At 41.1% G+C, this 144179-nt stretch overlaps 1 protein-coding gene across 5 annotated transcripts; it reads left to right on the top strand.

Annotated features, from left to right (window-relative positions):
- Positions 1-23120: 23120 nt before the first annotated feature.
- cdk18 (cyclin dependent kinase 18) lies at positions 23121-140976 on the top strand. 5 transcript variants are annotated; one of them, XM_036134657.1, is made up of 16 exons: positions 23126-23516; positions 76833-76968; positions 91257-91393; positions 98436-98567; positions 98880-98936; positions 100769-100883; positions 103481-103575; positions 103669-103731; positions 107257-107380; positions 107765-107885; positions 112537-112634; positions 130611-130716; positions 132436-132478; positions 132570-132660; positions 136151-136228; positions 139704-140976. In XM_036134657.1, the coding sequence occupies exons 2-16, from the start codon at positions 76851-76853 to the stop codon at positions 139736-139738; spliced, it is 1413 nt and encodes a 470-aa protein (XP_035990550.1). In that variant the 5' UTR covers positions 23126-23516; positions 76833-76850; the 3' UTR covers positions 139739-140976. The 5 variants fall into 5 exon arrangements, 2 of the variants coding, with proteins under 2 accessions (XP_035990551.1, XP_035990550.1); XR_004930583.1 differs by lacking the exons at positions 132436-132478; positions 132570-132660; positions 136151-136228; positions 139704-140976 and adding exons at positions 127637-127782; positions 127862-128011; positions 128862-129100 and having other exon boundaries at positions 23121-23516; positions 130611-130699; XR_004930585.1 differs by lacking the exons at positions 132436-132478; positions 132570-132660; positions 136151-136228; positions 139704-140976 and adding exons at positions 127877-128011; positions 128862-129100 and having other exon boundaries at positions 23125-23516; positions 130611-130699.
- Positions 140977-144179: the final 3203 nt, after the last annotated feature.

The raw sequence follows: 144179 nt of genomic DNA, 5'->3' as shown, positions 1-144179 counted from the left end.
AGCTTGAAAACTCAACCAATATGAGAATTCTTGTTTCAAAGTTGCCTTTTAGACTTCGTGACAATTGGCGACTGATTGTGGTTGACATAGCAGAAAAGTATAACCGTAGAGCAAAGTTTAAAGATCTTCTTGATTTTCTGGAAAAACAAACAAAAGCTACATTAGATCCTGTTTTTGGAGAAGGTCAAACTGCAAAAGAAAAGATGGCTTTAAAACCATCAAAGGTTCCTTTTAAAACTAAAAGTAGCCATTTTGCCACTTCTGTTGCTGTAGGTTCTAAACAGAACAATGACAAACAGGTCCAGTTTAACGATGAGGTTACAAAGGTAGTTCAAGCTCGCTGCTTATTTTGTGATAGAAATCAATGCATAGAAAAATGTGACTCATTCAAGCAGAAAGCCAACAAAGAAAAGGTGACATTCCTTAAAAGAAAAGGTTTATGTTTTGGTTGCTTACAGAAGGGGCATATGAGTAAGAACTGTCCACAACGTCTAACATGCCTCACCTGTAATAAAAGTCACCCTACTGTTCTGCATATTGAAATAACAAAGCAGCAGTACCAAGCAGTTAAGGCTGTGGATAAAGAGTCACTAGTCTCAAATGCTCTTGTATCTTTGAATGTTGGTAGTTACACTGGGGCCGGGTCTAATGAGTGTGTTCTGTCCGTCGTCCCAGTAAAAGTAAAGTTGGAAAAGGGGACAAAGATTGTGGAGACTTATGCCTTTCTAGATCCAGGCAGCTCTGCAACATTTTGTACAGAGGCTTTGATGCAGTTAAATGCATCTGGAAAGAAAGTGGAAATCATGCTAAAAACCATGGGTCAGGAAAAGCCTGTAAGTAGCTATAGAATATCTGGTTTAGAAGTAGCTGCTTTAAAAGAAAATGAATACTTGAAGTTGCCTGATATTTATACTCAACAATCCATTCCTGTCACTAAAGAAAACATCCATAAAGAGGAAGACTTAAGAAAATGGTCTTATCTAAAAGTTGTTGAGTTGACACCAATAGATGCTGGCATTGGGCTGCTCATTGGTGTAAATTCTCCCAAAGCATTGGAACCTTGGAAAATAGTTAGCAGTGAAGGTAGTGGGCCTTATGCTGTGCTAACACACCTTGGTTGGGTTGTTAATGGTCCACCCAGTCAGGGTAGTGATGAAAATGGACATGTTGCTGGTTCTATTCAGGTGAACCGTATCTCTATAAGCAGTTTGGAAGAAATGCTGGTCAGTCAGTATAACCAGGATTTTGTAGAGCACAAGTGCAATGAACATACTGAAATGTCTGTAGAAGACAAACAGTTCATGGACATCATGTCAAAGTCAGCGGTGCTTAAAGATGGTCATTATTACCTGAAGTTACCCTTTCATAATCCTGAAGAAAAAATGCCTAACAACAAACAGATGGCCCAGCAGAGGGCGCAATGTCTGTTAAAACGATTTCAGAAAGATAAGCTATTCTTTGAAGAGTACAAAGAATTTATGCATAATGTTGGTGTGGAAGGGCTTTCAGAAATCATACCACAAGATCAAATGGAACATGAACAAGGAAAGGTGTGGTACATACCTCATCATGGGGTCTACCACCCCCGTAAGAAAACACTGCGGGTTGTTTATGATTGTGCTGCAATGTATGCTGGAACATCATTGAACAAAGAGCTGTTACAGGGACCAGACTTGACTAGCACCTTATTAGGAGTGCTCATTCGTTTTCGGCAAGGTCCAATAGCCCTTATGACAGACATTAAAGGCATGTTCCACCAAGTCAGAGTTCCTCAGGAACATGTAAATTACCTACCAGAGAATTACCTTTTCTCTGGTGGCCCCACGGTGACATCACAAAGGAACTTGTTGAGCATAGAATGTTGGTCCATATTTTTGGTGCAGTCTCTTCCCCTAGTTGTGCCACATATGCACTTTTAAAGACTGCTGATGACAACCAACATCTGTACCCAGAAGAGGTTATTAATACAATCAGACACAGCTTCTATGTAGATGACTGTCTCAGGTCTGTCCAGACTGTTAATCAGGCCGTTTCTCTTTATCAACAACTCACTGAGGTGTGTGCCAAGGGGGGATTTAGGCTCAATGAAAGAAGAAAACAGAGCAACAGGTGTAAGGATGCAAGATCTTAGCCGGGACCAGCTTCCCACTGAAAGAGCCCTGGGGGTGCAATGGGACGTTGAACAGGATGTTTTTACCTTTTAGCATTGTAAACAAGCACAAACCACTTACAAGACGTGGTATTTTGTCCATTGTCAGCTCTATTTACGACCCTTTGGGTTTCTTAGCTCCAGTTATTCTCACTGCTAAACAGATTCTTCAACATTTATGTAAACTGAAGTTTGGCTGGGATGAGACAATTCCACTAGAAATGGCACAAGTTTGGGACAAATGGGTCAAAGATTTAGTTCTTCTTGACAACTTTAGTATCAGAAGATGCATCACACACAAAGGATTTGGGGAAATAAGAAGTGCACAACTGCATCACTTTAGTGATGCCAGTGAAACTGGGTTTGGTGCTGTGTCTTATCTTAGGCTATCTAATTTTTTTTTTTTTTTATTCAACAATTGCACAGTTTACATGAACATTCCTTTCCAATGAAAGAATAATACAATGTGCAGTTTCCACCATTGCGGGTGTTATAGCAAAAAACAAAAATGAAGATTTACATCATCACATTTTGCCAGGGGAAGTACAAGTTTACAAAAATATATTAAATTGTTTACACACATTCACAGTTTGTATTGCCTTTTGATTAAGAGAATACTTAATCGTGTTGACATATTGCTTGACCTCATTGTTAAAAGCAATAAAAGATGTTTTGGAATGCGCAAACTTACATTTATGAATGTAAAACTTTGCCAAGAGAATAATCAAATTAATAATGAAAGTTTCATTTGGCCTAGTTCTGTTGAGGTCATAAAAACCAAAAAGGACATCCTTCCAAAATAATTTGAAATCTTTCTCAATTTTTTCTGCAACAAAATTACAAATGTCAGACCAGAGATTTTGGACAAAAGGGCAATGCCAAAACAAATGTGTTACTGTTTCAACACTCATAGAACAGAAAGTGCACATAACATCAATGTCTTTTTTAAATTTTTTGACAATATGATCGTTAGATGGGTAAAACTTATGAATTATTTTAAATGATATCTCTTTAATTTTATTGGTCAGCAAATATCGGTTAGGTAAGATCCAGACCTTCCTCCAGTCAATGTTTTGCACAAATTTATTCCAGTATGGAACTACATATGGGACTGTAATAGAATCTGTTTTAAACAGAGATCTAATTAATTTATTGTTCTTACCATTGTTATGAGAAAAACAAATCTTACCAACTGGAGTGTCAGTCAATAATGGTAAGGTTAATTGTTGTGAGTCCAATCTTGGTTGAGCTCTATATAACATGCAAACACCTGAAGAAATTGCTCCAAAGACTTTTGCATAATCTGCAGGAGACACAGGAATTTTGTATTCTTCTAGAAACTCTTTATAAGAGTAAAGAAGACCCTCCTTGTTAAATAACTGGTCAACAAAAATAATCTTATTATTAAACCAGTAATCAATAAATAAGGATTTGTGTTTAAACAATATGTCTTTGTTGTTCCAAATGAAATATTTGTTGGGTGAAAAATTGTGTTTGAAAATAAGAGACCATGAAAGGAAGGCCTGGCGGTGAAAGGCTGACATTTTTATCGGGACTTTATCGATATTATAATTACAGGTTAAGAAAAAGCTCAAACCACCCAGTTTTGACAGCAAGTGACATGGTATGACATTCCAAATAGAGTTAGGGTTTTTAAAGAAGTTTTTCAACCAATTTATTTTAAAGGTATTATTGAGAGTACAGAAATCGATAAAGTTTAATCCACCCTTTTCATAGGGATTTGCTAGAACAGACTTCTTTACATGATGAGTTCTATTTTTCCATAAGAAATGAATTAGGAGCTTGTCAATCTCAGTAATATGTTTTTTGTCCACATGGAGAGAAAGAGCTGGATACGTTAATCGTGACAAACCTTCTGCCTTATATAGTAGGGTTCTGCCTCTGAGGGAGAGATCCCATAAAAGCCACTGGTTCAGCTTTTTTCTGTTTTTTTGAATAATGGGGTCAAAATTCAATGAAGTTCTTTTTTTTTGGTCCTTAGTAATTGTGATACCTAAGTGAACAAGTTCACTTTTAACTGGGATATTACAAATGGAGGATTTCATGCAGTCCTTTATAGACATGATTTCACATTTATTAATATTCAGCCTTAGGCCAGAGGCCATAGAAAAATTTTCCATGGTATTTATTGCAATAGAGACTTGCTTTTCATCTTTAAGAAAGAGAGTGGTATCGTCCGCCAGTTGAGATATAATAAGCTCTCTACCTAATATATCGATGCCGTTTATCTCACTCGATTTAATATGATCAGATAAAAGCTGGGCTACCAACAGAAAGAGATAAGGCGAAGCCGGGCAGCCTTGTCGGATGCCTCTAGAAACGTTGAACCTGGAAGACATACCACCTGATAGTCTGATTGAGCTATTACTATTGTTATATAGACTTATAATCGCTGAGGAAAAAAACTCACCAAATCCGAATTTTTTAAGGGACTGTAAAATGAATGGATGTTCAACGGTGTCAAATGCTTTGTAAAAATCTACAAACAGCATGAGCCCACCAACCTCACCCAATTCTGGGTAATCCAAAATATCTAAAATGAGCCTAATGTTATTTCCTATATGCCTTTTGTTCATGAAGCCTGATTGTGTTTCATCTATGATGGAGTCCAAGACAGAACGTAATCTTTTAGCTAATATGAGAGCTAAAATTTTATAGTCGTTGTTGAGTAAACATATTGGGCGCCAATTAACTGGAAATAATTTATCCTTGTTTGGTTTAGGAATCAGAACTGTTATTCCCTGGGTCAGAGAGGTGGGAAGGCATTGGTTTTCAATGGATTCTATGAAGACCTTCAATAAGAAAGGGGACAGTTCAGCAGCAAAAGATTTGTAAAATTCTGATGATAGCCCATCACACCCCGGCGATTTGTTATTTTTTAGTTGGTTTATAGCTTGCTGTACTTCTTCAAGTGATATTGGCATGTCACAGTGGTCTCTATCAGTTTCGCTTATCATCTTCACTGACAGGGAGTTTAAAAAATTATCAGACGCCGTGGGGCTAAATTGAGAGCTATACAAGTCCTTATAAAATTTTGAACAAAACTCTGAAATTTTGCGATGATCTTCAGTGATGACTCCATTAATATTTAACTTACTAATACTGTTATTGATGGAACGAGATTTCTCTAGACTAAAGAAATAACAAGAGTTTTGTTCACCTTCTTCTAACCATTTAGAGCGAGACCTGATAAAAGCACCCTTTGCTTTTTGCTGATACATTTCATCAAGTTTGATTTGTGAGTAGGATAACTGTTCTTTTTCCTCCTTTGTCAGGGAGTCAAAATCTTTGCAGGATAATTTTGTTATAATAGAGATAATCTTTAATTCCTCCGCTTTCCTGGCTTTGACTGTTTCAGCACCAAACTTTCTTAAATACTTTCCTATCTCATATTTGAGCAGATCCCAATTGATACCAAAACAGTTTTCTTTATTTGCTTTAGACCAAAAAAGTGATATCATGTCCCTAATCTTATATTGGACTACCTCATTCTGCAGTGCAGAACAATTGAGCTTCCAATAGCTTGAGTGTGTGGCAGAAGTATAACCAGCTGAAGTATTAATAGATATGCATATGGCTTTATGATCAGTTAAGGGAGTAGGGCAGATACTAACATCCACATAATCCTTATTTAAACTGTCAGATATGAGCCAATAGTCAAGTCGTGATTGCCTAGATCCTGATTTATTGCTCCAGGTGTAAAATCTGCTATTAGGATTCTTCTCTCTCCATATATCTATGAGTTTGAATCTTCTTATGAAGTCAGTCAAGTATGAGTCTGAGCTATTATGAATAGAAGGGGGACTTTTATCAATAGACCCATCTAGAATAATGTTAAAATCACCTCCTAACACTATAAATGCATTTGGGAATCTAATCAACCAACCTGTGAGAATGTTTTCAATTGACAACAGAAGGTTAACATTTTCTTTCTTTGTATTGTACCCATAAATATTTGAAACTAAGTAGGTTGAGTCATTTTGTTCAATAACTTGGCAGATAAAATGACCATCGGGGTCACATTGTGTGGACAAGACATTTCCATTAAACCTGTTATTTAAAGAGGCTACCCCAGCTGACCGCACCGTTCCGTGGGAGAGCCATATAGTATTTCCCCATTGAGTCCTCCAAAAGTTAGAATCGTCCTCGTTAGAGTGAGATTCTTGAAAGTAGGTAAAGTCTGATTTGAATTGTTTAGCGAACAAAAATAAAGCTTTTCTCTTAATACTATTACGAAGACCCCTGGCATTTAGTGAGACAATTGACAACATTAATAAGAACAGAGATAAGAACTATAAAAGATAAAGAACTTATCCTTAGAAAACCTTGGTTAAATACTACTAGTGTTGAAAAGTAGTAGTAGATTGTCGAGATCGGCATCTTAATTAGTATTATAACTCAGCACCATGATGCAAACTTAACATCACTCCCAAAAAGAGGAATAATATTCAAACATATAACCATAAAAGTAAGAAACGAATAAACATTATTCCTTTTTAACCATCAGGAACTACATCTACCATCCAAGCAACATATAACTCTCAGATAAAAAAAGAAAACCCTTTGATCGAAGCTTTATAGATCACAGATGAATTTCTGACCCGTTCACGAATCCTCTTCCACCCACAAAATAGGCCGTTTTTCCTTCATCCCGAGCTTTCTTTATGTGCGGCCACAGTTTCTGTCTGTTCTCTCTGTCTTCTTGGGTTAAGTCCTCTGAGAAGCGAAGACTGTTTTTTTGGAGAAAAGAGTTGTTTTTTGCTGCTTTCCAAACAGCATCCCTGTATCTTCGAGAGATAAATCTCAAGATAACGCCTCTAGGTTTCGACTGATCTTGTTGAGGTTTTCCCACTCGGTGCGCGACGTCTAAAGCAGCAGGGAGACTTTCCTTTTCCTCCGGTAGAATCGCCTGACATACGCTGATTACTCGAGCCCGCACATCCTCCTCCCTGTCCTCCGTCAGCCCTCGGAGTCGCAGGTTCCACCGGCGGCTGTATCGTTCCAGCTCACCGACCCGATTTCACAGCAGACTCCTCGTTCCTTTGCACCCTCTTCTCAATGTAAACCACTTTTGCATTTAAAACTTTAATGTCGCCGCTTAGAGATTCCACCATTTTTTCGAGGGTGTCGCTCCTGTTGTTAATAAGATCCGCCAAGGAGCGCACTGCGTCGTCTGAGCCGAGCCCGACTTCTCTAGTAAAAGTTGGTTTCTTATGGAGCGGAGGCTTACTTGGCGTTATGGGCAAGGGAGGGAATTCTTCTGCAGGGCTTGTTTGCTGGTTGCAATCCATTCCGTTGTTGGTATAATCGTGGTCGCTAGCTAGGCAGCTAGCCCCCTCCTCGTCGGGCATGGAGTCGTTAGGACGCTTCTGTCCGGATTTTCTAGGCATTATAGGCGTGTTGGTTTGGTCTTTCGCTGATAGTTTGTGTTAATATATTATAGTAAATTATTTCAACTGCATTTGCAGAAACTGGTGACCAATGTGTGCATTAAAATCAGTTTGATGCCGAGAGCTCGTTAGTTTACGGGTATTCACTCCGCCATCTTGCCGGAACCCCCCTTAGGCTATCTAATAGCAAACAGGAAGTGTGTGTTTCCTTTGTTATTGGTAAAGCAAGGGTAGCTCCAGTAAAACAAATCACTATACCACGACTTGAACTTGCTGCTGCAGTTTTAGCTGTGCGTCTGGACAAAATGCTGTCAGTTCAACTTGGACTCAAAGAGTGAATCAGTCTTTTGGTCTGACAGTACAACCGTCCTGCAGTACATTGCAAACACAACAACACGATTCAAAACATTTGTAGCTAATAGAGTGTCCATTATTCGTGATCTTACGAAGGTCACTCAGTGAAGATACATCAGCCCAAAGTTGAATCCAGCTGACCCAGCCTCTCGAGGCATGAAGATTGGTTCTTTTTTAAAGTCTTCCACCTGGATCAGTGGGCTGGAATTTCTTGCAAAACCTGAGATCCAATGGCCAGCAGTGATTAAACAAATACCTGTCTATTTGGAAGCTGATCCAGAGGTTAAAGAGCAGGTCCTGACATGTGCAGCTGTGCTGGAAGAAGTGTGTCCCACCACCAAGCTGCTAATGTACTTTTCCAGCTGGACAAAGCTAAAAAGATGTATAGCATGGATCCTGAAACTAAAAGAAATGCTACGAACAAAGAAGTTGCAAACTGCACACTGTGGAATTCAAATGTGTGACAAACAGGACAATAAAACGGATGCTCAGCTCACAACTGATGATCTGTTCAAGGCTGAGGAAGCCATAGTGAGCTTTGTGCAGAGAAAATATTTTGGTACTGAAATGGCTGCTCTGAGCTCTGGTGCAGTGAAGAAGTCAAGTCATCTGTACAAGCTTGATCCTATTGTTACTGATGGTGTGTTGAGAGTGGGCAGCAGACTGAGCAAAGCAGCATTACCTGAAAAAACAAAACATCCTGCAATTTTGCCCAAAGAAAGCCATGTTTCGAAGCTCATTCTTCAACATATCCATGAAAAAGTTGGACACAGAGGAAGAAATCACATGCTTTCTACCCTTCGACGACAGTACTGGATCCCTCATGCTAATTCAGCAGCCAGAAAGATCATCAGAAACTGTATGGTGTGTCAAAGACAACGACAAAAGCCAGTTCACCTTGAGGTGGCACATTCTCTCGACACAGATTCCTGCATAAACACCATCAGGAGATTCATCTGCCGCAGAGGACAAGTCAAGGAAATCCGATCGGACAATGTAACCAACTTTGTCAGCTCAAATCGTGAGTTGAAGCAAGCCATGTTGGAGCTAAAGCAAAGCAAAATCCAAAAATGCTTAGCACAAGATGGCATAAAGTGGACTTTCAACCCTCCTTATGGAGCCCATCATGGTGGTGTATGGGAGCGCCTGGTGCAGGAAATAAAGAGAGTACTGTGCTCCATCACAAACCAGCAAGTACTAGACGATGAAGGCTTGCACACAGTTTTACGTGAAGTGGAGGCTATATTAAATGATCGCCCGATTACACCTTCTTCTGAAGATCCCAATGATTTAGAGGCTCTTACTCCAAATCATTTGCTCCAGTTAAAAGGTAAGCCTGTGCTGCCGCCAGGTTTGTTCAAAAAGGAGCACCTGTACATACGAAGACATTGGAAACAAGCCCATTACATTGTGGATCTGTTCTGGAAATGGTGGGTGAAAGAATATCTTCCCATGTTGCAAGAACGACGGAAATGGAACAAGACTTGCAGGAACTTTGCCATTGATGATGTGGTGCTAGTTGTTGACGAGGCTGCACCAAGAAATTCTTGGCCTATTGGACGCATCACAGAAACCATGGCAGATGCATCTGGATTGGTACGACGTGTTCGAGTCAAGACGAGAACAAATGAGCTGGAAAAGCCGATTAACAAGATATGTCTCCTGCTGGAGGCTGTGTAGAGACAACAGCAAATGTTTGTCTCCAACTGAGCTAAGTTCTAGAACCTCTGGCTCTACATTTACACTGATACTCATTTACTGACATGCTGAACATCTCATTCTGCTACATACACCTTTTTATACACACACAGACCATACACATGGACAAGAGAAGAACATGGAAGTCACGGAACACTAAATTTTTTTGTTTGTTTTTTTCTTTGTTTATTTCGTAACGGATAGGGGAACAAGACAAACTTTCGGTTTTTGCTGGAAATATTTTAATAAAGGCACAAAAAATTATGATATAAAGGGTAGTTTAAATGAAAATGCAAAAATCCTCTAAAAGGGTCCCAAACAAATCGCTGTAGCTGAAAAAGCATAAGAGATATCAAAATAATTCTTTAACCTTGAGTATCAGCAGGGTTTTGAGGACTATGGTGCTTATCTTTATGTTTGTACAAAAATCGGTGTAGGCACAGCAATGATGTAAAAAAGTGGATTATGTGGAAGTATGCAGGTCCAAAGCATTTTCAGGATTTTGCACATTCGCTACTCCCGAACAACAGCGGCAAAACCATAACAGGTATCCACAAAATTACTTTTTTGTGAGTGCCAGAAGGGTCTGGACATTCATGTGTGAAAGTATCATGCCTGTACATCAAACGGTTTAGGACTAGCGGCGATGCGAAAACATGTGTTGTTTGGGATTTTCAGGTGTCATTTTTCAAAACGACTCCATAGGAAATGAATGAGGAGGGTTTTGACTTTGTGTCGCTCTGAGGTGATTTGCGAAAAATCTACATAGAGGGAAAATTGAGAGAGTAGGCTGAAGTTATTTGGAGTTTTGAAATCTTTGAAAACGCCAGAGTGGGACACTGTGGCAGGTGATGAATTCCGTCATTGACTTTGATTATAAACGATGATTCCGCTGATTTTTGGACATTAGCTTCGAGGAGTAACTGTGAAGAGACCATACAAGACATCCACATCCCGTTTTCACTTTTGAGTAGTTCAAAGATATATCTACAAACTGTAAGTCAAACGGTGTTTGTAGGTGAAAGCATGACGATACAGTACAGCATTAAAAATGCCTCCATGAAAGTGCCTCCATGCAAATGCATTTGCATGGATTCCCATCCCTAATTACTATTAGGGATGGGAATCGAAAACTGGTTCCTGTTCAGAACAGGTTCTGTGTGTTCCAATTCCATGGCACCGTTTATCGCTTAACGATTCTCTTTTCGATTCCGTCGTGCTGCAGCTCTGAGCAGCACAACGGTCGCACAACGTTTTTTCACGCAAGTTACGTCACGTTTTTTACGCAAGTTACGCACACGGCTTTCAGTAAGCACGTGTGCGTAACTTGCGCACGACGTGACCAGGCTTAAAGCAAAACAAAAAAAATGCTGCCCCATCGGGGAAAGCGATCGAAAGTTTGGCTTCATTTTAAGGAAGAGAAAAATGGCAACAAGGCGCTTTGCAATCATTGCAAAGTGACAATTACATACGCGGGAGAAAATACATCCAACAGGTAGAAACACCTGCGCACACAACATGGCATACACTTTAACGAATGCCGTGTTTTTGATTCTTACCGGACAGAAGCTAAAGTTTCGATCAGCATGGAAGGCAACTCTGGTGGTAAGTAGCTAGTTTAATATCACTGGCTGTGCTTAATGTGGTTCCTAGTAAATCATATGCCATTTCTGGAAATAAACCAATTTCCTACCTCTCTTTGGGGTTATTAAAGGAGTGTGCCTTTCTCGTTAATCCAGCCCTTCATTGCTAGCATGTTTAATTAGAACTACTGGTAGCAACTTCCGGTTATGGCGTCTGACTGAGCGGCTGCAGGGCTCTGAGCTCCGACCAATATACCCTACATTTAGATATCTAGACCACTGCTAAAATATTTTTTGTTCGAGCAAACTCTCTGGGATTCAATTCAACCTGCCAAGATGCAGAGTAAACACAAATTAAAAACGAAAACTACCAGCAAAGCGGGATCCGAAGGCGAGGCTAGCAGCGAAGTGGAAACCGAGCACATGGAGGAGGCTAACGCTAGCTCCCAGACTTCTGAAGCTAACCTCCTGGAAGCAATTCAAGCCTTGAAAACTCACTTTACCACGCAACTACGGGAAATTATAACTTCGAATCAAGAAATTAAAGACACAATTGGAGTATTCCTCGAGAGGCTTACCTCTGCAGAATCCCGCATTAGCAACCTGGAGGACGGCGTCGCCTCGTTAACAGGCAAGGAAACATCCATACAAAAGAAAATCCAGGATCTCACTTTTAAGGTGGACGAGCTTGAAAACAGAAGCCGGAGATCCAACCTGAGACTCGTGGGTTTACCCGAGAAGACAGAACAAGGGGACATCGCTGCTTTTCTGCAAACCTGGCTGATAGAGGTCCTGGGACAGGACGCGTTTCCATCCCCCCCCATTATCGAGCGGGCCCACAGGCTGTAGGGACAGAGTGTTCCAGGTGGCCAGCCACGCGTGATCATCATGAAATTCTTAAACTATCAAGACAAGATGAGGGTGATGACTGCAGCCCGTCTGAAAGGAAAGGTGATGTACAACGGCCGCCATGTGATGTTCTTCCCTGACCTATCCGCGGATGTGGTGAAACAACGGAAACAATACGACCAGGTGAAACAACAACTCCGTAATCTGAATATAAACTTTGGGCTGATATTCCCAGCAAAGATGAGGATTTTCCACCGCGGTAATCGCTTCCTCTTCCACACGCCAACGGAGGTGGAGGAATTTATACAGAAAGCAAGACAACAAACTGACGGGTAACCACACTTACACGATAGATGGCGTCAGCAAGGTTTAATAAGGATCAATATTACATTTGATCGGTGATCCTGGACAATACGCATTTCGACTAAGTCTCCCCCTCATAGCGGTGGGGAATAATTCTTGGATACTATGGTCGGGGTTCGCAGTTTAATGTTGTGGTGCGGGTTGTTTAGGCAGACGTTTTTTCTGCTCCTGTTTTTCTAGGATCAGTAGCATAGCCAAGTCACAGAATAGAGGGGAAAGGGAGAGAGAGATTCCCACTGGTGGGAAATCTCAGGAAAATTTTTTGTGTTTATAAATGTTCAATGTTTTCAAGGTGCAATGTTCTTCAGGTTGTAAAGTGCAAGTTCCTACAGTTGAGACAAAAAACAGAAAGAGATGATATATTGACATTAAGCAAATGAGTACTGAGTCCGTTGTTGATGTGATCTCCTGGAATGTAAGAGGCCTTAGAAAATTGATCAAACTCAAAAAGTAATGAATAGACTTAAACAATACCATCCAAAAGTGTTTTTTATCCAAGAAACACACTTGCTTACAAGCGAAGTTGCACGACTAAGAAGAAGATGGCCTGGTCAAATATTTTCTAGCTCATTTTCTTCACACTCTAGGGGCGTGGCAATTCTTATTCATAAATCTTTACCTATTTGTATAAAAAAGACTATCATAGACCCTGCTGGGAGATTCATAATAATCCAAGCCTCACTGATGAACCAAAACTTGATTTTGGTTAACCTGTATGGTCCTAATATAGATGACCCTGATTTCTACAATAATTTGTTTCTCTCTATTACAGCTTTTCACGGTGATGTGATCTTTGGTGGAGATTTTAATTGTACTTTAGATCCGAATCTCGACCGATCATCAGGTTTAGATTTGTCCCACCCTAAAAGTAGACGGGTTATTCAACATTTTATGTCTGAACTAAACTTAAGAGATATCTGGAGAGTACAGAATCCAACAAAGAAAGAATTTTCTTGCCACTCAACCACTCATAATAGCTATAGCCGTATAGATTACTTCCTAATTTCAAATTCCTTGGTTACCAGAACTAAGAGTTGTGTCTACAAAAGCATTTTCATCTCCGACCACTCAATATGCATGCTTAAATTTTCACCCATAATTGCGTTTAATCGTAATCCTATTTGGCGATTAAAACCCCACTGGTTGCAAATGCCCAAATTTCTGAAATTTATTGAGACAAATATTGATGATTATTTCAGCCTTAATAAATCTGAGACTACAGCATCTATTAGATGGGAAGCCTTTAAGGCTTTTATACGGGGTCAGATGATAAGCTACACAAAAAATAAAACCAACAAAACTGTCATGGAAATGCTTAAACTTGAAGAACAAATAAAAGAGACTGAGCTTGAGTTAAATCTAAAGGGCTCTAAAGAAAAGCAACAAGAACTGCTAATACTGAGAGCAAAATATGACAAACTATCCACTAACAAAGCTTCATCAGAGATATTCAGATTGAAGCAATCCTACTACGATCAGAGAGAGAAAGCAGGAAAACTTCTAGCGTGGCGCATTAAAGCTTTGCAGAATGAGAGGGCAATAAATGAAATTATATCTGAAAATGAAAATACTACTGATCCTCAAAAAATAAATGATCTCTTTAAAGATTATTACTCAAAATTATATACTTCTAAAGGGGATATTCCACAAGCATCACTTGACTCCTTTCTGAATTCTGTAAACTTCCCCACACTTAGTGAAATAGCTAAATCGGATCTGGATATGCCAATATCTATAGGTGAACTCTCAAATGCAATAGACAAACTAAAATCAGGAAAATCCCCTGGTCCAGATGGGATTCCTTTGGACCTATATAAAATATTTAAAAACAAATTACTGCAACCCCTCTATAATATGCTATTGGAAAGTTATACCATTAAAGAATTGCCTCCTTCCCTACGCAATGCAATCATAACAGTTCTACCTAAACCGGGGAAATCTCCCACTAGATGCGAATCCTTCCGACCAATCTCACTTATAAACTCAGACGCCAAAATAATATCTAAAGTTCTAGCAATCAGGCTTGAGAAATTTTTACCATCCCTTTCTGACCCTGATCAGAACGGATTTATAAAAGGGCGGCAAGCGCACCACGGCATCTGTCGTGTGCTGAATATAATTCATGCTAAATATGAACACTCGGATACAGCTTTGCTTTCACTTGATGCAGAAAAAGCATTCGATAGAGTGGAACATAATTATCTCTACAAAGTTCTCTCTCAATTTGGTTTTGGTAGTTATTTCATAAACTGGATTAAAATACTTTATAATAAACCCTCTGCCTCAGTTATAACTAATAACATTGTATCTAAATCATTTAATCTCGGTAGGGGCACGCGTCAAGGTTGTCCCCTCTCGCCCCTCCTCTTTGTGCTGGGAATTGAGCCTTTGGCTATTGCCATAAGGAATAATCAAAACATACATGGCGTCAGGATAAAAAATATTGAATCTAAAATTGGACTATTTGCCGATGATATTAGTTTAATGTTGTCCAATCTTAATTGCTCAATCCCCCAACTTCTTAAAACTATCAATGAGTTTAGTTATATTTCCGGTTATAAACTTAACGAATCTAAATCCGCCATCCTATTTTTAAAACAGGCTGAAAGAAATAACCCTCCAATTCATACAACATTTCAGGTGGCAAAAGAGAGCCTCACTTACTTAGGCATAAAGATTACTCCAAACATAGATGACCTGGTTCGGGCAAATTACACGCTGGTGGTTAATTCAATAATGGAATCGCTTGATAGATGGTCGACCTTACCTATATCTATGATTGGCCGTATAAATATTCTCAAAATGAACGTTCTTCCTAAATTCTTATATCTTTTCCAGGCTATCCCCCTTAATCCTCCTGACGGTTTTTTTTGCAAAAATTCAAACAATCCTAAATAACTTCATTTGGAACAACAGACGAGCCAGATTACGGTTATCCTTACTATATCTTCCATATGACAGAGGTGGGCTAGGTGTGCCAAATTTCAAGTGGTATTATTGGGCTGCTCAGCTCTCTAGTGCTTCTTGCTGGTTTTCAGCAATTGATATGTCGTGGGTAAAAATAGAAAATATAAATGCCACTCCTTTATCCCTAAATTCATATCTATACTCAAGGAAATGCAAAGACTTATTAAAAAATACTTCCAACCCATTTATTAAAAATACTATCCGAGTATGGTATGATGTACATAAATTCAAAAATGAAACACCAACACTATCCCAATTCTCCCCGATCTGGGGCAATATGTCATTTGAACCAGGTAGGAAAGACATGGGCTTTAAAACATGGTTTGCTAAAGGTTTATGCAAAATCTCAGATTTATTTGATAATGGGATTATGATGAGGTTTGAAGATTTGAAACAAAAATTTGACATTCCAACTAAACATTTTTTAAGTTTCTGCAAATCAGAAGTTTCGTCTTCGGTACTCAAAAGTCTCTAACATTGCCTACTCTTACTTCTATAGAAGAACTGGCAACAAATGACCATTTGAAGAAGGGCCTAATATCCTGCTTTTATAACACCATCAAAGACAGCTCCCAGACATCCTCAGAGCACAAACGATTGGCATGGTGTGAAGACTTGAAATGTAACATATCAGTAGAGGAATGGCAGAGGGCCTGTCTAAAGGCACAGACACAATCTATTAACACTCAGTTTAAGTTAATCCAATACAAATGGTTGATGAGAACATACGTTACTCCAACATTACTAAATAAATTTAATTCCAACATCCCGGATACATGTGCTAAGTGTGGAGATAAAGGGAATTTGATTCACTGCCTTTGGGAATGTCCTGAGATTCAGAAATTTTGGAAGGAGGTTTTGGATAAACTTTCACTTATCATTGGTATTGATCTCAATCTGTGTCCTAGGTTGTGTGTCCTAAGAATTTTCCCCACTCAAACTCAAATAAGCAAGGTCGATCAAAAGTCCATAATTTATTGTTTGGTGCAGGCTAAATATAGTATAGCCAGGTCCTGGAAATCTGTAACCAGACCCCAGCTAAAAACTTGGATGTCTACATTATCAAGCTCTCTTGCCTTGGAGAAACTCACCTTTATGATTAAAGGTAAATACTATGTGTTCCAAAAGATATGGAAAAAGTTTTTGCTATTCTTGGAAAATTTAAACACCCATAATGAGGATTGACTGAATGTTCTCTAGCTAATTTTGATTATGTATTCATTCTTATAGAGGCTGTAAGCATGTTATATTCATGTTAATTCCAATTGTACCCACTTGCTCAAAAATGTATGAAACTTAAACACTGACGTTGGGATGCATAGAACCAGGGAGGACAGTGCCTTCACCTCATACCTAACCTGTGGACTGTGATTAAATCTCTTGGACTAAGTCTCAACATACTCCCCTGAGATATCAATCTTAAAATATTTTGTCTCACTGTAATCATCTAATGCTGGTCACCTTGAATGTTTAAATTGTTAATGTGTTTTTTTTTTTCCTTTTTATTTTGTTAGGTGTTCTGTGCACTTGTGAGTTATTTGTCTATATGTCTCTTTGAATTGTAAAAGACAATAAACAGATTTTTGAGAAGAACTACTGGTAGCTGGAATTCTTACATCATTCTAGCTATTGCAATGGATGTAACGAAACATGCTTCGAAGTTGCTCCGCAGTTCAGAGAGTGAGAGAAAGGTGATGCTCATTTATTTAAAACAGGGGGTGTTATAAGAATTATTATTCTGAAGTCACTATGGCCTCACACCTCTCGGACAGAGGAGGCCTGGAGACCTGATGTCTGTGTATAAGATCCACTGTTTGCTGATTGCAAGGCCAAATGCTGCAGCTGCTGAGGGATACTGATTGTTTACGATAGACTGTCTTTGTTTTGTCTCATGGCAAGGTCACTGTACAGTATTAGGGCGAGCTGAAAAGTGACACAGGCAGAGACAGGGCAGACCATGGGGTGCGATTACTTTCCATCTATGTGATCTCTGCTCTGGTTATCAATAAAAGTGCTGGAACTATATCACCGCCGTCTCCTCATTTAGTAAAGATGGGAACTCAGTTATCTGTTCAGAACTCCCATAACAGGGGGTGATGCCTTCTCTGTTAGATTTAGATGACTGAGGTTATCTAAAGAGATATTAATAAGCAACTGTCACAAGAAACTTACATTTTCTTGTATTCTAAACAACTCATCTACTGTATTTAAGTTTGTTCTTATATTCCTTTTTTATTTAAACAAAGATTAATGTTACTCCAGTTGCACATTTGCTGTGGACATCTTGACCTTGTTAGTTTGTAAGGTCGTATGATAGTTAAGTAAACAAAGTTGATGCTCATCATCAAACTGTGTGTTCTCCTTTTTTCTCCAAATTGGAATCGAAAAGAGAATCGATAAGGAATCGAATCGTTTCACAGAATCGATAAGGGAATCGGAATCGGGAAAATCTTATCAATTCACAACCCTAATTGCTATGCACCTCAAAACGTTCTCGGAAATGAATACGGCCCAAACCGTAGCGTGCACCCCAACAATATAGGTATCAAAACATCCGGCTTGGTCGGGAATGGTGTGCTATTACTTTTATAGGGGTTTCGAGTTACCATGGCAACGCAATTAACGAAAAACCACTTCCATAGGAAATGAATAGCGTCAGGTACAGAGAGTGCACGGCACTGCCTCCTCTTGCAAATGCTATGGCAGTCACCTAATAAATAGTCCGTTTAGAGGTGGAGAGCAATAGGCACTGTCCATGCATGTGCATGAGCAGTGCCGTGCGAAAGGCACTGCCTCTCCCTGCATTTGCTATGGCAGGCGCCTAATGAATGAGCTCTCTGTACCCCTCATCCTCCACTACTGAAAAAGGTTGGGAATCCTTTACAATCAGATTTACCACAGCCTCATCTAGCACCTGCTTCCTGGAACCTGCAAGACGCATAAATATAAAACAATTGAAATTACACAATAAAATACTGATAGATATATGATATGAATGAAATAATTTACAACACAGAAGACAATGTCAGTGGTGTCTCCTGAGTTTGAAGTGTGCTTATTTTCATGTATGGCCCTGTAATGCTTAATCATGAAGTGTTGTTGTTGTAGACCAACACCCTGTCACACAGCAAACATCTCACCTGAAAAAAAAGGATGTGGAAGTTAACACAAAGTTGCTATTAATGATGCAAATGTAGTCAGATATTGTGCAAACATTATACAAACCTTATTGTGATCTGTCGTCTCAAAATACTCCCAGATATGAGAAGTTTCTCTCTTTTTTGACTGCTCCATTTCAACCACTGCTGATGAAAACTGCTCTGCTGACATGCCACAAAATCACCTACTACAACCCACGAAGCAACAGGGTTCATTGCGCTTTTATTTTGAAAAATGATATGCAAAATGAAGCAATGACGGGGCAGATGTAATGCGAGACCTCGTTTGTTGTTGATCACGTGATTTTCCTCAATATGACACAAGCTCCGAAGCGGGGCTTCATCTGACACCCCCCCTTTCTACTCGGTACACCCCTCGAAGCCTGGCTTCAGATGTCTCTTCACTATTGTCTGGATCTCTGACCTGTTTCTGTGCCCTGACTCTGCCCCTAGATTCTGTTTTGGATTTTCCCTGGATCTCTGATCACCTGGCTCTGACCCAGGATCTGCTCTTGGACTCCGGTCTCTGGTTATTCCCCCTGACCATCCTGCCCGATTCTGCTGTCACGGTTCTGACCCTGTGCCTGTTTTTTGACCACTGATTTCCTGCCAGTCCCAGGAGTAAGATCCTTCAAGTTGCCCTGATCGGACTCTGGATCATATTGGGCTTCACCAGCGAGGTCCCCCACCAACAGGAGCTTTCACTCACCCTCCAGGCTTTTTCCGGATTGTGAGAAGTGGTTTTTGTCTCAGACACTGGTGATTCACCCTCAACCTGCAGCGGTTCACGTCTCAATAAACTGTTTCTTAACACAATCTGACCTTGTCTGTCTGAATTCTGGGTCCTCTGTTTCCAGTAATTACAGGAAACCTCACATTAATTATAAACTATCTAGAAGTGGTGCAATATTATGTAAAGCAGAAATATTTTCTGAATTATGAAGCATTACACATTCCCTAATGTTCACAGATTTTACCATACATGAGCTATTGTATAGAAGTCTCCTGTAACACCTACAGGACATCACTTAAACCCCTATGTATGCTGTGGAAAAGACCATTTGGATGGTTCATAAGGCTGGCTATCACCAACACACTAATCCATTATTCATTCATTGTTTTTAAAATTCCTAGATCTGGTAGAATTTCAAACCGCACAGTTAATGAAGCCAGAAATAAACAGCTACCAGACAACATACAAAAATGTTTTGTTGAGAGACAGGGTCTAATTACAAGGATAACCAATATTTTAAAATGTTATGAAGAGAATGTGGCGTGAAGGTATGGAACAAACTCAGCAATGAATTAAAGCAATGCCCAAGCATGAGGTTGATTAGAAAAAAAGGCTAAAAACGGATTTTCTTAGAGATATGAGATGGAAGAACAGTGAACACCAATACTCTTAATTCAATTCAATTTTATTTACATAGCACCAATTCATTAAACATGTCATCTCAAAGCACTTTCCAAAGTCAAATTCATTCATATTATATATTATAGATTGGGTCAGATTATACAGATTGATCAAAAAAAATTCCTATCTAACGGAACCCAGTAGATTGCATCAAGTCTTGACAAGCTGCATTCACTCCTCCTGGAGAAGCGTAGAGCCACAGGGAGAGTCATCTGCATTGTCCATGGCTTTGCAGCAATCCCTTATACTGAGCGAACATGAAGTGACAATGGAAAGAAAAACTCCCTTTTAACAGGAAGGAAAAACCTCCAGCAGAACCAGGCTCAGTATGAACGGTCATCTGCCTCGACCGACTGGGGGTTAGAGAAGACAGAGCAGAGACACAACAAGAGAGACAAAAAAGCACAAAAGCACGCATTGATCCAGGAATCTGTTCTACATTAGATGATAACAGCGGTTGATCTATCTTCCCTGGATGATGTCACAGCTAACAGAATGCCAGACCAGGTTTACCTACTATGAAGAAGAAAAATGTCAATGTCAAATTTATTTATATAGCACTTTAAAAACAGGTGTAAAACTGCACCAAAGTGCTGTACAAGAACGGCAATAACACAAATGACAGAGAACAACATGTAAAAAGCTGGAATGACAACAAGCAAATTGGAGAACAGTAGGATAACTCAGCAGAGTGGGAGAAATAGACCCTGATGTCCTCCAGCAGCCTAAGCCTATAACACCATAACTATAGTGGTAGCTCAGGGTAACCTAAGCCACTGTAACTATAAGCTTTGGCATCATCCATGTGCTGCTTTAGCCACTGCACATGGATGTAGCAATTGTTGTGATGGTGTGGGCTATGGGTTGTAGGTAATAAGTGTCTAAGCACATGTGAATGTGTATGTATATATATATATATATATATATATATATATATATATATATATATATATATATAATATAGATAATATATAACATACATACATACATACATACATACATACATATATATAATATATATATATATATATATATATATATATATATATATATACATACATACATACATATATATATATATATATATATATATATATAATATATATATATATATATATATATATATATATATATATGCAGTATATTGATTTAATTGCTTAATGAACTTTGAGTCATTTGGACTCATAAGTAAGGTAGGAATCAGGCTGACCGTTGGTGTTAAGGACTAAAGGAAGAAGAAGGAGTATAATGAAGTTTCACTTCACATGACCCTTTTGAGACATAATCACTGAATAACAAATATATTTAATATAATTATATATTATATTTTATACATTTTTATGCGGTATATTTATAGTTTCACTGGACTCTTATAAATTACGCATTCATTCATTCATTTCTTTCTTCTTCTTTTTTTGCCGCTACATTCCCGACAAATGACAATTGTATTTAGAATGTTTCTTTTTTGTCTTGTGTTTATACTCAGATCCTTGCAACAGAATCTTGCTCAGAATGTACATTGTGAATGTGCAGTTGAATGACAATCAAACATAACAAAAAAAACATCGACAAACTACATGGTTCTGTCCTCAGCCCTGCTCTCCACACACAACTGCTCTGCTATCCATCCCACAAACTTGGTTGTGAAGTTTGCGGACAACACCACTGTAGTAGGTCTCATATCCAACAATGATGACACCCACTACAGAGATGAGGTCCACAATCTGACACAGTGGTGCTTTAGTAATAACCTCATCCAAAGCACCAGCCAAACTGAGGTCATAATGGACTACAGGAGGTCAAGGAAGACTGAGCATGCTCAGGTGGTGGAATGTGCGGACAGCATAAAGTCCCTGGGCATTATCTGACCGCTGCTGGACCATGAACACCTCCCACCCGGTGAAGAAGGCCCAACAATGACTCTTCTTTCTCAGGAAACCGAAATGGACTTGACTTTCTAAGCAGCTGCTAATAAACATTCATTGAGCTACAATCAAAAGCATCTTGTGTCTCAGCATGACAGTATGGTATGGGAGCTGCACCATGCAGGAGAAGAAGGATTTAACACGGGTGGCGAGGTCAGCACAAGGGATTGTGGGATGCCATTCACAAGATCTAGACACAGTTATGCTATACGAGTCCAGAAAAGGGCCAGAAGTATAGCTACAGATCCCACCCATCTGTTGCAATGCACTGTTTGTCCAGCTTCCATCAACTAAACTATTCAGAAATATTAAATCGAAACTAATAGCCATAAAACAGCTTATTTCCCAAAGCTGTGAGGGCTATTGCCCCCTGCTGAGAATCAGATAAACTACAAACTCAGTATGTAGTCTGTTACATTTTTACAGACATACTGCTGGTTACAGATGTTCTCAACCTGATGAAAACTAATGTCACTATGTCTCACATTCTATTTGCATAGTTCAGTTTGGCATTCTGTTTGGCCATTTATGCAAATTGCACAGGGACAGCTATCCGCCTTCTGGACTCCAAAGTGAGTCTTATTAAATGCTAAGGGCTATTTTGCACACATTTAGCTTCTCAGGAAGTGTTGTTGGTCAGTGCAATTAACTGATTTCAGAAAAAAATATTTAGAAAGATTTTGTTTTCTTGTGTCTGCGCATTATGTGTAATCTGTCTGCATTCTGTGCCATGTCAGTCTCGTGAAAAATTTGATAAAGTCTAAGTCTAAAAGGTCCTAATGAGGCGACAAAAACATGAACATGCTTTCATCCACACAAACACCCACACAAGCCCACACCCACAGTCATGTACGTACATAGATCTGCAGTTAAATATTCCAACTGGCCTCACACACACACACACACACACACACACACACACACACACACACACACACACACACACACACACACACACACATACACACACACACACACACACACACACACACACACATTTATACAAACTCTGACAGAGACAAACTCAGTGACATGCTTTAGAACGTGTTTTAACACTTTAATAAACATTCTTTCTCACCCCTTAGACATACACACATGCTTTCATAGATGTTGCAAATTCATGTGACAGCCCTGTCAACACTAGAGGCTGGTGAAGGAGGCGGGGCTTGCAAAATGCTGCATGCTGATTGGTCATCACCATACCAACAAGGGAGGGCCAGACTCAGAGACTAGGGAGGAGGAGCTGTGAACTGATTATAAAGCTCTCACAAGCAGCAGTTTCTGCTCTGCTGAGCTCTCACCACTGTGATTCTGTGTCTTCATTTGGTCTTTCCTGTGATCTAGCTGGCGATCCAACACTCGGGGCTCTGTAGGGACAACAGCGGGAGAGTGAAAAGGGTGAACAGTCAGACGGAGTTGTTTGTTATTCCTGTACCTTCCACCTCCCCCTTACATCTACGTGCCCTGCTGTGTGTCCATCACTGTTATCCAGCCGCCTGCGTCTTGTGGATCTATCTCTGCTGTGGGTGACCGCTAGGAAGAGAAGGGGAAACCCAAGCAAAGAGGCAGCTCACCTCCTCTGCACTCCAGGGAGCCTTCAACCCATCTCTCCATCAAATCGGCTGTAGATGACCTCTGCTCTCCTGTGAGTAATCAGCTTTGGCTGCAGCTGGATCCGATCACAGTTTTTACCAAAACATGGCAGCCTAAGGACGAGAGTCAGGGGGTCGTGAGGCAGAGATAGTGCAGCATGCTGCACACAGAGGACGAAGGTTGTTTTAATTAGATCCCTCATTAGCAAGATAAATTAATTACTTTGTTGGTGTTGAGTTTTGCTGCACTGTTTCTGCTTTCATCTCGAGGTTACCGTAATGATGTCGAGAGGTTACATCATGTCATAAATTATTAAAATCTAACGTAGGATTTTCAAAATCCTCACATTTTTGGAACCCTGGTCTCCGGTTCTGTCTTAAATGGTAGTAACAAGGTCACTCTGTTGGGCCACAATAAGGGCAGTCTTTACATAATCTGCAGTGAGTTCAACAGGTACTGATAAGATGATAGATGAGGCAGCTTTTGGCAAAAAGTCCCAGCCATTGACAGACAAACTATTGGTTCTTTATGAAAAACATGTTATATGCCTTCTTAATTTTCCTCAAATCCCCACTCACTCATCTCCTTAACATGAAATCTGACACAGGTAAACTAGGAGCTCACTCTGATTTACAGAAATCCATCTGCAGCCACTGCACACACAACACAAACACAGCAGTGTTTACCCATGAGGGCCTGTGGGTGTAATTGGGTATCTAGTGTGTGTGTGTGTGTTTGTGTGTATGTGTGTGTGTGCGCACAAGCCCTGCTTCCCTTTTCCATGTCATGCACTGTTGAATCATGCACAGTTTATTCTGCTGCCTTGCTGAAGTGCCATCACAAACACAGTCTTAGAGAGAGAGAGAAATTACACCTCTTGACGGTGCTACATGCTGTAATGCAACAAGGAAGTTTTAGTTATTTGTGTTGATAATTGATCATTAAAATGGCCTACCTACAACATTTTGTGAGGAAAAGGAGCAACATATTCTGCAGTAATGCAGAGCATCTACTTTAAATGTACAGCTAAAAAGGAGCTACGTTCATTAGGAAAAAAATGGAATATTGGTTTTGTTTCGTTTCTATTGCATTGCAATAAACACAAGGTGTAATTCAGAGTGTTTCGAGCAGAGTTAATAAAACCAGGGGCAATGACTGAAATAGGCTGTTATTTACTCTACAACTTACGGTTGTGATTAGCAAAGCAAACAGCGAAACAGGAGCAAATGTACTGTAACACGGGCCTGTTTCAAGTAGCAGTTGAAAATTCACTGATGTGAAGAGGGAGGGTGGCTGACTGAAAATAAGCCAATAGAAGCATGTTACAAGTAGGGTTTGGCAAATACCGTTCCCACATTTTGTGAAATCACATAACACAGAGCAACACAAAGTAACAAATGATTGGGAAGTGGAAATAAACTGATACATGGTTAACAAAATGTTAACATTTATATATACATGTTGGTGTTTAGCATTTAAATTAGCTAAATTAGCCACAATTTGGCCTAACTTAGACCTCTAGTTGACAGAAAAGTGCTTCCAACAGATCATTGGTTTGTGTAGAATAGGCATCAACCGGTAGTAGCAGGATAAATAAAGCAGATAACATAAGTACTGAACATGTCAAACTTCAAATTTCTTTTATATTTTCATTATTTCTATTGAAATACAATTCCCACTTGATAGCGGAAACAACAGTTCACACACACAAAAAAATTAAAGCAAAGTAATTCAAAAATGAATTAATCGGTGATGGGTAAAGTATTGAAATGACACAGGGAATGAGCATTGCACACACAGAAATTATTGAATACTTTGTGGAAAAGTCTGTTTTTGGTCACGAAAACTTCAAGAAGTTTTCTTTCTGGGAAAACTGATCACATGTAATTCATGCAAGGTGGGATTGTTCTACATAAACTGTCTTTAAATACTGGATGATATGGGGTACCTTTCTGTGTACTCTAATCCTCAGTTCTTTTTTTATAGATTTTGAATTGGATACAATTCAAGGGATTGACTGGGCATTTCTTTATTTCTCTAAACCAAAAAAAGACTTGTCTTGGCTGTGTGTTTGAGACTGTTGTTTTGCTTGGAACTCCACTCTTGTTTCATCTTGAGATTCTTAACATAATTTCCAGTACAGTTCTCCATATAACCGTCTTTCAGTAACAAAGACAAGTACCACACTCCAAAACTGAACCTAGAAAGTTTCCCACTTAATGCTAACATTTAATTTCCACAAATAAAAATGTGTTTTTTTGGTTAAAAAAAGGTTCACTGTTTTGATTACATATGCTGTAAATCAATCCACACCATGTTGTTTCCACCTGCAAACCTTTCAGTTGACAGGGCTTTTTGGGTGATGTATAAACTGTTCTTAGTCCAAACGTGGTGTGTGCAGTGAAATCCAAAGAGTTTAGGTTTGGTCTACAAGACCCTACAAGACCATGTTCTTGCAGTATTTCACCAGCTTGTCCAGATCTTCTGATGCAAACTTTAAACAAAATTCATGCATCCGTATTCATCCAGTTCATCAGTAATGGAGACTTCTGTAGTTTGTGTGCATAGGGGCCATTGTGGCTGAGTTCCTTACTTCCTTTTTCATGGAAGAATCTGTAACTTTCCAGTTCTGTCTGAAGCTTGACTGCTCTTGGCTCTCAGACAACAGTTTTGGATTACTGTTTTGACTCCTGAGTCACACTTTTTACAAGGGGCAACTGGCTATGTTTGATTATAGTGAAATGATGTTCTTTCTATTTCTAGAACAATTATTACAACAACATCTTTTGTAACTGTTCTGTAACATATTTTGTGTGAAGGTCTCTTTGCTATAGCCAATGGTACCAATAATTTGCACGGAGCAGCAGGAATTCTATCCAATTACAGACATATTTCAGTTTCTTGGCCTTTTGTGTCTTTCTGATCATCCTTTTTCTCACAAGTTTAAATACTTATCCCATGCACTATTTCACTTCATTAGACATAACTCAATTAATGGACCTATTTGTTTTAGTTTGTTTGTATATGTGAATTACTTGGGCCGTACCAACATTTAAACTTAATCCCTTTTAAATAGAAATATTAGAAATATATTTACTGAGGAAAATGTTGCAGTTTTAATACTTTTATTACCCACTAGACTAAACTTTGACTACATTAAAGTGTTCTTGTTATTATTGGTGACAATCCCCCAACCTGTTACAGAGAGGTGTCATACAATCCTGGGCATGTTGGAGAAGTAAGTACAGAAGTAATGAAAAGATAGGAAGCTAAGGAGACAGATGCTGTATCAATCTGCCTGATCAGCTGATTTGGTATCAGGTACTTATGAACCTGGAAAGCACAGGAACCTACCATCTTCAGTACTGTTTGTCTGGCTCAAAATATAACATTTCTTCTATTCTTGGTGAAGAAAGACAAACTTGTTGAGTTGCAGTTGGTCTGGGTTCCTCTTAAAGTGACTGTAGTTGGGTGTATTTAATTAATAACCTGTTGGTCTTCGATCATGCCGAGCTGCTGCTTTACCGCGAGGCATTGCAGAGGGTCAGGCTCAGTCCGGCATTATTTACAAGTGATTTATGAATTAAGCAAAGCCGCATTATGATAGTTCTGTGATACTGCTGTAGATGGTACCACGTCTGTTTATATCTGCTGAATGCTCCCGTTGCTGGATTCTATCTAAACACTTAAGATGGAGGTGTGTATAACTTTATTTTCTCATGATCAAACGGTTTTTGTTTTTTTTATATGCATATAACATTATCTCATAGCCTTCATCATTCCCATGATTGGCAATAGTTTATACCAGGACAAAGACTGGTTAGGTTCTAAAACATATCCTGAGCCTTGAACATCTCATAGAGTGCCCTCCTACTTGAGAATGGCCAAGGGAAAAGTAAGCCACCACGTAAACAAAACTTTTAAAACCATAATATGTTTGCCAGTCAGCATTAATACACCAAAACATTTTGAAAAATAAAAAATGTCTTTTAAAAAATGTATTTAATCTGGCCAAAAACTCACCGTGCATGTGGACAAAGTTTGCCAACGCAGTATAAAATGCCTGTTTCCTAAAATATATGTGTTGGTGTTTAGATTAGTTTAATCTGAGTTTTTCTGTTATGTAAGTTACATGTTAATGCATTAACACTTGATCAGTTTAGAGCACATGGTGTAATAAATCACACTATGAAACTATGAATGTTTCTAAAAGCAAACTAAGGATGCATCCTTCGGGATGATGAGGGGAACAGGATCCCCAATCTTGGAAAAGTGTAGATGTGTCCTCTTAAATAAATCATTAGTAGAACCTGTATTTTAAGCAATATGAAAATAAAAATATAATGAAAGAAATTCCCATTCATCTTGGAAAAAAGAAGCAGGAAAGGGAGACAGGGGCAGTCATGAGAGCCTGGCGGAGAGGAGCTACCTGTGTCTGTCAAGCACAAATTTACAAGCAGCCTCTGTGTGACATTGTGGTGAGTTGCCTGTTGGGCGTCTTTTGGGCTTAATTTTCATAGAGCTGGTTCATTATTTCTTTCTCAAGAACTAGCAACCTTGGCTTCCAGGCCACATTCACACAGCTTTTTTTAGGACACTGCTGTATGGGCACAGAGCGAAAGAAATCCCAAATGCTTCCACTGCTGTGTTAAAGTAAAAATGTAATAGTAATTTATCCTGAACTAAAACAGCTATACCCTCAAACATGCAGAGCTGTGCTTGTTCGTCATGTGCCATGAGTGCAGGCAGGTTCTTTTGTCTGAAGATGTGTGACACAAAGTAAGTCACAGTCGTTGGTTAGGGTTAAGCGGTTATCGATTAGAGTTAGCGTCCTCTAATTTCCTTATTTATCATCGGTTTAGTGGTAGTGAAGCTAATATGGAATTTGTGTTAGTGAACAGTGGCGGCTGGCCAGTAGGGGGCGCTCGGGCGCCGCCCCCTTTAAATCGTTTAGATAATAAATGATTTCTGAACTGCAAAGTACTTAGAAATGTATTTATTCATACTGTGTGTCCAATAGACATGTTAGAATTTATTAAAATAGTAAATACATAATTCTATGTAATTGCTCACATTGTGCACACTTCCTTTCCTATGTGCAGGGCGCCGGTCTAATGAGAATGAATGTAGGCGCAGCAACCTGGGCAAGCACGTGATCTGAGGCTGACTTTTAATTGGTTATTTAGGGTTTTCCACAGGGCGCATCGCTCTGCGTCCCGGACACACCCATTCTGTTGTGTCATTTCAATCTGAAAAACTCACACAGAAAGAAAAGGCAATTAGAAGAATTTTATTGATACAATATTTTAAGAGTTTGGCGCTCAGACCTCGGCAGGAAAAATTCACGCTGAATTATACTTCAATATGCATAAGCAGGCGTATGAGAATAGGGATATTTCCCCTCAGGTCTGAAACTGGTGGTGGAGTGGAGATACATAAAGTTTGTTCAGTCCATATGCTGAATTGTTTGAGCTAGATGTCCAACTTGATAAACACAGGTTTGCATGAACTGTCCATGATGAGCAAGCATGAAGCGACTGTGGAGAGGAAAAACTCCCCTTTGGGAAGAAACCTCTGGCAGAACCAGGCTCAGCATGGCGGTCTTCTGCCGGACCGTTTTAAGGAGTGACTGGGAATTCCATAAGAGTCCAGGAGGAATTACACTCTGATAGGGACGAGGTTGAAGGAGGACCGTAGGAAAGCCAGGCGAAGCTTGCTACGATGGTGGAGAAGGGGATGGAGGTGGGTTGAAACCGGTCAACAGAGTCCAAACCGGACACGGCGCAGCCACCGCTTGCTCGCTGAGGAGAAGGCCGAGACGAGGATGTGGAGTTCTTTTTAAGATGAACCCAGGATGCTGATTGGCTTCGAGGAGGAGCAGTTCAAAGCTGATTGCTTGTGTCGGAGGCGGATGAGTCCCTGATTGATGGAGGTAGGCAATAGAGTTTCTTCAGTCTGAATTTTCGCTTAAGCTGCATTTCAATCTGAAAAACTCACACAGAAAGAAAAGGCAATTAGAAGAATTTTATTGATACAATATTTTAAGAGTTTGGCGCTCAGACCTCGGCAGGAAAAATTCACGCTGAATTATACTTCAATATGCATAAGCAGGCGTATGAGAATAGGGATATTTCCCCCCAAAAATTGCCGAGGTCGAGGCCGGTGCGTCAAACAGGGCCGGTTGCTGCGAAGGCCTACCAAAGTTGAGTGAGATGAATGGGGAGATGAGGTGAGGTGCATGAATAGAGATGGTCAGTCTCAGGATGATACTTGGAACTGAAAGGGATGCAAAGGGGAATGTCTGAAGCGAAATACGTCATTAGTGCAATGGTTCTTGCGCTTGCCAAAAAGCAGGCTGAGAGATGATTTGGAGTTGCTGTTTAAGGTGTGGCTTGAAGCAAATGCTCCATCGGAGGCGGACAAGCCTCTGATTGAATGGAAGTAAGCAAGAGTTCTTCGGTTGTATTTCCGCCTTTAGCATCATTCAAACTAAAGACTCACAAAGAGAAAAGCGATTAGAAAAATTTATTGATACAATAGTTTAAACTTTGGCGCTTGGACCTCGGCAGGAACATAAACAGGGATTTATACTTTAACGTAGATAAGCAGATGTATGAGAATAGGGAAATTATCCCCCAAAAATGCCGAGGTCCAGGCCAGAGCGTCAGCAAGTTCAGAAGGCAGAGAGAAGGAGAAGGATGAGTAATGAAGGAGAAAAGATGTGAAAGTTTAGCAAAGAGGGCCATTGCCGCAAAGGCTTACCAAAATTTAAACAAGATGAATGGAAAGATGAGGTGAGGTTGATGGAGAGGTGGAAGGTGAGGTGAATGGTCACCTCACCTTTCGGGCTGATGCACGTGATGAATGAATGAATGATCATGGCAGGGAGCAAGGTGGGCAGCATGCAGGGGACATGGCAGCGAACCACAGGGAGCATGTCATAGAGAACGCAGGGAACCACAGGAAGCATGGCAGAGAACGCAGGGAGCATGGCAGAGAACGCAGGAGGCATGGCAGAGAACGCAGGAGGCATGGCAGAGAACGCAGGGGGCATGGCAGAGAACGCAGGAGGCATGGCAGAGAACGCAGGAGGCATGGCAGAGAACGCAGGAGGCATGGCAGGGAACACAGGGAGCATGGCAGGGAAGAGGGCGTTGCAGGGAGCATAGAAGGAAACACATGGCAAGGAGCATAGAAGGAAACACATGGCAAGGAGCATACAAGGAAACACATGGCAAGGAGCATACAAGGAAACACATGGCAAGGAGCATAGAAGGAAACACATGGCAAGGAGCATGGAAGGAAACACATGGCAAGGAGCATGGAAGGAAACACATGGCAAGGAGCCTGGAAGGAAACACATGGCAAGGAGCATGGAAGGAAACACATGGCAAGGAGCATGGCAGGAAACACATGGCAAGGAGCATGGCAGGAAACACATGGCAGGGCAGGCCGCATGGCAGGAAACACATGGCAGGGCAGGCCGCATTGCAGGGAGAGAACGCAGGGAGCATGGCAGAGAACGCAGGAGGCATGGCAGAGAACGCAGGAGGCATGGCAGAGAACGCAGGAGGCATGGCAGAGAACGCAGGGGGCATGGCAGAGAACGCAGGAGGCATGGCAGAGAACGCAGGAGGCATGGCAGGGAACACAGGGAGCATGGCAGGGAAGAGGGCGTTGCAGGGAGCATAGAAGGAAACACATGGCAAGGAGCAAACAAGGAAACACATGGCAAGGAGCATAGAAGGAAACACATGGCAAGGAGCATGGAAGGAAACACATGGCAAGGAGCCTGGAAGGAAACACATGGCAAGGAGCATGGAAGGAAACACATGGCAAGGAGCATGGAAGGAAACACATGGCAAGGAGCATGGCAGGAAACACATGGCAGGGCAGGCCGCATGGCAGGAAACACATGGCAGGGCAGGCCGCATGGCAGGAAACACATGGCAGGGCAGGCCGCATTGCAGGGAGGAGGGCGTTGCAGGGAGCGTAGAAGGAAACACGGCAAGGAGCATAGAAGGAAACACGGCAAGGAGCATAGAAGGAAACACGGCAAGGAGCATTGAAGGAAACACATGGCAAGGAGCATTGAAGGAAACACATGGCAAGGAGCATTGGAGGAAACACATGGCAAGGAGCATTGGAGGAAACACATGGCAAGGAGCATTGGAGGAAACACATGGCAAGGAGCATTGAAGGAAACACATGGCAAGGAGCATACAAGGAAACACATGGCAAGGAGCATACAAGGAAACACATGGCAAGGAGCATACAAGGAAACACATGGCAAAGAGTATGGCAGGGAAGGCCGCATGGCAGGGAGCATGGCAGGGAACACACAGGGAGCACACTGGGAGCATGCAGGAAGCATGCAAGGAGTATGCAGGGAACGTAGTGGGGAACATGAATAAATGAATGACCATGAAAGAATGAACAGAATAACAGGACAACTGCATGGCGGGACGCCTGGATGACAGGATAAATAACAGAGGATGCTTAGGGGTGATGCACATAAATTAATGAGTGACCAAGAGGGAATGAGCAGGACAGGACGCGGGCTTAATGAGACTTGAATGAGATTTGAATCCACCACCAGTATTCATAGTTAGATTACCTTTAAGATGAGCATTAGGCGGCTAAGATGAATGAAAAGTAAGAGCAGATATGTGAGGCATGCTGATGAGAGCCATCGCCCAACGATTGGGCAGCTGTTGCGCAGCTCACATCCTGAATGCTTGTTACGACCCCAAAGGTCTAGGGGTACAGGGGAGGTAACATAAAAAGCCAACACAAAAGAGTATGAGAAAAACATGTAACAATTTATTGATAAGTTGGCTATAGAAACAATATGTACACTACCAAAAAGGACAGGACATGATCTAATGACAAAAGAAACCCTAAGATGACTTAAGGCCACAAGAACTAAGGTGTTGATGCTGGAAACAGCATCAACACTAAACAAACCACAAGACAAAACCAAAACATGAAACTAGTAACACAACCAGGAATTGAAAGGCTAAAACCGAGTGCCACGGCAAATTGCCAAACGAGTGACACAGCCTTCAATACACAGGTTAACAAAGTGTCACAGAAAACAGGGGACGAGTAACACAACCAGGAGTTGAGAGGCTAAAACCGAGTGCCACGGCAAATTGCCAGACAAGTGACACAGCCTTCAATAGTCAGGTTAAACGAGTGTTACAGTAAAGCAAAAACACATCACAACAAACAAAACACAACACAACCGGCAGTGTGGCAAGCTGCTCTAAAACACAGCTGCCCTGATTGCATGGGAGAACTGAGTTTAAATAAGGAGTGCTCCACACGGATTGGTGAGGCAATCAGGCGAGTGTCCAATACAGAATGAGGATGATGACAGAAGGAAGTGGCTGAAGGTGAACTAGGAGGAGGGAACTTCAGGAGGGCTGCAAGTTTCCACAGTGGCACCAGCTGGCAGGAAGATGCAACTACACCTGCAAACATTAGAAGGAAAAACAAAACAGACAAAAAGGCCACTGGCCGTAACAATGCTGAAATAACTCTAGATGAAAGGCCACAAGATTAACGATTTCTTTGACAATTTCACGAATCTGCAAACCAACTGTTTTTAGAATCCTCCAAAACTTACGGATGCACATCTGTAAAATTTAACGCATCTACAGACAAAAAGACATTATAGAAAGTGTATTTCAAATCCAGACGAGAAGCAAGCCACACCAGAAGGAAAGTTCAGAACGGCAACTCTTAACCAGAGTATCCTGTTCAAGGAGGGAAGGAAACGAAATTAGTGAGTTCAAGCTTTCTGGAAATAAAAACGTGACTCTTAAAATGATGCACCTGCGAGATTGAGGTGACCGAGCGAGGAAAGCAGCTGACGCTCAGAAATAACTGATATGAAACTGATATCTCGAGAATTCGAGAGCTTGTCTGCAGGCAAAAACCATCATGGAACTATGTTAAGATCAATACGTAGAACTCAATGCAGGCTGACAGGTTTAGTTTGAGAAAACAACTGGGAATAGTGAAAAGAATATCTATAAGAAGAAAACATCCAGAAAATGAAGGACCATTAAACACGGGTAACACTTCTTAAGACATAATCGATAATGTTTGCTTAGCTCATAAATGCGTAGAATGCCAAACGCATACCAATGCTGTTATGAATCGATTAGCTTATTTAGAACATAGCTTATTCCATGTTGTTTGGATGAATTTAATAATTTAATTCAGATTCTGCACTGCATCCTGCTAACTGATGATCTCGTTGCTTAGTAGCTTTAGTTAGCCTCACGCCTGCAGAGAGGATCCGTAATTGAAAATAGTATCAACCAGACAACAGCACCTTCAGTGATGCTCTCCGGATATTCATCTTGAATGAATTCTTGAACCTAAAAGAAGAAATAGACAACCCCTAAATACATGAGCAAGTTGCTGTTAAAGATCGCCCAATACTCAAACCATCCCCACAGCCATCCGGACGTAGGGTCCCAGCTGACATTCAGACAATACCTACAAACAAAAACCTTAAATAACTTTAACATGTATAATTTGACAACACCTGAAGAATCGATTGGCAAAACATTGAAATGACAAGAGTGACAGAAGTGGCCTGGTCAGCACAAATGAGAAGTCTGAACCCAATACAGACCAGTCCAAGCGGATGCCAAATTGCACCAGAGTTGCAGCGGTTTAATAACGATTGGTATCAATTGCTGAATTTAAAACGCACTTCATACTCCAACCAGTAGGTGGCAGCAATGCCACCACGAGCCCGGTGGCTACCGGCAACACCAGAAGAAGAAGAAAACGAAAACAAACAGTAAAATGAAACACGTTCGCCTGAATAGACGGTATTCCTATGGCAGGAGGATTTCAGGATAAGTTATCTTAGCTTGAATCCAGTCTCTTGAATCCAGTCAACAGAGTCCAAACCGGACACGGCGCAGCCACCGCTTGCTCGCTGAGGAGAAGGCCGAGACGAGGATGTGGAGTTCTTTTTAAGATGAACCCAGGATGCTGATTGGCTTCGAGGAGGAGCAGTTCAAAGCTGATTGCTTGTGTCGGAGGCGGATGAGTCCCTGATTGATGGAGGTAGGCAATAGAGTTTCTTCAGTCTGAATTTTCGCTTAAGCTGCATTACTGGTAGAGTGTCAGTACTGGCTAATTTTTTTAAAAACATTGTGTGATTGGACAATCCCCGATTCGACTCATTAGTGCAGCTGCAGTTCGTTAGGTTGATTCACGTTAACGTTTGCAAAGTGGAATAGTTTCAAAATGAGAGAAAATTCAGTTTTGTCTTTACAAAAAAATGCTTTTACAAAGCGTTCACTTGAAGAAAAAAACAGGATAAAGGAGCTTGGACCGGATTGTCTTAATTTACAAATTCAGCAGCAGGCAAGTGATCTCTCCACTCCATGGTTGGACAAAGCAGTGTAGGTAGTAGTCAGCCAGTGAAGAAGCGTCGGACACTCTGTAGAAGACCATGAAAGGATTGCTGCAGAGGTGAGTTGTTGTGGAAAATCACTGTTACACTGGTTTATAGTAATGTTATTTAATATATTAGGAAGATGTGCGTTGTAGTTAGAAATACCTTTAGTTGTGTCTATGCTGTGTAGGTATGTTGATATAATGTTTGTCAGCAAGATATTTTATTATTTAAGTTGTACTGAAGTTTATGGGTAATGGAGAATAAAACATTTGGTTACTGAATTTTGTATAATCTTGTCCCACAAAAATGCTGTAACACATTTCATAACACAGCCTTAAAAAATGGCAGCAAATGTTATTAAAATCAGGAAAACAATCTAGAAGAAGTCTTTTCAGAAACTGTCACGCTCTTGAAGATCCTCATCACCACACCCATGACCACAGCAGAAGCTGAAAGGTGCTTTTCAACTCTGAAAAGAATCAAGACTTTTCTGAGAAACTCAATGACTCAGGACAGGCTGAATGCATTGGCCATGTTGTCAATGGAGAAAAGACTAGTAACAGAGATGACTGACTTTACCAAGAATATAATTGAGAAATTTGCTGGGCAGAAGAAAAGGAGGGCAAAATTCATGTTCAAATAGTGCTATTTTTTAAGATTTGTTTTGTTTGTTTTTCATTTGTTTGTTTGTGTGCGCCCCCCTCAGTTTTTTTAGCACCAGTCGCCACTGTTAGTGAAGCAAACTTTTTGGGTAGTTGTGACCACCACTGACTATTAGTGTGATTAGTAAATAAGTTTTGCCATGCTATTTTAATGATGTTATTTGTTATTCAGTATATTGGTTACAGTGCATATAAAACATTGCATTCAGTGTTGTTTTCGTCAACGGCGACGTTGAAGAAATGTTTTGTTGACGGAACTTTTTTTATGACGATAAGATGATGATGAGATAAACATGGCTCATTGATGACTATAACGTGACGAGACCTGTGTGAAGTTTTGTTGATGAAAATGTTAGTGGGTGGTCTGCCAGACGTTCAACATTTCTGCCTATTGTGCGTGTAAATAGTCAGTCAAAAAAGCTGCAAAGCTGCTCCATCCTATCCTTGCTTGGTCACGCCCCAACCCCCGAGTTTACTAATTCATTGATGGACCACGATAGCTGCGGTACATTCTACAAATGAGCTTGGTGGTTGGAAATTACGGAAAGGATCTATGGAAATACTTTAAATATGATCCATCCAAAAATGTAAAAACTAATGTATTTTAGAGGGAGACGACAGTAAATATGGACGCAAATTAGATGTGAAACTACCACAAAACTTAAGCAGCACCTGAAGGCTCATCATGCTGATATTCTCTCAAAGGTAAGTTACTATAAATCCTGTTACGATAGAAGATAGAAACAATACAATTTGACAGTCAAGCTTCTAATAAATTTCATATTAAACTTAAAGTTCTTGCTATAACTCCTGGTGCAGATTGCCTGCTAACTTCAGGCCAACAGTGGGTTAGCTGGCCTGACTTCAGCTTGTATACATGTTACCGTTGTGTATAGAGCATACAGGTGTGGGGAGCAAATGTAATGCATTATTATATTCTAACCCATGTTTAAGTGACTGGCTGAAAAACAAACTCAACAGTAATGCAGATACATACATTTTTTGGCCATTGCTCATTAAAAAGAGTAAAGAAAGACTTAAATACAGGGTGGGGGCAGTCATGTGGTTTATACATATATGTATATATTTCCTATATATATATATCCTCCCAACCAATCACAAACTCAGGAAAGCTCCATCAGCCTTCAGAGAGTTAGAGCGCACGTGTTCTTTTTTTTTTCTTTTTTAACACTTGAATAAAGGGTTGTGTTTGGGTCCATTTATTTAAAAATAGGTAATTAACCAACAGCATAAAATGTCCAGGGCTGCACTTAAAAAAAAAAATTAAAAACAAAATTATATTTTTTTATATTTGTCCATATCAATCAATATGATTTCTATTTTATTGATATGCTTTTTTCTATATCGTCCAGCCCTAATATATATATACATGTGTGTGAGTTTTAAGATATGATGCTTACATTTGATTGTTTTGTCTTCACCTGTAGACCTTTACAGATGGTGCACTTAGAGTACAGAGATGGAGAATACCCTTTTTTTTTTACTAAAATTGACTAAAAGTAGACTAAATCCACATTGAAATGGATAAAGCTATTGCATATAGAAACAGGTAAATGTGACAAAGAAGCAATAAGCATTTTCATCAAGCACATTAACACTAAAACTAAAATGGTTGCCAAAAACAACACTGATTGCATGTCACTGGAGCTTTGCCAGCCGCCCCAAAAATTGCTCTTGAGAAATCTCTTGTTTATTGCCACCTGTCTGTGATACTGACTGACATTGTCTGTGATAAAAAAGATATACTATCTTTTTATAAGTGACTGTGCTTTTAGATTGCCATCCTTGCTGCTATTTTTGCATTGCATGACCAATTTCTTTGTTGTGCTACCATGCACACCGACACAAGTTTAGCAACAGCAAACAGCTTAAATAAGAGTGTGAATGGGTGGCACACGGTGTGTTAAAACTATATTTAGAAGTGTAATAATTAAGAGTTTTAGAATACATCACTGGGTTTTGGACTTGAATTCCAAAATGTGGACAAATCCTCAAGTATTGTCATAAATATATCTGAAACCACATTTATTAGCTTGCTTAGACTGTACTTTTGAGACTTTTTTAAAACTTGGATTCTAGTGTCAGGTCATAGAAAACAAGCACAGGGGTTGTACCTCAAATAAAGCATAATAATATATCACAGGACTTGGTCAGTGACAGCAGATTCTGCTGAGATTTAGATCTGTTTTTCCTGTTTTGTGCAGCAACTGAGGGAACGACAATAGTGTTTATATAAGAGGCTTATTAGCATGTGTGTGAATCATCCCGCAGCCCCAGGCCCACTCAATCATGGTAATGTGAAGACCAACCTGGCTGTGTTCAACAATTGCTCTGGCACTGTCATTGAACACTGCTTAGAGGGGTACAAAAACATTTGGTCAAACTCACCAAACGGAAGGCTGTTGGCGTGTCATAAGTCTCACAGCTTCTGTGAAGGAAGATGCTATGAAACTGCTGTGAAATTGCTCAAACCACATACAGCAGAGGCCAAGTTCTAGTCATTGAGCTCATATCCACGAGAATACATATCGTCCAGTGTCTTGGAAAGGTTTTCACAACCCTTGAACCTTCTTTCAAAATTTGTATCATAACAACAGCAACATTCAAAGTGCAGTATTCAGATTTTGTGTGATAAATCTATACAAGGTAATACCTGATTGGAACTTGGAGAAAAATGCTAAGTGATTTTTACATGATGTACAAATACAAATCTGAAAAGTGTGGTAGGTATTTTTTATTTATGCCCCAGCAGAGTCAGTCAGTTTCAGCTGTGCATGTCTATACAACCTTTGTACATCTAAATACTGAAATAATTGCCAATTATTTTATACAAAAAACAGTTCAACATCAGTCAGATTATATGTTGGGTGTCTACAAACATCATTTTCAAGTTGTGCCACACACTCTCAACTGAATATAAGTCCGGACTTTGACTTAGGCAAAGTTATAATTGAATGATTTAGATAGAAGCATTTTTGTGTGTAAGATTGGCTGTGTGTTTTGGGTTGCTCTGATGTAAGGTGAACACCCGGCCTAGAGTCAAAAACTCTAACAGGCTTTCTTCATGGCATTGCTAAGGTGGGCTAATGTGACCAAATTCTGACAATTTTGGCTCTGTCTGTGTTTTTCTTTCTCATTTCTTACTTAATTAGTTTAACCTGTATTCTTTATAGCTACAAAAAAAAAAAAAAAAAGAAAAGCTGGACCAAATTTTGCCCCTCCAGGTTTCTTGTAAATTTGGCAACAAAAACTGTGGTTCCTGGAGAAGACCAGTGTAGAATGGAATGGATTAGATGTTTTTAAGTGCCAGCTATACAGCCAATCTGAAAAACAATCGCATCATCCCCTACAACTGCCAAAAACGATCACCAGACAAATAATACATCCATAGTAGAACAGTCTCTTGTTAGCATATATCATGCTTCGTGGATCTTTAGAGTCATGTTCTGGCCTAAACAGCTAGCAGAAGGAAAGCTTCCATTGTCACAACTTCATTGTCCATCTGATTAGCTAAAAATCTTACAGAATTCATGTCAGTCTGTCCAAAGTCATCTGTCCAGCAAGTGTTTATTAATGACAACCAATCAACTTCATATGCCAACCTTTGTGTCTGCCTGTTGTTTACAGTTGTTGTCAGAACCTGTTATGACCCATGACAATGAGTGACCTGGATGTTCACTATTTAGAAAGTGTTTTTTTTAAGCAGGCTTTACAAAACCTCCTACTTTTAAAATCTAGTGTGCAGATTCAAAATTCCATTACACTGATGTTTTTATTAGAATCAATATGTAACTGCTGATGAGCATTTAGTGCAAGAAAGTTTTGTCAACACCGCCCAGGAAGTCCTCTAATTAGTTACATTAAAAAGAAACACACCTGAGCACAAATTATATTAGATTTATCCAAGATTCCTAAAAAGCATTTCTGTTTTATTTGGTTTTCATTATTAACTAGCTTCTCCTTAAGCCAGCTGCAGGATATCATAATAGCATGGAACACGTAAGTAAAACACGTTCCAAATCTGAAACATCCAGGAAGAACATCAAAAATAGGACTTTCAGGAACAATATAATAACAAGGAAGGTCTCACCATCACACAAGGTCATACTGTGTTACTGTGAGCATTAAAAGATATGTCTTCTACATCAGTCATCCTTGACTGAATTTAATTCTGAAAATAAAATACATCAAAACAAAGAGCTTCAAATGTTGCAGAGAATATTCCCTTCACTCAGTCGCATCACGCTTCAAAGGATGCCTGCAGGTGGGTGGCCAGCAGATTCACAGTTGAGCAGCCCTGCTAATTTCTGTGTTGCAATTATTCATCCAATCTTAGGCAATTGTTGGTTTCAGAATAATGATAAAAAAAAATGTTTTTTTAGGGTACACAAGAAATAACAGGCAACGTTAAGCACTGAAAAGCTATTTGATGACTAGCCGGGCACCCTTTAGTCAACAACTTGATTACAACCATGGAGAACCAGTGTGGTCATTTTCGAGCTCAGCAGTGTTTTTAGTTGCTTCTCTAAAGTGCTTCCAAAAGTGGTTTTCTCGCAAGTTGCTTTTTAAGTTCTCCAGCTGTTATTGCTTGTGATTCCTCGGCTTTCGCTCTCACTTGACCGCACCTTCATTATGTACATAATGAGGCATATGTAAGCGTTGAGGTAGGCTGTTATCTAAAGAACTCACTGGCAAAAACATAACCAGAGTGCTAAAAAGAACTCCCAACAAATCTCAGTAATTACACACAGAAGGTGATGTAATCTATTCTGACAAAGGTAAAGGCCTGAAACACTTGGAAGCAAAGAGGAAAATACAAACAGATTAAAAAATCTACTGGTTTCCACCTACAAAACTATCATCCATTGTAACGTTTGCTAACACTTTCCTTACTCCAACGACCAAACATTTTGTTCAAAGTGCATACATCCTTAAAAACGCACCTGTCACATGAAAAATCCAGCTCTTCTTATGTACATGTCATGTAATGGGCAGAGTGATTTGCATTATGTACAGTCAATTCAAACTTTAACAGAAAGCAATTAAAACTTCAACAATGTAACTTCAACTTCTTTGTACAAATAGTGTTTTTTTTACTATATTTGTGAACCTGACATCCTTTGAAAGGCAAAAGTGTCATGCAGCTTGGAGATTATGGACCAAAGTGCAAACAGGAACTAGGAAGGTGCATGATGAGTGGAGTTATTTCATATTAAACAAAGAAACTCCCACAATGCCAAAGAGCAGGAATGGAATATACCGGGCATAGAGAAAACAGGGAGGTATGAGGCACAAAACCATGAAGGAAAATAGAGGAATCACCATAGAGCAGAGAGAACCAGTGAGTATACAATCATATTCAATATTTTTTTTATATTATTAGAAAGTTCTTTATTCCAGTAACTCAATTCTCTAAGGCAACCGTGTTAACAGACTGTTGATGTTATAAAGTCTTTATTTCAATTAATTATAATTTTTTTTCCACCTAAAAACACAGTATTTAAGAATAAAATATTGCACCAGACCAATAAAATAGTAACATCTGTCAGACAGAGATGGGGGGGCACAATGAAAAGTATGTTTAATACTGGCTTAAAGTTTTTGTTTTTTTTCCTCAAAAGGTACTTTTAATCTGACAAGCCTCTTTGGAATGCATATTCTAATTTATTGACCATGACTTTATAGGCAGAGGCAGAGTGTAGAAAAGAGGCAGAAGACAGGTGAAAGTAATCAGAGGAAAATAGGAGCAGCTGAGAGCAATGAGGGCAGCGAGCTGGAGGAGAATACTGAGAATACTGATCAGACAGGGTGGAAACACTGGGAGAAAAATCTAACCAAATATATGAGAACAGAATAAAGTGCACAAAGGAATGAACCAACAAGGCAACAACCAGCAAAAAAATTAACAATAAAATAAGGAAACACAGGCAGAAAATACCACTCAAACACCTAGCACCCACATATCATAACAAAAAGTGCCAAATGACACATGAAACACCCTGTTTACAGTGCCTTGTGTTTAGCCAAACTCAAACTTCAACGTACTCTATTAGAGTATAATTGGCCCCACTGTCAATACTTTGAGCAATCTTTTGCTGTAAGTGCAGCTGCAACCCTTAAGGGATGCATATGTATCCACATTTACAGACAGACTTAGTTGCTTTCCTTCTTATCAATTTGAGTTTTTCCATCATTCTCAACTAGCTTTATGTCTAGACCTGGCTGTATCTTCACCATTACTGTACTACTAAAAGCGGAACTGCACCCCAATCCCAAATCTTTTGCACCTATAAAATAGAACAGAATAAATAGAACATCATAGAATAGAAATACCTTTATTCTACAATAATAGGGAAATTTAGAAATGACAGTGGCAAAAACATGTTGACAGAATACACCAGTTACAAGCTAGATTGAGTAATATGAATTAAAAAAAAATAATTTAAAGCTAAGTTGCAAAGCATAAGAATTTAACCAGAAAAGGGAAAAAAAACAACATTGTTAATTAATAATAAACAATCATGTATTCAGGCATACATTGAGTACAATTTGCAGTAATCAAGTTAAATAGAGGAAAGACAGCAGCCCTGCAACATAGGGGATGACTACTGGTTTGGGTTTAGCGTCCTTTCTTTTCACCCAATGGTTGGCTGGAGTCCCATTTAGGATCCTTTTCTGCTTTAAAGAAAGCCCATTTGGGAAAACCACATTGTTCCTGGACCTTTGATGTGTGTGATTTCTCCTCCCTGGCTCCATGGGTAAAAGCCCGGCCACCAGACGCTAGCCAACGTGCCCCACCTCCAGGCCTGGCGGTGAGGGAAGCCATCAAGCTGAAGAAGGAGTCCTACCTGGCCTGTGGGACTCCGGAAGCAGCTGATGTATACCGGCAGTCGAAGCGGCAGGCGGCTCGGCTGGTCGCCGAGGCAAAAACTCGGGCGTGGGAAGAGTTCGGAGAGGCCATGGAGAAAGACTTCCGTACGGCTTCGAAGCGATTCTGGTCCACTATCCGGCATCTCAGGAGGGGGAAGCAGTGCGGTACCAACACTGTTTATAGTGGGGGTGGTGTGCTGCTGACCTCGACTTGGGACGTCGTGCGTCGGTGGGCAGAATACTTCGAAGACCTCCGTAATCCCACCAACATGTGTTCCATTGCGGAAGCAGCCAGAGGACTCTGGGTCGGGTTCTCCCATCTCTGGTGCTGAGGTTGCCGAGGTTGTTAAAAAGCTCCTCAGTGGCAAGGCCCCGGGGGTGGATGAGATTCGCCCTGAGTACCTTAAGGCTCTGGATGTTGTGGGGCTGTGTTGGTTAACGCGGCTCTGCAGCATTGCGTGGACATTGGCGGCAGTTCCCCTGGATTGGCAGACTGGGGTGGTGGTCCCCCTAATTAAAATGGGGGACCGGAGGGTGTGTTCCAACTACAGAGGAATTCTCTGTAGTTAAGCCTCCCTGGTAAGGTCTATTCAGGGGTTCTGGAAAGGAGGGTCCGTCGGATAGTCGAATCTCGGATTCAGGAAGAGCAGTGTGGTTTTCGTCCTGGCCGTGGAACACTGGATCAGCTCTACACCCTCAGCAGGATCCTGGAGGGGGCATGGGGGTTTGCCCAACCAGTCTACATGTGTTTTGTGGATCTGGAGAAGGCATTTGACCGTGTCCCCCGAGGGATCCTGTGGGGGGTACTCCAGGAGTATGGAGTACTGGGCCCTATAATAAAGGCTGTCAGGTCTCTATATGACCGATGTCAGAGTCTGGTCCGCATTGTAAGTCGGACTCGTTTCCAATGAGAGTTGGACTCCGCCAAGGTTGCCCTTTGTCACCGATTCTGTTCATAACGTTTATGGACAGAATTTCTAGGCACAGCCAAGGTGTTGAGGGGATCAGTTTTGGTGGCCTTAGGATTGCGTCTCTGCTATTCGCGGATGATGTGGTCCTACTGGCTTCATCAGGGCGTGATCTACAGCTCTCACTGGAGCGGTAGTGGAGGAGTTCAAGTATCTTGGGGTCTTGTTCACAAATGAGAGGGAAGATGGAGTGGGAGGTCGACAGGCGGATTGGGGCGGCGTCTGCTGTGAAGCGGGCGCTGTACCGATCCGTTGTGGTGAAGAGAGCTAAGCCAAAAGGCAAAGCTCTCGATTTACCGGCCGATCTACGTTCCTACCCTCATCTATGGTCACGAGCTTTGGGTCGTGACCGAAAGAACGACATCCCGGATACAAGCGGCCGAAATGAGTTTTCTCCGTAGTGTGTCTGGGCTCTCCCTTAGAGATAGGGTGAGGAGCTCAGTCATCCGGTGAGGACTCAGAGTAGAGCCGCTGCTCCTCCATGTCGAGAGGAGCCAGTTGAGATGGCATCTGGTTAGGATGCCTCCTGGACGCCTCCCTGGAGAGGTGTTCCGGGCACGTCCCACCGGGAGGAGGCCCAGGGGAAGACCCAGGACACGCCGGAGGGAGGCATCTATATAATATATGAGTTTCACTTTCTGAAATGACAACAAATATTGAACCTTTTCACAATAATCTAAGCTTTCAAGATGGGCCTGCATATGTTAATTATTTTGGGTGAAACATGTGCTCAACAAAGCCAGTTGCTAAGAATCACTTCCAATAATGATGCTCCAGAATAATTTAAGTGTTACACAAACACATAAAACACTCCAAATGTTTATGTGAGACAGAACAGAATAGTCTTATGTTGACCTCTGGTGCTGTGATCATGTATCATGGCCCGTGAATAGAATATGGCCACTGTTTACTTCAGTTTGGGAGGGAGGCGGTGAAAACAAAATGCACAAAAAGATTTATTGTTGTATACTTTTTCTACAAGTGAAACCATCTTTGCTCTTACTCTATATGTCCTCTGTTGACAACAGTCTGAGAATGCGGGAAGATATGAATAGTGATGAAAAACATTAAAAATAAAAATGACAATGTCCAGCAGTCTAACACAGCACTGTCGTATATCAGCATTTACCAGATAAAACAGAGCTGTATTTGTCGTCTGGTGAAGCATGACTCTAAAACCAAGCAAACAAAAGGTCATCTTTATAACAACTCATTACAACAGCCTGAGGACAGAAATCAGGCCAGCATGTGACATCAGACTTCCAGCTACATGTATTGTGCAACAAGTCACCGAAACGTCAAGCAGGAGAATACAGGTCCACGCTCCTCTACTCAGCCAGGAGTAGAGCACAAATGGTTACTCTGTGTATCGTGTTTACTTTCCGCTGCACAGCGACTTGTCTGGCAGAATTGATTTATAGCTATGAGAAAAATCCTTAGGGCTTTCTCCAATCGTAGAAGCCAATTCCTCTCGTCAGTAATTGGCCTTAGACCAATCCTGTGTAATATTCACATTAGAAAGGTGACTCCTTTCAATGTTAAACCCTCAAATAACTGACATTTGTTAACATGGATGAAGGATGCTTAGGCCTTAAAATACATTGGATTTAACTCTAAGCCCCTCTTTGAATGTGTAGATACTGTTCATATACTGTAAAGTGTTTCAGCAGCATCATACTACACCAACCTCACATTTCTTACATTAGTATCCACCAAAGCTGTGTTTTTTTTTCTTTTGTTCTGCTTGTTTGTTTCACCAGAAATATGCCAAAACGTCTCTGTTGAATTTTTTGGGATACTAGAAGATGGTGTGAGTATTTACCAAATATGATGGTATAGTCCAAATAGGACTATACCATCCCCTGATTCCAGAGCAGCACACCACAAATCCACGTTACACAGATAAACACCAGTTTAGGACCTGTAAATGCCATCGCTGCTTAAGGAGACCCCATGGTGCTTGTTTACATAAGCATATACTGGTAAAAAAATTAACAATAAAAATTGCAATAAACTACCATAATGCAAGTAACCACAGGAAAAAAAAAACTTTCTTTCCTCAACACCTAATAATTGCTCAATCACAACATTTGGTTACCAAATGTTCTGCCCTGTACACACCCAGATTCAACCATAAATGGTCAATACAAAGCACCACATGAATGTTAATGTGTGTTAAAAATAGCTCAGCTGATCGTTTTTTTTTTCATCATGGTGACGTGGCACCATGGAGAAAAAGCAAAGAAACTGAACGTTTTCATAGAGAGACATTTATAAAATTTGTAAATCAGAGGTAAAAACACAGATGTTACCCACATTAAAAGAACCCGTTAAAAATTAAACTTGATTGCTGTTTTAAATGTCAGAAGACAGCCGTATTCCTCTGAGGCTGTGTGTTCAGATCGACAGAGAAGGGAGACCAGGAGGAATGAGAGGTTTCCCCCACAATGATAAAGAACCCCCCCTTCCACACCTCCAAAATAGTTAATAAATAAATAAATAAAAACACTGCAAAAAAAAAAAAAAAACATTTTAGGAACCTGACGGATGCTGCACTGCAAAGGTGTGAGCGGTAAAAAAAACTGCACTATGGGGGTTGGAGAGTGGCCTTTCAGCACCTTTTTATTTTATTGAAAGGTCCTTTTGTATAGTTATGCATCACCAGCACAAGCATGAAAAACGCTGCAGGTTTGAATCCCCATAATAAAGTCAATCTATGGCTAAGGTCTGATATGGAGTGAAATTCAGTGTTTGATAGGAATCCTCATGCAGTTTCGGCTACAATTCACCACTTTACCATCTGCACCTCCAATTTCCCCTGTCTCCAAAATGAGCGTACGCCTGGGTCAGAGTTACCGTGACGACCGGACATTTTCCTGTCAAGTTCTCTTTTTATAGATCTCAAGTTTTGCGAGAATGGTGATGTACACATGTTTCGGGCCCCACTTTGTGCATACACAAGCTTTATAAATGAGACCCCTGGTCTTTACCAGGTTCTAAAATAATCTTAACCTAATCCCAAGAGTACTCATTATTTACTGAACAAAATGAATGCAAAACAGAAATCTGTGTGTCAACCTCCACAGGTGACTCCACATCCAGGGGAGTCAACTGAGATGATATAATTAAGATCCCTTTGAATGCCTCCCTTTGGAGGTTTTCCAAGCATATCCCACCAGGATGACACTTCAGCGCAGAGCCCAGAATTTACTGAAGGTCCACTATGTCTTCTGTTCTGGTAACACCTTGAGCTTTCCCTAAAGGAGCAGAGTGCCACTAGGGAAAAAGATGATTTGGTTTCCTTCCCTGAACAGTTACTTTAGCACCATATTCTTTTGTCAGCAGTTGACAATGGAAATACAGAAAACATCACTCAATTTCCTGTAAAACCACAATAACAACAGTAACAACATATCATCTCATATCTTAACTGTTGTTAACGGGGCAGCATAGTTATGCAGTTTGTAGCAATGCTGCCTTACAGCAATAATATTTTCAAATCCTAGCTGGGCCTTTTTGCATGAAGTTTGTATGTTCTTCCTGTGCATACATGGGTTCTTGTCTGGTATGCCAGCCTCTTCCTGAAGTCCTAAAACATCCATGACAGGTTGACAAGTCTCTCAAAACTGCTCTTAGGTAGGTTTGTCCTGTGATGAACCAGGGATCTGACCAGGGTGGAACCTCCCTGCTTACTATTGACAGCTGGAGATAGTAACAAGTCCCCAATGAACCTGATAGACTTAAGTGGACATAGATGATGAGTAGACGTATAGTAAGTAGCCAAAGAAACACTGCACACTAAATTTTATCATAATTCCATAAAAAAACTGTTTGTTTACTTCACTGTGAGTAGTGTTTACTAAGGGTTCATACACTCTCCGTGTGTGGAGATACTATGTTCTGACATACAATACATCTGTAAACTGTCACAACTGGGTCACATGAACATTTATGACATGAATCATCTGTCATTGCATGTGATGAAACTTTTTAATGTTGAAGGAGTTCCTTGTTTTTTTTTTACATCTTTAATTGTGGCTTTATATGCAAACTTGTGGAGAGGACAGCTTCCGTATCTGTGAATGTTGTGAGCTGAAGTTACCTTAAACCTAGGCTGTGTCTGTGACACAGGATCAGCTCTTATCAGCATCTTCGCTAGATTAGATTAAGTCTTTTGTAAACAATGTGGTTGTTGTAAAGTAAAACCAAGATGTTTTTTTTTTTTTTTTTTTGGAATGACTTGCAAAAATCTCTATATTACTTACACTTATTCAAATGTCACATCACAGCCAAGATCCTAGATGAATTTTATTAGGATTTTTTGTGCTAGAGCAATAGAAAAGACAGCATAATTGTGAAGTGGAAGCAAAATATGTATTGTTAAAAGTCCGTCCGTTTGTATAGCACTACATTAGCCAGAATGCATCTGTTCTTTTGTAGTTCTCACTTCACGGAGCTAAGCGAGCTGTTGTGTTATTTCTCCGTGCTTTTGGGCGGTTATGTGAGATAAAATTAGCCTCCCCGGAGAGCATCCACTGTTAATCCAACCCAATCCTGTGTGTATGAACCTGTGTGCGTTCTTTGTCATGTAAGTATACAGTTAATGTCGGATATTTGTGATTTATATTGGTCATTAGCCCAGGAAGTGAAATCGTCCCGGTGTTTCTCTGGTTGCCGACAATGTAAGAGTTTGCTTATAATAACTTGAGTTCCATATTATACTTTGCCAAATATATTGCTATTATATTAATATATAGGGGCATTCCCGTTCATTTCATATACTCTGGCGTTGTTTTGTCAGTTGTATGACTGTTGCATTTGACCGATGGTGCATCTGTGGTTTTTTGGTGCCCTCTGGTGGATTTTTGTAACACTGCAGGCCATTTTCACCCTGCTTCAATGTGCAACCAATGTTTACCTAGCTATTAATATGCACCTTTATTGTTATTCTGTTTCAGATAACCACACACTCACATGCAACCATACACACGGATACATCTCCAATGTACCCATCTTCATTTCAATAATAAACCTTCTGAGCTGCCATATATGGGCATGCATTTCCTGGACCATAAAGGGTTTGGTCCCCCATTGAAAAGCATTGGATGTTTGACACCTCATAGCTTGGAGATGCTTTATGTGATGTAGCCCAAATTTCTTGTGGAGCTTTCGCTCTAAAGGAAGTAGACTCTGTGAAGCAGAATTTGGTGAGACCTTCCTAGAGCTACTTCCGGTTAGCAACATGCTAACCGTTAGCCGCTAACATGGTTGTGTTTGGTATCACCGGGTGAGTGTACTCTGTCAGTTTGGTCCAAATCATGTACTGGGAAGTGCCTCAAAAAGGGGTGCCAATACTTAATGTCACCAAACGTGACCAAAGTTCATGGGTCAGATTGGCCTCCTTTAGCAACTCTGCCTCACCACATCTGGGCCCAGAACTCAACATTTGACCAAAATGGTGTGTAGTGCCATTTCCCACAGGTGGGTGGTGCTGTATTGGCCAATTGGGTCATGTCTGGGCATCATGCCAGGTCCTGTTGGAAGCAAAGGCCCAATAGGAAAGCATGTGAAATCCAAAATGGGCAGAAAAATGGCTGAAAGTCACATGAAAATTTTAAAATGGTAAGACGAAGTGGCTGTGCGAATTTCGGATTCCTACATTAATCACAGCCACTGCAGTGAGCGTCGAAAGTTGCCATTGTATCCCAATGGAGCCTCTCCCTCTGGCCAACAGAGTTCCGTTGTCGTGGAAACTCACTGACGCCTTGCAGCTGGCCCGTCTACTCAAGTGCAGACACTTTGCGTCAGACTCTGCCTTATTGAAATAGAATGGAGAAAATTGCCTCGCACAACACTTCATATCTCCTGATCCGTAAATGGTAGAGACGTAATTTTTTCTGTGTTTATTTCATAATGGATAGGGGAAGAAGACAAGCTATCGGTTTTTAATGGAAAAAGTTTAATAAAGGCGTAAAAAATTCTGATATAAAGGGGATTTTTATGAAATTTCAGAAATCCTCTAAAAACGGTCCCGAACAAATCGCTGTATCTGAAAAAGTATAAGAGATATCAAAATAATTATTTCACCATGAGTATCAGCAGGCTTTTGAGGACTATGGTGCTCATTTTAATGTTTGTACAAAAATCGGTGTAGGCACAGCGACGATGTAAAAAAGGGGGTAATGTGGGAAAATGCAGCTCCAAAACGTTTTTAGGATTTTGCACATTCGCTACTCCCGAACAAATTGTTCCTGCGGCAAAACCATAACAGTTATCCACAAAATTCCTTTTTTGTGAGTGCCAGAAGGGTCTGGACATGCATGTGTGAATGTCTCATGCTTGTACGTAAAACGGTTTAGGAGTAGTGACGATGCGAAAACATGATGTTTTGGATTTTCATTTTTCAAAACCGCTCCATAGGAAATGAATGGGGGAGGTTTTGGGTTTGTGTCGCTCTGAGGTGATTTGCGAAAAATCTATAAATACTACACCAATGAGGGTTACATTTCATGGATCCAGACAAAAATACCTTCGTTTTGATGTATAATTTGTCTACGAAGAGTGAAAATTGAGCGAGTAAGCTCAAGTTGTTCGGAGTTTTGAAATCTTTAAAAAAGCTAGAGTGGGCCACTCTGGCGGTTGGAGAATTCCGTCATTGACTTTCATTATAAACGATGAAAGTCGTTATAAACGATGAAAGTCAACGATGATATAAACGAGAGTGTTGAGTCACATTTCACTCCTTTAGACGGACTCACGCTTTGTCCTCCCACTGCCTTCTGCAGATGAGCGCACCACTCGCCATATTCCTCCTTTTTTGCCATCTCCTTTTGTTCTGCTGTCAGTTTTAACATCAAAATATATTACAGTCAGGGCTCAGGTAGGGGGATCATTTCTTCAAGAGCCAGTTTTTAAAAAAAAAGAAAGAAGAGGAGCTGAGAGGACGGAGATGAGCGGCTGAGATCTCGCGAGAGCTGTGCGTAAGTAAAATGGAGGCGTTCATGTAATTCAAATCAAACAAGCTAAGGGAACAAACTGGACGAAGAGACTGTGACGAGCCTGGAGTGCTACCTGGACGAGTGTTTTGATAGCATCGTGATGGGGAAGGCCCAAAAGCCTACGGCTGCTAGCACACCGTCACTTAAGCGCACTCGTTCTAATTCCACCAGTGCGTCATCTTCATCCACTCTGTCTCCCGACAGGAACTTCAGTGACATTTTGGAATCCATCGACAAGAAGCTTACCAGCCTTGACGCGCGTCTCGCCTTGGTAGAGGTTCTACATAAGGAGTTTCAGTCTCTGAGAGAATCGGTGGAGTTTAGCCAAGCCCAGCTAACAGCTATGGCCGCCGAGAATGACGCGCTGAGGGGGAAGGTTACGGAGCTGACCGAAGGGATTATCCAGCTTTCCGGCGAAAATAAGAAAATGAAGGAATCCATTCTGGACATACAGTCGCGAAGTATGAGAGATAATCTCGTCTTTGCAGGCATCCATGAGCAGCAGGGAGAGATAGCAGAAGAAACGGTCCGGAACTTTCTCCAGCAGAAGCTAAAAATCCCGGCGGAGCAGGTAAAAAACATCACTTTTCATCGAGTCCACCGGCTCGGAGGTAAGAAACCCGACAAAACCCGTCCTCGCCCGATCATAGCTAAATTTGAGCATTATAAACAAAAAGAATTTGTTAAAAGTTGCGGCAGGGAACTGAGAGGGACAGACTTTAGTGTTAATGATCAGTTTCCTAAGGAAATCCTAGATCGCAGGCGAGTGCTGTTCCCAATCAGGAAGAAATACATAATGGACGGCGTTAAAGCCACCATATCGGTTGACAGACTTTATATTAATGGACAGTTGTTCAGGGATCAGAAGATAACCCCTTGGCTTTATTAGTTACACCACAGGTGGACTTAAAGCATGTTTCAATGACTTAAAATAAATAAATAAAATAAATAAATAAGACGCACAGATCGGTACATGGTGATAAATTAAATACACGCACAGCTCAAGAGCACGTTGGTATGTTTGTTGTTCACGGTTGGGTACACAAAGCACGGGCTATGGTTTATCCCTTTTCACACTCTCTTACTCTTTGCACTTTTTTATTTTTTTGTGTATTTCTATCTTATTTGTCTGCTTCTTTCCTGATCATCAGTCAATCACAAGCACATCATATGATGCTACCTGGGTCTATGTATGACTATTTTCTCAAGGGCATGCACCTTCTAACTTCTCACTCACATCTATGGCGAATGTAAAGTTTGTGACATGGAATGTGCATGGGGCTGGCACCAGAGAGAAAAAAATGAAGATCATTAACCAGCTTACTAGATTAAAGGCAGATGTTGTCTTATTGCAAGAAACCCACAAATCAGCTACAAATGCAAGTGAGCTTAATTCACCTGAGTTCCCTAATGTGTTTGCGGCCTGCTATAACTCTAGACAGAGAGGTGTAGCAATCTTAATCCACAAAAACGTTAGTTTTAAAATATTAGATAAAACTATAGATCCTGAAGGTAGATACATAATAATTAAAATAGCTATCCATAACCAGAAGCTATGTATTGTCAGTATATATGGTCCAAATGTTGATGACCCCTCTTTTTTCCACCAATTCTTCCTTGCACTTTCAAAACATGGGGATTGTTCACTAATTATAGGAGGTGACTTCAACTTTGGTTTAAATAACGATATAGACAGGTTGAATAAAACAGGGGCTCAGCGTAGTTGGCAGTCAGTAAGTGTAGTCAAACAATACATGAGTGATTTTGGTCTTTGAGATGCATGGCGTTCTCTTCATCCTAATAGTAAAGAATACACTTTTTTCTCAAATGTTCACCATTCGTACTCTCGTCTGGACTACTTTCTAATAAGCAGCTCAATGCTTTCGGTTGTTTCAGAGACGGTAATTCATCCTATTGCTATCAGTGATCACGCTCCTGTTACTCTCACCTTAATTAATAAAAAAATAACCACACAAAACAAAAGCTGGAGATTTAATACATCACTGCTTAAAGATGAAGAATTTAAAAAATTCATTAAAGAACAGTGGGCCTCATACTTAGAATACAATGATCAACCAGGTACATCAGCATCGATATTGTGGGAAGCTGGAAAAGCAGTGATGAGAGGTAAAATAATTTCTTTCTCATCTCATAAAAAGAAAAAAGAAAACAAAAAGAATCAGGAATTAGAAGAAAAACTTAAGTTACTAGAATCATCTCAAGAAGAAGGAAAGTTAGGTAAAATCCGTGAAGTAAAATTAGAACTAAACCACTATATTGAAAAGCAAAATGGATTTCTAATACAAAGACTCCGAATAGAAAATTTTGAACATGGCAATAAGTCAGGAAGCTTTCTAGCTAATCAGCTTAAAATAAATAAGGAGAAAACTACTATATTTGCAGCTACAGATTCAACTGGTAATACAGTAAGTGAACCAGAGTGTATAAATAATACCTTCCACGATTTCTACAAATCTTTATACACACCACAGATAAATCCATCAGAGAAGGATATTAAGCAATTTCTGGATAAAATTACTAATTACTGATAATCCTAACTTATCAGATAACAAAAGAATGACACTGGATTCCCCGCTGACAACAGCTGAAACCCAGGAAGCTCTTAAAAGCATGCCTAATAAAAAGGCTCCAGGTCCAGATGGATTCCCCACTGAGTTTTATAAAGAGTTCTGGAATATTCTAGCCCCAACGTTCCACAGAATGTTGCAGGAAATACAGGAAAAAGGTAGATTTCCAGCTAATATGAACTCTGCCACCATCAGCCTTCTGCTCAAGCCAGACAAAGATCCTGTGTTGCCCACTAGTTATCGTCCCATATCCTTAATTAATGTGGATATTAAGATAATCTGTAAAGCTTTTGCAAAAAGATTAGACAAAGTAACTCTTCTCATAATACATCCAGATCAAACTGGTTTCATCAGAGGAAGGCAGTCATCCACAAATACACGCCGATTACTTAATTTAATTGATTATTCCTACAGTAAAAACATTAAAACCAATATATTGTCTTTAGACGCAGAAAAAGCATTTGATAGAGTAAATTGGAAATTTTTATTCGCTACTCTTCATAAATTCGGTTTTGGCGATTTATTCATAAACTGGTTAAAAATTCTATACAATTCTCCAACAGCCTGTGTCAGGACAAATAATCAAATATCTTCCAGTTTTTGTCTAGAGGGGAACCAGGCAAGGATGCCCTCTTTCTCCATCACTTTTTGCCATCTTTATAGAACCTCTAGCAGCAACAATCAGACAAACAAAAGCTGTAAAAGGTATAAAATGCATGAAAATAGAGCACAAGATTAGTCTGTATGCGGATGATGTATTACTTTAGCTCCAGCATTCAAATAATTCTCTTTTACAAGTAATTAGAATACTAGAATCTTTCTCTAAAGTATCAGATTACTCGTTAAACTGGTCTAAATCTACGGTACTGTCAATTAATTGCTCTCTAGAAAACTCCCTAGATTTACAAATGCAATCAGGAAATATTAAATATTTAGGTATTACTGTGTCGAATAAATTAACGGATTTACTTAAACTTAACCATGCCCCACTTTTAAACAGGATAGAAGAGGACCTTGAAAGATGGAAATCGCTTCCAATCACACTTATGGGTAGGGTAGCTTCAATAAAAATGATGGTCCTACCTAGAATTAATTATTTATTTTCAATGGTCCCCAATAAACCATCATCTGACTGGTTTAAATCTCTAGACTCTGCCATTTCTAAATTTCTTTGGAAAGATAAACCCCCACGTATTAGCTTAAAGACAATACAGAAGACTAAAGACAGGGGAGGATTAGATCTGCCTAACTTCCATAACTATTACTTAGCAAATAGGCTACAATACATCTCTAAATGGATAAAAAATAGTCTTTTAGATGAGCCTTGGTTAGATATAGAACAGGAAATGTGCAATAATATCATGATTTCAGATCTGCCGTTTATTAGCTCAAATATAAAACGCCATACATGCTTCAAAAATATCAACATTAGTTCTACTCTGACAGCATGGTGGGAGTTCCTTAAAATGACAAAGTCATCCCTTATCCCATGCAGTCGTACACCTATCTGGAATAACCCTGATATCCTACAAAATAATAAAATTATAAACTTTACATACTGGAAGAATAAAGGTATTAAATATCTGGAACATCTACTTGACGGAACCGAGTTCATCAATTTTGCTAAACTAAATATGCAATATGGCATTAGTAAAAATAAATTCTTGGAATATGAACAACTTAAATCTATAATTAAAAATAAATATAAGCATATTAATGGTGGTTTACAAGTCCCAACTAATATATTAGAGTTCCTAGATTTAACCCCCCCCAAACTACTGTCTAAATCATACAGGACACTGACTAAAATAGATGATTCGATATCTCTTCCTATAATGAAGTGGGAAAAGGATTTATCAGGCACCTTTGAACAAAGTTTCTGGGCTCAGACATGTCTAAGAACTTTCAAATTGACTAGAAACACCAACTTACAACTAATACAATACAAAATCCTTCACAGAGTACACTACACAGGACAAAGATTATTCAAGATGGGGTTGGCACAATCTAATATCTGCCCACACTGCATAGGCAATCATCCTGATAATTATTTTCATGCGTTGTGGTTATGCACACCAGTCCAGAGGTTCTGGACACAGATATGTAAGGACTTATCAAAGTGCTTGAGCTGTAAAATTACACCTTCCCCATCAGTTTGCTTGCTCGGTAATTTTGAGGAAAGTCTTCTGAAAAAAGAAATAGTTTACATGGTTTTCACTGCTTTATGTATCGCAAAGAAAACTATCCTCATGAATTGGAAAAGTAAACAAAATCTCAGTATCAATCAGTATAGAGATCTTTTGTTGGATCATATTAATCTAGAGACAACATCTGCTTCCACATCTGATTGGTCTCTTTGGGCTCCTCTGATCAACACCATCACTTAGTGGAATAGGGGGCGGTGGGTTGCTTCCTGCAGGGCGCAGTGGCTGGATGGAGGGGTTCCTGGGGCCCTGGGGGCACTTGGAGTAGGGCGCCTGGTGGATCTGGCTCCGGGGTCTGTTGCCCCCATCTGGGAGGAGCTTGGGAGGCCTACGAGTGGCCTACAGCAGCCGCCTGCGGCGCTCTTTGGGAGCTGCGTATTGACGGACGTGGGTTACTGACCTGGTAGCTGTGCTGCCGCTGGGTGGGGCCGGGGTGGGTCTGGGGTCCCTGGGGCGCGCCGCCCTCGGGCGGGGGCCCCGGCGGGGCCTCGGGGGTTCCGGTTCCGGGGGTGTGCCGCTTTTGGTGTGGGCCGGCGCGCGCCCGGGTGTCCGCCCCTGCACGGGGCCTCGGGTGCGCTGGGGGGCCTCGGGGCCCGTTGAGCTGGTAGGGGGGCATGGTCATTAACATCTCTGGGCAGATGCTCTCTCCTTCATTGGATAGGCACTCTGCCAGTGGGGGGAGGAGGAAGGAGGGGGAGTAGGGACCTACCAAGCCTGGATGTCTAGTGTCGAATGTATGGTGAGTTGTTTGAACGTTAGTGTTGGGGAGGGATTAAATCTACGGGTGGGGGGAGGGGGGGGTGGACGTTCTGGTGGGCTTGTGTCTGGCCCCCTGTCCCAGTCCGGGTCCGTGTCGTCTTCCGGTGCGGGTTTCGCTTGGGGGGTGGGGTTTGGGATGGCTCGTGCGGGCCGGCTGGCCAGGGTCCCCCCCTCTTATTTATTTATTATTATTATTATTATTATTATTATTATTATTTATTTATTTAGTTTTTTTTCGGGGGGGGGAAGCCAGTAGGCTTGGTGGGTGGGCTGGGGGGGGTTGAGGTGTTGGTCCTGGTGGGTGGTTGGCTGGCGGGCCCTGCGGCCTCTCCCTGGCCCCTGGGCTACGGTGGTGCCGCTGGTGAGGCCCCCTTCTTTGGGTGGGGCTTTCGGGGAGCGGGGGTGCCTATTGGAGTCAGTAGGGGAGCTGGCTCCCTGGGATAGCTTCCCAGTCATTTGCTCCCCATCTCCGGACTCCTCCCTCTGCCTGCTCCATCACGCCGCCACACATGTAGGTCCTGGGGGAGGGGGCGTTACTGGAGATTGCCACTTTCTGGTGACGCCCCTCTCCCCAATTTTATCATGCATCTTAGACACTTTCACTTCAAACATTTTTCACATCGCACACTCATGTAGGCCATGGTAGGGGGGGTGGGTGGAAGACGTCTGGGGGGGGGGCTTATGTTGTGTGAGCCTCACCTCGGACGGCTCCCTTCACCTCCTCTCCCACTTAGACATTGAGGGTTCTGGGCAGTCGCCCGGAGGGGGTGCGCTGGCAACAGCTTCCTTCCGGAAGGGGGGTGGGCTGTGCCGTGCATCCCCTTTGGCGCTCCCAGTTTTTAAACGCACTTGAGAACAACATGCAACAACACAACATCTGAGCAGGCGTAGGGAGGATCGGGGTCTTCTGCACACCCCCGTTCTCCGATGGCGGCAAGGAGTCTGGGGCCTGGAGGAGGTGCGGGCCACTGTGTCCGGGGTCTTGGCGGGGGGCTGAGGTGTGTAGTCAGTGGCTTGCCAGGTCTGGGGCTGATGCCTCCGCTCCCCCTCAGGAGGGGCGGGGGGCAGGGTTGGCAAGGGTAAGGTGGGGGTTTATTAGGTATTTAGGGGGTGAGGGGGGCTCTGGCCGGGTGGCTCGTGCGGGTCGTGTTGGCCCGCCCTCTTGGGGGGCCCGGTCCGGGGGGCGTCTGGTCCGGGGCCGGGGGTCGGGCACAAGCAGTCGTATAGTCGATTTGGGGGGACCCCCCCCTCTGGTCAGTGTTGGATGTGAATGTTATGTGGGAATGTGTGTACAGCGTCTTTTTTTTTTCTGTGTGTGGTGAGTGGGGCACAAGGGAGGGATGATGTGAATGAGTTTTCTATTTTATTTATTTATTTTTTCCAGGTATGGGTGTGGTCCGCTCCCTCTCCCAAGAACATCTCAAGTCTCCGCTAGGTGCGGAGCCCATCCCCCCACGTCCTGCCCTCCTCCACTTCGTTGGCGGGCGCCTTGGCCCTCTGGCGCATTGGTTGGCTTCGGGTTTGGGGCGGGTTCCCGGGCGTGCGCCGGCCCACTCCCGGCGGCCTCTTCGCGGGGCCCAGCGGCCGGGGCCCCCGACGTGGGGGCGGGGCGCCCCTGGGGCCTCTGGCCCTCAGGGCCCATGGCCGGGACCACTTCAGCGGGGCTAGCTGCCGGCGGAGCCCACGTGCTCGTCCCCGCGGCTCTTGAGGGCGTTGGCATTGCGGTGGCTGGGGGATTTCCTCGGGGTCGTCTCTGCTCCTTCCTTGGGGGGGGGTTGCAGTTATCCTGTGTCGGCCCCTCCTGGGCGACCTGCTTTAGGGAGTCCGGGGTTACGGGTCCCCTGACACCTGCCTCTGTGCTCGGGGAAGGTGGGTCTTCGGTTCTCCACAATCACTATCAAGCTATTTCTGGATAATTTTCACCTAAACTAGTGTACTCTCACATCTCCCACAGGTGCTGGGTCCCAGGTATTAAGTGTTCACTTATATACAGTAATCTTATAATTTATTTATTTATTTATTTATTTATGTTCTCTCACTTTCTTTTTTCAAGTATCACATTACACATGTCAGCTTACATAATAATATATATGATTTAGCAATGGCATCTAGGTGTTATTCGATTGTATCTGTTGCTTTATGTCTGTTGGTTGTGCTGTTCTTTTTGCATCTCTCTTTCCAGGTGACGGAGCAGATGGAGAAGGTTTTATCATTCTCTCCCTTTTATCCCCTCTTTCTTTCACTTCTACTCTTTTTTTTTCTTTTCTTTTTCGCTTTTTGTTCTTCCTTTACTCTCCCATTGTCATGTCCATATAATTTGAAATTCTCCTTGCAGGAATCATAATAAAGCTATTTACAAGCATAAATCAAGTGGAGCACTATGGCGAAAGCTGTTCGCTCCACTTGTAAAAGCAAAATCTGTCGAGCTCTATCTGGCATTGAGACATCAATTCCTATTGCCATATTGCTAGACAGGACACTGGGAAGAAAAAAATAAATAAATAAATAAATAAATAAACAATGATTTCACTGATTTTTGGACATGAGCTTTGAGGAGTAACTGTGAAGAGACAATAAAAGATATCCACATGCCGTTTTCACTTCTGAGTAGTTCACAGATATATCTACAAACTGAAAGTTAAACGGTGTTCGTAGGTGAAAGCATGACGATACAGTACTGCTTTAAAAATGGTCATTTTGAGGCTTTTTTTAGGCTTTCTTTCTCATCGACTCCATTGATTATTATGGGTTTTTTCGGGGGTGGTTTTTGGCTAATTGTGTTGCCATGGTAACTCGAAACCCCAATAAAAGTAGTAGCACACTATTCCCGACCGAGCCGCACGTTTTGGTACCTATATCGTGGGGGTGCACGCTACGGTTGGGGCCGCATTAATCGTGGAATAATATGGAATAATGTTAACTAAAAAAATTTCTGAAGAAATTTAGTAAGGCGCCTGCCACTTGGTGCGTACTGTACCGTCAGAGATAGCAACAGGAAGCAACACTGCAAATTTCAGCTTCCTACGACCTTCACAGCCCCCGCAGCGGCCGTCGAAAGGTGCCATGTTAAGTCAATGGACCTCCTAGGAGCCTCTTGCTAGCAGCGTTGTCATGGAGACTCACTGAAAGCTGCAGCCCTCTCTTTGTCTGTAAAGGCAGAAGCACCCTGGCTAAGCAGAAGTTGATAGGACCTTCCTAAAGCTACTTCAGGTTAGCAACATGCTAACAGTTAGCCGCTAGCATGGTTGTGTTCAGTATCACCGGATGATGTTACTCTGTTAGTTTGGTTGAAATCCTGTACTGAGAAGTGCCTAAAAAGGGAGAAAATCCTAAAATTCACCAAATCTGTCAAGCAGGAGTTTGTACAAGCTTCTTATAGCTATTTCTGGTTAGCAACATGCTAACCTTAGCCGCTTACATGGTTATGTATGGTATCACTGGGTGAGTGTACTCTGTCAGTTTGGTCCAAATCCTGTACTGGGAAGTGCCTCAAATAGGGGTGCCAATACTTAATGTCACCAAACGTGACCAAAGTTCATGGGACAGATTGGACTTCTTTAGAAACTCAGCCTCACCACATCTGGGCCCAGAACTCAACATTTGACCAAAATGGTGTGTAGTGCCATTTCCCACAGGTGGGTGGTGCTGTATTGGCCAATTGGGTCGTGTCTGGTTATCATGCCAGGTCCTGTTGGAAGCAAAGGCCCAATAGGAAAGCATGTGACATCCAAAATGGGACAGAAAAGTGACACATGACTGAAAGTCACATGAAAATTTTAAAATGTTAAGAGGAAGTCACTGTGCGAATTTCAGATTCCTACATTAATCACAGCCGCTGCAGCGGGCGTCGGACGTTGCCATTGTATCCCAATTGAGCTTCTCCCTCTAGCCCTCAGAGTTCCGTCGTCATGGAAACTCACTGACACAGCTGCAGCAGGCCAGTCTACCGAAGTGCAGAGACTTTGCTCACAATAAGTCCCATTGGATTATAATGGAGAACTTTGCCCCAAACAACGCTTCATATCTCCTGATCTATAAATGGTAGAGACGTAATTTTTTCTGCGTTTAGTTCGTAACGGATAGGGGAAGAAGAAAAGCTGTCGTTTTTTGCTAGAAAAAGTTTAATAAAGGCGTAAAAAATTATGATCTAAATGGGATTTTTATGGATTTTCAGAAATCCTCTAAAAACAGTTCCGAACAAATCGCTGTAGCTCAAAAAGTATAAGAGATATCAAAATAATTATTTCACCATGAGTATCAGCAGGCTTTTGAGGACCATGAAGCTAATTTTTATGTTTGTACAAAAATCGGTGTAGACACAGCAACGATGTAAAAAAAGTGGTTGATGTGGGAAAATGCAGCTCCACAGCGTTTTTAGGATTTTGCACATTCGCTACTCCCGAACAAATTGTTCCTGCGGAAAAACCGTAACAGTTATCCACAAAATTCCTTTTTTGTGAGTGCCAGAAGGGTTGGGACATTCATGTGTGAAAGTCTCATGTCTGTACATAAAACGGTTTAGGAGTAGCCACGATGCGAAAACATGTGATGTTTTGGATTTTTAGACGTCATTTTTCAAAACCGCTCCATAGGAAATGAATGGGGGAGGTTTCGGGTTTGTGTCGGTCAGAGGTGATTCGCGAAAAATCTAATCTATAAATGCTATACCAATGAGGGTTACATTTCCTGAATCCTGACAAAAATACCCACGTTTTGATGTATAATTTGTCTACATAGAGTGAAAATTGAGCGAGTAAGGTCAAGTTGTTCGGAGTTTTGAAATCTTTAAAAAAGCTAGAGTGGCCCACTCTAGCGGTTGGAGAATTCCGTCATTGACTTTCATTGTAAACGATGATTTCGCTGATTTTTGGACATGAGCTTTGAGGAGTAACTGTGAGGAGACGATAAAATATATCCACATCCCGTTTTCACTTTTGAGTAGTTCACAGATATATCTACAAACTGAAAGTTAAACGGTGTTTGTAGGTGAAAGCATGACGACACAGTACAGCGTTGAATATGGTCATTTGGAGGCTTTTTTGAGGCTTTCTTTCTACCCGACTCCATTCATTCCTATGGTTTTTTTGGGGGTGGTTTTTCGCTAATTTTGTTGCCAAGGTAACTCGAAACCCCAATAAAAGTAGTAGCACACATCTCGTAATCGAGCCACAGGTTTTGATACCTATATTGTGGGGGTGCACACTACGATTCGGGCCGCATTAATCGTGACGGAAGAATAATATAAGAAGTAAAAAAAAAAAAATAAAGAGTCCGTTTAGAGGTGAATAGTAATAGGCCCTGCCCATGCATTTGCATTGGGAGGCAGTGCTGTGCGAAGCACAGCACTGCCTCCTCATTGCAAGGCCTCCTCACATGCAAGGCAGGCGCCTAATAATAAATAGTCCGTTTAGAGGTGAATAGTAATAGGTGACTCCATGCATTTGCATGGAGGCATTGCACATGCAAGGCAGGCGCCTAATAAAGAAGCCGTTTAGAGGTGAATAGTAATAAGCCCTGCCCATGCATTTGCATTGGGAGGCAGTGCTGTGCGAAGCACAGCACTGCCTCCTCATTGCAAGGCAGGTGCCTAATTAATAAAGAGACGTGTTTAGAGGTACATAGTAATAGGTGCCTCCATGCATTTGCATTTTTGGGGAGTACGATGCTGCAATAAAATTAATTTGATTAATTTGGAGGCAATAAACTTCTCTTCTCAAATAGGAACTAAAGAAGAACCAAGAAAAGCTGCTTAAAGAGCTGCAAATGCAAAGACAAGATTTAAAAAATCTGTAACAAGCATTACTGTGAAGATGTGCTTGCTTTATGAAAACCCAAAGTTGTTTCAATCTTAAACATCCCTGAATAAAAGGAACCAACATTGTAGAACCAAAGCAGGGTGTAAAATGGGTTTTTTCACGCTCCCTCATATTGTTCTTTTTACAATGATAATGGAAAATGATACCAGTGTTGGTGTCTTCTAGCTGATCGTCTTGATATATTCAGTGCTGTAAGAGAGTTTCTATCAGTGTCCTTAAGAAAGATGACTGGTGACCTTAATATAAAGTGTTACCCATTGTTCTTGCTTTAGATCCGGTACCTGCAAAAAGCACAGTTAAAGGTTTACAAGTGCATAGTTAATTTGTAATAGATGAGCAATAAAGTATATAATATTAATAAATCGAACCAAAAAAGATTACTAAAGACAAGACAAAGACAAGGCTGGGCTTGTTGAGTCAATATTGGTGTTTGTAATGTTATTAAAAATGTATAAGATGCTGAGGAGGATTTTTTATTAATATACTTAAGCATCAACAATGTTTAACAAGTTTCTTATAAGTTATTATAAATACATTATAGTTTGCTATTAACAGCATAATAAGGAGTATATTCATGCATATATAGTCTTATAAACAAATAATAATGTTAAGCATCTAGTAGGCACTTATTAAGGTCTTATTACCTATTAACTAATGCTTATTACAAGGACCTTAATATAAAGTGTTACCTGCTTTGGTTGGTATAGAAATCAAATCAAATTGGAAACAAGGTACCATAAATCACTGTGAAACAGCATAGATTTCCTATTTTGTTGCTTTCAGCACAGCTAAATGTTTTGGATATTGATTATTTCAATAATAAGTAGAATTTTCAATTTTAAGTAGAAAATTACAGTTATAAAATTATATATTTTTATTAAGGGTGAAAAAATTATGTAAGCCAGCATTTCCCTCTTGTTAAATCATGAAAAAACTGGAACTAACTTAAATCCTGTGTCAATTTTCCTTAGCCAGTACTAATTCTCACCAAAACGAACACAGAAGCCCATGTCCCATTTTCCCCAAAATGTTTTGATGATCCCCAAAACTTTTGGACACATGATCTGTGGCATCCCTGCATTTGGGGCCAGTGGGGCCAGGCCCCACCAGATGTCACTCAGTGGGCCAATCAGTGGGACATGATCCTTCTTTATTAGGCGCCTGCCATAGCATTTGCAATGAGGAGGCAGTGCTGTGCTTCGCACAGCACTGCCTCCAATGCAAATGCATGGAGGCACCTATTACTATTCACCTCTAAACGGATTATTTATTATTCTTAATTTTTCTTCCGTCACGATTAATGCGGCCCGAACTGTAGCGAGCACCCCCACAATATAGGTATCAAAACGTGTGGCTCGATTACGAGATGTGTGCTGGTACTTTTATTGGGGTTTCGAGTTACCATGGCAACAAAATTAGCGAAAAACCACCCCCAAAAAACCCATAGGAATGAATGGAGTCGGGTCGAAAGAAAGCCTCAAAAAAGCCTCCAAATTACCACTTTCAACGCTGTACTGTGTCGTCATGCTTTCACCTACGAACACCGTTTAACTTCCAGTTTGTAGATATATCTGTGAACTACTCAGAAATGAAAACGGGATGTGGATATCTTTTATCGTCTCTTCACAGTTACTCCTCAAAGCTCATGTCCAAAAATCAGCGAAATCATCGTTTACAATGAAAGTCAATGACGGAATTCTCCAACCGCTAGAGTGGCCCACTCTAGCTTTTTTAAAGATTTCAAAACTCCGAACAACTTGACCTTACTCGCTCAATTTTCACTCTACGTAGACAAATTATACATCAAAACGTAGGTATTTTTGTCAGGATTCGGGAAATGTAACCCTCATTGGTGTGGCATTTATAGATTTTTCGCAAATCACCTCAGACCGACACAAACCCGAAACCTCCCCCATTCATTTCCTATGGAGCGGTTTTGAAAAATGACGTCTGAAAATCCAAAACATCACATGTTTTCGCATCGTCGCTACTCCTAAACCGTTTCATGTATAGGCATGAGACTTTCACACATGAATGTCCCAACCCTTCTGGCACTCAAGAAAAATGAATTTTGTGGATAACTGTTACGGTTTTTACACAGGAACAATTTGTTCGGGAGTAGCGAATGTGCAAAATCCTGAAATCGCTTTGGAGCTGCATTTTCCCACATCATCCACTTTTTTACATCGTCGCTGTGCCCACACCGATTTTTGTAAAAATATGAAAATGAGCTACATGGTCATCAAAAGCCTGCTGATACTCACAGTGAAAGAATTATTTTGATATCTCTTATACTTTTTTAGCCAGAGCGATTTGTTCGGGATCATTTTTAGAGGATTTTGGAAATTTCTTAAAAATGTCCTTTAGATCATAATTTTTTACGCCTTTATTAAAATATTTCCAGCAAAAACCGATAGCAAGTCTTCTTCCCCTATCCGTTAAGAAAGAAACGCAGAAAAAATTACGTCTCTACCATTTAGGGATCAGGAGATATGAAGCGTTGTTCGGGGCAAAGTTCTCCATTATAATCCAATGGGACTTATTGTGACCAAAGTGTCTGCACTTCGGCAGCTGCAGGTGTGTGAGTGAGTTTCCATGACGACGGAACTCTGAGGGCCAGAGCTAGACGCTCCATTGAGATACAATGGCAACTTTCATCGCTCACTGCAGTGGCTGTGATTAATGTAGAAATCTGAAATTCGCACAGTCACTTCCTCTTAACATTTTAAAATTTCCATGTGACTTTCAGCCATGTGTCAGTTTTCTGTGCCATTTTGGATCAAACCACTTATGTTTCCAATAATGCATGCCCATATATGGCGCTACAGTGTAGCACAGATGGAAAGTGCAGGCTTTGCATGCAAGAGGTCGTGGGATCGATTCCCGGTATGGAAAACTTGGAGTTTTGTATTATAATCCTCACAGTGTGAATATCAAAACATGTGTGCTGATCCCATGAAGTATTTTTTGTACCACCCGCCATTTTGAGTTACCATGGCAACGTTATAAATGACGTTTTTTCTCCCTATTTGAGGCACATCCCAGTACAGGATTTGGACCAAACTGACAGAGTACACTCACCCAGTGATACCATACACAACCATGTTAGCGGCTAACGGTTAGCATGTTGCTAACCGGAATTAGCTCTAGGAAGCCTGTACAAACTTCTGCTTGACAGATTTGGTGAATTTTAGCATTTTCTCCCTTTTTAGGCACTTCTCAGTACAGGATTTCAACCAAACTAACAGAGTAACATCACCCGGTGATACTGAACACAGCCATGCTAGCGGCTAACCGTTAGCATGTTGCTAACCGGAAATTGCTTTAGGAAGGTCCTACCAACAGCTGCTTAGCCAGAGTTCTTCAACCTTTACAGACAGAGAGGGCTGTAGCTGTCAGTGAGTCTCCATGACAACGCTGCTAGCAAGAGGCTCCTAGGAGGTCCATTGACTTAACATGGCACCTTTCAACAGCCGCTGCGAGGGCTGTGAAGACCGTAGGAACCTGAAATTCGCAGTGTTACTTCCTGTTGCTATTTCTGACGGTACGGTACGCACCAAGTGGCAGGCGCCTTGCTAAATTTCTTCAGAAATTTTTCTAGTTGAGTAATATTGTTTAAAAAAAAAAACACGCTCTCAGTAGACAGCCATGGGGCACAAATCCTGTAGCCCCAAGCTCGGATCGTCCAATGAAAATACTTGAATTGCACATGTTACGTTCAGCCAAAAAGTATGGATAATCTTGGTTGTCCTTGCCACAGACATATATATACGTAGACGCGTCATAGGGCGCAGGTTCGCACGTCATCGTCACCGCCATATTGTATGTGGCAGAAAAAAGTTGAGTTCTGTTATTGTGAACGTGGATCAGAGAAGATGCCACATTCCTGTGCTGCAATAAATACACACACACACACGCATATATATATATATATATATATATATATATATATATATATATATATATATATATATATATATATATATATATATATGTGTGTGTGTGTGTGTGTGTGTGTGTTTATGTGTTATGAATATAAGGATCAATTTGTTAAATCTAAACATTGTGGTCTTCATTATTTCATAAAACCGTGTCACATGTGAACCTTTAGGAACAGACTTTTTGGGTGAGTATTAAAGAGGTAAAATTAATAATATGAGAAAAAAAGTCCTAAAGTAAAAATAAACTAACAAACACAAAAGTGATAATGTTATGATAATCGCAGCATAGGCAGCATAGGCAGAACCCGCCCAATGACGCGTCTACTCTTATATTATGTCTATGGTCTTTGCTAGCTCATTGAAGAATCAATGTGAATATTTTCTGTATAATAAATAAATAATATGAGTGAGCCTTTATTTGTAATTTCATGTATAAAAATTTAATCACATATAGCTTATATAAAATTGTATTTCTAGTTGTTGGTTTATGCTAATTTATCTGAAATTGATCAAAGTCAGGTTGTATGCATCACAAAACAATTAGATGTTGCTAATAGGTGTTGAAGTTTTGTACCCCACGTAACTTATCATGCCAGAGACACCACTGCACATGATACTTCTTGCAGTAAATACAGACGAAATCTGTAAAGGGGGAAAATACTATGTGCACATAGAAGAAAGTAGCTGTATATAGTGCTGTGAAAGACAGATGGCCTATGATAGTTCTGACCACCTTATTAGGGTATGTATGCATATACAGTATCTGTATTCTCTGCCACATATGTAGATGCACCATTTTAGTATGCTATCTTATTTTCTGACTGTGCCCACTGACCTGAATAAAGCCATCTGAACAAGTCTGACATCTTTTTTATCAGCTGGCCCCATTCTAAATGAGCGCACACAGGAGTCGTCTTGGGGTTTAACTCAGATGAAGCCAACATAAGTCTCTGGCCTGACGGCATATGGCTTTATGCTTGAATACTCACCCTAATCTCCCCTGAGGCAGCAAGGTAGTGGATTTGATCCCTGACCAAATGAAGATCTTCCTAGCGCTGGACTGTTCAAGTGTTGACCTGAGTTAAGCATCGGAATAATAACATGCCTGATTTTTGCAGTCTTTGTTAAACAAGACAATTTCATGGACAAACATGCACACAAAAGTAGTCCTGTCTGGGGTAGTGGACAAGCTGTTCATTTCTGGACTTGTTGTTGCCCAATGTCAGGACTCTGGTCCACTTCTAGACTGAATTGGACATAAAAACATGGGATTTTTGCATTTGATCCACCAAATCCTAGGCTTTTCTGTGCTTCAAGTTTCATGGAAATGCATGTTAATAGACGGAGCCAAAACAGAACCAAGGCTTGTGTCATATTCTCCCCAACCCGACAACAAGAACACATTTCTCAGTTCTTGAGAAGCATGTAGCAAGGTTTAGTCATTGAATTGTTGCTTTTTCAAGTAAAGAGCTTTTATGAAGCAAGAGAACAGCAAACTAGTTTTGTCCAAACATGACAAACTAAAACCTCCAGGAAACATACTTGAGGGGAATGCACATCAGGAGCGCATCAAATGGGACCCTTAACAAACATCAGACATTATGGGCTGAAAATTAAAAATTATAATAGGTTTGTTTTTTGACACGTTTGACACTGCTGTTGTGCCATTACGAACTGTTTTTGAGTTATTTAACGTTCAGTAAATAACTCTCTGTCTGTTAGGTATTGTCTGGTGAATATCAGCCCAAACAGGTGATATTATGACAATAGGATGATTTGAGCACTGGCATTCTTATAACAGCAAACTCTGCACACATATGGAATACATGAGTGACAACTTCTCTTCAATTATAAGCATTTATTAATAGAAATAAAAATGAACATCCAGAGAACACCACCATAGAATGTTGTTTATCTGAATCTGAAAACATATTTAAACCAACAAATCCTCTCTACTAGGCTAGTGGAATTTAACTAAACTACTAAGCAAAATTAAGATAAAACGAAGCTAAGGACCTATGTACACACGAAAGAAACAGAGAGGACAAAATTAAAACAGTTGAAGACCATCATCAGAATAATTCAGTGAATTTTGGTTCACTGCACATCTAAGAGAACCAAAATTCATCTTAAAGAATATGGAATGAGGAGAAATTAGCTTAACTAATTTAGAAAAACATTTGGTATGTTCAACCCATTCACAATGCAAATCTTAGTTAAGCAAGACAGTATTTAAGGAAATAACATTTTAAAGAAGGATTTGCTTAGTAAAAATCATTAAGACTTAGGACACTTGATTTTCATTAATGTAATTATTTCTCCAGGAAAACACTAGGACTCAAATTGGTAACTTAGGAAGCTAGAGACTGCTGTACCGGACGATCGGTCATTAGCTTGATAGGTTAATCCTAAAGCTACACAAACACCATTAAATCAACCAAACACACAGCAAAAAAATAAATTACAAATCAATAAGCAGAAAAAAACTTTAAATACTTTGACCAGAGATGTGCTTTTTTTGCCATTTAAATAATTTAGTTCTCAGGGAAATAAAAACCCTGTTGTAATTCCAGCAAGATATCATGTTATTTCTTTATTTGAGGTCTCTTTCTATTCTCTTCATCAGAGTGTATCAACAAGAGCATTATCACATTATGAGGCAATACAATTAAAATATATCTCTGAATGCTGTTTTTCAGTGGAGCTAAAAGTACTATGGATAGGAACTCATGCTCATCCACAAGTTCCAAGGGGCTTGCATTAATGGATGCGGAGTGGTATGTCAAGGCCTTAACACTGCTGAACTTGCCCCTAACTAACTGAAGCAATCTAACATTTTGATACTGCCTCTTTTAGCATGCATCATGATCCCCATGAAGAAGCAAATTTGACAATTAAAACCAACGCTAACTGCAAATAACTCTTAACCAGTTCTCATGTTAGTCTTTATAGTACATCTCCTCTGAGAAGCTCAGATGGATTTGCTTTTATGAATAAAATGCAGGTGTTGACCTTTTTTTGGCCAGGCAGTAAATTACGCTCATAGGGATTCATGAAAACTGGACAAGTGGGGGAGTTTGACACACAGAGATCAAAGAGGATCTTAAAGACAAAAGGGGAGTGGAACCTAGCAACCGCAAGAATAATTAAAAATAAACTGTGTGTGTGCGTGCGTGTGTGTGTGTTATTGTACTTGCAGCTAAGTGAGAACATTTTTTGCTAATTTTACTACTAAAGTAAGCACTTTGATTTAAAGTGAGAACCTTTTTTTGGTCCTTTTTTTCTGGGCTAGGGGTCAGGTTTAGCATTAAGGTATCAATTCGGTTTATATTAGGTTTAGGTATAGACTGGTAAAGGTCAGGGTTAGGCCATAGAAAGGCTTGAAATGAAGACTTCCATAGAAGTCTATGGAAGTCAAGGCACGGCTCTCAATATGTATATTAAAAAGGGATGTGTGTGTGTGTGTGTGTGTGTGTGTGTGTGTGTGTGTGTGTGTGTGTGTGTGTGTGTGTGTGTGTGTGTGCGGGTGTGTTCATAGTGTGATTTGTTAAAATGTCGCAATCATAAGTAAATGAAAGTTCCGTTTCTCACAGAACATCTCAGATACCAGTGGCGGCTGGTCAATAGGGGGCGCTCAGGCACTGCCCTCCCTAGATGTGGAGGGGAAAAGTCAAAATATATATAGATTTTAAAAGTATTATTAATGTCAGTTTTTATCTTAATAGTACGTTGCTACATGTAATAAGAATTATTAAAACACTTCTACTAATTGACTCTACCAATTGACAGAGCATTTCCACCAACAGAACGTATCATTTCTCTTCTTCTACACTTTTGGTGCTGTCACTCAAGGAGCCCCACAAGTGTAGCGAAATAACCAATCGTATACTGTTGCTAGGGAAAATTTATAAATTTTTGGCCAATCAGCATCGCCAAAATGAATTGCTTTGGGGCTTTGGGTTTACTGAAGGACGAAGAAAGAAATGGATAATTTCAATGAAAAGGATGCAGGCAGAAAATCTTAATCGTCTGTGGGAGCCATCATACCACGACAGAATTTGCAGTCTACACTTCATCTCCGGTAAATACAACTTAATTTTGCACTAGTCATTGTTCTACTTAAATCATTATATAAATAAAAAATTAGGATATATATTTAAGTCAAGATGTAAACGTTCGATTTGTAATAATATACGTACATGTACAATGTATGCAAACCCTCTGGCATGAGTCTGTGAAAAGGATTAATAAGACAAAAACACCAAAATAATCCTTTGTGAACAATGTTTTTTTATTAATGAAATGCTTATTGTGGAATCGTAGTAATTTTCCGACTTTTAATTTAAATGCATGTACTGGGTTAGGCAGGGAAATCTATTGGCCAGCCCCACCAAATTTTTTTTTTAACCAGCCGCCACTGTCAGATACCAACACCACATTTTAGAGTGGATGCAACAATCCAGATCCTTCTGCTGTATCACACAGACACAGTTGTTGTGTGAAAGATGAATGGAGCAACAGACCAACATCGCCATCTCAAGTCATTCACATTAAAACGCTCAGCTAGAACAAGAGACCTTCTCAGTTATGAACCATGCAATGAAGTTCAATTGTTGGCTATTTAACGGAGAAACTGTGAATAAGTCAAGACGAATAAAGCTCAGAAACAGAAGCTGGGATATCTGATTACATAAAGGGATGTCTGGATAAAATCTAATCAAGGTTTGGGTGTGTTTCTTTCTTTTTTTTTTCTTTTTCTTTGGCTGCACTTTATTTTCATTAACATGATGAAAGACATAAACTCTGCCTTCTTTGTTTGCACTTAAAACTGTCTGTGGAGATAAAGACCAAGGCCACATTTTTAATGCAAAATTGTCTCTTATTAACACAAAAGGGCAAATTTACAAGGATAATTGTGGGAACGCATCATCTTTGTTCACATAAGATGATGTTTCTTTGTTTTAGACTACAAAGAAAGGAAGATCTACTCCTAAAGTGGTGCTAAGAACATTTAATTTTCACACATTTAATGCTTCATAACACCGGCACCATTGGGAATCTCTATATGCAGTATATTTTCATGTAAATTACTACCAAAACAAAATGTGTTAGATTTGCAGAGACATGTGTGTTGATACGATTATTGCTTGAAATGAATATGATCTGCTGAAAGCTGCTGGTACTTTTGACACAGGGAAACAAATCAAGAAATTACCTGCTGTCCAGCTTATTGTACAAAAAGAGGGAGGAGATTTACCAGAAAAATTAACTCATCCTCATCATAAATTTTTTTCTCATATTCCTTTTGAGGTAGCACTGCTACCAAATGGAGCAAGAAGATCCTGGTTCCAAATCCCAACATTGGGGTCCAGCTGCAAAGAGTTTGCATGTTCTCCCTATCCTTGTATGAGTTCGCTCTGGGTACTCAAGGCTTTCTCCCATCCAAAAACATGACTGTTAGGTCAATTGGCCTCTCTAAACTGCCCTTAGATAAGAGTGTTTGCCCATAGACTGGCAACCTGTCCAGGGTGGACTCCACCTCTCACTCAGTGACTGCTGCAGACAGGTACAACCCACCAAAAAAACTGCAAGGACAAGTGGATATTGATGAATGAAAGGATTCCGTCTGAGTAAAACTTTGTAAAGGATATAGAAAAGAGATGACTTTGCTTCCTAAAAAAAAAAAAGAAAATGTAAATATGGTCAAAAAGTGAACAGTATAAGAGGGCCCCAGGAAAAGCTTGTTGATATTTGTGTTTTATTGATGGTTTCTTAGTTGTAATGTTTGATCAAATGGTCTCGCTTTCAACTGCTGCATTAAGGCTAAATTTGGACATCACCAATAGGCTAATAAGAATAAAACAGAAGGAGGTTGGTTCGCATCCAGGAGTTAACGAAAGAACTGAAAACCAACTGGTCTGTAAACAAGACCAATCCTTATTCTGCAACAAGGTGTAGAGGAAGTGAGGAGACTCTTCCCCTCTGTTTTTTTGCCCTGGAGATTGAGAGGAGAACTGACGCTTGGAGAGAGCACAAGTTGGACAAACTGTAATGGACACACAGAAGCCTTTTTTCACTTGTTAAGAGAACATTTCCTTTAACTTGCCAAGGGACTTTATACTAAGTTGTGTGTGGTGGTGGTGGGGGTGTAGACTTTTGAACTACTATGTAAAATACACAATAAATTTAAACTTGCACTCAAAAACTTTGTTTTAAAAATTATTTTACTTTCATTTCTCCCTGGTATATGGACTGAACACACCAACTCATTTTGACAGCATGGGTCACACCAGTTGTTTTTATTGCTGTATACTGTTTATTTCACTAAATTAAGAATATGTGTTGGTGATGAAAGACTTACTTTCAGTCAGAGGGACTCTTTAGCAATCCCCAGGCTTCAGAAGCTCTAATCAAGAATCAACAATCAATCAAGTTTCTTTATTGTCATTATGCAGCTATAATGACGTTGGTTCTGAATGCACACATAACACAGAGAGATAAATCAAAAACACAATTTAATTTACTGGAAAGGGTTATCTTGGCTTCCTTTGGTATCCTGTCAGTGTAAGGGAGCAACAGTTATGCTCTTGCAAATCCTCCCATAGAAGTTAAACCTGCTGTGTTTCTGTCTGATTGTACGAACATGCAAGCTCACATTAACAGTAATAGTCTGCTGTAGGTCCTGTGATGCTCTTCTGTCATTACAATGGGATATTTTCCCATAAAAAGTAAATATCTAACGTGTTAGCATTCAAAAGACTTGATTAAGGTTTCAACATTAGAAATCTTCCTTTTCTCCATGTAAACTGGACATTATTTGCTTGCATGATCCATCAGTACCTTCTGAGCTGCTTTGTCTCCCTGACTTGTGGTTTCATTTATGACTGTCACTTACAGCACTTTGATTCCAAGAATGGCTTCACTTTTACAACCAGCTAGGTCCATGTGCAAGACTCACACATGTACTGATAAATACCCTTTTTCAGAGCCTTGTGGTATTTCCTTAATCGCTTCACTTGTGCTTATTTTTAATTGTTCTGATGTAATATTCTAATATTCATTAGCTGTAAGCAGAATATCATTATAATTACCTGAACTAACATTTAAACTTTACAACTGTTGGTATTTTATGTCACAGACCAAAAAGTGTTGCATAAGTGAAAGGAACATGATACATATTTTTCTTTTTTATTCTTTACAAATAAAAATCTGAAAATGTACTGTGTATTTGTATACAGCCTCCTTTAGACTGATATCCCTAAATAAAATCTGGTGAACCACCCTTCAGAAGTCACCTGTTATGTAAACATTGTCTACCTTTGTGCAATTTAATCTGCAAAACTACAACTTGCTGCAGAGGTTGAATACTCCTTAGCCCATAATCTTGTGGGCTATGCTGTCTGGGATTTTGGGCCCTGTTAGGGTTAGGGTCAGGGTCTCCCATAGCAAATGTAGCTCAAGAGAGAGTTTCAGATTATGATCATGTAAAGAAATCCTGATGGAACTGCCCACTTTAGTAGGCAGACATCACCCAGAGGAGAGAGACTGGGCCCCTTCCTGTTACGGTCCTTCCGTAACGGTCTCCAGGTGTTTTGATCTATTATTAGTGTTTTGGTTCTTGTGGATTGTGCTGCTTCAATTATTCACGAGTTCAGTGTTTTTATTTAGTCTATAGAATCTGTTCCTTCCTTTGTTTCTTGTCATTATTTAGTAGTCTGTACATCATGGATTTAGTCAGTTTATTTTTGTTAGTTATTGTTCTTCTACCTGCTTTCCATTCTCAGTTAAGTTAGTATTGAGTCTGGTTTGTCATAGTTTGCTAGTTTATTGTGATTTGTACTCTTAGGTTCTGTCTTCTCTTCCATGTCTCTGTCAGATCATTGCTCTCGTTCTCTCTCAGCTCGTTACCGTTATCTCATCCACCTGTGGCTAATTATGCTCTCTCCCCCCCTCCCACACACCTATTTATACCGCTAGTTTTATCTTCCTCATTGTTGGATCATCCATTTTGTTACAGCCTATTTGCTCCCTGTATATTTGGTAAGCCTTGCAGACTTGGACTTTTGGTTATATAATAATCTGTTGTTGATTTTATTATGAGACTCCGAACTGTGGTTTGCATTTTGGTTCAGCAACCACACCTCAGAATATGACACTTCCTGGGGCCAGCCAGCTCATGGGATCTCCAGAATAAGCTGACAGGTTTCGTTTAGCAAGACAAACTATGGCTCCCGTGGTCACAGAAGCAAAATCTCAGGTGTAGAAGAAATCCAGGGAGGCTATGGAGAAGGACTTTAGGGTTGCTTTGAGAACGCAATGGGAAGCTATCTTGTGACAAAGGAATGGAAAATAAATTATTTGGTTGGGGGAGAGGATATTTTGGGGGAGTAGAAAGACCAATTATATGATTTTCTCACTGTGGTCTTCCTGTCATCTACTGATGAGGAAAGGTATGAGGCACTAGGGAAACAGAAATAATGTTGGAAACCACCAAAACATTACTGTCCACCTAAACTGACCGGCCAAGCATGGAGAGAGTAAACTCATCATTCAAATGATGAAAATTCCTCCATAAGAAACATTGTCATAATAAACTAATTTTAATTTTAATTTTAAACTGTGGACTTTTGACTCTTGAAATTTCACCGTTTTGCAGTCCAACCCTACAGAGCCACAATGAAATGGTTTAGGTCAAAGCGTAATTATGTTCCAGAATGACAAATTCAAAGTCCAGATTTGCATCTATTTGAGAATAAGTGGCAAGATTTGAAAATTGATTTTATTCATCTTACATGACTAAGCCTGTTTAATGTTATTTGAATTTTATTGAATATCCACTCACCATCTGTGGTACATTATTGTTTTTAATATCAGGAGGCATATTACCACTCAACACTACATTATGCCTCAAACTTGGTCTCCTCTACTGGATACATTTCTCAGTGACAGAAACGGCTGCTGACAAAAAAAAAAAAAAAAAAAAAAAGACGGTGTGATTGGACAGCCCTGCTACACTATACCCATCACTTTTTCATGGATTGGCATGTGAGATTCATTAAACGTCTGTTAGCTGAACAGATTCAGCCATATTAAACAATCATTCATCTGAACAGCTTTAGCACAATAGGTGCTTAGAAGCAGGTTTGCTTGGCGCATAAGAGGCGACGATTCAGAGCAGGCCTCAGAGAAACCTTTAGTTTAGTTATTTAGCAGAAGCCTTTATCCAACTCAGCTTGAACGTTGTGAGATTTCACATCTGGTCCAACGGTAGCTCAACCTGCCTGGTATTAGCCATACTAGGGTTTTATGTTTCATGTACTGATAAACTTAGTCTTGTACATATAATACTTTCTAACTGTTGGCACAGAAGCTAAATAAGTCCAATCTGTTCCTAATGTGCATTTTGTCATCGACAACAGCTGAACTTTCAGCCAGATGACAAGAAAAGTGATGAGAGGAGAGAAGTGTGCCCACTGTGCCTTGAGGGAATGCAAGCCAATTATGCTCATCAAGCATGTTGGGATTTACACACCATATTAAATTATAGAAAAATTTACAGATGTTTCAAAGTATACTTATGATGAAAAAACACAATCATTATCTGCTCGTAAAGTATTTCTGTCACACTAGAGACAAACTGGATATAATTCTCAAGATTAAGGAAGTCATTTGCTTTTTCTCCATAAGTAAATGAATTCCAATTTGCCCTGCGACAGACTGGCGACCTGTCCAGGGTGTACCCCGCCTATCGCCCTGTGAACGCTGGAGATAGGCACCAGCAACCCCCGCGACCCCATGAGGGATAAAGCGGTTCGGAAAATGGATGGATGGATGGATGGATGATGATGGAATGAATATTGTATGAGACAGGCTCAATTATTGCAAACAGAACCAATCGTACTGCACAATATCCAGGATGTAACATAAGAAGCCTGTACAACCCAAGTGATAAATCCATGTCTGCACCATGTCTCCAAAAAAGTTTAGCTTTTGTCTTATTTGTTTACAGAATACTTTGACAAAAGTATTAGGGATCATCAATTTGATTTATCAAATTTGAGGCAGGGTGTTTTATTCTGTTTAGTTGGCAGTGGTGGCTGAGACGTCTCCCATAGATGCAATGTTTGCCTAGTCTCTATATTATTGTTGAATCATGAACCCTGGCCTTAACTCAAGTAAGGTCTGCAATGATTTAGACATTGCTTTTGGTTCTTTTGTGACATCATGGATAAGATGATGTTGCACTTGTGGAACAATTGTAGTAGGCTGGGCACTTCTCAGAAGGTCCACCACTGTTCCATGTTTCTTGTGTTTGTGGATAATTGTGCCAAAGCCTTAGAAACTGCTTTATAACCCTTTCCAGGTTGATAGATTTCAATGCCTTTTATTTTTCATCTATTCTTCAATTTCTGTGCAGATCCGATGTGTAGATTTTTTAGATATTTTGCCTATTTTAGCATACATCAACAGTATGTAGTTATATTTGTAGTGTCGCGCTCTGTTTGAGACATCTGTCCAACATCTTTTATCGATACGTGGCAACATGTAATGATTTGTGTGTGACAATAATATCCAGACGAGAGGTCAGTGGTGACTAAACTAACTCCACACGTCTCTTGAGGTTTCTGCAATTATGAGCAGAAACACATTTACACACGGCAGTTCAAAATCACAAGCTAATGTGGAAATCATAGAAACCCCATGGCTCCAGTGTCAGTACTAGTAGACAGACCAGAGAGAGCGAGGATGATGAAAAGCAAGTTCTAAATTTGACAGGAAAGAAACAACTAACCAGTCGAGGTTGCTGCGATTGTGGAGCATAGTGTGGGAGACAGGATATTGATTGGTAGCTTTCCTGCTGCTTTTCGCCTCATTAGCCAATGACACACACACAACTGTGTTTGAGGAAACAGCCTGTAAAGATCCATCGCAACAGCATGATGCTCTCTGCAGATTGTGTCGTGTAGAGACACACATTGCAAGTGTGACCATATCTTTTTAATCATGTGATTTGTATACCTTTTGATATGTCATATTTCTAAAGCATATTGGTTTCCTGTTGTAATTTTGGTCACTTTACTGAAGTTATTCCGTTTGTTCTTTCTTAAAGAGTCTGGTCTTCTTCACCATGAATAAAATGAAGAACTTCAAGAGACGTTTCTCATTGTCAGTCCCACGCACCGAAACCATTGAGGAGAATGAGTTCACGGAACAGATCAACCAGCTGAACATAAGACACACTCAGGGTAAGAACTCTTCTTTACCAGGCATAGTTTCTGATCATCTGGGCATGCTGACTCCCCAGATATTTGTTGCAATCTTAAAGATGTCCAAAACCAAGCTGCTGACAGAGAATAATTCTGGGACTAAGTTCAAAACCTAAAGTCTTGGCTGTGCCTCAGTCAAGATGTCCTTTACATACATGGATGCAAATTCATTCATTCTTACAAGCCTCATTAACGGACCAAAGTTTGCTTTTGGCTAATGGATGTTCTTTGTATTTTGTGCCTTGGTGGTGCCAAATACCAGTCTGAGTTGTGAAAAAACAAAGCAAAAAAAATAGCTAATATTATGTCAGTGAAGTGATATGAGAAACAATTGCAGCTGTGAATTCCCTCCTTAAATCTAATCAGCAGGCTGTGATAAAAGATGGACAGATGTGCTTGAAATCAACTCTGCTTAGTTCAGATTTTTTTCAATAAAATTTCTTCAAAGTTACTATTAGTAACAGTACCTTTAACCTTGGTACAAATATGTCATATTACCATCAGCTCATTAAAAAGTGAATACATTCTGAGAGCATTGGGAAGCTAATAGGCTAGTCAGACATAATTGTTTTTGCTGCAGTTACTGATTTTAAAATAATTAAAAACTGAAAAGAACCATATCAGCGAGATATAATGCTGTTTGGTGCTGTTTTGATCAGCTAAGCAACTTATATGTTTCAATGCAGCTGGATCGCTCCGTCTCGTCATCTGATTTGAGAGGTCAGCTTTTCAAACAGCTTAATTATCTAAAAAGCCTTAAAAAATACAATTTTCAATGATGTCTAACAACTCAGTGTTACACAAAACCAAATGTTTACTACACTCTTGAGGGATTTAGAAAGGACTGATGATAACCACGGACAATTCAACATTTAAATACCCAACATAAAATATATATCAGTACCTTAAAATAGAAACTACAGACAGCATTAATGTTTTCATACTGCCATCAAGCTTCCATGGCAAGAATGTACAGTGAAATTCTGTATTAGGAGAGCAAAGTTTACTTTACACTAGCTATCAAACGCTTTGTGCAAAATCAGAGTCATGTTAACTGATCATAGCTGACAGAGGCTCAACTTAAGCAACCAGAAGCTGCAACAAACATGTATCCAAAAGACATAAAACACAACAGAAGTAGTATCAAGCATTACCCTTTATTTTAACCACTAAGCAGACAATTTAATTAAAAACAAAACTTGAGTCCCCTTCATACCTATGAACATGTGATAATTCCTTGTTACAATACAATTTGTTCCTTGGGACAAATTATAATCGCTAATTGATCAGCTGCTGATGAGCCTCCAGGATTGATTGGCAGGTAGGGTCACATCAATTCTGACCAAGAACAAAAACAAGTAGAATACCCTCCAATATCATCTTCTTGAAAATGACTATTGAACAACTTGAAGTTGATCTGTGTATTTTTCAGCATGATGCAGAACCATATTACTAGGGCCCTGTTCAGACCTGATACTATCTTTTTTTACATGCAAAATGACAAGTAGCCATGTGACAGAGACAATCAACAGGTCTGCTGATGTTTCAGTAACATCCCAGGTCCACTCTTTCTCTGGAACTACTTCATTAATTTGAGAAAAAGCTGAGATTGATGAGATTTTCTTTCTTTTTTTCTACCAGCAGCCTTACAGCTTACTCTGTTGCTTGAGGGGAGTCACATCAGGTTGATGGGTTGCCCTTCGATATGTTTCTGGATGGATTGTGTTCAGACTATCAAACTATTGTGGACACAAATTCTCTAGGCCACCCCTAAAAGGTGGTCTGAATAAAACAATTTAAGTGTGTTCACATCTGTCTTTGGCACTTTCTAGAGACAATCAGACCATTCAGGGGACATGTTAGCGCCAAGCCTGATCGAAGCCATAGATGAAGTGACAGACAAGTGTTTCATTGATCTGAACACTACATTTTTGGAGCCATGGCCAGAACACTGTCAACATCCTGTGGTCATCTTTGAGAGCATGCCAATAATAAACTGTGAGCAGCTCCAAGCACTAAGAGGACAAGAATGGTTTGTCATTAGTCAGGTTCCTGTCCAGACACTAAACTCCAGGATTTCAAGTAGAATTACCAAAGTTATACAACAAAAGGTCACCACTAACACTATTAATTATTCTATTTAATTAAATTAATTTCTCAATATTATCTCTTGAAACCTATGAAAAATGCTAAATGGCCATAATAGATGTCCTCTTTTGCATGTGAACAACCACGTTTGATTGTCACAATTTCGGTCACACTGCGCCACCTGTCCCAACATCAAATGCAACAACCAGCCACTCAAATGGAGGATCTATGCAGGGTGCTAGTGAAACCAGGGTGCTGTAGCCACAACTGCAATAACTAATGTGCAATGACTAATGTGCAATAATCTAATACACTAGGCCACAACCCGTGCAATAATCCTGATGTAGTGACTTCTGCTGCTATCACCACCTGAACATATGTCAGTACACATGTATGTCTGTATGTACAAATGTATACACGAATGTATATGCACATATATACGTGTAGGTACGTATGTATGTAGGCGTATAGGCGTGTATATATATATATATATATATATATATATATATATATGAGCTTAGCAGAGGACGGTTCTGCTAGAAACAGACACCTGATCACCAGGAGCAGACCAGACAGACATAGCCTTTGCAAACTCACTCTTGGCCAGGTCAGGGGTCAAATGTGCGTTTGTCAAATGGTGACACAGGTCTAGCAGAGTTGTCTTAATTGAAACATCACCAAAAAGCACACAAGTAGCACACTCTTTAATGAGTGAGGAAAACTCAACCTGGCACTCCATTAGTAAGGCTTGAATAAAGACTTCAGTTGAAACAATGGTCCAAAATTTTTAACCGACCTCACAGAACTTTTCAGGAAGACAGACAGCATTGTCCTTACAAACACCAGAACAATGACTGTCCACAGAATCTGTAACAAGCACTGTGTTAACATTGTGCTAAGGCTCATTCCTCCCAGGTCAACAGTGACTTTAATATGCCTTGCACTTGAGTAACAAAGAAGCTCACCACATAAATGTGTATAATAAGTAGGCACTGACCAAAACAGCAATTAAACATTGTTTACAACCACATTTTTCCAATTTTCCTAAAAATAAACAACATTTGCTCATTAAGACGTCCCCACACAGACGCATATGATTGAGAAAACTAACAGGATGGCTGTTGTCGGTTATGATCACAAACAACTGAGTCTGGCTTGAGGGACTGCAGCAAATAGGAGGCAGCAATGTGAGGTGATACTAAATACTTTTGTAGAAATCTTACATTTTCTGGCTCCTTTTTTTTTAGGCTGAAACCTAATAAAGGATGAACACCTGAACAAGCTCTGGTTTGTGCTGATAATGGAGACGCTGTCTTTGCCTTAGTAATCCTGACATCAGATAGGCCATAAAAGCAATTTCCTGAAATAAATGCTTTAGGAGTAACTGCAGTGGGCCTAAAGAATACAATCTGTCAAGCTTCAGCACCTCAGTGGTCAAGTTATGCTTTCACTTAATATTACGGTAATAATGAAGACTTTCAGATAATTAATTATTTAATGAATATGTTAACTGGTCAATAAAAATGGTGTTGAACCTATTTTAAAAACAAGTTTTTTTTTTTTTTTTTTGTCTGGCACATCTTGCTTTTCCATCCCTCTCAATGTAAGAGCAATTTCAGCTAAGCAAGCTCAGACATCATGTTGTGCACCGTAATGGACTGTCCTTTTCATAACAAGATGTCCAACAGACATCCATCCATCTCCCATGTCGGCCAACCACTGTGTACCCGTAAGCTCATATTAGCCTCACATTTACAGACCCTAATTAGCATCAGAATGATCAAAGGGGAGCTGCAGCCGTGAAATTCAAATGACCAGGAAACAGGTTTTCATTTCATCCTCTCAGCCCATTTAGACTGACAATCAATACAGCAGTCTGTCAAGCCAGTCTAAAGCTTCTCTAGGGTTCTTATAAAATGTCTTGGCTTAATTCAGGCTCTTTTCAGATATGAAAGCATCTCTGGGCTTTACTTTTCCTTTCTCACCTTTTTGCCTTTACTGATATGTGTTTGCAGGTGTGCGTGTACAGGGTTAAACAGACCACAGGTTGAGCTGTAATTATTTATCAGCATGCGTACTTCGATGTTGAGAAGGTGGCTTTAGAGACATATATTAAAGTGACCTCCTCTTTAACAAAGAGACCTGCTCTCTTTGTCAGCCATTGTCCCCATGGAAACAGGGATTTTGCATTGCACACCAATGGGGCACCGACATGTCCAGCATACAGGTGTGGTGGTTAATGCTGCCATTGAAGAAAGAGATCAAGCTTCTTTCTGAACTTCCCAGTGTGAAGCATTTAAAAGCCAGCCAGGTATCAAACACAAATCCCTGCCCAGGGCATGATGTTGAATGTGGAGGATCAAAGCCCTCGACATTCCCACCACAGTGGTGGTTGTTTGGTGCCCTATAACTCTGGCATTCTCTCTGTGTAGCTAAATAACATTTTGCTTCCCTAGTCTTTACTGGAATTTTCTCCTTCATAGCGACACAGCTGTTTTGAACAACTCATGTCTAGTGTGTGAAATGGCTACTCACAGACTTTTTATTCATAATTATTTATTCATTATTTCTGCTTTTTTACATGAAAGGCAGTTGAGCAATTTAGTAAATAGTGTTACTGATTCTCTCAATCAGAGCTATGACCATGTCGGACTGAAGAATGGCTCCATTCAGTAGGAAAAGGCATGCAGGGGCTTACAAAAGTCTTATTGGGATATTGTGGAAGAGATCAACATAACAGGTATTGCTTGGTTGTGAAATAGAAGGAAAATATTGCATGGTTTTAACATTTTTCATACCTAAAAATCTTAAAATCCTTTTTGTCCTGTCTTTTTACTCTAAGTTGCCAAATTGAAATTGAGTAAAAAAAAATTAATTAGAAGGTACAGTATAAATTTAGTACATTGGGGAATTATATGTAATTTCAGTGTAACTACAAATATTCTGCAAATGCCTCTGATGTTTGTTTGAGAACATTAGTAAAGAAACATCAAGTAAGACACATCTGCAGGAGCACTGCAGATAGGTGAGAAACAGTTGTGTGTTTAAAACAGGGTTAGCTTCTAAAACAATATCCCAAGCATCGAATGTCTCACAGAAGTCTGTTCAACATTCATCTAACACAGGCACATCTCAAAAAAAATAAAATGTCATGAAACACTACAACCTTTTTTGTCACTCATTTCAGAAATTGAAACTCATATATCCAAGCATATTCATGGAGAGTTGAGTGGAAGAAAAAGATGCGGTAGGAAACGGTGCACCAGCAACAGAGATAACCGTAGTTTTGTGAAGATTGTCAAAAAAGATGATCAAGAAGCTTCACAATGAGTGGACCGAGACTGGAGTCAGTTCATCAAGAGCCACTATGCACAGATTAATACTACACATGGACTACCATTGTTCCATTCCTTGTGTCAAGCCACTTGCTATGTCATCTGTTGGTGTTGGTCCACAGTAAGGAATTTATCCTTACAAAGTTTTATTGATAAACACACATCAAACACCAATGGACAAGCTGAACAACAGTTGAAATATGATCTGCATGATCTAGTTGAACAATGTGCAACGTTTTTCTTTCATAGCATTTTTACAAATATGTTTATTCTCAAAAAGAATAAAAGGCACTCATTTTCATGCAACTTAACGCTGATGAAAAATTGGTCCTATCAGCAATCAGGCACAGGGGGACATCACAAAAATGGTTCTCCAGGGTGTAGACTGCTACTTCTTGTTCTTGGCATACACTTCCTCCTCCCATAGGTTGCACACTTGCTGGGATCATCATGTGGATTACAGAGCACTAGCAAATGCTCCTCTGATGCTTTGGGCATTCCTCTGGCACGTCGCTATTACAAATGAGGAGGAAAAAAGTCATCCTGTGCAACTTGAAGTACTTCACATATATGCCTCTGTTCACAAAATGTAAAATTCATACAATATTTTACACAGACCAGTCAAACTGAAGTAAAACTGAAGTAAAACTAACTGATATTATAGGCACCATTTCTCTTTTAGGCCAAAGGTGTGAAAAAGAAAGCAACAAAGAAACTGCTAGTTTCTGTTCTCTCTCTTTTCTCTTCATAGTAGGTACACCTGGTCTGGCGTTCTGTTAACTGTGACATCATCCAGAGAAGACGGCTCACCCGCTACTACCATCTAATGTAGAACAGATTACTAGATCAATGTGTGCTTCTGTGCTTTTTTGTTTCTCTTGTTGTGTCTCTGTTCTGTCTTCTGTAACCCCAGTCGGTCGAGGCGGATGACCGTTCATACTGAGCCCGGTTCTGCCGGAGGTTTTTCCTTCCCGTTAATGGGTGGTTTTTCTTCCCACTGTCGCTTCATGCTTGCTCAGTATGAGGGATTGCAGCAAAGCCATGTACAATGCAGATGACTCTTCCTGTGGCTCTACGCTTCCCCAGGAGTGAATGCTGCTTGTCGGGACTTTGATGCAATCAACTGGTTTCCTTATATAGGACATTTTTGACCAATCTGTATAATCTGACCCAATCTGTATAATATGATTGAACTTGACTTTGTAAAGTGCCTTGAGATGACATGTTTCATGATTTGGCGCTATATAAATAAAATTGAATTGAATTGAATTAAAACCTCAAGAACTACTACTAGAAATTTGACTTTTACATGGTCTATCCACATAACGTTGTATTTATGTGCACAATGCTTGAATAAACTCTGTTAGAGGGAAACCAAACTTTCTTTAACATATAAAAATGAAACACAAGAGCATAGTGTATCACTGTTTTAGCCAGATTTACTATGAATTCATATATTTTACTTTATTTATTGTATATAACAATTAGGTTACTTACTCTTAAACTGGATTGAGACACCCAAGGTAATCCAGCTCCTCATCTCTCTAGGACCGGTGCATCTTCTTCTGCTTACGGATGCTTCTGTATTAGTTTCAATTCAATTCAATTCAATTCAATTTTATTTATATAGCGCCAATTCATGAAACATGTCATCTCGAGGCACTTTACAAAGTCAAAATCAATCATATTATACAAATTGGTCAAAAATGTCCTATATAAGGGAACCAGTTGATTGCTTCACAGTCCCGACAAGCAGCATTCACTCCTGGAGAAGCGTAGAGCTACAGGGAGAGTCGTATGGATTGTCCATGGCTTTGCAGAAATCCCTCATACTGAGCAAGCATGAAGCGACAGTGGAAAGAAAACCACCCATTAGCGGGAAGGAAAACCTCCAGCAGAACCGGGCTCATTATGAACGGTCATCTGCCTCGACCGACTAGGGGTTTCAGAAGACAGAGCAGAGACACAACAAGAGAGACAAATAAGCACAGAAGCAAACATTGATCCAGTAATCTGTTCCAAATTAGATGATAACAGCGGGTAAGCTGTCTTCTCTGGATGATGTTTCAGATAACAGAACGCCAGACCAGATGTACCTACTATGAAGAAAAAAAAGAGAGAGAACAAAAAGTTATAAGCAGAAATGATGACAAGCAATGCATAATTGAAGAACAGTAGAACTCGATAGAGTGAGAAAAATAGATCCTGATGTCCTCCAGTAGCTTAAGCCCATAGAAGCACATCCCCATAGGTAGGTCAGGGCAACATAAGCCACTCTAGTTATAAGCTTTGTCAAAAAGGAAAGTTTTAAGATTAGTCTTAAAAGTAGACAGGGTGTCTGCCTCACGGACCAAACCTGGGAGTTGGTTCCACAGGAGAGGAGCCTGATAGCTAAAGGATCTGCCTCCCATTCTACTTTTAGAGACTCTAGGAACCACCAGCAGACCTGCAGTCTGAGAGTGAAGTGCTCTGTTAGGAGCATACGGGGTAATCAGAGCTCTGATATATGATGGAGCTTGATTATTAAGGGCTTTATACGTTAGAAGAAGAATTTTAAATTGTATTCTTGATTTAACAGGAAGCCAATGAAGGGAAGCTAAAATTGGAGATATATGATCCCTTTTGTTGATTTTCATCAGAAAATCCCCACGAGATGTGATGTAATTTCCTGTTCAGTGAATACTTTCGTGATTTCAACTAAATCTATCCAGTAAATGTCTGACAATGTGAAGAATTACACACAATCTTAAAAATTCATGCAAGAGTGTCCGGTTGAAGCAAGCTTATGTCTTGTGTAATGGTCTTTGGCCTGCGCATTCTGCACTCTGATTGGAGAACCCCACTTTGCATCACAAAGACACATGCTACCATTGGACACTGATTTTCACTAGCTCGCTACACGGGTTGGAGAGAGGGAACAACTATGTTGGTGGTATCACCGGAAAGGCTATGCTCTCCCGTTTCGGACGCAACACAACTTTGATAGTTCTTATGAATCAATAGATGCACGCAAAAATGTACAACATACTCTGTGAGGTCACATACGACCTCATAGCCCTCGAAGGGTTAACTATGTAGAATATATTAATACTACCATTATAGACATGTCTTCTTTAAATTTTCTCTGTACATATAGAGTTCCTCCATCTGCCACTCATATTATGGCTTTTCCCGTGAGCTCATTAGAATTTTTAGCCCTTTATTACCCTGTCGAGAGTCCTCTAGGGGGCTCCTATCCCTCAAACAGGGGGAAAGGCCGGTTTCAGAGTATATTATTGAGTTTCATCTGTTATCTGCAGAGAGTTTTTGGAACGAGCCTGCTCTGATGGATGTGTTTATTTCCGGGTTGAACGATAAAGTCAAGGATGAGCTCGCCACACGGGACTACCCAAGGTCTTTAAAACAATTAGAGGGTTTGGTCTTCCAGATATATCTCCGGCTCATGGAGCGGCGAAGGGAACGCCGCTCAACTCGTTCTGCTCCACCCGGGATCCCTGTTGCACAGTCACCCCCCAGGGCTCCAACAGCCTCCGAGACGATGCAACTAGGGAGGACAGCTCTAACAGAGGACGAGCGACAACGCAGACGTCAGCAGGGGCTCTGTTTCTACTGCGGTGGAGACAGTCACCGCGTTCGCACCTGTCCGATAAAGGCTCAGTTAGGGAGAGGGAGTTTCCTACTGAGTCGCACCAAATTTTCTGTCTCCCCAGACCTGTTGCTGCCCGCTACTTTATCCACTTCAGTTAAGTCCCACAGTATCTCAGTTTTTGTCGATTCAGGTGCAGATACGGAGTTCATGGACAAGGCTTTTGCCCTGAAGCATAACCTTAAACTACGTCCTGGTCCTTCTCCTCACAGTGTTCTCGCCTTGGACGGCCACGAGCTCAACCAGTCCAGTCTCATCACTGAACCTTTGGAGCTCCAGATGGGGGGTAATCATGTCGAGATGTTGACATTTATGATTATTGACTCTCCACAGGTCCCTGTAATCTTGGGAGCCACATGGCTCAGAAGGCATAATCCCCAAATTGACTGGAGAAAAGGGGGGGTGATGGGTTGGGCCTCATCCTGCTCGGAGTCCTGTTTGTTGTCGGCTCAGCTGCCCCACTCGTCAGAGGGTAAGATGGAGGAGCTCTATCCAGACCTATCCAAGGTTCCCTGTGAATACCATGACCTAAGGGAGGTTTTTAACAAGGCCAAAGCCACGAGCCTCCCTCCTCACCGTCCCTATGACTGCGCAGTCGACCTGTTGCCCGGGACCACTCCACCCAGAGGTCGTCTCTATTCCCTATCCGCTCCTGAGTCCCGAGCTATGCAAGAATATATTTCTGAGTCCCTAAGAGCAGGCATTATTCACCCCTCCTCCTCACCCGCAGGCGCAGGCTTTTTCTTTGTCGGGAAGAAGTATGGTTCTCTCCGCCCTTGTATAGATTATAGGGGTCTCAACGATATCTCGGTTAAAAACCGATATCCTATCCCCCTCATGAACACGGCTTTCGATCAGGTTCAGCGAGCCAAGGTGTTCACTAAACTGGACCTGAGAAACGCCTATCACCTTGTCCGCATTAAGGAGGGTGACGAGTGGAAGACTGCTTTTAACACCCCTACTGGGCATTACGAGTATCTTGTCATGCCTTTTGGTCTCACCAACGCCCCAGCCGTCTTCCAAAACTTGGTTAACGAGGTTCTCAGAGACATGATAGGACGTTTTGTCTTTGTCTATCTGGATGACATCCTCATTTACTCGGAGAACCTCACCCTTCACAAGCAACATGTTCGTTCTGTTCTACTCCGCCTCCTACAGAACCAGCTCTATGTCAAAGCAGAGAAATGCCATTTTCACTCGACCTCCACCTCCTTCCTCGGTTTTATTTTATCTCCCGGTCAGATGTCCATGGATCCTGCCAAGGTCAGGGCCGTTGCTGAATGGCCCACTCCAGTGGACAGAAAGCAACTTCAGAGGTTCCTGGGGTTCGCCAATTTTTATAGACGGTTTATCCGTAACTATAGCCAGGTCGCTGTTCCTCTCCATGCCCTCACATCCAGCAAGGTCAAATTTTCATGGAACGAACAGGCTGACAGAGCCTTTAAGCGCCTGAAGGGACTGTTCATATCTGCCCCAGTTCTTGTCTCCCCTGACCCAGAGAGGCAATTCATTGTGGAAGTGGATGCCTCTAGTACTGGGGTAGGGGCTGTACTCAGTCAGAAGGCCTTGGATGGCCGCGTTCACCCGTGTGCCTTCTTCTCCAGGAAATTGTCCACGGCTGAGCGCAACTATGATGTTGGAAATCGGGAGCTTCTGGCAGTCAAGTTAGCGTTAGAGGAATGAAGACACTGGCTGGAGGGCTCCAAAGTCCCTTCCCTGGTGTGGAAGGACCACAAGAACCTGGAGTACCTCAAGACCGCCAAGAGGCTCAACCCCCGGCAGGCCAGGTGGGCTCTGTTCTTTGGTCGTTTTAATTTCTCCCTCTCCTACAGACCTGGGTCTAAAAACATCAAGCCAGATGCCCTTTCCAGGATGTTTGAACCGGAAGAGGAGAGTCATGACCAAGCTTCCGAATATATCCTTCCGGAATCTGTAAGGTGTGCAGTTACCAGACTGGGTCTGTAGAGGGAGGTCAGGGACTCCCTGGTGAACGTACACGTCCCCGAAGCTTGTCCAAATAACAGACTCTTTGTCCCCGAACTCCTCAGACAGAAGGTCCTGGACTTCTGCCATTGTTCCCATCTGTACGGCCATCCTGGCATTACCAAGACCCTCCGTTTGGTCCAATCTCAGTTCTGGTGGCCCACCTTGGTCAAGGACGTCAAGGAATTTGTGCCTGCCTTTTTCTCTGCTACCAGGCCAAGGTCTCCCGTAGCCCCCCCCCCCCTCCCGGTTTGCTCCGTCCACTGCCCGTGCCCTCCAGGCCGTGGTCCTGCCTCTCGATGGACTTTATCACTGGTCTACCGACCTCCGAAGGCAACTCAGTCATCCTTACGATTGTTGATCGCTTTTCTAAGATGGTTCATCTGGTTCCATTACCTAAGCTCCCTTCCGCTAAGGAGATGGGGGGTAATCCTGGCAAGGGAGGTCTTCAGGCTGCACGGTCTGCCAGCTGACATTGTGTCAGACCGGGGTCCCCGGTTTGTGGCTCGTTACTGGCAGGAGTTTTGTGCCATGCTGGGTATTTCCGTTAGTCTGTCCTCCGGCTTCTATCCCCAAACAGATGGCCAGATGGAGAGGGTTAATCAGGAGGTCGAGACTAAGCTCCGTCTCCTTTGCCAGTCCGACCCCGCCAAGTGGGTCCAGAACCTGCCCTGGGTGGAGCACGCAATTAACTCCACGCCCTCTAGCTCCATTGGCCTCTCACCGTTCTTTGTGGTGTACGGTTTCCAGCCACCGGTGTTCTCCATTGAGGAGGTGGAGTCCAGGGTCCCGTCTGCCCGGCTGTCTGCCCTGAGGTGCCAGCGTGCCTGGAGAAGGGCTAGGAGGGCCATTCTCTCTGCCTCACAGAACCAGGCCCGGGCTGCCAACCGCCGGTGGGTCCCAGTCCCGCAGTACCAGGTGGGAGACAGAGTCTGGCTTTCCACAAGGGACCTTCCCCTGAAAGTGGATAACAAGAAGCTGGCACCTCGGTTTATCGGACCATTCTCCATCTCCAGGGTGGTGAACCCGGTGGCGGTCCGTCTCCACCTGCCCCCTGCAATGAAGGTCCATCCTACCTTCCATGTTTCTTGAGTCAAGCCGGTTAGAACCTCAAGTCTGGCTCCCGCCTCCGCGCCCCCACCACCCACCCGGCTCGTTGATGGCTCTCCTGCCTACACGGTGAGAAGGATCTTGAAATCCCGTAAGTGGGGCAGGGGCACGCAATATCTCATTGACTGGGAGGGCTATGGCCCGGAGGAACGGCAGTGGGTCCCCTCTCGCCACATCCTGGACAAGTCCCTCATCAGGGATTTCCATAGAGCCCACCCAGACCAACCTAGGGCGTCTGGAATCCGCCCTTGGGGGGGGGGGGGCTCTGTGATGAATCTGGCACTGGAGCTGATTCTGTTCACAGTTAATACCCCTGTCCAGTCTCCACCCCTTTGCAATCAACCTCTACTGGTTTCACCTGTCTCCACCTGCATAAAAGCTCTGTCCTCGTCAGTCTCCAGTGCCAGATCGTTTTCGAGCCTTGTGTGAGTAACTTTCCAGCGTTGTATCTTCCTGTCTGTCCCAGCACTTGACCCCGACCTGTAACCATTGTTTTTGAGCCTGCCTTTTCCTAGCCTGTGTCTGCCTGCCTGGTCCCCTGTCTCCTGGAACCCCTACCCTTGGACTGCCTCCTAGTGTATCGGATTTTGGATTTGGACCTGGACCTCCCCACTTGGATTTTCCCCGTGTACCTCGCCTGGATTGCTGGATTCCCCGATACTGGACCTGGATTGCCTCGTGACAAACGCCCTCTGGAAAGCCCCAAGTCTGACTGACTTCCTCCTCAGCCGCTCAACGGCTTCAGTCTCGCCTGCGGAGGGATTGACTCTCGTGGCAGCACGTCTGTACTGCCCGGCTCTCCTTAGTATAAGGTCAGTTTTCCGCAAAGTCTCTCCCCTTTTTTACTGAGTCTAAACCTGTGCCTTTGCCTCCAGGAAGTTCCAGCCAGTGAGCGCGAGCTGCGAGAGTCGACGCCCGTTTCCGCAGTTTGATAATAAACTTTTTAAGAACGTCACTGACCTGTTGTGGTGAATCTTGGGTCCAGCTTTCGGTTCATTACAGGAATGTCCTGGAATGATCCAATGATTTTGGAATGATTTTAAGATCATTGCTGTATTCACTTTCCCTCCAGATTGACGGAGAAGAGTGGCAGAAGAATGTGCTCTAGATGTGTAAGACTGGAAGAGATACAACCACAAAAGACGATAGCTGTGGTTGACAGACCTATTTTCTCAAGCGGGGATAAATAAAACTGCATGGCGCACTTTTAAAAAAATATTTTACATATGAAAATGTGAAATTATGAATCCTTTTCCTTCAATTTTCAATTACTCTGTTCTCTGTGTTGCCCTTTCACATCAAATCCAAGTAAAACAGTGATTGATCTTGTGATGTGTCATGATATAAATTATATTTTGGGGAGTGCCTTCTTTGTTTTGAAACCTGGACCCATAGATCTTCATGGTATACTTTATTACATACTTGTCTGTCCTTTTCCCCCCGTATATCTTCTCTAATAAATCTCCATTGAGCTTCAGATAACAAGTTAGATTTATGTACCTAGTGAATTGCAGCTCGGAGGGTGGAGGAGTGCTCTGATGCTTTACTGTGAAAGTGCGACTGAGATACGGGGTAACAGAAGCTCATGGCTAACCTGCTTTTTCATAAATATTAAACACCAAATAAAGACTTTTGATAGAGATTTTACCCTGCCATTATCTTTGCAAGCTAAGACACGTGTAAACACACGGTGTGATATTAAGGTTAGTGAATGTGATGAAAATCCAGATACCGAGCAGTGAAGGTTTGATCTAATTATCATGTCAGACCTAATTGCATACTTTTTCACCACATGGCTGCCAGGTTGGATGTGCAGCATTTGGAGCTGGGTTTAATGACTCACTTGGACCAAAGGAAGATAGCTGACATTGATGTTGCAACGGCGCTTCAACGTCTGTAATAAGGGAAGCATCTCTGCAGAGTAAAAAGCGAAATAAATAAGCACAGGTACGCCACATATAGAAACAACGGTTGCTGTTTGGACTAATGAGAATAAGAGTAGATATTATCTTCCTTTGATTTCACCTCAGCTGAATGATGTCAACCCCTCTAACAACACTCACAAATCTAAAATTTAGATACTGATTAATTTTTTCTTTCTCCAGGCCTGACTCCAGACAGGCTTGGTCCTCCATCTCATGATGCCAGCCCAGTCAGCCCTGAAGCCACCACACCAGGAGCTCACTCTCCATCCCACCTCCACTACCACAGCCAGGCCCAGCACAGACGCTTTTCCATGGAAGTAAGTAGCAACACTCAGAGGTAACTAACGGGTTCATGCCACAGTAAGAGAGATTATGGTGACTTCCAGTCACCTTACACTGGAATGCCCCAATTTAGCTGTGTTCCAGTTGCAAGCTGGAAAACCAGTGAGGTTCTGTAATTGTTACAGACGCTAACTAGCCTCAACTAAACCTTTTTATCTAGAATTTTGAACCGGTTTGTTTGGTCAAAGAGGAGAATAGAAAGAGCCTCATTATTCTTCACAGGCCAGTTTTTATCTACACAACAACCCTAATCTGACTTAAAATATGTAATGGTAAGATAGTAAAACCAGGCTTTATTGTTTTTAGTTTTTATTTTATTTTTTTAAATGAAGGGCTGTTTTTTAAACAAGATCCATCCATCCATCCATCCATCCATTTTCCAAACCGCTTAATCCCTCATGGGGTTGCGGGCTTTAAAATAATGTTAATGTCATGTTCTGTCAATGGCTTTAGTTCACACTAGGAAACCAGTTGGTTTGATTTGAACCTAGAAAGCTAATCTTTATTGAATAAATATTTTAGTTCCATTTCAATTAAAACAAAGATTTGCATATAAAGTCCTTATAGACAAGTCATATTTTTAAAGTGTTATATGTTGAGGATGATTTTTTATATATATATATATATATATATATATATATATATATATATATATATATATATATATATATATATATATAATTTTTTTTAGGAACCATAATTATCCTGTTTCTCTAATTTGTTAGTGATCCAGTTGAATGTTATTCTTTTCAACTCAATGTTAAGATGCCTTGACGTTGAACATCAGTCATTGTATACCACATGTGGGGTTAAAAACCCAACCTGTAGACTGGATAAAACCCAGAACCCAACGCTGTAGCATTCAATCAACCCAGAGCAAGGTTAGCAAAATGATGCAAATCGGGTTGGTTTTTTTTGGAATGCAGGGTAACTACTAGATGATAACAATGTATATTTCTCAACATTTTATGTATTAACAAACAGACATAAACCATCTGACTTATTTAATGAGACACAGCTCTTATTACTGCAAAAATCAGTTCTATACCCAAAAAAGCCATGTTGGATTTTGAGGTTTGGGTTGGTGAGGCATTCTGACTTCAGGGCTTATTCCAGATAATTTCTTTGTATGGTAACTCAGAGATTCAAACTTTCAGTGTCACATGATGTGCGACCTTCATAGGCCAAGAATTTATTTTAGCAATTTAATTTGGTTCTATCTTAAGCTCCTATGCTTCTCCTCTCTCAACCCAGAGAATGCCCTTTTATTTCCAAATCTAAAATAGGAAAGACAGCAATGAATAAAAACAAGAGGTCTGTGATAAGAATATTCTGTGCTGTTTTAAAATTACTTGATAGTGTCTTTCAACCAAACTCTTTAATGTCAGAAAATAAATTACTTTTGTTTTTATTCAAAGTCATGCCAGCAGGCATCTTTTTACTCTGATGAATGTGATTGATTTGATTGTTTGTTTCATTATGAACAGTTCAAAAACTGGTAGAAAGGTATTCAGAGAGTAAAAAGTTTGAAGTCATCCTTATCTCCATATTCAACTGTGTTGGTTCTGCAGAATGAGTCACCTTCAAAACCTTTGATGTCTCCGTGGCACCACACTTTCCTTTAGAGATGCAAGACTGTTCACAGCCCTACCTCTGGGATAAAGTCTCATTTGAAGGAGCGTGAGTGTTTTTAGACACCATGTAGCTTGCAACTAGACAGGCTAGTAAGAATACTGTAAGCCAGAGTAATGAGGACCAAAATAAAAGTGAGACAACAACTGAGCTGGCAGCTTTCACACACCTCTACAGGTACTTGCAACAAACACGAGTACAGAAATCTTCTAATGAGGGGTTTACACTATGTAAGCAACTAATGCTGCAGAAAAACAGTTAGTTACAGTTTTGTAAAAATCTCAAATATCTTTTTTTTTTTAATCTCAAGATCATAATGGTCTTTGGAGCATTTCTGAAGCACTTAGCAGAGGCAAAAACGGTCAAAAATGAATGTTTGACACCTCATAAAATAGACATGCTTTATCCGACATGGCTCAGTTTTGTTGTGGAGCTTTCTCTCTAAAGTAAATACAGACTCTGTCTGTATAGCAGAAGTTTGTAGGACCTTCCTAGAGCTACTTCCGGTTAGCAACATGCTAACAATTAGTCGCTAACATGGTTGTGTTTGGTATCACCAGGTGATGGTACTCTGTTAGTTTGGTCCAAATCCTGTACTGGGATGTGCCTCGAATAGGGAGAAAATACGTTGTTTATAACGTCGCCATGGTAAGTCAAAATGGCGGGTGGTACAAAAGAAATTATTTCATGGGATCAGCACACATGTTTTGATATACACATTGTGGGGATTATAATATAATACTCTAAGTCTCCCACACCGGGATTCGATCCCGCAATCTCTTGCATGCAAAGCCTCTACTTTGTGTCTAACCTATACTGTAGCCATATATGGGTGTTCATTTTTTTGAAATATAGCTTTCTCTGTAAAGGAAGTACAGACTCTGTAAAGCAGAAGTTGGTGGGACCTTCCTAGAGCTACTTCCGGTTAGCAACATGCTAGCCGTTAGAGTACCATCACCCGGAGATACTGAACACAACCATGTTAGCGGCTGTTAGTTTGGTCCAAATCCTGTACTGGGAAGTGCCTCAAAAAGGGTGCAAATACTTAATGTCACTAAAGGTCAGCAAAGATCATGGGTCAGATCAGCCTCCTTTAGCAACTCAGCCTCACCAAATCTGGGCCCAGAACTCAACATTTGACCAAAATGGTGTGTAGTGCCATTTCCCACAGGTGGGTGTTGCTGTATCGGCCGGGGGGCTCGGCCGATACAGCACCATTAAGCCAGCAGATTGGACAGAGGGGTGGACCAGTTTCGGTCCAATCTGCTGGTTTAATGGCTTTAACGACCGCCCATTACTAAGGGGTGGTCCTGTTTCTGTTGAATTTGCATGTCATCTAAGCCATTACAAGGTCTTTGTTTGCCAATTGTATAAAGCTTGTTACTCCACATTACTCCAGACTTTTTGAATTGAGAAAGCTTCCTGGAGAGGAAGCGAAACGTCTTCAACTACGGAAAATAAGTCCAGTTGCTTTGTTTTTTACCTTTTTTTTTTTTTGGAATGAGTTATTTAGTATTCCTCAGTTTGGAATTATTTAGGGGGTTCTTTGTTTTCTTAGAGTTCTTAGTCTCTGTTTTGCTTTTGTTTTTCCCTGCTCTGTTTTAGGATTCTAGACTTTGCCTTAGTTTTCTAGCTTTGCTTTGCTTTCTCATTTTAGCCTTAGTGCTCCGGTTTTCACGTTAGCGTACTTGTTCATGTCCTAGTTTTCTTGTTTTGCTTTAATTTCTAGTTTAGCTTTAGTTTCATATTCTGCTTTAGTGTTTTGTTTTGATTTAGTGGTTTAGCTTTAGTTTTTCTTTTGTGTTATCCCTGCTCTAGTTTTGCCTTTATTTTCTAGTTCTTGGTTTGATTCTTTATTTTTGTCCTACGCTCTTAGGTTCCAGCGCTCCTTAGGTCTTAGCGCTCGTTTAGACTTCTGACCCCTGGTTCTGAGCTGTTTCATGCTCCTTAGCTTTGGCTGGTTCGAGCTTCCTTAGTTTTGTTTTGGTCTCCTAGTTCCTCTTTCTCTGGGTATTTAGATTTCGTGTTTCCTGGCGTATTAGGACGCCCTCTAGTTCCTGGCGTTTAGATTTTTTCCTTGTTTCTCGGCGTGTTAGAACGCCCTTCGTATTCGTTTTTCTTGGTTCTCTGGCGTGTTAGAATGCCTTCTGTCTTAGGCTTCTTGGTTCCCCGGCGTGTTAGGACGCCCTCTGTTCTCGGTTCCCTGGGGTGTTAGGACGCCCTCTGTTCTCGGTTCCCCGGCGTGTTAAGACGCCCTCTGTTCTCGGTTCCCCGCCGTGTTAGGACGCCCTCTGTTCTCGGTTCCCCGGCCTGTTAAGACGCCCTCTGTTCTCTGTTCCCCGGCCTGTTAAGACGCCCTCTGTTCTCGGTTCCCCGGCCTGTGAAGACGCCCTGTGTTCTCGGTTCCCCGGCCTGTTAAGACGCCCTCTGTTCTTGGTTCCCCGGCGTGTTAGTACGCCCTCTGTTCTTGTTCCCTGGCGTTTTAGACGTTCCTGCTTCCCTTGCGCCCCGGCGGGTTTTCCCTCTGGCGTTGTCGTACGCCTGTTCTTCCCTCTGGCGTTCTTCTTTCTGGCGTTGTCGTACACCTGTTCCTCCCTCTGGCGTTGTCGCACGCCTGTTCTTCCCTCTGGCGTTGTCGCACGCCTGTTCTTCCCTCCAGCATTGTCGTACGCCTATCTTGCCTGTTTTGTCCTCTGGCGATGTGCGCCTGTCTTTCCGTTTGTTGCCCTTGGTTACCTCCCAGCGTCTGTTAGAAGCTTTTTGTTTTGTGGGTCTTTCTGCATGAAGTTTGCATGTTCTCCCTGTGCATGCGTGGGTTCTCTCCGGGTACTCCGGCTTCCTCCCACAAACCAAAAACATGACTGTTAGGTTAATTGGCTTCTCTAAATTGTCCTTAGGTGTGAGTGTGTGCGTGAATGGTTGTTTGTCCTGTTTGTCTCTGTGTTGCCCTGCGACAGACTGGCGACCTGTCCAGGGTGTACCCCGTCTCTCGCCCAGTGAACGCTGGAGATAGGCACCAGCAACCCCCGTGACCCCATGAGGGATAAAGCGGTTCGGAAAATGGATGGATGTCCATATTTGTTGTTTTTCAAACTTTAATCATCAAATCCAACAAATAAGAGTAAGTAGGAGAATATGGTGTTTGGCATTGGATTTGGCAAACTTTTGTAATGCCAGATACAGAGGACCTAACAATTCAGCCGGACAACACGAGTACTTTCAAAAACTTTATTAAAGATAAATCTTCTGGTGTGATACAGGAAACAGCCAAGAGCGCACAGAGGAACCACTGAAAAGAAGAGAGACAGGCTAGTGGCTGTGAAGACTCAGTGGGAAATATTGAACACTTAATTAAAACCACCAACATTCTCAGTTGTAAGGGTGCACTGGATCCAAAAAGTACATCCTGGGTGCTGCGGGACGTAGGTTCGCATCTAAATGATAGGAAACAGGGCAGAAGCAAAAAGGGAATCCAAAATCCAGGTGAGGGTCATACACAGAGAGCAGAGGCAGGCGGAGGTATGTAGTAGGCTAGGCCAAAGGCTTGTTCAAAAACAGATCAGCAGGTCAATGTCCAGAATTCAGAGGTCAATGGAGAGTCTGAAAAGGGCAAGTCAAAACAGAGAGAATACAAAAAGCAAAGCAAGGTCAGAAAATGGCAAGGGGCTCATACCATGCTGGACGGTCTACTCACACAATGACATTCAAGAATATGACAGAGACTGACTGTGAGAGAGAGGTATATATAGGCAGGAATGCAGATGGGAGGAATGAAGGTAATTAGGGCAGAAACGGGTGTCCCTGCTTCCACTAATGAGCAGAGAACAGCAAACAGCCAGACGTACCACAAAACAATAGATCAGGGGTCCGTTCTTCGTACGTTGCTTAAAACATCCGAGATCAAATGAAACAACCAAGATGATTTCATCCGGCTAATCCTGATCCGGCTAATTGGGTTCTTCGAACACTCCTGTTGTTTATGATTAGTATCGCTGGATTGAGTTATCTGAGACAACTGCGCAGTCATGCGTTTGTTTAAAAGGGGAAATGTATCGATAGTAGAAACAATGATCAGCAGCGTTGCTATTGGCTGTTCAGCATGGCCAAAGAACGCCCACAGTTTTTCTCTCAAGCAGAACACGAGCTTTTAATGGAAGGTTATGCCGAATTTGAGTCATTAATTAAAACGACAGGTAACAACCTCAAAGTCTGCTAAAGCCAGGAGACAGGGCTGGCAAAAAATAGACAAATTAAATGCGTAAATACTGTCCATGGTAGATGTTTCTATCACTTTCTACAGTATGTATTTTTGCATTTTAATAATTTCATATTTATTTTGTTCTTTTATGTCAGAGGCTCCACGGGAGCCACTAGAACATGGGGAAAAAAGTGAAGTACAAGAATATTGTACAAAATGGTAGCCTTTAATTATTATACTGTATTTTTAAAAGCAACTTCTTCCTCTTTTTTAAAAGCCACTGTCAAATGATGTGTTTGTCTGTTTATAACAGCCACCAATAAGAAGGCTGGGGGGAAAAAACGGGTTATTTTTACTTTTGTTGCACGAGGCATCTTTCACCCTTTTTTTTCTCTTCTTTTTTTTTACAAAATGACACACAGTGCCATCCGTTTCCTATATAAACGGCTTCTTCAACAAAAAATTAGTATTTTGTCCTGAAAAAAACACAAATTAAGTAGAGAAATTGAACTCCACAACGTGAAAAAGAGAAACATTGCACTAGAGATCGAGTTGCTTCAAAAGGACGTTCAGAGTAAGTTCTAATACACCATTTGACAGTAGTATTGCTGACTTTACATAACTATCTCTTATTGCAGACAAAAGATGACTTGCTGGCTTTTCTTTATAAATAATTGTTTAAATAAAATGACAGGAACTAAGCATTATTTGTTTCGTCTTTTATTAAACATTAAAAAATGGTGTTCCACAATTCTGTTCCGTCCTCTGCCACTAGGTGGTCCAAGTGCACTGGCTGGACAGACTTGCCCAACTCCTCCGCTTATACAGCTGCAATCTAATCTTGTTTACATGAAATAAGCCTGCTCGCGAGCAGGTTCAAGCTTGCGCACATGTTGCTATGACAACAAGTGCAGGATGAGTTTCGAAGAACCAAACGATCCAAGATCATGCCAAATCGTCAACAATCAAATCCAGCTGAGTTACCGACGTACGAAGAACGGACCCCAGGGCAGAAGACAGGAGAAACAGAGAGGATGCATTATAGTTTTTCATTTATCATTAGATACAACTCTGAGTCTACTGTCTTAAGATGGCTACTTGGTAATCAGTCACATAATTGAGGGGAAAGAAATTCAAAACCACACAAACAGAACCTTCTGATCACTTAGTCTGTTGACTTCTTTCAGGACGTGAGTAAGCAAATGTCTCTGCCTATGGACATCCGCCTGCCTCCAGAGTTTCTCAAAAAGCTGCAGCAAGAAAGTGAAAACTCTCCACTCTGCAAACCTCTGAGCCGCATGTCTCGACGCGCCTCCCTGGTCAGTAATCATTGATTAATATTACAGTGCCTCAGTATGTTGTGTTTTCCCCATGACGAGTCTACGGCTTCTTTCCCCTCTATGTTGTAGTTACTTCTTCCTGCATGACTGATAACTAACACAGAAGGAACCATTGCTATTTTCTCTGGCATTTTAATCATTAGTCAAATAAGTATTTGTCTTGGACAGAGCAACTAAGTAATCTTTAAAACATAGTAAAATTAACAAAACATTAACTCACTGCTTATGAGTACAGAATCACATCAGTAAGTGTCGGGAGAATAAACTGTCTGCTTTCTTTTTTGCCTTTAGTCTGACATAGGATTTGGGAAACTGGAAACATATGTGAAGCTTGGCAAACTAGGCGAGGTACGTCACCGTCGGTTTTGTATTCTTTTCAGAGCTTTTGTCCAGTTTGATGCAACATTTATTGTTTTGTTTGTAAGAAACTAAAAGTCAACTCACAACTGTTCCAATGGCAGGTTTCTGTGATTTGAAAAGGTGAGTCCATGATAAATAATTTTTTCACGTGCAGTAAGATATTTATGCTGTACTATTCAACGAAAGAACAAATCACTTTGAGGAAAAATTTATACATTTTAAAAAGTTGCAAAAACATTATATATACACTAGCTTAAGTGTTCTTTGGTAGAATTTTTTTGTCCAATTCGGTTCTGACTCAGGCCATCCCAAAACATAATTTTTTTTCTGTTGGTTTTGGATCTGCTTGGACTCAGTGTGACGCTTCCATTTTTATCAAATGTAGAGAAATTGTTGTTTTTGTAAAATTTGACTCTTGTTCCATATTTTCCCCAATTATAGATGGCCCTGTGTACCTTGCCATGGTACCTACAATATATTCAACAGCATTGATTTTGATGCACCTTACCCTGACAGATACAAAGCGAAAGCAAATCTCAAAGTCCTACTGATACAGCAGGAGAATTAGATTCTCTGACTGATGTCAGGTATAACCTGAAGAAGAATGAAAGACGGAATTGAACCATAATATGGTTCAGTAAAGTACAGTATCAGTTTAAGGCTGTGCTCACTTATAAAGCCATTGGGGGCAATGTATTTTATTAATTATTTTCTTACTCTCACAAACCACTTATTTTTTCAGTTGAATAATACAGGATAAACTTCACACTGCAGACGGAAAACAACTTGAAATGACCTGTCATGGTCTTGTTTTAATTTATGTCACAACAACCTGACATTTTACAGTTTGCACTGCGGTTTGCAAAAGGCAAACCGCAGTACAGATTTTATACAATTTACAGATAGTGTTCTGTATGATTTAAATATACCTTACATGTTAATTACTTATGGATCCTAAACACCACACTATTTAAATGAGACAAATTACGGCATGTGAAATCAAAGCAAAGAGGGTTTTCTCATTGAAGTCCTGCCTGTATCCTACAAGCAATAATTTACTCATGCATTAGCGAATACCCTCATTTATTTGTTTATTAGCTACTTTTATCTTCATTTATCTTCATCATTTGCTTTTAAAGATGAAGACAATATTTTCTAAGCTATCTGGTTTGAGAGAGAGGATTAAAACCTAATTGATGTTGCTTTTGTTGGTCCTAGTGGTCATGGCTTCTAACCTGATTCAGTCAGTCAGAATTAATTATACACATCATACATTGGTACTCTACTGTAAAGGATGATGAAATTAAACAGACAGAGAGAGTGAACACATTCCAATCCTGTAAATGTCAATGTTTAGTCACTCTGGAGAGGAAAAAATTACATACTTTCTGCCATTCAAGTGATTCAGTATAAAATTATTTAATTCCTTGCTGCTGTGTAGACTTTCAAACTGGTACCAGCAAAGAAGTCCACATATCACTTAGATCAGTTGTGGGTAAATCCCACTGGTTGTAAAATATCAGCCACAATATGGATTGTCATACTGCCTTCAGTTTCTTGTAAAAGTGTTAATGTTACATTAAGCTTTTTACAGTTTCTCAAATTGCATCCACAAAATACAACACCATCGTGATTTTATGTGATACACACTGGCATGCAGCATAATAGCAGAAAAAGTCACACTCAAACTCAGCACTTCCATTACCTCAACAGTCTGATGCCACTGTTGTTGTCATTCAAAGGTGTTTTGATCCAGTCACTAATGGTAGTATTTTATCACCTGATATTACCTGCTATGTTGTCTAAATTTGCGTTTCTAGGGCACATATGCTACAGTCTTTAAAGGAAGAAGCAAACTAACGGAGAACCTAGTGGCGCTGAAGGAGATTCGCTTGGAGCATGAGGAGGGAGCACCTTGCACTGCTATCAGAGAAGGTAGAAGAGCACAAACATCTAATGTTTGACACCCCATAAAGATCAGAAAATTCTGTTTCAGGCCCTGTCAACACCATCACAGAGTTTTACCAATCAGAGATTTTCCACTCTATCTGATACATGTTTACCAGAAAAAAAGTCCCTGTTGGGGAGGTGATACCATTTCCATTTCCAGAAACGTTTGTCATGATGGGGTTAAGAAGACCCAGGCACAGAGCATTATGGAGATAAGTGATTTCATGAATAAAAATGAAACTTACAAAAACTGAGGCGGCACAGGAGTTAGACATTGCCGGTGCGGAGAAACAGGTTGGGTCCTCTGTGCATGAACTCCACAGAGCAGAGGAATGAACTGGTGACAGAACAACAGAGGAACCAGCAAATGAGCGGGGATGACCAGAGAGGGAGGATATAGATAGGCCAGATGGGGGGAGGAAGCACAGGAAGAAATCTAACAGAACATGATATAAAATTATTATAGAAAGAACTAAGAACTGAATCTCTAGCTAATATACAAAAGCAAAAATAAGCAAACGCTTAAACTGAAGAAAGTGGGTTCCAGGACACTAAACTAGTCTAAAATCAAAACACAAGAAACCTGGGGATTTTGACAACTTTGGGATGGAGATTAAGGAGAGATGGTTTCAAGCTCATTTGAATTTTATATCATCAGCAAAAAGGGGATAAAAGCCAGAAATAACATTTGGGGGTTCAAAATCATTTAGGTTCTCAAGAGAAATACAAAACCCAACCCTGTGGATCATAAACAGCCTCTTTGGAAATGACTCGCTCCTTCTGGTATGTTGTTTATGTTCCTTTGGGTAAAGCTTCTCAGGTTTTATTAATTAAAGGAGCAATAAGTGATATATCTACTGTAAACTCAACCCAAATCATTCTCATTTGGCACTTGGGATGGAAGTAACAGTCCCTATAAACAATCGCTCCTCTCCATCAACAATATCTTTGTCACGTTTTTCTCCTTTCAAACCCAGAGCTGCGGTCCGGTCCGGAATAACTTCGGTTCAGTGTAGCCAATGTTTACTTCCTGGTTCCTGGGCCAGTAACTTGAAAGTTCCCAGGGTTCCCAAAACAGAGTGCAGCATCTGGTGTTTTCTTTTGGTAAAAGAGCAGCAGCCTGCTAACATGAAAGCCAGAAAGAAAAGTGGACCACAAATGGAACAGAATACAACATCATATACCTATCCTGTGAAAGTAAAATATCAGTGGAGTTTTACAGCTGCAGGACCGTTTGATAAATGGCGGGTCTCCGTGAAAGGCATTGTGTATGTGTTGTTTCTAGCTTACCCACTAGGTGTTATTATTACTTATTGTTCCTTTAAATATATATATAAACTGTCCCTGACTTTGAAGTCATTACATTACACGATCGGAGAGTGAACGTTGTAAAATGATCACAAGTTACAAGCGATATATAACTCACTGTAGGCCTCACCCGCCTCAGGTAAGGTCAGTTTATCTTATGCAACAGTTAGATAGAGCCTTAGCAGAATGGGATTGGGGTGGGTGGGGGGGGGGGGGGGGTGGGGGGGCTAAGGCAACAATCACTGCTGACCAAAAAGAACACAAAGGCCCAGCTTAAATCTGGCACAGCATTTTTTCAATTCAATTTTATTTATATAGCGCCAATCCACAGCATGTCATCTTAAGGTATTTTACAAAATCAAAATTCAATCAAATCATACAGATCGGACAAGAAGTTTCCTATCTAAGGAAAACCCAGTAGATTGCATCAAGTCTTGACAAGCAGCATTCACTCTTCATGAAAGAGCGTAGAGCCACAGTGCACAGTCATCTGCATTGTCCATGACATTTTATACAATGTACGTCACAATGTCAAACATTGTGGCGGTAGTATAACACTTCGTAGCTACATTATTTCTTCCAGTCTGAACGATTTGCTATAGTGGACAACACCATGAATTCTAGTTTTTAACCATAAAATCCTGAAGGAGAATTTCCAATTGACAGTTTGCCACACTGAGCCTAAGTCCACTGGGGTTATGCAGCAATATGTAGATCCAAAGCAAAAACTGGAAGCTCTCAAGTGACTTAATCAAGTCTGGCGTGAACTTAAACAGGCAGTTTCTGCCTGTTTTGATTAATTAAAACAGGTCTGCAGAGAAGACTGGGCCTGAGGCCAGAATTCCTCCAAAGTGATGAAAAAGGCTAATTTAAAGTAGAAGAAAAAGCTTGATTGCAATTTCTTTCCCTTAATAAATGAAGCCTGATTTGAAACCTTATCATTCAGGTTATCTCTGCCAGATTTTAAAATGTATTTTAGTCTGAAACTTGCAAGTGTAACCAAAAAGGACACTTACGTGACACCGTAGACAGATTTCTTTTGAAAAACTAAGGGAAAAAAATATTTTTACTGTTTATTCGTATATCTACCTCTAATAATTTTTTAGTCAATTAAAAAGTTTGATGTGACATCTCCACAGCAGATTTGCTTGTCATATTAGACAAGTTTATCTTAATCCCTACACCTAATTATGAGTAATCAGTTTATTTAATAATGAACTGTTATAATGTTACTGGAATCCTACTCTTCTTGTCTGCTTCCCCTCTTTAACCAGTGTCTCTGCTGAAGAACCTCAAACACGCCAACATCGTCACGTTGCACGACATCATCCACACGGACCGCTGCCTCACTTTGGTGTTTGAGTATCTGGTGAGTGCATCAGTAGCAGAAGATTAGTACAGTTTTAAAGGCCAATCATCCTAAAGGAAGTTCAATGCAACAATGAGTTATTGTGTCTTGCAGGACAGAGACCTTAAGCATTACTTGGACAACTGTGGAAATCTCATGAGTATGCATAACGTCAAGGTGAGACCCATCAATAAATCACATATTGTAGGATGTGGTTTACAAAGCTAAATAAACATCCTAAATGTTTTTTAATGTCAAAATATTCTTGCCACCTCTTTCTCAGGAACAAATCCAGATTTGGATTGGTGAGCTTGTAAACAACACCATTTTGATGAGGTTCATCACTTGGGCTAGTGTCAACCCTTTTAGTTGTCCTTAATTTTCATCACAATATGTCAGTACAAAGCATCACTCAGTGCACCCTGCTTTAAACACCACAAATATATTCTTCATCGTGGCATGCTCTCCATGCTCACAGGATGCCCCTGATGGTCTCTGTATTCCGTTTCAATCCCTTTGGAAAATAAATAAATAAAAGCATCCCCTTTCCAGGAATATTGCGCTGCCCAGTGGCTGAAAGTCACTCACAGTTTGCTTGGAATGGAATGGAATTACTGTTTGCAACAAATGTCTTATTTTAGGATTCTGGTCCTTCAAAAAGGAACAACACTTCCTTGGAATGTTTTTAGTTCTTTACTTTAAAGTGCACATACAGTTTAAAAATAAAATATTGTTTTTTACACCACATTAGTATTAAGGTCTTTGAAATCTCTACAAGGACAGGGAAGGTTGTCTTCTCTCACAGAGCTGAAGGAACCAAGGCGATGTGTATTCTTTTCTTGCAGCTCGGTTTTGGGAGTTCTAGCAGCTTGTTTTTGAGCCATCATCCTGACCTTTAGTTGTGTGGTGGCCCACAGCTGTTATGTGATTGGTCAGAAATTTAAAGTGGCCATAGTAACTACACTGATGCGCCGTGCATAAGGAGGGCTCCATGAAGACTTCCTAGAAGTTTTGCACTTGGGTTTCTTGTGAAGAATTGAATGTTGTGGCTAGAACACCAGAGAATCATGAGTGGAGGATACGAGTGGGGGAATCTCTGAATCTTTAAGAAACAAAGGGGGGTGCAGAGTTTTTATAGGAGGGTCCAATAAATTTGACACAGCAAATCATAGCAATACAAATATGAAGGATTTACTGATCCCAGGCTATAATGGGGGAAAAATTTTTAAATGCATGCTACTGACTGCTAACTGCTTTTAATGATTCAATAAAACAAAAAGCTCAAACAAAGTTGAAACAAACTACAAAAAAACTGGAATGGAGTGGAAAATATAACATAGAACATCATCTTGAACCTTCTTTGGACCCTCACCTTTTGTCTTATCAGTATTAATATTTTAGTTACTTATACTGCATAAATAAAAGGGTATACATGTTTTATTTAGGATAAAACTATTTATTTTATTTGCTTTGATAATATTTCACATATTGTTCAGAAAAATAAAGAAATTAACTAATCTGTGATAGTTCTTTGCATTTGTGATAAATTGCTACAGTTCATTTGTTGTTATTACTGCACCTTTAAACAACCCAGAGCTGTATATTTTGAATCAGGACAGAAAATGTGGTAGAGAAGAGGGAGGCTGACTTTTGAAATTATTGTGTAGATGTGCTGTATTTTCAGTTTATTGCACAAAACCTTTCTCTGTCAGCAGAGAATTGGACCGGCTGTAAGAATGAAAAGTAATATGATGATCTAAATTACCTTTTTTATGTTTTCAGTAACTCCAGGAATAAATGCTTTGATTTTCACCGGACCAAGTACCATATAATTTTTACATCTTGATGCAAAGCTAGAAGCTCTCAGAGAGGGTTGCTGTTGTTTTTTATCATACCCAGAGCTTTTGGGTCTGCCTGTATATCGCGTGAAAGTCCCTCTACTCTCTTCTTCAGAGGATCCTGCTGATGCGTATTAGAGTAAACCTCCACCTTACTTCTTGCTGGTTGAATATAAGAGTCAAGAGATTTTATCGTCATTTTGTAATCATAATGAAATTTTTCATAATTTTTCTAACTCATTGGTCGTAATTTACAATCAGCCCATTCGGGATCAGCATTCAGGTTTCACTGCTAACTTCAGACTGAGTAACGCTACCTCTTCCACATGTGCGCACATATGCACCAGGCTCCGCTCATGGCTCCGCAGCTGCTCAGTTGAGCTGTGTCCTTTTAATGCAGCCCTGTTTGAGTAACGAAAGCGGCAGGCTGACAGCCCTGGACCGTCAGTCCATGCATGCCTGTTCGCGACCGCACGTAATCGTGCAGCTGCAGTGCTGCGTTTGTGTAAATAACCATTTTTTCCGGCTTTTTATTTGTTTTTGAACTCATTGTCAGGTTATGGTGGAGTGGGTAGGTATAATAAAGCAGTGGCTTGTAGCTAGTGCCTGTGGCCCGAGTAATGCACAGTTTGTAATTCGACCAATCAGATTGCATGATAAAGGAGCCAAAGGTCTGTGGGAATGATTTTTTTTCTACCAAATGTATGACGCAGATCCATGGCCTGTTTGATAGACATGAGAGCACACAAGTCAGGCATGAAAGCCCGGTTTGATCTGACTTTGGATCACATAAACAATGAACCAGAAAATACAAATCTATTGTCATCAATGATGCCCGGGGGTTATTGCCCTTTTCAGGGGGTCTTACAACCCCCCATGCACGCCCCCCCCCCCCCCCCCCCCCCCCCCACTGCCATTGTGTTCTGGTTGTTAGCTACTTCAGTAAACAAACTCTTCTTACACCCCTTTATATATTTATACTTATTGCGTTTTTTGGTAATTTTGTGTTTATATGACATGATACCTGTCAGTCCTCTCTTATTCTTTGTTTTGCTTGTTTAATTAGATCGCCCTAGTTTTGTCATAAATACCTTTTGGATCCAAAACCTATCTCCATTTTTCTCAAATCTTGACACTAATTAAAGAAGATAAGGAGAAAAGTTCCTTTGGGTTTGCATGTCTGCTTGTTCTATTGAATGTATTTAATGTATTATATACTGTAAATGAGACTGGCTTCCTGAAGACATAATTTCATAGAAAAACAAACCCAGATAAAGTTTTCTTTTGTTACATAGGCAGAACCTGTGTCATATACAGACCCAGTTAATAAATTAGTAACCAAATTCGGTGAGTGAAACATTTTATATATATTTGACAAGTGAATTTCTCCAATGTGAGATCAATCTTATCTTATTACATACAAAGAGGTGTTGCTAAGAGTTTTTTCTATTAACTATGAGGATTTTATGCTTACAGATAATGGTAACATGACCTTTAACATTAGAATATTGCATCAGAACATTAAGAAAAAATATTTTTATTCATAAATGTTGGCTTACTGAAATCCATGTTTAATACCTTTAATTATCATGGACTGCTGTGTCCCTTTATTTCCTGAAAATGCAACAAATGCATTGAACTATGTTGTCATGAAGTGGAAAATGTAAAAAAGTGAGACAAAAATTAATATTTTTGCTAACTAGATATTTAAAAATAATGACTTGAAATAAGAGAATGTCCCACAAATGATGTTGAATATTAGACGGTCAGTAAATATGGTAAACACTGTTTTGGAAAATCTGTATTTCCTTTTGAACCTGTGTAGCATCTTTTCTTTATGAACTGCATTGTTTCCCTCCTGTAGATCTTCATGTTCCAGCTGCTTCGTGGTCTTTCCTACTGCCACAAAAGAAAAATCCTCCACAGAGACCTAAAGCCTCAGAACCTTCTCATCAATGACAAGGGCGAGCTGAAACTGGCAGATTTTGGTAGGAAATACACACACATTCACAAAACAAATGGGATACATGAAAGGGCCTCCTAGTTGTAGTAAATGCTTCTGCATGTATTCAGTTTTATCACCACGCCGAGGTCTTAAATGCTGATTTTTCTTCTGATTTTTCTTCATGTTTCCTAGCAACCATACCCCTCTCTCTTGATTTTCTCAGTTGGAAGCAGGTCGATAAGCCCACCAGTGTCTCTGACTATTTTTAATAGCTTCAACTAAACACCAATGACATGATTGATGAACTGCTCCACCATGTCATTGGCTAAAAAAGTCAGATGACACAGAAAGGGGATATGGGTCCTGCTGAACAAAAATGGAAGACAACTAAAATGGAATCTAACTTTTCCAACTCCATGCTCTCCAGGTCTGGCGAGGGCCAAATCCGTCCCCACAAAGACCTATTCCAATGAAGTGGTTACTCTTTGGTATCGGCCCCCCGATGTGCTCCTAGGCTCTACAGAATACTCCACGCACATCGACATGTGGTGAGAAATAAAAAAAACACCACAGTTATTCACTTTTCAATGCGCTGGTTCACATCCCTCAGTGACCATCTGCTATTAAAAGGGTGGGAAATGTAAAAGCTTTTATTTACAGGTATGAAAAACGCTTTATATTTCTTTCTTTGAGTTGACCATACCATAGTAACTTTATTTATAAACACAACCACAGGTGAAACAAATTGTTGCCCAAAACGGCATCTCATCAACTCTGATCAGCTTTTCTGATCCCATGGAAGAAAACCACCCCGAAACATGATGAGACACAAAGGCTAATGGCGATTATATTTTATTATGATGTGTATTGTTAGTCTATCTAAACACAGCATTTCACACATAGGTCAAAAAGTAAATTTTTGTGAACAAGATGAAACTTACTTTCAGCAAAGCATTCTTGCTGCCACTCTTCCATACAGGCCAGATATGTGTGGTGCCCTGTCATGATCCTGGAATGTTTGATTTTCATTTGTGTTGGTTTTCTTTGTTTTATTTTTTATCTGTGTTTAAAAGGTGCTGCGATTTTCAGTTAATTCTCTGTTGCTCATAAATGTCTTTAAGGTATTACCACATAAGTTCACTCCTTTGTATTTAGTTTCTTAGTTATCTCTTGCATTCTGTTCTTGGTGTATTTTAGTGTATTCTTTTAACTCAGTGTTATTTTTTTACTTGTGGTCTGCAGTTTCCTTTAATTATTCACTTTCACTCAGTCTCCTTGTTTTACGCTCGTCTGCAGCTGTTATACATCCCCCTGATTAAACTTACCATAAACATATGCCATTCTCCACCCTTACCTCAGTATCCAAGCTCAATGGTTTTCATCGCTCATTACTGATTCCTTCTGTTTCCCTGCATGTGCTCCATGTCCTGTTCTCCCTGTGATGCATTTGCAAGTTTTCTTTGTTATTTCAATATTAAAGACTCTCCTCATTCCCTCCACTGTCAGTGTTATGGCAAGGCAAGGCAATTTTATTTGTATAGCACTTTTTAGTACAAGGACAATGCAAAATGCTTTACATGATTAAAACATTAGAATATGAAAACAGAATAAAAGCAAGTAAAAAAACAGTTGGAATGAAATGTAGCACATTTTAAAAGGAAATATCACAAACAGTTGGACTACAAAGTTGAACTAATGATGTTTCAGTAAACAGTTTACCTAGAACATTCAAAGGCAATCCTAAACAAATGTGTTTTTAATCTTGATTTAAAAGAACTCAGGCTTTCTGCGCTTTTACAGTTTTCTGGAAGTTTGTTCCAGATAAGTGGAGCATAGGAACTGAATGCTGGTTCTCCAGGTTTGGTTCTGGTTCTGGGTATGCAGAGTAGGCTGGAGCCAGAAGACCTTAGTGGCCACACTGATAACAAGTCTGTGATGTATTTAGGTGCTAAGCCATTCGGTGATTTATCGACTAACTAGAAGTATTTTGAAGTCTATTCTCTGAGATACAGAGAGCCAGTGTAAGGACTTTAGAACTGGGGTGATGTTTCTACTTAGTCTTGGTGAGAACTTGGGCAGCAGCATTCTGGATCAGCTGCAGTTGTCCGATTGACTTTTTAGGCAGACCTGTGAAAATACCGTTGAAATAATCAATTCTACTAAACATAAACATAAACATGGATTAGTTTTTCCAGATCCTGCTGAGACATTAGTATTTTAATCCTGGAAATGTTCATCAGGTAATAGAAGGCTTTTGGGGGTTCAAGTCCATCACTACACACTAATTTTCTGCCTGATCAGCTGACCTGTGCACTAACTTTTATAGCATTATAACACTAGCTTTTACTAAGCACCTGAATGGGTTAATAGTCACCTGGTGATATGGTGATGTAGAGCTGTGTGTCGTCTGCATAGTTATGGTAACTGATGTTGTTTTTTTATGATCTCAGCTAGAGGGAACATGTAGATATTGAATAGGAGGGGACCCAGGATGGGCCCTTGGGGAACCCCACATGTGAGTTTTGTCATCTCTGATGTAAAGTTACCTACTGACACATAAAAGTTCCTGTCCTTTAAATAGGATTTAAACCAGTCGAGTGCTGTTCCAGGAAGACCGAGCCAGTTTTCCAGGCGTTCTAACAGAATGGAGTGATCAACAGTATCAAATGCTGCACTGAGGTCCAATAATATCAGCAGTGTGGTTCTTCCACAGTCTGCATTCAGGGTCCGAAATTAACACTCGCCAGTCGCCAAATGCGAGTAAATTTCCCGTTTGCCGAGTGAATTTCAGAGGGCTAGCTCCCACATAGCGAGTAAATGTTTGTACCAAATAAATTACAAAACCCATCTGGGCTGCGGATGACCCGTTGACAGCTCTGTCCATCCAGAGCTCATTCCAAACTCTGCTTTCCGAGGCAAGGGGGGAGAGCGGCTCCCAGATGAAGCCTTTATTCAGAAACAGTCATGGCTGCACGCTGGATCAGAAAACAGATCTGCTAACCAGATGTATTCTAAAACGGCAATTAGTCAGTTTATAAGTTTCGTTCTTATTTATTCTGCATTTGTTTAACTACGTGTGCTGTGTCTCTGTGCTTCACCGCTCTTACTGCCCCCCCGCCCTCTCGGAGACAGGTGCTTTTATCAGGGGCCAGCCTTCAAAACATGAATCACTACGTTTAATGTCCTTCCACTCGTAGCAAAATGTCCCAATTGAAATCAATAGTAGAGTCAGTAGCTGTATTCAATTCAATTCAATTTTATTTATATAGCGCCAAATCATGAAACATGTCATCTCATATTTCATATGTATTTCATGCTCTTTTGTTTTTAACGACACAGAACCAGCAGTGCTTCGGTGGGCGTGGTTCCTTGCACTTGAATTCAGGTGCGCAAAATTACGTTACATATAATTTAGGTGCGCACTTTTAAGGGTCATTTTAAGGAACTTGTGACATCAGGGGCTTTAGCTCAGACCCATTTTTCCTTCTCTCCCCTCTAAAGGAGCCCTTTACAGTCTTTATTTATGCATTTTCCCCACATTTTATCCAGCAGCTGGATCATGCGTAAAGACACAGCATGAACCCCTGCGTGCTATAAGTGTGGCAGCTGAGGGAAACATGTTGGATGGTATAGGCTTGATGAAACTCTGCCTCATTCACTAATAAGACCAACATGGATAGAATAATGATAATCTGTAGTGTTTTCTTATTGCCTGGATGTGAATCTGATAATTCATATTGTGCCTTTTATAATAAACCAAATATTTTCCTATCAAAGGTAGGAAACAAAGATTTCACTTCCAGGGTCCAGTCAGCCACGCCCCCAACCACGCCCCCCCCCCCCCCCCACACACACACACACACCTAATTAACATAATCTCACTCTTAATTTTTGGTAAAAATTGAGAGGTCTGGTGAGGATTAATATTTTGGCCAGTAAAAAATATGCCTGGCCGGTTGATTTTTACATCTACCAGCCAACTTGACCGGTGAATCAGGAAGTTCATTTCGGACACTGTCTGCATTTATATGGATGTCATTAAACACCTTGATAAGGCGGTCTCTGTACTGTGGTGAGCACGGAAACGTGGCTGGAAAACGTCAAAGCAGCTGGTCATTGGTAAGAAACTCAGCTTTTTCAATAATATTACTGATAAAGGGGAAGCTTGAGATGGGCCTGTAGTTCTGCATTAGTAATTTGTCTAAATTGTTCTTTTTCAACAGTGGTTATGCGTCATGGCAGTGCACTAATGTCCTCCAACAAATCTATGAGATAATCACAAAACAGTCATATTTATATGGAGATTACATTACTCATTACATTACTCATTGGTGGACTCATATAAATGTATGACACAATTTTAGATTCCTTTTTGTAAACCATTTTGAAAGTGTCTTTTTTTTCTTCCATTTCACAATTATCTGTATTTTTGTATTGTTCTGTCATATAAGAAACAGAAGAAAATGCATTGAAGTTTGTAGTCGTAAAAAAGTTTTCAGGAGTATGAATATTTTAGCACGAGACAGTATTCCATTAGTTAAGATCTGCTGAAAAACCAGTACCGACACAAATTGCCTAAATCTCAGTTTATTTCTCATACAGGATAGTTGTAATTTAAACTGATTTTGCTAAATAAAGTGTGCATCAATATTTTAATTAGGGTCCTCGCAGTGCTTTAAGACAGCTATTCATGCAACGTTATTACAACAACACCACCACAACCCCATCCCTCACCCACCAGCTCACCTGTGAGCTTTCATCATCTTCAGGATCTTCCAGGACTTCTATGAATCATTCCTCTCTCTTATTTATCCCAGGTTGATGGCAGACAGATGACTCACTGTAATCTAAAGATGCATAATGCATGGCCAGGCACTTTCCTCATATATTTTTGCAGAGCAACGGGTTCTTTAGAACAACCGCACAGCTTTGTTAAGCAACAGATTATGACAACAGGGCTCAAGCAATGTGACAGTCTTTTATTAGCTTATATACAGCTACACTTCCCCTCATAGATCCACAGGGGGCCTCACCACACCACCCTACACAGAACAAAAGGCTGGACAGTACCCACTCACTCAGCTCATTGTAAACATTAATTGAATTCACATCAAAACCTGATATATTTGGATTGCTTTTTTGTTCTTTCTCCATCTTACATTTTCATCCCTTTCCTCTTCCTCTTTCTCTTTTTCCTAGGGGTGTAGGTTGTATCCTGTATGAGATGGCAACAGGTCGTCCAATGTTTCCTGGTGCCACTGTAAAGGAGGAGCTACACTTGATTTTTAGACTCATGGGTAAGATGACAGTAGAGTAAAGGCCAGGATGAAATTGATAAGATGTGAACCCTTCAAAATTACACTCCATTGCTAAAAGTATTATCAACCACTTCATTGGCCAAATAAGCACAAAATCCAGCACCTGGGCATGCTGCCTTCTAGGCAAGGCAAGGCAAGGCAAGGAAAATGTATTTATATAGCACTATTCAGTACAGAGACAATGCAAAGTGCTTTACATGATTAAAATATAGGAAAATAAAACAGAATAAAAGCAAGTAGGGATAAAATGTAGAAAAAACAACAACAACAAAACAGTAAAACAGCTTAACTAAAGCAGTCAAAAAACATTAAAAACAGTAAAACAGTTTAACTAGAACCGTCAAAGGCAATCTTAATCAAATGTGTTTTTAATCTTGATTTAAAAAAACTCAGGCTTGCTGTCTTGGTCACAGATGCAAGGCAAGGCAAGGGAAATTTATTTATATAGCACAATTCAGTACAGAGACAATGCAAAGTGCTTTACATGATTAAAATATAGCTAAATAAATGCAAGTAGGAATGAAATGTAGATAAAAAATAGAATAAAAGCAAGTAGAGATAGAATGTAGAAACAAAGAAGAACATTAAAAACAGTTTAACTAGAACAGTGAAAGGCAATTTTAAACAAATGTGTTTGTAATCTTGATTTAAAAGAACTCAGGCTTTCTGCACTTTTACAGTTTTCTGGAAGTTTGTTCCAGATAAGTGGAGCATAGGAACTAAATGCTGCTTTTCAATTCAATTTCAATTCAATTTTATTTATATAGCGCCAAATCATGAAACATGTCATCTCAAGGCACTTTACAAAGTCAAGTTCAATCATATTATACAGATTGGGTCAGATTATACAGATTGGTCAAAAATGTCCTATATAAGGAAACCAGTTGATTGCATCAAAGTCCCGACAAGCAGCATTCACTCCTGGGGAAGCGTAGAGCCACTGGAAGAGTCATCTGCATTGTACATGGCTTTGCTGCAATCCCTCATACTGAGCAAGCATGAAGCGACAGTGGGAAGAAAAACCACCCATTAACGGGAAGGAAAAACCTCCGGCAGAACCGGGCTCAGTATGAACGGTCATCTGCCTCGACCGACTGGGGTTACAGAAGACAGAACAGAGACACAACAAGAGAAACAAAAAAGCACAGAAGCACACATTGATCTAGTAATCTGTTCTACATTAGATGGTAGTAGCGGGTGAGCCGTCTTCTCTGGATGATGTCACAGTTAACAGAACGCCAGACCAGGTGTACCTGCTATGAAGAGAAAAGAGAGAGAACAGAAAGTTAAAGCAGAAATGACAACACATAATGCATAATTGAAGAACAGTAGAACTCAATAGAGTGAGAAAATTAGATCCTGATATACTCCAGTAGCCTAAGCCTATAGCAGTAAAACTATAAAGGTAGCTGAGAGTAACATGAGCCACTAGTTATAATTTTTGTCAAAAAGAAAAGTTTTAAGCCTAGTCTTAAAAGTAGACAGGGTGTCTGCCTCACGGACCAAAACTGGGAGTTGGTTCCACAGGAGAGGAGCCTGATAGCTAATGGATCTGCCTCCCATTCTACTTTTAGAGACTCTAGGAACCACCAGCAGACCTGCAGTCTGAGAGCGAAGTGCTCTGTTAGGAACATACGGGGTAATCAGAGCTCTGATATATGATGGAGTTTGATTATTAAGGGCTTTATACGTTAGAAGAAGAATTTTAAATTCTATTCTTGATTTAACAGGAAGCCAATGAAGGGAAGCTAAAATTGGAGAAATATGATCCCTCTTGTTGATTTTCATCAGAACTCTTGCTGCAGCATTTTGGATCAGCTGAAGGCTTTGAACTGCATTTTGTGGACTTCCTGATAGTAAAGAATTACAATAGTCCAGCCTTGAAGTAACAAATGCATGGACCAGTTTTTCAGCATCACTCCTGGACAGAATGTTTCTAATTTTGGCGATATTCCGGAGGTGAAAAAAGGAAACTCTGGAAACCTGTTTAATATGGGATTTAAATGACATGTCTTGGTCAAAAATAACACCAAGATTTTTTACTTTATTACCAGAGGCCAGGTTAATGCCACCCAGATTAAGTGATTGGTTAAGAAGTTTATTTTTTGAGGACTCTGGCCCAAAGATTAAAACTTCGGTCTTGTCAGAATTTAGATGCAGGAAATTTAAAGTCATCCAGCTTTTGATGTCAAGACATGACTGCAGTCGAAGTAATTGATTGGATTCATCAGGATTTATGGATAAATATAGCTGAGTATCATCAGCATAACAGTGGAAATTAATCCCATGCTGTCTGATAATTTTGCCTATCGGAAGCATATATATAGTAAAGAGAATTTGTCCAACGACTGAACCCTGTGGTACTCCACAGGTGACCCTAGAGTTTGAGGAAGATTTATTATTAACATGAACAAATTGGAATCTGTCTGACAGATAAGATTTAAACCAGCCTAATGCTTTCCCCTTAATCCCTACAGTATGTTCAAGTCTTTGTAGGAGAATATTGTGATCAACTGTATCAAACGCAGTACTGAGATCTAACAGGACAAGTATAGACACAAGTCCATTATCTGAGGCCATGAGAATATCATTAGTGACCTTCACCAGAGCTGTTTCAGTGCTATGATGAGCTCTGAAGCCTGACTGAAACTCCTCAAGTAGGTCATTACTTTGTAAATGTTCACAAAGTTGATTAGCAACTACTTTCTCAAGAATTTTAGATAAGAAAAGAAGATTAGATATAGGTCTGTAATTTACTAACTCATCTTGATCAAGAGAAGGTTTCTTAAGTAAAGGTTTAATAACAGCTACTTTCAAAACTATCCATTTACTAAGGATAGATTAATCATGTCTAAAATAGTGCCACTGATCAAAGGGAATATGTCCTTAAACAACTTGGTTGGGATTGGGTCTAACATACAGGTAGATGGTTTAGATGAAGCTAAAATTTTAGATAGCTCAGAAAGCTCTACTGCTTCTAAACAGTTCAAACACTGCGCAGATTCTAAAGATTCCTCCAATGCTGCCTCACTTACTGAGGACGAGGTAATCATGTTTGGGAGGATGCCAATTATTTTATTTTTAATGGCATCAATTTTATTTATGAAGAATCCCATAAAATCATTACTACTAAGAGCTAAGGGAATGGATGGATCAACAGAGCTGTGGCTCTGGGTAAGTTTGGCAACTGTACTAAAGAGAAATCTAGGATTATTTTTTCTTCAATTAATGATGAAAAATATGCTGCTCTAACTCTGCGAAGAGTCTTGTTATACAACAATAGTCTGTCCCTCCAGATTAAGTAGGATTCCTCTTGGTGTGTAGAGCGCCATTTTCTCTCCAATTTCCTAACATTGTGCTTCAAGGAACGCAGCTCTGAATTAAACCAAGGAGCCAGCTTCCTGTGAATAATCACCTTCTTTTTCAAGGGAGCTACATTGTCTAATGCAGAACGCAATGAGGAAGTCAGATTGTTAGCAAAGGTATCGATTTGTGAATGGGAAGAAACAGCAATGCTGCCATCTACAGGGCATTTCTGCAATACTGAGGATATTAAAAAGGGGACAGACTCTTTAAGTTTTGATACAGCATTATCCGATAAAAATCTACTATAATGGAACCCTCTTTTGGGGGTGGAGAACTCAGTTAGATTAAACTCAAATGTTATTAAAAAATGATCAGACAGGACAGGGTTGTGAGAGAATACTGTTAATTCTTCACAATCAATGCCATATGTCAGAACAAGGTCTAAAGTATGGAGCCGAGAGTGCGTCGGTTCATGCACATTTTGAGCAAAACCAATTGAATCTAGGATAGTTTTAAAGGCTACACTAAGGTTATCACATTCAGTGTCAACATGGATGTTAAAATCACCCACTATAATAACCTTATCAGTATTTAACACCAAATCAGATAAGAAATCTGACAACTCATCCAAAAACTGAGTGTAAGGGCCTGGTGGACGATACAAAACAACAAACAGAAGAGGTTTTATTGCTTTGCAGTTTGGATGAGGAAAACTGAGGGTTAAATGTTCAAAAGAACTGTAATTATTAGTTGGCCTGGGACTAATTAATAAATCAGACTGAAAGATAGTTGCCACTCCTCCTCCTCTTCCCACAGATCTGGGAATGTGGAAATTTGAATAACTGGAGGGGGTTGACTCATTTATACTAACATAGTCCTCTTGTAGCCAGGTTTCTGTGAGACAAAACAAATCAATCTGATTATCAGAAATCAATTCATTAACTAACAAAGTCTTCGGAGGGAGTGACCTTATATTTAATAGACCACATTTAATTCTTTTATTTTTTGGCTCAAAGTGATCCGTATGGATTTGTATTAGATTTTTATGATTTGTTCCTTTTAGATCAGTTTTTGATCTGTTAAGTTTTGGCCGTGGGAAAGACACCGTCTCAATAGGATAATGGGTGGGTAACAGTACAGAAGCTGCAGAGAGGTGTGTTAAACTACGGCTCTGCTTCCTGGTCTGGACCCTGGGTTGTCAGCATTTAGGAGGACTAATAAATCCGGCCAGATTTCTAGAAAGAAGAGCTGCACCCTCCAAAGTAGGGTGGATGCCGTCTCTCCGGATCAGACCAGGTTTTCCCCAGAAAGTTCTCCAGTTATCAATGTAGCCCACGTCGTTTTCTGGACACCACCTAGACAACCAGCGGTTGAATGATGACATGCGGCTAAACATGTCATCACTGGTCAGATCAGGCAGGGGACCAGAGAAAATTACAGAGTCCGACATAGTTTTAGCAAACTCACAAACCGAAGCAACACCAACTTTAGTGACCTCTGATCGGCGTGACCGGGTGTCATTACCGCCAGCGTGAATAACAATTTTGCGGTATTTACGCTTATCCTTAGCCAGTAGTTTTAGGTAGGATTCTATGTCGCCTGTTCTGGCCCCTGGTAGGCATTTAACTATGGTCCCTGGTTTCTTCAGTGCCACATTTCTCATTATGGAGCTGCCAATGATTAAGGTCGGCTCCTCGGCGAGACTGTCGCTCAGAGGGGAAAATTTATTAGAAACGCAGATGGGTTGGTGGTGATCTGGGGTCTGTAATCTAGAGCTATGCTTCCTACGAACCGTCACCCAGCCAGCCTGGTTACCCGGCTGTTCGGGTGCTACTGCTTTAGGTTCGCTACGTGAAGTTACTCTATGCCTTTTCCTTGTTTAGTTCTGGTTCTAGGTATGCAGAGCAGGCTGGAGCCAGAAGACCTTAGTGGTCTGGAGGGTTGATACACTGATAACAAGTCTGTGATGTATTTAGGTGCAAAGCCATTCAGGGATTTATAGACTAACAGAAGTACTTTAAAGTCTATTCTCTGAGATACAGGGAGCCAGTGTAAGGACTTTAGAACTGGGGTTATGTGCTCTACTTTCTTGGTCTTAGTGAGGACATGGGCAGCAGCGTTCTGGATCAGCTGCAGCTGTCTGATCCAGTTTTTAGGCAGGCCTGTGAAAACACTGTTGCAGTAATCAATTCGACTAAAGATGAATGCATGGATTAGTTTTTCCAGATCCTTCTGAGACATTAATCCTTTAATCCTGGAAATGTTCCTCAGGTGATAGAAAGCTGACCTTGTAACTGTCTTTAGATGCTTTTGGAGGTTCAGGTCTGAGTCCATCACTACACCCAGGTTTCGGGTCTGATCAGTGGTTCCTAGCTGAAGCGACTGAAGCTGTGTACTAACTTTTGATCTCTACTCTATTGGTCCAAAGATTATTACTTCAGTTTTGTTTTTATTCAATTGAAGAAAGTTTTGGCACATCCAGGCATTGATTTCTTCTAGGCATTTACTCAGTGCCTGAACTGGTTCATAATCACCTGGTGACCTGGTGATGTAGAGCTGTGTGTTGTCTGCATAGTTATGGTAGCTGATGCTGTTGTTTTTTTATTATCTGAGCAAGAGGGAGCATGTAGATATTGAATAGTAATTTTATGCACATTTGTGAATGAATAACTTGTTCTCAGAAGACTAGTCAATTGTCAATTGTCACCTGTGCAATAAGCTTTGATATTACCTACCAACTAAAAACTCTACATGAAATTATGAAAAACTGGATGCGACTGAGAATGATCAGTGAATTCTGAGATGCCTGAGTGCACCAAGGTCTGCAACTTTCTGCAGGCAGTAGCTACCGACCATCAAATTTTACGTGGCCTTTATATTAGCTCTAACATGTGTTACCTTCTAATTCCAGAACAGGTTGGTGTCTATTTTCGGCTCGTTTGCTGGTAACAAGCTCATAGGTTCTGCTCCACTGACGGTAAAACAAGGAGGCAAAAGGAAAGCTTATTGAACTTTATTCCTCTTCTTGGCAAGGCGAACAACCACAACAACTTTCCGGCTCCAGTATCTACTACTAACGCACCCCCGTTCTTCTTCTTCTCCCGCTTTGCTTCCTCTTTGTTGCTCTCTACCACCCCTCCCTAGAGAAAGGCTGGGCCTGTAACACTACCCCCACTCTGGATGATGTTAAAAACACATTTAACATTACTCCAGCAAACATAACCGGTCAAACAAACTCCCCAAAATCTAAACCAGAACATTCCTTCGATGAGCTAATGGGGACAGAGACTACAGTGTTACAAGACAATACACTTGTAGAACAACAAGCCAAGGTCAACCAAAACAAAATACCAACAATCCAGGGCAAGCAGTGCATTATACCAGGAACCGAAACAGGCATGTTTTTTTTGTTTTGTTTTTTTAAACGTCCACCACCTGAACTGAGCAGCGATTCGCCTACACTCAGATTCAGGCCAATAAAGAAAAGAAAACATAAGAGTTCGCCCATGCAGGTGAGTGTTTAGCCACTCACCCACTGACCAAATCGGTCAGGGGGTCTGCGTCTCCTTTGTGGTCTTTGCTGAGGTCGTGCTCTTTGAAGGACCAGCGGCCGCTGCTCCTCCACAGAATCCTCGATGTCAACTCCTTCCGGTAGAAACTGGCAAGCCTCGTTCAGCGTTAGATTGTCTCCATATGAAACTGAATGGCCAGGCCGAGACTGAGGTGGATTATCCACAGTTGATTCCCCCATCTCTGAGAAATCATCCCAGAGATTTAAAGATCCATCCTGATCCACATCCGAAGGAGTGTCGACCAGTGGTGGAGGCACCTCAACTGATGCTGGGCTCTGAGTGTCTTGGAAAACCCAGCTATTGTCCAGCGAGGTTCTGGCGCAATAAGGGTTGAGCTTATCATGATTAACCACTTTAGCTCATGACCTTGGGCCCTTCTTGATGCAATAAACAAGGTTGTCCAATGTTCCAGTGGCAAAATAGGGACCCTCGCAGGAAGGAAGGAACTTCCGTATTCTGTTTATCACTCTCTTGGTGCCTTTAATCAGGAGCCAAACAGCTCCTCCAACCTTATACTGCAGTTTGTGCATGTTTTTATCATACTGCCTCTTTGCTCGTTCAGAAGACCGACCCAGCCACTCCCTGGCCAGTTGATGGGAGAGTTGTAACATCTCTTTCTGTTGCATGACACACTGTGGAAGGTTGGAACAACCATCGTCAGGGAGGGGAACAGCCACAAGATACAACATTGATGGGCTCGGTTATCCCCCGTGAATCCAGTAGAACTGTGCTTGGTGGCCCGGTAAGCCATAAGTGCATATGGAAGCATCAAATCCCACTCCCAGTGGCATCGCTCTGCGGTGGTGGCCAGAATTTTCTGCAAAGTGACATTAAACCGTTCCACTTGGCCGTCGGATTGGGGGTGAAATGGTGTGGTTCGTGTCTTTTTGATGCCCAGCAGCTCACACATGTTCTGGAAAACAGCAGATTCAAAATTGGTGCCTTGGTCGCTATGGAGTGAGTGTGGAGCTCCATATCTACAGACCCATTCACACAATCTTCTCCGCCACAGTGGAAGCTTGCTCGTCAGGTAGGGGATAAGCTTCCACCCACTTACTGAAATAATCCTGCACCACCAATATATAGCAGTTATGTCTCTCAGTTTGATTTAAGGGTCCCATCAGGTCAACTGCTACCCTTTCCATGGGGACACCAACCCGAACAGTTCCCATGGCTGCCTGGGGCGTTTTCCTTGGCGGGGACATGGCTGAATAGCTGATGCAGGTTCAGCACCATAGAGTAACATCGTCTCTCATATTATACCAATAATACCTGCTTCTTAGAGTTTTGGGGCAGAGCCCTCTCTGCCCCAAAATGGCCACCTACGGTTCCATCGTTCAGTTGTTCAAAAACAGAGCTGTAGAAACAGCGTGGTAATACTATCTGCTGGTAGAAAACTTTGCCCTGACTGCAGTAAAACTTCCTCAACATGATTCCATCTTTCCTGTCTCTTCCACTGTGACCATAGAGCTTTGGTGGCTGGGCTACATGCTGCTTTGCTGGCCCAGGTGAGACGACATTCTCCCTTCTCCATCCATTCCCAAACTGGTCCTATGTTGGGGTCGTTCTTTTGGGCATCAGTGAGCTGCTCGTTAGTCCAACCACTGAACAGGTTAGGCTAAGGTGCTTTACTCACCAGGTGGATATTAGGATTAGTGCCGCTCTGCTTGTTTCCATTCATGCAATTGCCCACTACCCCCACTAGCGGCTGCCCTGGGGAAGTCGAAAAGTCAGTTTGGACTGATGAGCTATCCATTAGGGCTGTTATGTCATAAGCTGGTTGAATATGCTTATTATTATTATTAATTATAATTTGGTATTATAATTTAAATAATAAATAATTCAACTCAAAATTCCGCTATAACAAATATAGTTCAAATGGTGGTGATGTTAGCTATAAGCTTATAAGTATTTATACCACTAATGCATTAGTTAACTTGCTGTTATGAACTCGTTTATGCTGGAATAAATGATCAGGTCGGGCTGTTAGCCGACGAGGTTTATCCAGCACTGTGAGAACCCCAATGTAACTGCAATTAGAGTTTAAATCCTTATTCCTTATCACCATCCAATGATATTGTCTCTGTATTAATATCAGATGTTAACTCCAAAGGAGGTTAGCTCTGAATTCTGAATACCCAGGCAACTGTGAATTGGACTGAACACAAAACAATGTCTATTCCGCAGTCGTTGGTTTTATTGAACCAAAAGCAATTCCCTATTACAGTAATTCTCTGATTCAACAACTTTGGAATTCTTACTCATTACTAAACTAACATGCAAAATATATATGTGGAAATAAAGCACAAAACAAAAATAAACAATGGATTAAAATGAGCGGTTAGCAGATCTTAACTTAACTCACAGTTCAGATACACGTCACCCTCCCAAGATGGCTGCTACGATGACGTATGAGGGGAGGTCCTAATGACGTAACCACGCTTACGCTGATGGGATAATGCCTCGCTTCGAGAGGGCGCAGCTAACTGGGAGTTTAAAGCAAAGCCCGCGACTTGAGCTCGGACAAAGAGATTAAATTGATAAGAAGAAGCGAAAAGAGAGAGGGGGGAAAAGCAGGGAAAAAGATGAAAAGAAATGAAGCAGTAACCCACTGCGGGGTTCTTGATGGATTACAAATCAACACAGCAAAATCAATTGTAAAATGCATGCACATACAAAGAAAATGTTCAGCAAAATAATTCCAACTTCGTCGTGGAATAAAAGCATTAACCAACACCTACAAAGTTCTAACGCCTGCCCAGGCACTTCTAAACACCCTGTTGGTGAGACAGAAATAAAAGGGGAGACCCCGTTACTTTGAGGTGCCTCGGGGGCTGGTCCGGAGCGCTCCGAGTAGTGGCTTTCTGGACGCGCCTTGACGAGCGCAGTTGTCCGCAGGCTGCAGCGGGACGGGGAAGAAGCTCCTTCGTTTCTTCCTCCGGGTTCACAGTCGCTTTGTTGGCCAGACAAAGCGGGGTCCTCTTCGATCACTGGGAGATACGGCGTCTCTCAGTCTTTTGATCAGAGGGAATTTAAAAGTACTTATTTTAGTCGACCTCCAGTTATAAAAAGCAGGGAATAACCGTTGCGTCGAAAAATCTCGGTCCAGCGAGCAATCGAACACGTGGCGTGGGATTACCCCAACGGAAACAGCTGTGTGTGTCTTCTCGGGTTGGCTAAAAGCCAGGGAAGAAGGAAGATTGTCGTGTGTGATCGGCTTTTATAGCCATCACCATAGCAACCTTATCTTGATCGGCGGCCATTTTGCCGTGTTGCGTGATGGGAGTTGGTGGCCATTTTGACCACATGAGTTGGTGGCCATTTTGACCACATTGCATCATGGGTAACGCAGTCCGTTATGTCCCGAATTGATGCCGTTTTCTGTCACGTCTGAACTGGCACAACAGGGCACACTGCACAGCCTTGTGTTGAACTTGCTTCCTGCTCAGCTCTGGATCTGGTATGTTACATGCACAGTTCTCATGTCAGGGCTTCCTGGAAAGAACATCTGCATTTAGGTGTTTAATGCCTGGGCGGTGAAGCACTTGAAAGTCACATTCTGCCAGTTTCTCTAACCAGTGTGTGAGTTGACCCTCAGGTTTTCTCAGTCTGGTGAAACATCGTAGGCTGCTGTGGTCAGTTCGAATGGTAAAGTGTCACCCCAGCAGGTACTGTCTGAAATGCAAGGTGAACTCCATCACAGCTAAGAGTTCCCGTCTGGTGGTGCAGTAGTTCGTCTCGGTAGCCGACAGACGTCTGCTGCCATATGCCAGGACTCTCTCCTCCTCATCCTGTATCTGAGAGAGAACAGCACCAATACCACAGTCACTGGCATCAGTATCAAGTAGCAACCCACCGCTATCCAGAGGGTAGCCGAGGACAGGCGCGGATGTTAGGCATCGTTTTAATTCTTCAAAAGCCTCCTGACATTGAGTTGTCCAGTTAAAACGTGTGTACTTTTTGGTGAGCTCGTGGAGTGGCTTGGCAATGGTGGCGAAATTTTCAAGATAACGGCAATAATATGAAGCCAGTCCCACAAACTGCCGCACCTCTCCCACGTTTTGATGGGTGGGCCACTCCTGTACCCGCTGAATCTTCTGGGGGTCTATGGCCACACCCTCAGCTGAAACTTTGTGGCCTAGGAAGATTACCTGTTCCCGAAACAGGCAGCATTTGGAGGGTTTGAGCTTGAGGTTGGCAGCACGCAGCCTGGCGAACACATGCTCCGGTCGCTCCAACATCTGACCAGTGTCCCGTCCTAGAACTATAATGTCATCAAGATAGACCAAACAGGTCTCCCATTGCAGCCCTGCCAGGACACGGTCCATTAACCTTTTGGAAAGGGGCTGGAGCATTACACAGTCCAAAAGGCATCACGTTCCATTCGAAAAGCTCTTTACGTGTGCAGAATGCAGCGGCTCTTCTCGCCTGAGGTGTCATCTCCACTTGCCAGTATCCAGATGTTAGGTCGAGTGTGCTGAAGAACTTTGCAGTGGAGAGGGTGTCCAGGGTGTATTCGTGGCAATGGGTATGCATCCTTAATTGTTTGTTCATTTAGGGCCCTGTAATCTACACAGAGCCTAGAGCTCTGATCCTTCTTTCTTACCATCACAATTGGTGCCACCCAGCTGCTATTGCTGGGTCGGGCAAGACCAGCCTCCAAACTCTGAAGCACCTGCTGGTCAGCTTCTTCTTGTTTTTGCCGAGCCATTCTCTGGGGAGGCTGTTTCACCGGAGGTCCTACAGTGGTCAGGATCACGGACCGCGGAACCGGTAGGGCCGTGGCCCTACCTACTTTTGATGATCAAACATGTAAAATAATATATATAAATAAAATCAAATTATTCAATAGCTATTTTTTCAAATGCACAGTAGTCTATGGCAGCAGCATCATTCTCCAATGAGAAAGTGATAAATCATCCCATCTAAAAATGTATTGGCTGATTGTGTCATGTGATGTAAACAAGAGTTTTCCCACACAATTGCAAGCCACCTCTGCGCTGCTTATGACTGCCGCTACTTCGTTTGCTTCGTTAGCTTAGTTAGCTGTGTCCACTGCAAGTGCTGAGAGGTGTTTCTCGTCCCTCCATCGTATCAAGACCTATCTGAGATCAACAATGACCCAGAAAAGACTAAATAGCTTGATGTGCGCCCACACACACAGGGATCTTTTGACCACAGTGGATGCTTGGAGGATAGCCAGGGACTTCATCCAGCATAATGACAGACCGAGACACTTTTTCAGGAATATTTAGAGCAGGGGTGAGTTTGACATTTCTTTTTAATGTATTTTTATTCTGTAAATATTGTTAGCTGTAATATAATGATTGTAAGTGGAAATAAATCCGGGGCGTGTGTGCTGGAATGTCAGAAAAAAATTTAAATAAAAATTTGGTGCCGATTTTAATTATAACATGGCAGACACATTTATCATGCTCAGGGACCACAGCCTATGAGAAAGCAATAAATTCTGGTGTCTAAAAATGGATTGGATTGTCTTGTGTCATGTGACACAAATCAGTTGCGTGATCAAGGGGATTCTGGTGTTTTATGTGAATGCGGGCGTGTGCGTATGTGATGGGTAGTGGTATTGTGAGTATTGCCTGATGGGCCCGACCAATTTGAAATGCGTTCCGCGGTCCATGGTCAGAATGTCATGTTTCACGATGCTGGTGCGACCCAAATCATTTAGGCCAGTGGAAAACACATCAGCGTATCGTTGCAATAACTGGCCCAGTTGGCGGCGGTCGTCCTCCAACAATCCACCACAGCTGTCAGCATACAGTTCCTGGAGATACCACAACAACTTTCCAACTCCAGTCTCTACTACTAATGCACCCCCGTTCTTCTTCTTCTCCCCCTTTGCTTCCTCTTCGTTGCTCTCTACCGCCCCTCCCTAGGGAACGGCTGGGCCTGTAACACTGGCCAGCCAGAGGGAAAATATGCAGCAGTCTCCGTGCTGCACATTATCATTGTGGGTCTGCTCCCATCAAGTCCGTTTGGGGAAAGGAGGGACATTCAGCGGAACTTTCTGAGCTGATTGGGCGAAGTGTTACCTAGTACCTGCCTATCAAAGGTTGATTTTAGCTAATCACGGTATCAGATGAAAATGTAAGCAGTACCCACCATGAGAAACCACAACAAGTTACCCTGGTCACAGCACATTATGCTGTTCTTATTTTAAAGATGAAATCGTGGATTCTGACAAAACAGATGTGATAGTAGCAGCTACGAGGGCGTGTCCTTCTGCGCTTCCATGTTTATGTTGGTTCGGCCGTGGGCTCGGCAAGTCTTGCTTTCATCACTGCTTGTATGTCCCGCCTGGAACCATAATGCTTCAACATGACTGGCCCGAACCGTTTTTTGGTTCAGGCCTGAATCATTTAGATGGGAGTGGGACAAGATAAATTCTCCTGTGTCTCTGAACGCACAAATACCACAAGAATTCAGCTTGCATGAAAGGTTATATTAGCTCAAAAACAGTGCATCGCAAGCAAGCACGATCAGCTTGGAAAGTCCTGCTAAATGTCCTTCCTTTCTCTGAACAGATTTGATGGAAGCAGGCCCTGCTTGATAATCTGCAGAACTAAACTGCGTGTGCTACACATTATCAATGTGGTTTGGCATGTTACTGACCTTGGATTATTTTGCTAAGAACTATATACAACAAAAAGTGGTTCAAATGCGATGCACTTTACAGATTTTTATTTCAAAACAGTTTCCAAACTGTGTATCCAAATTCCTTCCACTTCAAATATTTTATGTGTGTTAGTCCATCATATAAAATCCCAATAAAAATACTGCATTGCTGCAGCAATAATGTGACAAATCTGAAGAAACAGAGGGGATATGAATACTTTTGCAAGACAGTGTATTTAAACAAGCTGTAGACCCAATTTACATGATCACCACAGTTTTAATGTAAAATATAATTCTACCAAATAGTAAACATAAAATTGGTGGTATTGGAACCCATCTGTTTAGGTTTCTAATGCAACTATGATGTTTTGGTGCTTTTATGAGAATGAGATGGAAGAAAAACTAATGGAAAAGCTAAATGTAATATTGATTAGATACCTCTGATAACACATCCATTTTCTATACTTAATCCTGTTTAGTCTTGCAGCGTTGCTGATGCCATCCATTTCAACTCTAATTAACCACGTTTAAATGGACAAAAGTATTCGGAATAAGTGAAAGATCGGAATAAAAATGTGCCATGTAAACAAGCCAATTGGAATATTGTGAGAGCAACTTTGCTGCACTCTTTTCTGCCTTATCTGCTGAGTGTCTTTGCTTCCTCTTAATTCTTTACAGCCATAATGAACTGCTCACACGTCTTTTGAAAGTCTTAGAAAATACAGTTTTTCTTTTAAATATCTTTTTAATTATCTGTGCTTCCTCTGAACCTTTATCATTTCTAGTTTTGTTTCTTTCATACCCAACGTCTTCAGGTATAAACTGACGCTATCTGCCTGGATGTTTCTCGCTGCCAATGTGTAAATTTGTATCCCCTTTTTACTACTTATGTCTGTTGTGTATTTATGTGATTGTAAATATTACAGTACATACAGTACCTGGAGGTCAGTTGCACTGGTTTGATATGTCTACAATATTATACCTCATGGATAATTCAACTGGATCAAATTTGGATCAGTCTTAAACTGGCTTACCTGAGTTTGGATGTTCTCCCTGTGCATGCGTGGGTTCTCTCCGGGTACTTTGGCTTCCCCCCACAGTCACATGACTGTTGGGTTAATTGATTACTCTAAATTGTCCTTAGGTGAAAGTGTGAGGGCGCATGGTTGTTTTGCAGTGTATGTGTTGCCCTGCGATAGACTGGTGACCTGTCCAGGGTGTTACCCGTCCCTCACCCATTGACCGCTGTTATGCTATAATAATGCAATGATGAATAATTGATCTCAGATTTAATTTTGAGAGTGGAAGAGTTTAACAAAGAAATTCCATTCTGGCTGCAACATGAGACCCTCAAGGCTTGGACGGCCGTTCTTCCCACCAGGGATCCTGCTGAGACCCCTCCTTACAGATAAAAGTCACAGCACATCTCTTCAGACTCTCTCTTCAGCCTTCTTCACTTCTCAGACTTTTTCAGATCACCTCCTGCTCAGACCAGGAAAGAGAAAATTCTGAACTGGAAGGTAACAGGAACGCTGTCCTGCTGCAGACATGGCCAGAAGGACGGCCTCTCTTCCCCTCTCTCTCCTCCTCAGGGCCTCTCTCAGCAGGAGGTCAGCTGTGACCCCTCCTTACAGATAAAAGACACAGCACAGACACAGACTCTCTCTTCTTCAGCTCTCTTCTCTTCAGCTCTTCACTTCTCAGACTGCACAGATCGCCTCCTGCTCAGACCAGGAAAGAGCTGCTTCGGACCATGGGCCCTGCACGGGCCTGACTGACGCACATCCAGCATCTGGAGAGAGCCTCTCGTCGCCTGGAGAACATGTCCGGGCAGATCAGGTTAAGTTTGCTGTCTTAAGCCGGGCGTACACTGTACGAGTTTTTCAGTCGTGGTACTTATATACATCTCAAACTGTGCGACGGAACCGCGGGGTTTAAAAAGTTCACCGCTCACGATCTGTGCAGCGCGACGCTCGGACGAGACCGGACTGCTCACACTGTACGTCGTGTCCCCTCTGGGACCGCTCGCTGTGGTGGCAGAGGCAGGCGAGCGACGGTGGGTGACAGGGACCCAGAGCAGGGGTTCGAGCCCAGCTCTGGCGAGGCCCGCAGGAGGCACCGGGCGTCGGGGGAACGGAGGGGAGAGAGGAGGGACGAGACGCATCGGCGGCCGCGCAGCACGGCAGGTCGCCCGCCCCCCCCCCGCGAGCGGAGGAGTGCCGAAACAGGCGGCGGACCGCGGAGGAGTGCCGAAACAGGCAGCCAGCGCGTTGCCGCCCTCCCCAACCCCCGCGAGCGGGCCGGGCGGAGGTTGCTTCAGGGACGCCCGCTCCCCTCCCTCCGCTGGCGGGGACGGAGAGCAGGGGAGGGCGCCCCCTCGTAGCTCTGCTTGAACAGCAGGATGCGCTCACAAAAACCTCACGACAGCCGACTGAATTTCAAACATGTTTGATTTTCACCGATCGTCCGATTCCTGATCTGGAGGTAGTCGTGAGAAGCCAGTCCCCCCTCCTCCCCCCCTCTACGATCAAGCTGAAATTCGGCCGATTCAAAAAATGCTTGCACGACTGAAGAATCGGCCCGAAAAGGGGAAAAACTCGTACAGTGTACGCCCGGCTTTAACCTCATAATCAGATGCAGGAAGAAGGGTCCTGCATGCCAAAAACAGTTCTATTGCATGTCTCCTCAGCACACAGGGAAGAGAACCCCAGATTCCGCTGAAAGCCAGCAGCAGAGCCCATGGTGAATGCCCAAGAGGAGAAATCTGCTTAAATCGGACTGCAACGGAGTCAAAGACTGTCTCCAGGACATCAGGCCTCCGACCCGGTCACCAAGACTTGTGGGTGCAGAGTGCAACAACTTCCTCCTTCAATGCTTCTTCCTTGGAATGGCCAAAACTGGACAGAACTGACACAAGACAAAGGACAGGTTTGGGCAGCGAGCTGAGGGTGAAATTAAAAGGTTTATTGGGAAATGTTTTGTAAACCATGGTGTTTAGAACAAAAGGGCTAACCTGTAGCTTGCGCTAGCCAAACTGCTAATAGCCTTGCTAACATCCGGTTTCGGACATTTCAAAAGGAGTTTGTTTTATAGCATTAAGCGTAACTGTTCTGATCCGCCATCCTTCGATTGTGTTATGAGCCTTATTCCCGCATTACTATCGAATATTAATGTTGGTAAAGGCAATTTTGATAACTTTATGTTGTAACCTCTTAGCCACCGATTCGCTTGCAGCGACCCCTAGCGCCCGGAGGTAGAATCGCATAGACAAAGGCAAGCGATTCTGAATTAAATGATTTTACAGGACGAACCGGTCCTCAGAATATTATTTCATAAAATAATGTTCTATTTAACTTGGGCTTTGCATTGTGAATGGGTTGAAACACATGGAAAATGTTTTTCTAACTCCATTCCATGCTTTTTGGAATCAGATCTTCAGTGAACTAGGATTCACTGAAGTATTCTGATTATGATCAACCACTCTTGTTTTGTCTTTTGTTTTTGTTTTTTTTTTACATGTAAATACTTCCTTAGCTCAGCTTCTTTTTATCTTCATTTTGCTTAGTAGTTTAGTTAAGTTTCACTAGCCTAGTAGAGAGGATTTGTTAATCGAAATATTGTGTTAATTCAGGTAAACAGCATTACACAGTGATGTTCTTTGGATGTTCATTTTATTTCTCTTATTAAATTCTTGAACGTGAAAAGAAGTTGTCACTCCTTTATTCTATGTGTGTGCAGGTTTTCCTGTTAAAAGATCGCTAGTTCTCGAATTCATCCCTTTCAACCATTGTCTTGATATCAGCTTAAAAGCTGATCATCACCAGACAATACTTAACAGACAGAGAGTTATTTATGAAAAATTAAAGAACTTTAAACAGTGTATAATTGCACAACACCGCTGAAGATGGGCACCGGGCAGCAAGCTGTATTAAAGCCAATGAAAAAATTACATTTTATTTCTTAGATGATTAGAATATTATATCAGACCAAAAACAATATGTTTAATTCAGAAATGTGGGTCAATTGCAAAGTTAGTTTAATACCTACCTAAAGGTTGCTGAGATGTACCTGTCCTCATTCTCAATCATGCCTTCTATCCAAGCTTCAGAAGGTTATACAGAACAGGGAAGATCTGCCTTTTGTTACCTCATCCTTGAAAAAATGTTGCAACCAAAACATTAAAATTACATCACTGGATACACTCTCAGTTTCAGTCTTGTTTTATCAATCCTCTTGATATAGAAGGGCAACTCTCGTTATTTTTAATTTCTATCCTTCTCCCGTTTGTTGTGCTTGTTTTTACCTGCAAAAGGCTTCCATTTTAATGGTGCACCTCGGCATCATTAGAAAGGAGGGTTCTTCATCACTTAGTTTCCTGACAGTCAAATAACTACTGAGTGAAATACCAAATAACATAAATTATTTCTTTCCTATGCAGGTACACCAACAGAAGACACTTGGTCGGGTATTAGCAGTAACGAGGAGTTCAGGTCCTACCTCTTTCCTCAGTACAGATCTCAAGCTCTCATCAACCATGTACCCCGGTAAACCTTCTACAGTTCTGCTGAGTTTCTATTGGTTTTTCTATGAGAGTGAGTCCATACATGGGCAGACTCTGAGATATTGTGTAAAACATCAACTAATATGCTGTAGTTTTATGCCAATGTTATATCAAATGTTATACTTTGAACTTTGTGTTTTTACTTTGAGATATGTTGTATCAGACATGTGATCTTATCAAGTATAAAGTGATGCTCACTGGGTAATTATAAAGTTATTTTCTGCTTAAATATGCAAGTATGTCTCTGGTAGCATGTGTACCAGCAGATATACTGACGGGTCATCTGAGAGAAAATACTGTTTTGTGAATCATCACAATAGGTTATTAAGAAGTCATTCAACGTGTCTTTTGTTTTTGCTTTTTTCTCAATTCAATGTTTCATAGTAAACTAATTTAAGAAAAAATAAAACTTTTTAACAATTAGAAACTGCAGTTTTTATTTATATTGGGGTGAGGGGAACTATCATATAAACCTGCCCTATGTCACAAAGGTAACTGCCCCCTAAACCTTGGAACTGCTTGTGCCACCCTTAGTGGCAACCACTGCCATCAAGCATTTGCAATATGAGGCTTTTCCATACTTTTTATGCAGAAAACATTGTGATCATGCCACAGCAGCTGAATCAGATTTAACTCCAGACTTTGACAGCTCTAAATCTAAAACCTCCACTTTGTTTCTTTTGAGCCATTCAGAAGCGCCCTTGCTCAATGGATCGATGTCCTGCTGCATAAACCAAGGACACCTGAGCTTAATGTCACAAACTGATGGCCACAAATTATCTTTAAAGATTTACTCATAGACCAGAAATCAATTACGGCAAGTGGTCCAGATCCAAAAGTAGCAAATCAGCCACAGGTCTTCAAACAGCCAACAGTATGTTTGACTTGAGAGTCTATTTTTTCTAAAAACCTTTATGGGTTTAGACCCAACACTAACCTAGACTGACACTGACTGAGTGCTAAACCTAACTCTTAGACCAGAAAGAAAGCGAGGACCCAAAAAAAAGTCCTCACTTTACTAGTAAAATGAGCAAACTGTTCTCACTCAGCTGCAAGTACAAGAATATTCACACACACCTTCCAAAAAGTCCCATGTTTTTGTCATCAGTCCACAAAATATTATCCCACAAGTCTTGGTGATTCCAAGATGGGGGAAACAGAAATCTAAGAGAAACATGATACTGAAAGAACATAAGGCCATAACTAAATCCTGAATGCACGAATAAAAACGCAAAAAAGGTTACCTAAAGACGACTTGATCCTGAAATGACAAAGTCAAAACACAAGCGCCCAACGATCATGACACATCTGTTCTTGAATTGCTTTGGATGAAGCATGTTTTTCTATTGTTTAAAGTCCTTTAACCCATTTTTACAGGTTTAAAGTTATTTAACCCACTCTGACAGGTTCTATTTAAGGAATTTCTAGATTCCTACAAGACAGGTAGCAATCAGGTCTAGGTGTTACTTGTGAAATTCAACAACTATGTTTGCTTAATGAATGAAATCCTTACTTGAAAACGGCTCTCATATTTTCTCAGGTAATGTCTGTTTAATAATAAAAGTACTTCTAAGTGAAATGGGTGACAAAAAAAGAAAACAACCAAAAGAAAATATGTAAGGGGCAAATATTGTTTTTATTGCTTATTCATTTTTATTGAACAAGTTGAGTTTTAGCCACTGTATCACTTTGTCTCCATCAGGTTAGACACAGAGGGGATTGATCTGCTGTCAGCTTTCCTGCTGGTAAGACCCAAAAGTCCATTACTATGTAGCTTTAAAGTATCTGTGGACTGGCAGAAGGTCTCATGACCTCTTTTTGTACGACATATTACAGTACGACACCAGGAGCAGAATCTCCTCTGAAGCTGCTCAACACCACCCCTACTTCCTGAGTCTGGGGGATGCCATACATAACTTGGCTGACAGTAAGATATTCCTGCACATGTTTTAGTTTTGTTTCCATTGACACAGTCCATTGCAAACGTTGCCATGGGATTTTTATCCCTATGACAGTGTAATGGCGTACCGCGCACGTGACGTCACCGACTCAAGAGCAACGCCCCTTTTGCCGCTTAGGTAGGGCATACAGGTAGAGAACGCCCGTAGCAACCAGCTATTACACGCACAACAGAACCAGCGATATGACCGACTTTGCAGCCGTTAAACTTTCCCAAGACGATGTTCCAGGCGCACGGATTACTGGTCGCACTGTCGAAGAACACACCAACCTTCAGCTCAAACGATGGCTTGAGTGTCGAGGGCTTAAAAAGACCGGAAAACGGGCCGAGTTGATGGAACGGTAAGCTTTGTTTTTTTTTCCTGCGCGGCGGTCATGGCGTCGTCGGACGTTTTTTTGTTTGTAATCACCGTCCAGGAATCGGTATATGTTTAATGTTTGTCTTATTTGAAATGTTTTTGAGTAAGCTATCCTGGTAGCAGGGTATCAAGTTAGCGCCTGCTACCATGATAGCCTATATGCAATCATGGTAGCAGGCGCTTCAATATTAACATGTCGGCCACCAAAATACTCTTACCTGTTCACTACTTGATGTCGCTGGAATTGGGTCAGGATGTTCTTCGGTTGGGCCCTTTCCTCCAACAAAATGCTTGCTACATATGTAGGTGAATTTGGTAACTTTTTCCGGGTTGAACTGTTGTGTAGGCTGACCGCACCGGTGAACCCATCGCACACATTTCTCGAGAAGCATCCCGCTGCAGCCTGCGGGAAGGCGGGGCTTGACATCAAGCCCCGCCCACATCAAGGACAGCCATATTGGAAATGCTGACGTAACAGGTAAAGCTTAACTGACAGCCTGTATAAAAATAAATAAACAGGCATTTACAATGAATTTACAATTAGAAAACCAATCTCCAAAAGGAAATAAACATAAGACATATTGTAACCAGACCTTAAAATTGAAGTTTGTTAAAACAAACTGGAGTCCAGATAAATATTTATGTAGGTTCATTGTATTACAGATTTTATTGAATTAAAAACAGTTTAAAAATAAAAGAAGCAACAATTAATAAACATGTTTAGTTAGAAAGGTTGGAAAAAAGGACAATCTACAATGATTTAAGTAAAAAAAAAAGAATGATTTCCCCTCTAAAGAACTATTGCATTCCCCATGCTCCTCTCTCAGAGCCATAGAGAGGATTTCTCTCTATGGCTGTTTCTCAATATGCGTTCTTGAGCGTTCTCGTGTGCTCGTGACACGTCATCAGCCTCAGCCCGAGCACTGTTCCAATGCCGAGAACGCCAAACCGAGAACGCGCCGAATTCCCCGGATGTTGTTCTCGCCCGCCCTCTTTATCGAGCATGCAAGTCGATATCAAGTCAAGATCAAGTCCAATCTTCCTGTGTTCTCGCCAAGACCGGACTTGACGAGAACGTGAGTCCGTACTCGCGTTCTCGTGAATTGAGAAACGGCCTATGGCTCTGTCCTCTCTGAGGAACTAGCCAATCAGTGAACCCCAAGCTTTAGGTGACCGCCCCTTTCCTCCACTTCCTGTAAACTATTTCCTGTTAAGTACTTCATGTCAGTGAAATCGCTCAATGGCTGCGTTTTAACACACAGGATTCTAAATTCATAACCATCCATAGGACTTCCCGGTGATACTGATGGACTTGGAATCACACCAATCCCAGAATTGGAACATTCTGAGTTGATTTGAATCCACAGTGGATGTTTATGCCCTGCACGCAGAGATCCCCAGTGTGAGCTGGGTGGCGAGCCAACTGAGCTGTGAGCTTGAACTTGATGCAGTCTCATCTCCCTTCCCTCACAGAGTGTGAGGTAGGATTGTTGAACACTGATTTTTGACACTGGTTCTTGTGCTAATACATCACAGACTCAAGAAGAAAGGGCCCCAACGAACAAAAGTGGGTTAAGAACTTAGCATTATTTCTTTGTATTCTCCTTGAGAACTTTTTGCCGGCTTTATTACTCCCATTTTGTGTTTTTGTATATATTGTACAAATGTAAATGTTATTTTATATGTGGAGTTGTTGTCCTTGTTCAAAGAAAGATTTTTTCACAACAACTCAAATCACTGACGTCTGTCATTATTTAGATCAAACCACAGGCTCTTAAGACTTAGCATCTTCTGTTACTGGTCCTGTTATTGTTATAAATCACTTATTACCTGTTTCTCTGTTATTGTAACGTGACAACGGTTACAATATGTAGGATTTAAAATCAACAATTAGCAGAGACAGACTCAGTCACATTTTAAGAGAAATTTTATTTAGAAGAAAAAAAACGCTACAGAGCGGACTCAGGATGCAGCGCCTCAATCAGAATAGCAGTGAAATACACGTGAGTCACTATTTGTCCTACTGTACTTTCTATTTTTTTATAATAATTTTTCATTTTCTCCCGTTCTAATCCAATGACTTGGGTCGCGGTGGGGCGGCGCTGATCTCCGCAATTTGAAGCCTTCAGTTCGTATTGATGATTAAAATTATTATTTTTACAGCACAGTAGTTATTTGTAAATAATACAAAAGCGTTTATATAGTACTTTTATTTGTTAAACAAATGCTTGGGCCTGTAAAAAGGTTTTGTTCTATGGTTTCGATGTACTATGGAGTATTTCATTGTATATAATTGTAAAAAAAATAAAGGTTACTACTTCACAGATTTCGCCCATCATGGGTTCTTTTTGGAACGTATATGTACATATAAATGTGTACATGTACAAATGTGTTTGTTTATATAGTAATAAAAAAACTTATAAAAATGTATGAGTGGCTGTGTTTTGAAACATACATACATACATACATCCTGTCAGAATATTCTATTTCTCTTAACCCCCACTCTATCATCCATTCTATGTTCCATTCTCTCTGCTCCCTCTGTCCTTCTCTCGCCCCAGATAAACAATTTGAAACTAATGGAAAACTCCTAATTATTATTATTTTTTTTTTATTGTATTTTTTTTCGTTCTCACTGAAAGTATGGAAGCGGCTTCTTAAAAAAAAAAAAAAAAAAAAAAAGGGCGGAAATCCAATATGGCTGTCCTTGATGTGGGGGGGGCTTGATGTCAAGCCCCGCCTTCCCGAAGGCTGCAGCGGGATGTACTTGCATTTCTCCTTGGCAGTGTTGAAGAAAACATCCTTCATACGAGCCGATCAGCATACCTCGAGTCGCTGTTGCACGTTCCATAGCAACAATGTTTAAAAACCATGGTTTTAGATTCGGAAAAAGCAGTCGTTTACCGAGTAAAACCAAGGGTAACGCACGTCTCTTTTACAGCGACACAGCGGCGGACTATGCAAGCTTGCCCTACTGCGTACCACGTGATGTGACGTCATCGTGACGTTACGTTTTTAAAAATAGCTCGCTCGCGGTACGCCATTAAAGGCTCCTCACTTAAGGTACACTAATTATGCTATGTCCTCTCTTTGTTCTAGCTGCGTCAGTGTTCTCTCTCAGAGAGGTGCAGCTCCAGAAAGATCCAGGACATCGTAGCTCAGTATTCCAGCCTTTAGGTAAGAAAAGAACCACACATGAACTTGCTTAAACTGACCTCACAGATAATGAAAGCCAGTCATTAAAAAAAAAAAACATGCCGACTGTCTGTTTTGCGGGTCTTATCAAGACAAAAACTGATCTAATTTTTGCAAAGTTCTAAAATGAAAAGTGAAATTAAAGGAAACGTCAACATCTGATTCACTACGATTGTTATTTAATACTTTTATTTGAAATTTGAGATGCTCAGTTATAATTTTTTGTTAATGTCATTCAGCAACAAAAAATAGGCCAAAATGGAAAAAGTGTGAAAAACTAAATAGACCTTTTGGTGATTTTATTTGAAGTGCATCATTCCACAGTGAAAAGGACAAGTTACTAGTGGGAGACAACCAAGACAGCTGTCGATCTTCTCAGGAGCGGATCTCCCAGCAAATTCCCCTCTTAGCCCAGTCATCCTGTGGAGGAAGCTCATTTTAGTTGCTTGAATCTGGATCTTGTTCTTTCGGTCAGACCTTAATTTCATGACCACAGGTGAGGGTAGGAACGTGAACCAATTGGTAAACTAAAGGCTTTATCTTTCGGTTCAGCTCTTTCTTCACCACAACGGATCGGTGAAGACTTAGTGTTTGAATAAATATTCATCTGTTTAAAGTGGCTGAGCTAATTCAGTAGATTTCCAGTATCATGAGTAGTGAAATGGAAATGGTGTGATGTGTCATCTGATTGTAGAATAAAGCCTCCTTTTTCATCTGCCATAGAAGACAAGTTGAGTCTCTTCATCCCAGGATGACAAAAGTACACTGAGCAGAAAAGAGAAAAGACAGTTGATAAATATAATATGTGGCTGCAAAAGAGTTCCACCTCACAGTTCAGTTAAATCAATCATGAAGAATAGGAGGAGTATGGCACTTGTGTAAACCTGCCAAGAGCTGACCAGCATCTCAAACTAATAGACCAGGCAAAAAGAGGACCGGTGAAGGATGCCACCCTCCACATCTCTTAGGGAGTTTAAGAAACTCAGCTGCACAGATGGGAGAGAAAGCTCTTAAAACAACTGTTACCTGGATTCTTCCCCAGGAAAATTCAAATGAGAGATCAGCCAAAAAGAGAAGGCAACTGTTGAGAAAAGCTCAGAAGTCACACCATGAAATCTCCTCGAGGCATTCGGGCCACTTCCCAGGTCAACTAGAACACTGGTCTTTGTTCTGATGAATGGAAAATCTGGCTTTTTGGCCCTCAGAATATGCACTAGGCTTAGCAAACACTGCTAAACATCACAAACACAGTATCTCTATGATGAAGCATGGAGATGGCAGCATTATGCTCTGGGGATCCTCAGCCAGAGGAGGCTTTTAAAGGTAGAAGGAGACATTAATGCAGAAAAATATGATCACATCCAGGAGGATGGGCCCAGATAGTTTGCAAGAACATATTTCAACTTGGGGTGAAAGCAACAAGGTAAAGGTTCTGAAGTGGCCAAGCCAAAGCCCAGATCGTAGTCCAATCAAGAATTAGTGGCTGGGGCAGAAAGCAGCTGTTTATGCACCATAAACAACTCAATGTGATCTCAGGAGCCAGACAGCAAATGTAAAATAAACTGAATCTGAATTCATAAACTCTACGAGAACACTGGTAAACCAGTTCCAAGACAAACGGAAACGTTTCAGGTATGTTTTTTAAGAAATGATGTATGAGCTAAAAAATATTTTTTTTAGATACATAATCAAAGCTGAGTACTGGGAACATGGGCTCAGGTAGTGGACTTACGTTTTATGTGGAACATTTCAAAACTTTATCCACCCCCCACAACTTTCATTTTCCTCAAATGATGTACAGGAGGTGGGATGTTCTGAGGCAGGAAATGCCTCACAATATCGTAAAAATTAAAATGGGGATGGATGATTTTTACATCAGAGTCCGCTGCACCTGAAAGGCTGAGCTCCGCTCTTCTGTGGAGTTATTTGGATTGCCGTTTTTAAACGGAGCTTTAATGATTACCTCGTCAAACAAATAAATCTATAGCTATTGCCCGTAAATGATTTATACATACAGCTACCTGGACTTTCAGTTACTATGGCAGACATGAAAACGATCAGATTTAAAGATGAGCTGGGAGGACATTTTATTTGTTTATTGTTTTACCAATAAACCACACACAGCTCCTGCCCTCTATGCTGCATCACTGAGCCACTGAGGTGGGTGGACAGGTGGAATAAGTGGTACTACTAACACAGCGTCAGCATCACGCCTAATTAAACAAAAACTATTAAGGTAAACAACTGAAAATAAAGCTGTAGTAAACGGTGTCATGTTTGGCCCTGATGCAGAAACACTCGACAACTAGGATCAGTTTCGACAGTTTATTAGAAGGACTTAGGGGAAACGCTTCCTAAGGGAACGACGAGGGAGTGACGGGGGTGAGACCCGTCTGGTCACCGGAAGGGAAAGGAGATCGATTAGGAGGTGATGGTCAAAACAGCGGGGAACTAACTGAGATAGTAAGCTTACCACCGGACACAGCACCAGATTGGAAGAGGGACAGAGCGGACTCAGCGAGCACGTCGAGGCTGGAAGCAGGTGCCCAAAAGACCGGCGGGACTGGGCCTAGAGGTCGGTCCGAACAGCGCCAATGATCCAGGGATCCGGGGCAGCAGGAGGAACCAGGTGGGCTTGGAGATCCACAGCTTGGAGCCGGCAGAACAAAGTAGCTTCAGATCAATTGAAGGCACGGGAGCGGTCCACCAAGGAGGCGATTTGGATTCACGAAGGGAAGCCACGATGGTTAACACTCTGGCATCCTCCTGCTGTCCGTACGCTGTTCTTATAGCGCGATCAGGCGCTGCTGAACCAGCCTCAGGTGTGTGCGCCCCGCCCACCAGTCAACTGTGAACACCTGTGGAGAAAGCAGAACCGGCAGAAAATGCACGGCTCTGCTGACTGAGTCCTGACAAACGAGACACAACCTTGATGTGAACACTCACATAGTCTTGCCAGTCACTGAAATATCTCTAAATAGCTTTACCAGCGAGTTCGTTTTTTATTTCGTACAGTACTTCTTTAAAAAAAAAAATTGTGTGCACATCTGCTTTTCGGCACTCTACATAGATTTTCCAGATTTTGCACACTGAGCTGTATTACAGCAGCACGGCTCCTCTGCTGACCAGAGGAGCTGTGGACAGGGACGAGGTTCGAACTTAAGATCTTTAACACAAAAGTAGGAGGTCTTAGATCTGTAAAGCCCCCAGTCAGGAGTTTCCAATTTGTGCACCAGCAGTATGGTAATAGTTTCTGCCACCAATGATGTTCATGGCCTGATGAATTATAATACACAACAATGCAATAACACGGATGTGGTTGAACTGTAGCACAATGTGAAACTATGCAAGGGGCATATTGAATCGTTTTGGAATGCACCACATGCATAGTGAAGAGTCTTGAAAAAGTCATAAAGATCTATTTTGATTGTATTAACTTTAATATAATCCTCTCCAGGCCGAGGAAAGAATCGAAGACAAAGCATCTTCTAGAGATCGCAGAGGAGAGGAGGGAAGATGTGAATGGAGAGGAGCTGCCTTTCAAATCCAGACCACCAAGGCCAACAAAGCTTAACATATTGAGCAAGCATCCCCAACACACACACACACACAATCATAAGGACAGCTTGCTCACCCATTTCCATGGCAGCTGAACATAAAGGCCCAAAGTCTCTCTGAAGATAAACTTGTTCTGCACTTAAGAAGACCTTATTCGCTCTCCTTCCGCACACACATACACACACGCTCACAGCACGTATACGTTGAACACTTTTGCACTATAACAAACACTGCACGTGCTGCCAGAACATGATTGCACATATCAGAGATATTTGTTTTCCCCCTTTAATTCCTCTGACAAAGAAGGCGCTTCAAAATACCTAGCCCCGCCTCTCTGATACCCACACATGGGGCAAGGGTCAGGGGGCTGCAACAACAACACCACCCAGGTTTTTAGGAGCAATCTAATTCTGGAGGTGGTTTAAAAAGAATCGACTAAGGGAAAACGTAGTTAATGCAAGAACTAAAAAAATATTTCAATAAAGTTTATCTTATGTAAGATTTTCAAGCAGTTTGAAAACATCATTGTTGCTATTCTTAAAAAGCCACCTAAATTCTAAAACATGCCTCGAGAATGTACTGGAAACTGAAACAAACGAGCATGTTACGTTCTCTGGGTGCGGGGAATACGTCCAAAATATGCCTGAAGCCAAATTTTTCGGTTCCTCTTCACCACATCTTCCACAGGTTCTGCCTCTGCCTTTCTTTCTGCTCTCTGACCGCTGGGCTTCTGCTGCCCTCAGGCCTTCCTCTGCAGCGCAGTGTTGATCACCTAGTGACTGCTGCTCAACCAGCATTGTTGTAAGCAGCATTATAGGGACATTCAGTGAAAACACAAGCTAAATTGTGGCCTGACAGTTTCAAATATCCATCTGTAAACTAACTGTGGACAAATGTACTGCCTGTGGTTTACAGGTAAGTCAGTTTGATTGTAAAGGAAAAGAAATTTGTGGCACTAACGTTGGAACAAAACAGGGATTCTCTTGAAATCACTGACATTTGTGTTGAATGAATGTATTTTTCTATGTCTATTAGTATGAACTATTTATATTAATTGCTAGCACAAATACCATTGTTGAGCTTGTTTATTTAAAATGTTTTTTGAGATTATGTCAAGGCAGAGCAAGTTTATTTATATAGCACTTTTCAGGAACAAGACAATTCAAAGTGCTGTACAGGGACAGAAAAACATTACAGAGGGAAATATTACATAGGAAAAGAAAAACATTACATTAACAAAGAAATAAGCTAAGTAAGACCATGATTAGACTTGTTTCACTGGAAGAAGCTTAATCACTAACATTCAAAGCTAAATTGTTTCTATTCATACATTAACAAACAAACAGAAAGCATAAAATCACAGGACTTAATTGTTTCTAATAAGAAGAAGAAATAAACTGGGTAAATCCTTGTTTTGGCTAAAGATGTCCAACTATCTTTAGCCAAAACAAAACGATGAACCAAAGTCTTAGGGCTCTATTCCACAAAAGCAAAACTAATTGTGAAAAAGGATTTAAAAAGATTAATTAAGCAAGGAAATGTTGCAGTTTTTTTTTTTAATACTGCAAAGCTTAATTGTCAAGTTAGAACTAGTACAAAGCCAGAAATATGTACATATATTTTTCTTGTTAATAAAGATCTAATACAACTAGACATGCAGCAAGATGTTGGCACATGACCAGAATCAGCCAACTTTCTGCTTGGTCAGCTTTAACCAATAATCTGCAAGTCAAAAAATCAAATCCCAAATCTTTTTCTGGTCACTGAACGTGTCGTGCCTGATCCAGCCCTCGGGATGTGTGAGGAAAATGTTGGCTTTTTTTGTAGCAGTGAGGTGTTTAAAAATTAAATCCGACGGACCTGAGAGAGTCCGTCACAGAACCTGGTGTACACGTCTCCATTCTCTACGTAATACACACAGAGCCTGCAGCTTTAGTAATGCTAGCTGGGCTTATCACTGATATAAGATGCTAAAGGCAGTTTAAAATCCCAACGATGCCATCGTTTTGTCTGTGATTTTAATTAAGTTAAACTCTGTTTTACACCAGCTGGTCTCAGTCACATACAGCCCACAAAGACCGCTCACGGCAAAGAGGTTAGAACTCTGTTCCCATTGCTTTCAGTGTTATAGTCTGGGGATTTCAATCAGAATTAGGCAAAATCAGTAGTGTCAGGTCAAAACTTTACAACTAGCAAATGTCAAAAATGGAGCACAAAATTATCATCAGTGCATTGCTGAAGAAAATGTCTTGGTTCCTGGGTGAAAAAAGGCAGTGGGGCGATTTTTTTTTTTTTCCCTGAAGTTACTTTAAGTTCCCTTTTGAGTAACTGCACATGCGCAAGACTTACCTGCTCTTCCACTGCCCAGAGGGATCGCGTAAAACAGACGTGACCAGACGTTCCCGATTTGTATGACCTGTGCACGGCAAAAGCTGTCGGCGGAAACGTCCCCCATTTCAGTGTATCATGTTGGAGTAAAAAAGTTTACCGCTGGGCGCGCTCGTGGTAAAGCGGGTAGCGCAACCCATATACGGAGGCCTTTAGTCCTCGACGTTGACCTGGGTTTGAATCCGGGTCATTTTCCGGCCCCTCTTCCACCCCCTTCCTGCCTACTGTCATAAAAAGCGAGCCACTAGAGCTGTGAAAAAAAAAAAAGTTTAGCACAACAAGTTTAGCAGTGTCCTGCCGCTGTCCCAACGTAGAGGAGCTGAGCCAAAGGCGCCTTCCCGATCAGGCAGAACAAACCAACCCGCAAACAGAGATTCTGACAGAGAGGTTTTACAAAGCTATTAACTGACCTGCATGGATACCAATCTTAGCATCTTAATGCTGTATAAATTCCTGGGGGGGGGGGTCACAATGGCTACTCTGAGTGGAGCCAAGACCAAAACTGACTTCTAGGATCCTTACATTACTCCAGTCTCAAAAACATCATACCTGAATAACATATTTAAATTAAAGCTTAGCTTTAGCTCCCAGGAAATACTCACCTGTATGTGTACTAAACAAAGAGTTGCCCCCTGCAGGTAACTGCTCCTCTTTAAAAGCATCTGGAGATTTTGTGGAATGCTATTTATTTATTTTTTCAATCAGTTTATAGATTTATTTATACGCTAATTACCAACATACGTTTTTCCTAGGATAGATAGAAAAATTGTTTCAAAACATAGAAGATAAATAAATACATGTCTCTGTTTGCCCTCTTATCTGACATTAAAAAGGAAGATAACTACTTGACAGGATCAGCTACCTTTAAGGGTTGTTTTTCTTTTCTTCAGTAAGATTTCACATATTCAAACACTCCAGGCACCAGGTTTATTTTGGAAAAAGGCGAAATGCTGCTCAGACACTACCAGTCAAAGCTGTGGACTGAACTTTGCCATTCAATGGCTTTCCCCTATTTTTCTACAGTGAAGACATCTAAACCATGACTCAAAGGTATATAGAACTACCCCACTACCCCCCGAAATGGTTTTCTAGCTTTCTTCGAGTAGTTCCCAGAGGTAGTAGGGAAAATTAAGACAACCCACTGAATGAGAAGGTGGGTCCAAACTTATGACTGGTAAGGTTTAAAAAAGAAAAGGTCTAATTTCCAGAGGAAGTCTTTAGGCCACCAGGTAACATTTTGTCCCACTGAAAAAAAAACTAATGTCTAACTGAAAAGTGTCAAGGTGTTTCAATAAAGCTTATAAATATGAAGTAATCAAAGCTATAATGATGATGGTGTGTTATGTGATTGTCCTTCATTTTAAGATTCAGCTTCTGTCCGTGTAACCTGGGGGGGGGGGGGTTGACTAAACTCTTTGATAGCAAAGAAAGGCAGAAGGAACCTGTGGAAAAGAAGCCAACTCAGATACAATCCAGTTACATGATTTTGTGTAGATATGGCACCACAGTTAAGGGAATCCTCCGTAGTTCAGTTTGAAATTTGTCAAGTCACTGTAGCCCTGAAGTTGCACATATGGGCACACTAGCAGTCCCAACATTAAACTGGTAGCTTTACATTTTACCTCCACTGACAAACTTCCACCTTGCCATGAAACCTGACTTTATTGTAAATATGAATCTCAACTGATAAAACCCGTACATGCGGAGAAACATGCCTTTCTTCAGAACCCCCTGTGCTTTGAGGCAGGGTGTGGTCCCTTTCACCTTTCCAGTGTTAACAGTTGAATTTCATTCCAGTCCTTTGAAGTTGCCTTAGTAAGCTGTGCATGAAGTGTTGGCTTGTGAAGAGTCTCTAATTGATCTAGTGTAGCCGGTGTTTTGGGAGACCTTTACTCTTGTGTCTGTAAATACTTCCTCTTTAGTCTCCTGTTTGCACAAACCAAAAGTGTCCTCTACAGCCTGCTTCCTTCCCTTTTGTGTATCCTTC

Source organism: Fundulus heteroclitus, unplaced genomic scaffold, assembly GCF_011125445.2.
Source record: "Fundulus heteroclitus isolate FHET01 unplaced genomic scaffold, MU-UCD_Fhet_4.1 scaffold_88, whole genome shotgun sequence".
Lineage (NCBI taxonomy): Eukaryota > Metazoa > Chordata > Actinopteri > Cyprinodontiformes > Fundulidae > Fundulus > Fundulus heteroclitus.
The sequence above is the reverse complement of the archived record's forward strand: the minus strand, read 5'-3'. Positions and strand labels throughout refer to the sequence as shown.

Coding starts and splice junctions, on each gene's coding strand:
- cdk18 (XM_036134657.1), top strand. CDS start 76,851: ATGAATAAAATGAAGAACTTCAAGAGACGTTTCTCATTGTCAGTCCCA. Junction 103,576..103,668: donor CTTTGGTGTTTGAGTATCTG/GTGAGTGCATCA, acceptor TGTGTCTTGCAG/GACAGAGACCTTAAGCATTA. Junction 136,229..139,703: donor CTCAGTATTCCAGCCTTTAG/GTAAGAAAAGAA, acceptor AATCCTCTCCAG/GCCGAGGAAAGAATCGAAGA.